Source organism: Gasterosteus aculeatus, chromosome X (genome assembly GCF_964276395.1).
Source record: "Gasterosteus aculeatus chromosome X, fGasAcu3.hap1.1, whole genome shotgun sequence".
In the NCBI taxonomy this organism is placed as follows: Eukaryota; Metazoa; Chordata; class Actinopteri; order Perciformes; family Gasterosteidae; genus Gasterosteus; species Gasterosteus aculeatus.
The window spans coordinates 14,783,950-14,924,602 of NC_135698.1; the positions used below are offsets into that span (position 1 = coordinate 14,783,950).

Sequence of the window (140,653 nt, forward strand, 5' to 3'; positions counted from 1 at the left end):
GGAAGAGAATAAAGTCTGCAATTAGCACGTTGTCACTTTTTAGAACTTCTGATCAATTCCCAACAACATCAACCCAATTGCTTAGTTTTTATTCTGAAAGTGTTGGATAATAAAACACAAAAGCCTCCTGGATTTGTGTATCTGTGAGGACTACACTCACTCAAAGTCACCTTTGAATCTCCGACCGGACGGTCAGTTCACACCACTGATTCAATCAAACATGACGCACTTTTTTCCCCTCTCTTGGTGCTCTGCTGAGTAGTAAATAACACTGTTCTATATCGTTAAAGGTCTCCTAATATGTGACAGTACTTCTGCCAGCTGCTTCAGGAACCCAAACCGTCTTCTTTAAACTCTTGGATTCACTAGAAAATATACGGCAGTTTAAATGCAAACCCGTTTTTATGAGTTCCTCGAACGCTATCGTGCATACGACCTGAATTCACCCTGCTGCACGTCGTTGATTTCTGCAGCAGCCGGAGGTAATGAAATGATGCTAAAACGCTTCTTCACACACTTCCTCCATTATTGTGTGTGCAGTGTGACCTGAGTTTTGTATTTTGTATATATTTTGTATCTAAGGCATTTGTTGTGGATAATAATTATGTAAAATAATAATAACCAGCCTAATCTACAGAATAGGAGGCCGCATTTCTCAGCCACATTTAGAGGAGTGTCTGAGACAGCCTCACACCCCGTTTTAACGCCATAGATCTTGAGATGCTCACCTTAAAGGTGCAATGGCGTGAAGTACATCTATTCCAGTGAGCTGGCGCCATCGGAACAAACAGTTGAAGAGAGGCACGAAAATAATCCTTATTGGCCCAAAAAGTGAGGATGCAGTGATCAACGCAAAAGTTTGATATGAATTTTTATTTAAAGACTTGAATTCTTACAGAAATAGTCATTTGAAATAAATCTTTAGTGGCTTCCATATTTTCTATTGGAACAGTAAAACCTGTGCTGTCTTACAATATAACTAACCCCATGAAATTATATTTAGTACATATTTTTCATCAATGGGCAAATCCATCCACAAATTTTTCACAAGCATCATGCAGAAGCCATGAATCACATTGTGGCCGGCTGATGAAAAATGTAGCGACGAGTTTGCTGGTTTGAGTACATGATAAAATTGGGGTTGGTTGTAACTTTAAATAACACCCTCAGCTCAATGATTCTGTCCCTTTGTTGAAATGGAGACAGCCCAGTTTCTTGTTCTTCCTTTTCGGATCATTGTCCCTCTTCACATCACTTCAACCAATGGGTCTGAGAGAACAATGCCAAGAGATGAAGTGTGTTGAGTGGCTGTGCATGAGGGCACCAAACTCAAAGCTAAAAAGAAAAGAAAAAGTCTTCAAAAGAAACATCCGAAGGCGTTAAATAATTCCAAAATTGATCAGTGATCCTTTTAAGGCAAAAAAGTTGTCAGAATTAACACATAAAGACGTCATATAACGATTATTATTTTTAAACCCACTGATTCATCTTTGATAGAAAAAGAAATCTTCACGTGCAAACTTAATGCATGCTACAACACCCCCCCCTCCCTTCCCCTCCAAATAAACATCAAGAGTAAAACAGGATATTCATCACAAGCATTCAATTAAACCACTTTGTTATTAGTACAAAGGTACAGTTTACAACGTTGGCCGCGTGAAGGTTAAGACGCCGTGCTGACTTCCTTTAAGCTTGTTGGTTGTTGTTGTGTTTTCTCCTACACAATGATAAATGCTTTTGATTGTCTCTCCAACACAGACGAGGAGGAACAGGGATTTCACACATATTCATTCTGCACAACATAGAATAATAACAAGGGTCACGTCGGCGTGTGATGCGGCTGAGTTTCCCAATCCCTCTACGGGGCGGATCTTTTCGGTTCCTTTGGGTTACAAGATATCAGATTGAATTTGGGGACGTTTACGCTCAAACCATTCCAACAATGTTATTCGAGATAACAACACGCCAGCTAAACGCATCTGTTAGTCTCTCTGATGAGGACTGATTCTAAATGTTGGATTAGCAGCCAAACAGCCAATTAGCAGGCTGATTGGACACTTTTCCTCATCATAGTATCTTATAGACAAATGCTGTTTCTTCACTCCCATGTCGGGTAGATTGAACCGCTTGCCTGTTAGCGGTTAGCTTTCGTCTTTAGGCCGTCAGCCTTCAATTGCACGTTCAAAACCTTCAATAAACTCAACGAGATTCTTGTTGAAAAAGAAGTGAGCTGAAAACATTAAAAGGTTTATCAAGTAGGCCTTTTTTTTTTAATCGCTAACTTTAGCTTAATTTGCTACCGACTAAGCTAATTGGCACCTGCTAGCTTCTAGCTTGACATGGTGATGGGGCCGAAGCTCGGTCAACGGTCAAATTGTCAATACCGTTTATCATCAGGTTTATGGGTCACATTTGGTAAATGTTTTGGGGAACATTTCCACTACTTTGCTGCAATTTGTAACAAACAATCGGGAATCACCAAAGCAGGGTCTCGGCGGGGATTTTAGTGCCAAAATGATCCTTGATCTCAGAACAGATTACTGTACAATCAATTCAGAAATTCTCAGAAATACTTTGCATCCTCGACCTAAAGATGTCACGTCTGTGAAACCCCTGTATTCTCTGAGAAAACAAGCAGAAAAATAAAAGCCCTTCATTCAACCCTGGCCTTGTTATGTAAGCGTCATGCATGTTTCATATATAAATACATGTAGGCCTACTGGATGTACAGTGTATATACGAGAGTGATGGTGTGAGATGAAGTTGACATTGCGTCGTGATGAATAAATGAAAGGCCCTGCCTTGTGTTTTAGGAGGAGAGTCACAGAGTCTTGGCAGTTTGCTAGAAGTCAACTCTCCAGAAAGCATACGCACAATATATACACAATACCTATATATATAGGTAGAAAAAAAGACTTACTGCCTGATCTGGACCGATCTGGCTCAGTCTGGTTTTGCTCCACTTTAAATCCCCGATGTGAGACCAGTGCTACATTGTGCAATCCGCCACTAGACAACAACACAAAAGAGTACACAATCTACCAGACCACGCGTCCCCACACTGAGGTACACTGTTCGGTCAAAATGAATAACCAGCGTTTTCGGACTTAGTTTCAGGCCAAAAATGAGACGCTATTCTTAGAGGGAACGTTCGCAATATTTGACGTAGGGTTGCATTAGGTGCTTTTACACAGTCAGTGAATCAAACAGCAGGTGACCCAACCAGTGGAGGTGGTAACCCGGTCTGTGTTATTCTGGGACTTTGGTGTAAAGATTTAGTTCCAGAGTGAATTAATAACACACAGAAACTAAAATGACTGATTATGCAACAGCTCCACTTCTCTGTCACAAAGGACTGTCTCACTGAGAGTCATAGCAGTGAAAATAATCTAATTATAGCACACGCTTAAACTGACGTTGTCTTTTTTTAAAAGGCTAAAATACTTTGATGCTGTCGACAGTCGACATCCACTCAATGAGCACCTCAATCAACCCCACTTCAAAACATCAGGGCTTTCCCTTCCACAAGGTGGCAAATTCGGCAGGTGAATGTTGCTACGTAGTGAATCACCTGGTCTACTTTGAAACAATATAATCTAACCATTAGCTTATAAAAAATACAGGCCTGTCGTTCATGATTTAAATATGAATAACTTATGTATAAACATGAATAAGGCCTGCTAGTCATGATTTAAATATGATTACAGGCCTCAGTACAAAACCTATATCATCAGTCGAGAAGTAGCAGTACACACACAGTATATTGACCGATACACAAGAAAAAGGCAAACATTTGTACAGTGTATAAATATCTGAGAAAATGTTTTACACGTTTATAAGTCGATAAGATGTGAGATGACTTTGAGGCATAAGTTTAGAAAACCATTGTAAACCTTCTCTCACGTTGACTCCTTGACTGAACGGGGCCCTAAGAAGCACTGGTAGCATCTACAGCAGAGAGTCCGATGTGTGGGCAGGAGACGGCTTGTGCTTGAAGTCACTCTGAGAAGTTCTCATGTGCACATTAACGGGAAAAACAGCAGCAAGGTCACATTAGAGTTTCGCCCTAAAACCTCGGCTGAAAGTGGCAGTGCAAGTACCTGGTTTGGATTGGAGCGTTTCCCCGTTTTAAAAAGGAACAGCAAGGTTTTGAATATCAAATACTCAACACCTGTAGACACTGGAACGTTCGTGGTTTGCTGTTACCATGGACTCCAATGTTGGTTATATTACATTTAAGAATTGTTTCGGCTCTGCCACGGGACAATGACCATTTTCTTTATCTCACTCGGAGTGGCTAACTGGACTTTCCACCTGGTGGCAAAGCTGTCAATCAACACAGGATATCTATTTAGATAAATATATAAAAAGTGGTTGATGCATTAACCTTTTTTTTTTTTTTCTGGCAACTTCCTCAACTAGGTGAATAGCAACCGACTACTGTACTAAACCTTCAGGGAATAAAACTGATTTTAGGTACAACATTGTTGGACAACATGGAACCCCCCCCCAAAAGAAAAGCCCCACTGTGCCTCACAGCCACCACTCATATCAAGTCATTGGCTGGTTAACTTCTTTCTGTGACCATGTTCACAGTGTGCTGCTTCCACAAAGGTGTGAGTCACCTGATCTGTGCTTTCATTCTAAACCTACAGATTGGCCAAAACGTCATGAAGTGAGAAAATTAAAGCTGTGCACTCTACTGACTGACACACCGACATTTTGTTATTATACATTTTTGTTGTTATACATTTTTTGGGGGGCAATATCAAACAAAGTGAGAGGTAGAGCGACATAAAAAAATGAAATAAAATAAAAAGTCGTCAGTGGTGAGATGTGTATTTTTGACTTCTGGGCTTGGAGATCCACATTTCCAGAGCCCACTGTGGACACGGTGCCTGTGAACGTTATCTGGCAAAAGAGTAAAAGGCTGGTTCAAGTCCCTGCTGCATTTGATGTGACCCGACTCACTGGGAGCACGGCTGCCATTCGAGTCGAGGCCGGTGGACGGAGCAGGAGGAAGGAGGAGCGTGGGAAGATATCGGGTGATGGGTTGCTTCTTAATGGAACATGGCAGTGGTGGTGATAGTAAAGGAGGGTGGACGGGGGGGGGGGGGTTGTGTGGGAGGGACAAAGCCCTGAGTGCAGGACAACAGTGCATGCTTCTCTTAAAACTAGCACATGCTCCATTTATATAAAAATAATAATAAAATAAAAACACACACGCTCTGTAATGAAGAATGTGGCACCGGAGCCTAAAATGTTTTTTCTACAAAGTCAAGACTTCCAGTTTCTGCAGCCGAAAAATAGGAATCTGAAAGGTTTTCACATTGATTGGTACAAATTTCCTCCTGAAAAAAATGCTCCATTCCATTCCTCAATTTTGTAAACATTTCAACATTGAGCGATTTTTGTGAAAGATAGAGGAAGTGGAAATAGAAAGAGCAGAATCAGTGTTTCAGTCTGACGGCTTCAAGGGGGTACGTGTCCGTCCTGTCCACACTCCCTGCTGGAGGTAGGTGATCTCAGACCCCCCCGCCACCAACCCTTTGAAGTTCCTTCCTATACAAAGTGGAAGCATCCCACGCGGCGTTATCCCGGGGTTATCCCGTCAAACGTTGCCGGCCGTGCAACATGGCGTCCAAGCGGGGACCTCCGCCTTTTAGATCCGGCTTACCCGTCTGCAGAGGAGAGGGTGGAGAGCAGGCGGAGGACAGGGGGTGTACGGAGGGGGCAAGGGCCCGGGTTTGATCCCCCGGGTCCTCATGTAGGACAGGAACTGGTCCGGGATTTCGGCGAGCACTTCCTTAGCCAGGCGAGCCATGCTGAGGATGTGGTTACCCCGTCGGTCAATGTAGTCTCTGAAAGGAACGAACTGTTGAGAGGAGAGGAAAGGACACAAGGTGAGGAGAGGAAATGAGGAAACAGAAAGCGAGAAAAAAAACATAAGAGGAAATAAGGAAAGGAGAGAAAACACAGAGGAGATGCCAAAATGTGATAAGCTAAGCCAAGAGGACATCAGGGAAGGTGGGGACAAGCAAAAAGAGTCTCATAAAACCCCAGAAAAGGACACAGAGGAAAAGGTGGATGCGGTTTAGCGGCAGGAGGACAGAACGATGCCAGACGGAGAACGCGAGCACAGCGGAGGGTCGAGCACGGCGACCGTTTCCCATTAGTCATAAATCCCACATGTCTTCAGACTTCCCGTGTCCTCTCCGGGAGACGCTCCGTACCTGAACAATGTCCCTCTCGGCGTATCGTCCTTGGGACGAGATCCTCTCCTCGTCCCCGTCGAGCTCAATCATTTCTGAGAAGGGAGAGCACAACAGTCACGGCCTGTATCATCTTAGACGATGATAACGCGCGTTGCATGTTTTTTTTATTCCTGCTGCAGCCATTAGCGTGTCACTGGTTACATCTCCTCCGAGTGCTGGCAATGCCAAACGTGGCATAAGACGTCAATGAGCATTAAGCCATCGGGCACAAAGAGGGAGGGTGTGGGGAGGGGGGTGGAGGGGGGTTACATGCTGGAATACGTGTCAGCCAGAGGCAACGGTGTGCTCCGCGGGGAACATCGTGCAACACCGGCTTCATGAGCGAGCGAGTGGAAAGCCTGTTGAAAAGACGGGACAGAAGAAGAATGAAAACCTCCGTTCTTCACATCCGCTTGACCCCGGGGTCAGAGGAGGAGGAGGAGGGAGGTTGTACAAGGAAGGGATGAACCATGTGAGAGGGGAGATAGGAAATAGAATCAAGGCGAAGGATTAATGCATGTGCATGCAAACACACACACACACACACGATCCTCACTCTGCTTACCGTCAAATTCCGCTGGTCCGACCCCGACTATTATAATTGACATGGGCAGAGACGCGGCCTGTTGAGGGGGGAAAGAGACGCAAAATAGGATCATCAAAGGCGGGAGGGGGTTGACGGGGAGGGGGGTGGGGGCACCGTCTCTCTGTTCACCATTTTCTATCTGAGGCGCCGCAGGCTGTCGGTGAAACACCCCCGCAAATTACTGTAAGCTGCCGCTCCATTAAGAAAAAAGAGGGAAGCTCGATGGCAGAATTCAACCATTGTTAAGACAGAGGGCGGGGAGTATGTGTGGGGGGGCGGGGGGATATTTAATAAAGCCTCTCGTCCGGACAGAGTTCGTCTAATTTCATGCATCTACAACTTGGTCTAAATCTCCCAAAGCTCGACAGCTTCAAAATGACTCTCATTTAAACCCCCCCCGAGCTGCAGCCGAACAGCCCCACCCCCTCCCCCCCCCGCATCGCCGTGATATTAAATCTCAGTCGCGCAGAGTGAAGCAGACTAAAGTTCAAGTGATGAACTGAGCTTTTTAGAGTTTCATAACTTCCCGGCTTATTAGATGAATGCCCCTAAATTGCTTGAGATATAACAGGTAGTGGGGGGGGGGGGCATAGTTATTACAGGTGGGGGGGGGGGCTCCTCCCTTGGCTCTACACTAAATTAACGGTGGAGTGCGATGTGAGCGCACGGGCACACAGTTAAAAAAAGAGGCGTCGGCAAACACGAAGTCTTACCAGTGGAGGCGGGACAGTAAAAACATACAGTACTGAGATTGAGTGTAAATCTGGTACTGTACATTGACGATGGACTCCTTGGTCTGCGCCATGTCCGTGATCACGCCGTCAGAGATGATGAGCAGGATGAAGTACTGGGAGCCGTCCGTCATCGCCGACGCATACCTGGCACGAAGGGGGAGCGAGGGAGAGCCTGGGGTCAAAGGTCAATCAGCTCTCTCTCTCTCTCTCTCTCTCTCTCTCTTTGAGCCTCTTTTTTATGCTTTTTATTCAAATTAAAGGTGATGGAAACTGTTGTTTCGGTGGAAATCGGCCTCCTTATTCGTAGACCATTTAACTGTTGACGACAACTTAAAAGGAAAGGGTACATTATGGGAGATGTAGGATCTACTGTTTTGTTAAGCTTGACCTTTTGGAAGTCAGGATATGACTGTTTATTTCATTGAAGTACAAAATGAGCTCTTCTCAAAGTAGTAGACGAGAAGAAAGGTTTTTGAGAATGAATTCTAAATGTCAAGAAAACAGCTTTCAGTGGGCTTCAGTGGACCTTCAGTGGACCTACCTGGCCACATGGTTGATAACGGGGGAGAAGTGTGTGGGTCCGTAGAGACGCACAGATTTGAGGCTCTGGTAGTAGGCCTCCATCACCCCCTCGATACCACTGCAGTACGGGTTCTGTGGATTGCCATTCTGCACAAAACCAGAAAGAAACAGTTTTGTTTTGACTTGAAAGAGAGCCATAATCGATCCTCTTTGTGACTATGTAGGTTTGTTTGGTGAGATGACGCCATGCTGCTTCCGATGTGTGATGACACATTATTTCCACCAGCAGTACAATAAAATACACTCATTTAACACAAGGGACACAAATATGACTAATCCCTTTCTTTTTCATATGATTTCTATGTTTTTAAGCAGCTGCTGCAACTGCTGCCTTTGGTCTTTATTAATTTCACTTTCTGGGTTTCATCCTGTGTATCAAGGCGAAATAACAAACAACACAGTATATCTCAAACTCTAAAATAGCCCAAAAATGTACAAAGACAACTTGTTTCCCTTTAGTGTTAAAGGGAAACAAGTTGTTTAAACACTGTGCATCTCAGTTAAAATGAAAAGGGAATATTGTGTGTTTGCATATTAAGTGACAGTGGGGCTGAAAGTAATAATGTAAACACCATCTCCCTGAAAGAGAACAAATATATAATTGTATTGGCGTTAACGTTAACGGCGTTAATATAATATATATTTGCAAATTTTACCTGCACAGGTTTTAATGGGGAAAAGGCTGAAATTACATTTCATCCTTCAAAACAGCCATATCTGGGCTGTGAATTGCAGCACAGCGGGAGGACATGCTACTCGGAGACGTCCAAACTGGCCCCCCGAGGGCCACAATATCCAACATTCTCCAATACTATCAAAACACCTTGCCTGGTTTAAGAGGATCGCGGGCCCTTAAGGATGGAAACCCAATCTTCCGTCGGACTTATTGTACATACTTTGTGGAATTGTCGACAGTTTGATTCTCCTGTTGCAGAATTTTATACCCTGAGGTGAGACATTTGTCATTTCCTACTCTGAATGAGGAACGGATGCCAGCGGATGCCTTTTGGTGACGTCCAAGCAGTTTTCAGGAAAGGTTAAAAGAGAACGAAAAGAGGACGAAAAGAGGACATTTGGGGACAAACAAACCTGTGGATCTGCTGTGTTGTAGCAGCACATTCTGTAAATCAACTAATTATTCCCTCCATGACATCGACGACGGTTTAACACCAATCTTGCCGTGGCGATTAGACACAAAAACAACAACGTTCCCCTTTAAGGATGTTAAACCTTGCAGTGGTTTCTCAGTATTAAACTTGAGGTCTGGCTTCAAAATATCCAAAAGAAACTCTCAACGTAGCAAACTATGAATTATTGAGGCTGCCCATATGTTTTGAGCTTTTTAAAAAATGATCTCACTGACAAACCATCTTGACTGTCGCTCTGCTTGGTTGCCCGTGAGCACAAACGGCGCACGCAAGATATGGAGCTTGCATAACCACGTGGGATCCACTGGTGGCTTCTTCCCGCTGCGGCCGTCTTAACAGACAACATCTGGAAGCGACAGTAGGCGGCTGGGACGAGGTCACCGCCACGTGACGTTGGATGAGAAATGTGCAGGTTGCATGAGCTCTCACCAAGACAGACGAGCGGGTTTCTATACCACAAATTCTCCTCTTATTGTTCAATATTAGCACCACGCGTTTCACATGAATGAACCCGATAGATTTGTGTGTCATGTCCAAAGATTCACCCGTGGCGTGAATTTTGACCGGAGCAAAGATGCGCCTACATCCAGCCTCATGCAGCGTCATTGTTTCATTCATGCTAAATGTGTTACTTCTATTATTCAACATTTTGATAAATCTTTTAGCATAATTAGCGCTGAAGCAACTGTCTCTTGCCACAAAGCCACATATTCTCTGCTGTAAATCAATCAATGCAAATCAAGTTTGATGGACGCAGAAACAAATCAACGAGGTGCGATCATACAGAGTATTTGGATGATGGAAATGGCCGGGAACAAGTGTTTTCCCCACCAGGGCAAACTCGTGCGAGACCCGCCCATCCGGTGGAAGCTTGGCGCCGAAGCCCAGTGCCGGAAACATCTTGTCGCTGTCGTAGTCCTGGATGATCTCTCCGACGGCTCGCAGCGCCATGGCGTAGTCGTTCAGATGGTACGGGCTCATGTAATGGAGCGAGGTGGGCTGGGACGGGTTGCCTAGTGGTTTTAACACACATCAGCATCAGTGTAATTATGCCTTCTCCCCCCTGGGCTGGACTCATATTCACATATGCAAAAGAAGGTGAGTGGGTGGAAGAGGGTTCACATGCAGACTGGAGTTTTAGTTACACAAACATTTCTCCAGAGCACAGCTGCACCGGAGGCAGAACTGATCTCATTTCAGTTCAGCCTCAAACCACGGCGGCTAGCGTGAAGACGAGGAACCACGATTCATTCTGCAAAGCTAAGTTACACAAAGCATCCGCTTTCTGCTGCGGTTTGGCTCCTACCCGAATGAGAGGACGAGACGCGCCGGCCTGCCGACCACCAAAGAACTTCCATCAGGAAACACAATATTACCGTGATTCTGAGGCTTTGAAAAGAACCTTTTTGTTGTCCACAAATGCAAAAAGATGCTTTTCAATCCAAACAAGGAAAGGTAAAAATGGTCCACACAAAAGTCTGTTTTGTCATTTCTTTTTCACTATAGTTACATTAGTTATTGAGGCTGAAAGCGCCAGACGTCTCCTCTAATGTCATCATTTTGTATTTTGTATTTATCTTGTCTTATCTTTTTCCTAGTAGTATATACATATATACATGCATAAGTATTATTATAAGCATTACATCCCTGCTTTTTCAGATTTGATGGCAGTAAAGAAAGCCAGCCATTTCTCCTGTTACATAATAATGTGCAAAATCGTATTACATATATTAACTTATTGCATAATCTCTCACAAAAATGAGAGCATCGCTCATCGGTGACAATGTCTTCAGCGCTGAATTGCTTGTTTTATTCCTCATTAAATTGTTGTCAATGACAAATGTACAGCGGTACAACTGGGCCTTCATAACCACTGAATTGGAAATGTAATTTGAAAAACGTGGGTGTAATGAGTTTCCCTCTACACCGAGACACAAATAGTACGACTTGTGTTTAAAGAAAACGTCAAACTAAGCTCCTCAGAAGATAAAAGTAAAAGATAATGTTCACATAACTTTCAAACTTTCAGCTGTTTTTCTTCTTTTTTTTGTCCTGACTGAGCAACTGAGCAAAGGAGGATCATTAGAATAAGTCAATTAAAACTGACTGATAAGGAATCACTGAAGAGTTCACATCAAATAAAGTTTATTAACCGGTAATAACCACCAAAGTAAACTTGAGGGATTCCATTGATAACAGCAGAAGCTTTCAAACACTTACCATTTGATGCCGTGAAATCAATTGCCACTGTGAAGTTAATCTGAGTCCTACAAGAGAAAACAAGTCACATGAGGGGTAATGCGGAACCATCAATCATGCAAAATTACACCGCAGCATGTTTCGGAGCGTGCCGCAGCCGGTAATTAAGCGGCGGGTTATCGGCAGCTGTCACTCTTAATGTCGGAGCCCAGATTCTGCAGCAAAGCCTGTCCGGCATCGACCGGATTTAACGTGTGGTGAACCAGCGATGCTGGTGCTTAAGGCTCCAAAACCTCACGCGTCCATTCGCCGTGAACTCACCCGCCTCGGATGTAGTCCAGGAAGGAGAGCTCGGTGTCCACGAGGCAGGAGAGGAGGGTGACCTGCCAGTCAGGGAAACACAGTCACATCGAAAATGTCATTGACACATCATTTTAAACTATTAGATGATTGTTTTAAGTTGCTGGAATTAGCTGATGAGGTCACATGGATCTTCGACCACCAAATTCAATCAAATTGATCTTTGACATGCAGATTTAAATGTCTCGATGTTGTGTTGTTAAGATGAACGACAAATGGGGTATAAACGTGTAGATAAAACAAAAATAACTTCTGGTATAGACAAGTATTTCAGGTAAAACCCGGTTAAAAATACATCTAATGCATGAAAGGAAAAACATCAACGAAAGCTTCTGACTCACCGTTCCGGAGTTTTGGTACTTTTTCTTCTTCTTTCCTTTTTTCTTTGGATTTAGAACCTGTGAAGAAAAAAACTAAGCTTTAATCCCCCGTGTGTCCTGGTCACAAAAATATCGTTTTTTAAGGCTGCACAAAATCCTGATCATGTTTATTCAGTTTAATACTGATTGCGATCATAAGGACGAACCGTTTCAGTTAGAAACACGCTTCAGCGGTGCCATGTTGTTGCTAAAGCAGTAGCTAGCTAACTTGTGATTGACAGGTCACTATCACAGCGTGGCCCGGTCTGGGAGATCTTGCACGCTCTTGTTGATGTTAATTATATCCTTTTTGGTCCTCTAAAAAAAAAAAAACCTTTTATTCGCTTGTACTTGGCCCCGCCCTCTCGTCCTAATTCTGGGTACAAAAAGAAAACAAGATGGCCACGGACAGAAAGCACTCCCGGAGCCAGTGATGACCACGTCCACTTCTCAGAGGAGATAGGTCCCCAAAAGTGAAGCCAAAGCATCTCGGCAGCCGGCTGGTTGCTATTTTAGGGAGCGCTTGATTTCATGAACAGCGCAGTTTTTATGAGCCACACAGTCAATCATTCATGTGTTCATATTTTGAGAGACTAGGTCCAGGCAATGCTGCTCACATTCCAACTTAATTAATTTTCACATTAGACTGGTGAGAAATCTGTTTATTTCCTGACGGCTCCTGCATTCCTTGGTACGTCTTTAAGGTAGTTTCCCCACCTTGGTCTCCTGCTCGTGCACAGTATGTGTACACTAAAACTTTGAACACAAGCCGAGCTGACCTTTGTGAGCCCAGCCGGTTTCCGTATGGCAGCACTTGTGCTCGAGGGAAGCCGCGCCAAGGACGCTGCCAGCAACACGAAGGGATGTCTGACTCCTGCTACTAAACTCAGTTTAGAACTGTGTCCCCGCTCCGACTTCAGTGCTTATTAGTTGATTACACATTCTTGAGTTTTTGGATCTAATGAATCTGGGTGCTGAGATGCAAAAAATGAACAAACAGGGTTTTTATTCTGTATATTATTCAAAATAAGCAAAACAATTATGTTTTAGAAAAGCGTTAACGCTAATACAATTTAACACTGCCGAGTTTAATGTACGTTTTGTCATCTTTCAGACCAAGATGATATCCAGTTATTACATGTTAAGAAGGCTTAACTTAAACATGCACAACAACCAAGTCTGTAGTTATTTAAGAAGCTTAGGGTTTTTTTTTCTCACATTGTCACTTAAATTCCTCACTGGTACATTATAATTACTTCTTCCTGCTCTCATCTTCATCAAACCAAATCTGGCTAATTAGGGATCTGCTTAATGCGAGCAAAGTTTTTCCTCGGCTGCTGACATCAACTAAAATTAATATTTTTTTTCCCTTAGTTTTCCTTAGTAAGCTGCTGCTAAACACGAGGCAGTGAAGATGAGCGGTAAGCATTAAAAAGTCCTGCAAAAGCGCTGCATGTTCCACCAACGCACACACGCTGACCAGCCTAATGACTGAGGGATACTAAAACAGGCGTCGAAAAAAGGGGTGTTTGTTTTTGTTAAATATGGGAGCATTTAAGTTTGAAATGAAACATAGATGACATATAAGTCAAGTGTAAAAAAAAAAAGTTGTCTCCCCCCCCCCCCCCCCCCACCCACCGCCGAGGTAACTCCTTTTCCTCACTGGCTAACTACTCCGTATCTCTGGTCCTCGCTCTTTTGAAGGGCTGCCTGAGGGTCAACACTTGGTTTTCATGGCTATAATTTGAATTAGGGTCGCGTTACAGTCAGGCGGGACCGGAGGATAATAAATCCTCCCGAGTGTGGAAGTACAACCGTGTGTGTGTGTGTGTGAGAAGGGCATCACCTCGTAGATGTGAAACTGTGACTGGCTTCTGGACATTTCTCTGTAGCTGGTGCTGAAGTCGCCAATAAAGTCATGACTGTAAATAAAGAAGGAAAAAAAACAGCCCCAAATGTTAATTATAGTAGGAAGCACTGCAGCGCATAAGAATGAAAGCCCATAATAACAACAATAATCACAGAACCCATAATAACAGTAACAATGTCCCCTTTGAGATTTGATTCAGCTCTTTGTGTCCGTATTCACAGTATCGACGCACAGGAGGAACCAGTGGCACGAGCTCCTTGGATACCGGTGGCGTGGGCGTAGCAACCAATTTAATAATTTCACGGAGATAATCAGCACGGTCGCCATCGAGGGGTTAGGGTTGGGCGGAGGGGAGAGGGAGGGGGGGGGGGGGGTCAGAAATATCTTCAGTGTCACAAACCCCCTGGTGTTAACTAAAAACTAAACATCATCCTCCTGCACATCAAATGAATAAGCATCGCCTCCATTCCCCGACCGACTCCGAGAAGACTCCGCGTCAAGAGACCGTTCACGCTGTATTAATAGTTAATGTATATCTATAGCAGTGGGGAGTGTTGTCACACAAGATCTGCAGGGACTAATGAGGGTGTAGAAGGACATTCTAGAGAGAGTCTTTAACGTACAAATATATGCTGTTGTGTTGATTTGTTTAAGCTTCGCTGAAATCTGGAGGAACATCGTTACACCACAGAACGCCATGGAGGATAAAGTGATGAGATGGACATACAAGGAAGTTTAAAAAGACAAAAGGGCTTTGTTCCCTCACCCTCCATCTCTGTCCCAGTCGTACACCTCCACCTTGATGCTCCTGCAGGGAAAGAGAAGAGGGAAGAGAGGAACGGGGGGGAGAATCCCATTAAAAAATAATTAGCACCAGTGATTCACGGTCTGTTTCTGCTGAACAAGCTGGTGGCCGGTCCGTGGAAGGCTGCGGGGGCATGAGGGGGACGGAGAGGGGAACTATCACATTTTCCCGGCGTAAATAAGAAGAGAAAAAGTCCTCCAGATCTGCACTAGAACTACAACCAATGGGTCTGATGACGCTGTTCACCAAGGTGTTCATGGGAAATATAATTAAGTTGAACATGTCACGAACTGAATGTTAGCAAATTCAACCGGTTTCGGTGGATAAAGCCACATTTCTTTCATAGGTCAAGTATTTGTAAATCCAACTCGCTCTTTCTCTCAGCCCAGCGTGTTATTCTGCCGTACCTGTCGTAGTCGCCGTTGCACAGCGCCCTCACAGGGATTTTAAAAGCCTGCCACACCGGATCCAGTGTGTTCTTCACCACCTCTGTTTTATGGCAGATGGTGTACCTGAGAGGGAAACATATGAAGCTGTCAACACAGGACGAAATAGTCTAACCAAAATCCCATTTCCCCAAAAATTGAGTAGTTTCTTTCCACCGTATTGTTTAAGTTTCTTATCAATAAAAGGACAATAAAGGGTATTTGAATAATTATCAGAATAGCTCCTCTTCATCTCAGACGGCTGGTTTATTATAAATAAACAGGACCGGATAGTTATTATTATGCTTTTTTCCTACTGCATCAGAAGATGAGCTTAACAGAGCAGATGTGTATTTCACAGCCCACAAAGACCACTTTAAAGAAAAACCACAGCCCTCTCTCTGAGACACATTCATATACTAACAGCTCCCAGTTCTTTTCTCTGCGACACCTCGTCCGGCTCTTTACCGCCTGCGGCTCAACGTTTAGGCTTCATCAGTAAACACCCGGCTGCACAAAAAGCTGAAGTCGACTTGAATAAAAGTGCTGGACCTCCTCGCGCGTCTTCACTCGGCTCCGTCTCCTGCGTCCTCCCCTCTGTCAACCGCGTCCCATTACCTCCGCCCAACCCTCCCTCTGCTGCTCTGTCCCGTTAGCGTCTGCCAGGCGGATGTCTCGGCGTCCGGCATGGCTGGTTATGTAACAGCGCATAGGTAGTTTGGACCGTATATCCTCTGGATGGGAGCTTTTTGGAGCATGATGAATCACTCTCAGAGTCCATGTGCATTTCAGGCATGTTGACTTGCTCTATGTGTGTGTGTGTGTGTGTGAAAGTGAGATAGCTGCTGTTGTTGTTGATGCAGCACATATCACGGGCTGAATGCTCGGCGACTCACGATCCGTCTTCGTTGCTGCGGTAAAAGACGAGAAAGGGATCCGACTTCCCAAAGAAGTCCTTTTTGTCCAGCTTGTTGCCACAAAACTGCAGCATCACCGACTCCTGGGGAGGAAGGTCACCAGAGTGGTAAAGGTCACAATGCGACCCTTTAGCTATTAACGTATCGTTACACACTGCTGAAAACACATTTTGCGAAATAATACCAATTTAAATGGTTGATTTGAACCTTCTGTTTTTTTTGGTATCACTTAAATCTACGACTAGCATACTATTTCAGTATTACAGTACAATCATCAAGGAAAATTACAGAAGAGAGGCTATTTGGATGCATTTGGATTGTCTCAAACCGGCGCATTCTGGGAGCCGACATTCAGTCGTTATCTTTCCCAGGCCGGAAAAAAGAGATTACATTACATAACGGGTCCTTTAGCTGACGCTTTTATCCAAAGCGACTTACATTACACTTTAAACCCATGGCTTTTTTTACATTTTGCCCGGGGAGCAATTGGGGGTTAGGTGTCTTGCTCAGGGACACTTCGACTTGAGACATGGGGCAGCCGGGACTCAAACCACCAACCTTGCAGTTCCCAACGCACCCGCTCTACCCCCTGCGCCACGTCGACCCCAGATTAGAAGATTATATTTAATATCTTCATGCTTAATTTTACCCTCGGACATTCGCAAATTAGTACCATGATATCATCTTCAATCTATAATTAACGATGTGCAGGGCTTGTAAGATATTTATTACAATTAATTTCTCTGTGTCCGAGTTTTTGATTAAGCAATTTTCCTTTGTTTCTTAGGATGACGAAGACCAAAAAAGCGAGACTCGATCAACTACTCTGATTGCTGCAATGCATTCTGGGATGTTGTGTGCTGCCAGGAGAGAAAGGGGCTTTCACTCTGCGTCTCTTGTCATATTTCGGTGCTCGATGGAAGCTCTGATTAGAGGGAAGTGCACCACAATGACACCGGTCGATGCTTTCACCTGAGATCAAAGATCTGCCACCACACTTTCCTACAAACGTCTTGTAGTGACGCAATGCGTCTGCAGGCTGAGTGACGCCGAACTAAAGACCTTCTCCTGATGGGATCGAACTAGCGGAGACGCCAGATTGGGCCAAGGGAGCATCTTCAAAATAATCTGAATAATCTGTGCGCAGACACCGAAGGTCAACACGACACGGGTACACGACGATGGAGAACCGGTCCTCTGAATCTGGCATGAAGAAAAGTAACTACAAATTAGTGAAAGTGAGCTCATCTAGTTAGAATTCAGCACAGGTCTGTTCTGTGTGCTTCAGGTTTCTTGTGGCTTGCAGCAGTACAGTGAGATTATTGTTGGTGCGATCGTAAAGCAATGAAGTATTAGTGTTTAAATGCATTTAGATTTATGATTAAGTCTTGATAAACCCAACGCAAACAGGTGACTGCAGCCCTCTCTCTTTGTCCTGCTGTACAGTTTGCGAAGCCATCTGGGGCAAATTAATTGAGTTACAAAATAACACGTAGGTTATATTGTTCGGATTCAGGTGATTCCACTGGTTTGTGATGTTGTAGAATTCTTTCCATCTTTCCAACTGTGTGAGATACCTTGCGTGTCACTTCGGAGGGGACTGTATATAAAAACCACACCAGGTCTAATTGGAGGAAAGTCTGATGCCTGTTTTACTTTGACTGGATCGCCATGGGAACCCAGCGGACTCTTACCCTGCAGTTGCTCAGTTCCTCTGCTCTCACTATGATGGCGCCGCATTTCTTCCCCGGGATCCCGCTGGAAGAAAAGACATCAAAACAGAATATTCCCTTTACATCCCAGTAGCCAGAAGCTTCAAACAATTGGCTTTGTGACAGGTTACGAGTTCCAGGGAAATGTTCAAACAAATAATTCAATATGGTCTATAGAAACAATTTTGTTCTATTTTGAATCAATCAACTGATTTAAAGCAGACTATGCCGTTTGTGTATTGTACCTGAGCTGCATTTTGTTGTACTGACGGATATTCGCTTTATATTCCATCAATCCACACTTTTAAATAATGTCTCTCCATGTGGCATTTATCCACCAATCATAATGGTTTCAGGCAAAGAGAAGCTTTATGAGAATGTCACATAATTCTAAATGTCAATTAAATGTTCAAACTGAGGAAACTCAGTATAAGACTCTATCAGCTGAGGCCCCTGCAGACATGCACTCAAATTCCTCCTCTTCTCCCCCTCTCTCACATTTATTGTCCAAATAAATAGGAAACATCTCCATAACGTGACCACTTCCGGTGACATTTTAAGCTGCGATATTTGTTTACGTCCCGGGCTGGCGAGGCGTAACATTCGGCCAATAAAGCCGAGGGAGTCTGACCACTAAAAATAGACCCAACGAATGCCACAGTCCGCGGGCTCAAGAGCGAGGACGTAGGAGAGATCGTTTCATCTGGCCAAGGACCGTCCAGGACGAAAACACACGAGCAGGGAAACTGATGGTAAATTGAAGCGAGGCTTTGATACACCCCCCCCCCATCTCCCCCTCCACCTCCAATCACCTGAGACGGAACGCCGTCCCTTTGATGCCCGGGGAAGCATTCAGTGAAATGAATTCACTGTGAGGGCGCAGAGAGGATGCTCGGCAAAAGAGGAGAGGGGACGGAGAGAGGGAAGAAGAAAGAGATGGAGGAGAGAGAGAGAGAGAGAGAGAGAGACACAGGGGCACGTGGTATATGCTGGTAGTCGATACCTCACATACTAAAGCAGATATACCGTATATGAAGTTTCCCCCAGAATGATAAGGGAGCAACTTTGTTAATGATTGTTAAATAAATATTTTCCTACATGAACATCTGGACAGATGCTACTCTGGTTACTGAGCGTGCGACCTGAAAAAAGTGAAACGAGTAGTGAATGACTTCTGCGCGACTCAGGCTCACTTCGATCGGACGCGAGATGTGACATAATCTTACAATGACAGGGTTGTTTGTGTGCGCGGGTGTGTGTGTGTGTAGAGCATACTGGCATCTCTGGCGTCTTTGTTTCTCTCTATTTGTGCGATCTGCCTTCGCTCGACTGAGCAGATGTGCGATGCTTCTGACTTTAGATGTGTGTCGCTCAGAGGCAGCGGAGTGAGTACAAATGAACGCGCACACAGACACACACAAAGTTGTGCTAAGTTACAAACAGGCTTCGTGGAATAATGAAGGGAATCTAAAAATAGGCTGACATGTGAAACAAAGGAGGGATAAAACAACCTGATTACGTAAACACATTCTTACATCATGTTTCTTTGTATCTTACTTCAGCTACTCATTGATTCTGCTGACACACACACACACACACACACACACACACACACACACACACACACACACACACACACACACAGACACACACACACACACACACACACACATTTCTGTGATGACGGTTCCTCTGCTTGTGACAAACAAACTGACATGTGAAGAAGATACCAGAGAGCGATTGGGAAGAAGCCTTCCTGTGCATTAGAGGACGCTTCCCTGGAAGCCCCGCCCACATTTCAAGGGCCACAGAAATGTGCTCAGACGAAATATTCCTTTATGCTCCGGCTCAGGCTTCCGGGCCGGGAGCTCGTCGCTGACATCTCCCCTTGGGGTGAACTGTCCCTCTGTCTGACTACTCGCTGTTTACCGTCCCGGCGTGTTTACGGCCTGTCGTTAGGGCCCCGCTGCTGTTCAACGAGTCGTCTCATTTGGCGGAGGGACGCTCGCTGCTCGCCGCGCGCCGCTTCACTTCAAAGACAAGCGATCCTAAAATAACGCGCTGAATTTTCAGTTCACGCCAATCAACGGACCAGAATTCAACCACCCAACCTGAGCCCAAATGGCTCTTTAAAACCAATGGACCCAACGGCAGCGGCCCCCGCCGTGAAAGTGTCGATAACGCGCCTGTTTGTTTGTCGGTGCGTGTTGTGCGCATGACTTTACTCACATCAAAGGTTTTTCCAGGCGGCCCCCCAGGGAGCCGACTATCTCGCCCAGCGTGCAGAAGGCCTGACCCAGGAAGTCCTGCACAGAAACACACACAAAGGTTTGATTCAAACATGCACAATGCTGACACACACACGGCTTAAAGGGAGTTTGAAAGGTTTTGGGTTAAATCAAATACTAAAATAATAATATAAAATAATTCAAGATCTTTTTTTAACTGCAATAATTGTTTTCAGAATAAAGGTTTGATTACAAATTCCGTTAAAGTTAGGTTTTTATTTAGTTTAAAATATTATTATAATATTATTGTTTTATTTGGTTCTGCCGAGTCAACTAATCCCTTCAGAAAATACTAAATAAGCAACTATTTTGAAATTGTATTCCAGTAAACATTCTCCGGGTCCAGGTTGCCATCTTTTCCTTGTCATATATGATAGTAAACTCAATATTCTTGTTCGTCATGTCAATCACAATGGACTTATTTTACATTTTTCCTCACATTTCATTCAATAAATAATGCATTGAAAATAATCGCCAGCTTTCACCTAAATGTAGTAGTATATTTCCTCCATGTATGTGTCAGAGGCGGACGGGACCCCTCAGACGAGAGCTTTGATGTGCAGCTCCTCGCCGTCCAAAGCATTCCAACGACTTCCTCGGCTGAATTTAATGTTTGCCTCATAAAAAATTCAGATTTTTTAGCCTCATCCCTGTTCTTTCCATTTATGCCCAACATATCGACGGCATGTGGCGGATCCCTGGTCCACTCCGGGGTGACTACGAGGGAGGGAGGAGGAGCCTGTGGCCATCAGGGAGAGCAGAGTGACAGGGGTGGGACACGCGTCTGTTTACAGGCAGGGAGGGATTGTTCACGCACTGCTTCGGAGGCCTCCCCTACCAGATTGTGTGTGTGTGTGCGTGCATGTAGAAGTCCTCGACAGATGAGCCGCGTTCAGTCCGGCGGGCAAAAAGCTGCTCTAAAGATCTTTGCCGGTGCTGAGCAAATCCCCCCCCCCCTGAGCTGAGGTCTTGAGACAAAAGAAAACGCTCTTTCTGTTGCAGATGTGCCGTAGCTAAACGCCGCCTACCGCCGTGCCTCAGATATCCGGGGCCGTAGGCCGCGGCGGCTCCGATTAACAGGCCCAGTGGTGGCAGGGGAGGGAGAAAAGGTTCGGGGAGGGGGGAGGTTCCTCCCTGTAAGAGAGATCACAGCTGAATCCCTCAAGTCCTACAGACCTTAACGTCCCCTCTGCTTGCCAGGCATCTAATACACACGGTATATATGTAGATATATAAGTCCAGTTTTAATACATACACTGTATATCAAGAGACTGCTAACCAGCCAACAGTAATAGTCAACACAACTCAATTTGAACAAAAACAAAAATAACAAATGTTACAGCTAAAAATGGAAAGAAAATGAAAATATGCACTTTACCCTAAAGAGAATTACAATCTGAGAAATCCCCTCAAACACTCGTCTTTAAGTCCAATCACAGGTTCATCAATCATAATAGTTGTGATGCTTTGTAAAGATCGTCCGTAAACTTTCATTTGCAACAACCACAACAATCCAAACTCAATTCAAAGTCCCCTCGTCTGTCTGTGGGGGGAACCAGTGTGACGCACGCACCCAGAGAGCCGCTGCACTAAAGTCCCTCTATGCTGATGACTCCCCCTCTGGACTTATCTGACCCCCCCCCGGAAACAGGCGAAGACAAAACGTTCACATTCCCATTCAGAAGAAAGAAAACGATTAAATGAAAGCCTGAAAAAGGAAACATTTTGAGGCTTCATCTCAGACCCCGAAGATTTGTCTCCAGATCTCCGCAAGGGGTCGTGAACCTCAGATTGGGAATCCCAGTTGTAAATACGAATTTGAGTAATGTCTTGAACTCAAGTCTGCCCCATAACCAATTGAAATGGAAATGTCAAACAATGACTAAAAAAACAACATTTAAAAGGTTATTTTAGTTGCTTTTCCAGCAACGGTATATTTAATAAAAGAAATGAAATAGCCGTGAAGGAATTACTGCCTGTAAACAAAGAAGCTATTTCCCTGCCTGGATTCACTCGCTAATCATCAAGTTGAAAATAATGAATAAAGACTTTGAAGCAAGATTAGTCGAGGTTTGTCAGAAGGAACACGTGAGAACAAACGGGACTCAAATGAAGGCTCGCGCGGGCCGCTGTGACAAGCGCCTTGACGTCCTCCTCATCGAGCCGACGGGACAAACAGCCCTTAATTAGATTCCTCCCCCCCAGCCATATCTGCACAAGGTATGCAAACCATATGTCACGGGGAAAACATCTGCTGCGACGGGCAGAGGGGCCCCATGCCTTAGACGCCACGAGAGACATCCTCTCTTCTCTTCTTCTTCACTTTGTGTGCTCCAAAGCGGCCGTGCGTGGACGAGGGACCGCGCGTGGACGAGGGAGGCGACGCCTCATGCCAGATCTCCGTCCCACATATCCACGCTGAGGAGGCACCCAAGCGTCCTCGGCCTTCGCGCTGCGAGTGAGACGCCGCTCTCTCGGTAGAAGGCCCGGGGGGTACGGTGGGGAGGGGGGGCGCTGCCTGCAGTTGGCAGAGGGCTGGGAAGGCGGAGGTTGAGGAGGTTTTGAGTCTCGGAGGAAAGACCCTGCTGAGGAAGGCCGGCTCAATGGCGTTTGGAATCGGAGCCTTAGCTGCCAAAGCTACACGGAGCTCTCAGAACGCGCAGGTATGCCACGAATAAAGCTTAAAATAAAGCTTCTCATACTTTAATAATAACAATTAAGGAGCGCGTAGGCAATAAATCAGTCTTGACAGATTTTTGGTTCAGAACATTGCGGCTACAAAGCACAGCAGCAAAAGGTCTGACTGAATGTTATATAACATACACATAAATAATAAGTTAATATATCGTATATTTGATCTAAATATTACACTCAGAACTGTAACATAATTTCCGAGGATAATTAACTTTATGTTTTTATTTTATATTTTCACTAAATAGATAAAGTATCTATTTTAACCAGGTGACCATCATCTCTGAAGAGAATCAGTCAGAGCAATAGAAGAAATTCTGGTCAAAAACAAACAAATTCTCATCTAGACTGGGCCTTAAAATGTGCACACAAAGCAGACTCAAACCTGAGGCTCCGTGTACTGAGGACTAGACAGGGAATACAAATAAAAAATATATAAATGGAGAAATTCACCTACGGCAAGAAAAACATACCAATGTCTTGTTGTTGAGATGTGTTTAGTTCATTAGACCGTGAAGCTTTTGCTACTGTAGCACAACTGTAACATGATAGAAGATGCTTTCTGACATCAGAGACGGTTGTGCCGACTGGAATTTAACGGAAAATATCCTGGGAGCTTGTTCGTTTTTTATTCCTCCTTTAGCCTCCTTTTAAAATGAATCCATGAACGCATTTCCTGCCATGTGTACCAAAAGGAATCTAAATCCAAATCAATTGAAAAAAAGCCAGTTTTGAAAACCTCCACCCCTTTAGTTACCATAACGATTTAGCATCTGTAACCCTCTGAGCGTCCTTGGTAGGACCCAGAAACATCTCTCCCGCGGTGGAGCCAGAACGCCTCCCGTACGTCTGGCATTCTGATTCACACAAGGCTGCTATTGTACCGGCAGGGTAAACATGTGGCTGCATGACGTCTCCGTGAATGGGTGAACAGCTGAGGTGGAGGAGACACTCACGTGCTTGGAGAGGTTGTCGCTCTTGCAGTCTAAGTCGTACCTGCGGAGAGGAGAAGAGGGGTGGGGGGGAGGGGGGGTTCAAAAGACTGCAAAAGAAAAACACACACAAATCAGCAGCGGAGGACCAAAAGCTTCTCAACCTCATCGCCACTAACGCGAGGCTCTCGTCTGCTGATCAGTGGTCGGGTTTACAGTGTGCTTGTGATTAAGGAAGCAAAAGCCCACACATTTCGAGCATAAGGGTGGAGGAATATTAGTGGCCGTGGTCTCCTGACTTTAAAAGCTTTGTCGTGCAAGTTTTTCTTTTTAAAGAAATGAATGTTTTAGTAGTGGTTGAATAAAAGATAAGAAAGGGAAATAAAACGGATAAAATAATAATTGGAGAGATGTATCACTGAAAATAGGTTCCAAATATGTCGCAGACGAAGACTGAAAGTGGGGACGATAGGAGAAAAGGGACACACACCACTGAGCGCTTCTGACAATTTGGCTTCCGAGTCATGTCTTCTTTCAGACATTGTCCTGAATACACCTCGAGGTGTTCCATTTCAAAAGTCAGCGTTAGACAAAGTCCCATTCCAACTGGGGAATTTCCTAGAGGATCTTCTAGTCACATTTAATACCTCATGGGGGACTAATCTTCACTTGTGTAATGATTCCATTAGCTGGTTGTCTATTACATTACGTAATGCCTTCATGTTAGCACTGATTGTCATTTGTCCTCAGCAGTGTGAGTAGTTTACATGTGTTGAAGCCTCATGTCACTTTGGGTTTCGCCACCGTGGTTTTTGCCGGTTGCCCTCTCGTCTAAATGTGGTGACACAAGTTCACCTCACAGATGTTGCTGCCAAACCGATATGTAGAAGAGAAATACAGAAAGGTTTAAAGCATCTCACTGCTCCGTATTTAAATTGCATTTGGCAGAAGCAAAGAGGAGCCGTTTTATTGCTTAAGAATGAGATGAATGATACATCTCATTACGCCATTTAAAGACTAATCATTCTAACAGCTTTCACAGCAAATTGCTCACAAAAGGACATTATTAGAAATGGCGAGAGCGATCCAAAGCTCGGCACACTGCCCTGATATGCAGCCACGTGGGACTTTGACCCCGAACACACAGTGCGGTCCAATGGGATTCTGGCATTTACAGGACATGGAAGTCAAGACTCTGGCTGATTTCCCTGGGCAAAAATTTGTTGTGAGAAAAAGATCTCAGAGGACCTGAACAAGCGAAAAACTGATTGATTTTTTTACATTGTACTATGCTGTATGGAATCCCAAACAGCAAATTCCCTCCATCATATACCCATCACCCATCTGCAGCCGTCTGTGGTCCAGTTCTGACTAAACCTGGAATAGACGATTCAACAAAAGGCTGAATTAATAGAATACTCAATTTATGGCCGCGCTCCTGTCCCATTGTCCAACTCCCAATGGAAAGTACTTTTAAGAAAAGGATGAAAACCGATGCAGCAGAGATATCATCTTTTTCATTTCACACATTCTTCTTGCCTGACAAAACGAGGTTTCAGCCTTACCCACAATGCAACTCAGCCATCAACAGTTCAGTTATTTCTCACACACGGGATGTGGACGATTGTGTTTCCTTTAAAGCCTACGACATTCTCTTCACCAAGCTAGATACTAGATATTTCAGATGAACGGCTCCCGGCTGACGGCATCACTGGGCTCGTGAGAGGATGCAGGAGCATCCGTTGCAAAGTAACATCCTGCAAACCATGTGATCCGCTAACATCCACCTTTTTATTTACTCTCCGTCACCTCCACCTATCTGGGCGTCTCAGGTGTGCCACCACATCCGTGTGTGTGTGTGTGTGTGTGTGTGTGTGTGTGTGTGTGTGTGTGTGTGCAGCGGAGCGTGTACAAGGGAGAGCTGCAGCGTTTCTTCCTACTGACAGCATGCCATGTAGGATAAGGGGCCCGCAGACAAAACCGGGAGACGCTCTTTGAGAGGAGGGGGGGGGCTAATGCCGTTCCATAAGAGCAACAAAAACAAGCTGCTGTTACGCAACACAGCGGAATGCACAGGTGTGCTTCACATTCTATTCGCCCTCCGTCATGATTCACGTGATCTTATTTAATAACCAGAGAGTCAATTATAGAGCCGATTGGTCTGATCCATTCAGATAAGGACCCCCCCACACACACAAAAAATGGGAGAAACCTCAGTAGGAGCAAAGGAGGTACCGCCCCTCCCTCACCCCCCCCCCCCCTCAAAGTGTGTCGACATTACCGACTGATCAATATGAACAAGTAAATGATACAGAGTGCCCACGTAATAGTGATGATTTGGCCTCACATGTCCCCCCCCCAGCCCTCCCACGCCCCCACACCACCTCACACACACCTACTAACAGACACGGGTGAGTGTGTGCAGGAGTGCTCGTCCCGCGGCGCCTCGTGAGTGCACATTTGCTGTGTGACTGAGTTTGTGTTGATGTGGATGACATCACTCTGCATCGGCACTGGGCCAGACAGGATCTCTTCTGCGGAGAAGGACGGGGGGAAGGGAGGGGGGGGGTAGTTTGAACTAAGCAATGATGACTAATGACGGTACACAAACAAACGAGGGAAAGGGGAGGGATGGAGGGGGGGGGGGGGGGGCAACACTTGAGCTCCGCCTCCTCACAGCCCCGTGAAACCCCTGATGGAGCGCGTCACACAGGCCGATATAGATGCTACAAAGAGGTTCTATTAGCGCATCGCGTGCCATGATGCGTGCCGACAGGTTTCCCTGAATGTCGCGCTCCGCCATAAAAAATACGTGATGAAAAGGGAATAACATCTTTCAGGTCACGCAGCCGTTTCTCTGGAAGATCCACGTTTTGTTGCATTGGACAGAACCTGCTGAAGCCCAATGAACAATAGCGAATAACGATCAGATTTACAACACTTTGAAGGAGGAATTAACAGGTTTTTTTACGCTATGTTAGAAAGTAGGTCAGAAAATCAGGTGTGGATTTCATTATTTCAGAATCAGTTTATGTGGGATTTAATCCCGGTTCTAATGTTGTAGCATATAGAACTGAGTGTCAGTTCTATAGAGCAGCCTATAGATTCCTATTTATAGCTGATTGTGAGATGCTTCTACATTGTCCTCCTCGTGGCATGAGAGGGGCCTCTTCTATTTTATGGAATCCTTTGAGTGAAGTGATTACACTTTAATCTGAACGTGCAGTCTTCTGGCCACATTCAGTGCCGTGCTATCAAATAACCAGCAGCTCTCGTTTTCTTCCCTCGAAAAAGGAACATAAGCATTTTTCTTAATCAATTCGGCGGTTCTCATGAAATTCAAATTGTTTCGACGATTTTTGATGAGGAGGAAATATCCTGGAGCGAGTGGAGCAACCCAATTCCTGTGAGCAGAATTCTTTTATTCCTTTTCGGAGGGTGTTCGACGTCACAGGTCTAATCCAATTGGCCACACGTGATTAGAGAACCCCCCCCACCTCCCTCCACGTGGCTTCGGTGAGCCTCTCCAGCTTCAATTGGAAAAAAGAAGAGGAGCACTTGGCTGTGTCTTGGCTTTGGGGGATTCTGGGTAAAGAGAGCATGGGATGGGAGCTGCGTGGAGCGCCGAGTGGGGGAGGAGGAGGAGGTGGAGGGCTGCAGGGAGGAGAGACATGCAGACCTCTCGACAGAGGCTGAGGAAAGCAAGGTTAACCACTGGTTCTGTGATGAGCACACTGCACGTGTGTGGCAGCACAACACGAAGGTGTGTGTGTGTGTGTGTGTGTTTCGGAGATTTTTTTCTTTTCGTGAAGTCAGACAAGAGCCGGGGACAAGCAATGTCCTCACTGCGAGGGACTGTAGGGCCATCAGCCCAGCAGGAAGTACCGGGGCCTGATGCTGACCCACTCACAACGAGCCCAACAGGGAGCGCGCGCATACACACACACACTCACACACACACACACTCACACACAGCATCATACTCCGTCTCCTCTGCCGACTGCTTGTTAGCTTTAAACATCTTGCACGATACTATGGAATATACATTCAGATGCTAAAACACACCCAATGAACACACACACACACACACACACACATTAACACATTATCCCAAAGAATCACACCAATAATTCCTATTTGCCTTGCCGAGCACACAATAATTTGAGCGGGCTTCACTTGCACACCGTGAATTGGACCCCCCACCCGCCACATGTCAAAACCCTCTAGACACTTGAACACACATGTTTACATCCCTGCAGGTATACACACCGACTCCATCTCACAGAGGCTGCATACACAACTTAAATACAGTGCCCCCCCCCCCAACATACATACACACACACACACACACACACACCTACACAAGCAACAGCTAGCCTCTCTCCGTGACCTTCAGCGTGACCCCCTGCAGCTCGTGAGCAGCGTGTGGCTCCGCTGACAGGCCCGACAAGTAAACAAACAGAAGGGCCGTTCCATATTTCATGAGCTATCACTGGAGGGGTGGGGGGGCGGCATCAGTGAAAATGGGTGAGGCTGGAACACAATAGAGGAAAGATAGATATTATCATAATTACTTGGACGGCTCCACTTTTAAGGCCACGTGAGGAGACAAATGACGTTTTCAAAGCACAGGTGTTTCTCATGTGGACAAGAGGACCTGAATATATTATAACAGCTTAAATTAAGACATTTCCCTCCATTTCAACAAACGTTGCCACCTGATGAACCAATTTGTTATTCAATTAAAAGCACGACTCTCTCACGTCCTGAGCCAAAAGATAAAGAACCGGCCACCAGCTGGACTACAGAAGCTCGACCAGTCAAGTCACAATTTGCGCCCACGTGCCAAACGTCCTCGCTTTGTCTTATGCTATTTGATGTTTGTGTAAAAACGTCACTAAGAGCGTATTCTTTGTTGATTTATGGTAAAATAAATGGGTTTATGTGTTATACCAGCAGTTTCATGATGAACCAATGGTATTTTTACACTCATCGAGTGGGAGGCCGGTGCTCCGTTTATTCACTCAACATGTTTGTGACACCCCCGTGTGAGATAAAAGCCCTGCTTCCAAAATGGATTCATATATAAAGTATTATCATCAAAATGAACTTACAAGACAAAAAGTTCAAGTATACTCATTATGCATTTGAAGTTTATTCACGGTGGTTGCATTATAATAATCAATACATTAATCCATTCATGTCGCGGTTGGTAAAAGTGGAGCTAATTAGTCTATATAATACTAAATAATACATAGTTTTTGTGTAGTATATTGTGTCAAAGTGTCAAAGTAATTCCCAGCATAAAGTTGAATATTGGAAACAACAGTAAAGCTAAAATACCTCAGAATTTCCTCAGCCCCCCCCCCCCCTTGAGAGCGTCTGTGGTCCACCAACCGTAGTCTCCCAGAACCCTGTAGAAACACTGCCCACTCCTCCAGGCAGTCAATTAAAATTGTATGATCAACTGTGTCAAAAGGCGCACTTAGGTCTGAAAGGATTAAGGCCGAGCGATCTCCCGCGTGCTGAAAGGAGGTTGTTTGTCACTTTGCACCTTTTCCCGCGCCGCACAGAATCCTGAACGCCATTCAAAACCGCGAGCGACTCGTGCGAAAGTATAACTTCACCGGACAGGGCCTCGATCACAGGCAGCGGATTTCATGCGATCGGATCCTTGAAGATTTTTCAGTGGATGCCGAGTGGAGAAAGTGCAGATGGAGCATGATCCTCACAAAACGCAGAGTGCATAATTCACCGTGTGGATTGAATTGTTTTGTCTCCGAGCGTCGCGTGAACTCAAAAGGAGATGCCACTGGAAAGGCTGGCATGAAAAGCTGTCTTCAATTCAAGAAGGGAGAAGACTTCTACATCTCCGCACCATGAATATTTCAGTCCGAGCTCAACTTTGCTCCACACGCAAATACACAAAGACAGACACACACACACGGACACCAACACACGCGAGTCAATTGTCAAACTCACAGGTCGAAGCGTAGATTCTGCCTCTCCTCGAAGAAATAGTCCAGGATGAATTTGCGCACAAAGTCGGGGTTGAGGGTGTTGTCTATGACCTCTGTTCGTCCAAACTGGAAGACAAAATCAGACAGGTGATGACAACAAGAAGAACAGAGGAAAAAGTACCCGTCCTGTAATTAATGCGGCATATTGAGACATTTGAGTCTTAAGTGCTTAAGTTCCTCTGAGGCCGATCCTTTGGTGAGTCTCTAAGTGCTGAGCGTAAGCGCAGTCAAATGTGTCCACTTTATACAAGATGCAGCGTTTGGACTGAGACAACAGCATCACCTTTCCCCCTGCGCCACCCGCAAAACAGACTTTAAAGTAAAGCCGCATTGCAAAAAACAAATGTCCTCTCCTTTTCTCTGCCACTATGTGCAATCTGCATGTAAATTGTGCTTTTCAAACCACTATCTGAGGGGAAAAAGGGGGCTGCTGTTCTGAAAGAGCCCCGACGGCAATTAGGCCAATCATGCCAAACGGAGAGAGAGAGAGAGAGAGAGAGAGAGAGAGAGAGAGAGAGAGAGAGAGAGAGAGAGACAGCGTTGACGTGACAAACGTCCTTTGGACGACTCTGGTTTGTCCTCCCGGGTTTACGCGCCGCACCCGGATTCTGTCCCACAAACATTCCAACGTGAACAGAGCGACTCATTTGCACGCTCGCCGAACAAAAGATGGCCGGGCAGGACTGTGCACTCACCTCTCTCCATTCCCTGTTGGCTATTCCTTGAGTGTACAGCACACAAACTGTTGAATGACAAAGAGAGGGGAGGAGGGGCAGAGGGGGCGACAACAAGAGATGGTTAGACCGATCGAAGAGTATTTAACAGCCGGGATGCTGTCCTTTCCCCGGACTCCAACATCACAGTAAAACTCCCTAATTAAATGTCACTAGAACTTTGCCTTGCAGCATGATGATATTTAAGAGGGGGGGGGGGCGGGGGGGGGGGGGCATTGGGTGGTGTCAGCGAGCGGCTGTGTGGGTGGAGGAGACTTCTCCCTGTTGACGTTCCAGCGTCACTCTCCGTCCGAGGAGTGTTTTTGGATCGCAGGCCGCTGGTGGGAGACACAGCGAGGCGATCAGCTGGCACTAAAATGACATTTCATTTGCATTCGAGCAGCGTTCTCGGAATCCGCACACATGGGTCACATGGCAGCGACTCAGCGCTCCAAGCACCCAGAGGAGCGCACACTTGGAAATGGGATTTCACTGGTAGAGGGCGTCGGAACGGTGCAAGTGCTGCAGATTAAAATTGCAATAAAACACCATTTCTTGGCGATTTCGTGACGATTTTTCTGCGTCATCACTATTTATATCAATAAAACCAAGTTTGATGATTAATAAGTCCATTAAAGCACAGTGTAAAAATACTGCGTTCTAAATTTTACTCAAATGAAGCGACATCTAGATATACTAACCAAAAGCATACTCATTACACAGAATGGCCCATTTCAAATAACATACATATATGATATGATTCAATTACTGGTGCATTAATGCGTTCATCACTTCATTTTGTAACAAGAATCTGAATGTCCAAAGTAGCATAACTAGTACTGATGATGGATTCTAGTGTCTAAATTCTAATAGTCTCTAACAGTGGGGGCCATTCAATCCAGTTGGATACATTTAAATAAAGTTGGAACTGGAGACGGAATTTTTTTTTAAACCCTGATATCTAAACTGTTGAGTGTATAGTGTGCAATGTATACCATCATGCATTGCATTCTACCTTTCACAATAAAAGCCCCACACGTATACAGAACGCAGCATCAGGGAAACTTAAACTTTTGGCAACGCGAGGAAAAAATCTACAGACGTCCATAGCTAGCGAGGAGGTGGTAGTGAATGATGTGGAGGACTACGGACGTGGCCCGAGTGTCCCTTAACAAGCTGCTGATGCCTGTCAAACATTGAGGGCCGCCGTCTGATTAGGGTTAGGAGCCTCGCTGGACGTGTCACAAAGTGTCGCCCACTTCTGCACAAGATTAAGACCCAACTGTCTCGTGCTCTTACAAAGACAATACCGAGATGGCCGCTCTTTATTCTTCTCCTTCCACAACTCGTCGCGGTGTTCCGTTGTGTTACATGGTCGTTACATTTCACCGGTATCGACAAAAACCCTGTCAGAAAACGGACGCCGGGAGGAGGAAGGGAAGAAGAAACCCAGCAACCGCCTGGCGACAAGGAGACGACAGGAAGTTGCACGGAGGATAACGCCTCCAAAGACAACATCATGTCATTCTAAGACCTTCTGATGCGTGGTCAGCTGACCTTCGCTTGTTGCATCTAGAGAGAAATATGATGCAATGTTTCTCTGCAGCTTACAGCGGAGGGAACCACTTTGGATTTCAATTAAATTGTCCACATAAGTGGGGTTGAGTGGATGGAGACGTGGAGATCGAACATGCACATCTATATTGTAGTCGGATAAGCTTTACAATGCAAAGAGTGAAGGATAATAAACGTAAGAGGTTAAAAATCAAGATGAACTGTACGAGATTAAGTTCACTGGAGCCGAAAAGTGAAACTGTTCAAATGTAGCATAAAAACACGTGAAGCAATCAGAGACTCTAAAAAAATCATCTGATTACGAAGGCAACACCTTCCACTGAGGCGACATGGATTATCATTAATTACAGCATTAATTTGTAAATTTATGCCTGAGTTAGTGTATGAGCTACCACCTACCGATGAAATTACTTGACTGATTTAATCATGCATTCATTTTGTGGCTTTGAGTGGAAATCTGATGAATTACAGTTTTGTTTAGTTTCTCCCGAAAAATGACATTTCCATATTTTAGAGTGAATCTCCTGCTGAGCCCGGCTAAGTTCTATTATTAAAAGCATTTCCTTTTTTTCTGCCTCACAGGCGTGTCAAAAAAAAAGAAAGAAAAAAAAAAGTCCCTGTTTTTGCGTGCAAACCCAAAACAAAAAAGGGTCCTAATTACGCCGCGTCTGGTGCTGAAACTGTTGCCGCTTTTTGGCAGACTGTCATGCCCGGCTGGATGTTGGATACGTTGGATGTGTTGCATTGTGGGTGGTGTGCAGCGAGCCGGGGCTCAGCTGGATGAATGTACAGTCGTCCTTTCATCTCGCAGCCAAACATCGGGTGACACGCGGTGTCTGCGTTATCGCACAGAGAGGGGATAGCGACACATCAATCACATGCTCGCCATCTGTACCGGCCCCCTTTCTAGTCTTCAATTCATCGGGGCCGATGATGATGATGTTGATGTGAAGGGCGGGGGGGGGCGGCTACAATAGCACCGACATCACCGCTTTCTGTTTTCCAATGCAGGAGATACCGGAGGTGCAATGTTCCCGTCTTCTAAATGCCCTTTTCCAATCTGCTAAAACACACTGATCAAAGCACATTCCTGCAGCAGCTAAAACACAAACACACACACACACTAAACACACAAAACCCTGGATTGTTGCCCAGCTTTATGAGCTAATATGAATATGGTGCGTGAGCCTGCCTGAGGGCACTGAATGTGTGCACTTTGTGTGTATCTGTGTGTGTGTGTGTGTGTGTGTGTGTATGTGTGTGTGTTGGGGGGGGGGGCTCTGCTGAGGCGCTCTAATGCTGTGTGACTGGGGCCAGTGCTGTCAGCAGAGCAGAGACATGGACGCAGCACAAGTGCCTCCTTGCATGAATGTTGGGGGCGGGCGGGGATGCTCATCCTCCTCTCTCTGACACTTAAAGGTCCAACCCGCCGTTCCAGGGCGAGCGCATCAGTTATGGGTTCACGCACAGCGCTCGGCTCCACTGTGCGGCACCCAGGTGGCAGAGTGGCGTATATTTTGGGAATGGAGCGAGGTGATGCTGGGGAAAATAAATAAATAAATATGCACGGTTTCCAAAACGCCAGAAGAAAAGTGGGATTAAAAAAAAAATAAAAAAAACGGTACATGAATTTTCAACTTTCTCTTTTCCTCGTAAGTCAGAGAATTTTCCCGCCTTTGTGTTTTTTATTTATAGAGGGCTTTTAACAGACGGGACTGTCACAGTCTGTTGCAGAAAACAAAGCCGACACGACAGAAGAAAACAGCGAGGAACTACTTTGCAATCTTCAGGGCTGCGTGTGCACATGTGCCCGTGAAGCTGAGTCAGTGTGAGAGGATCGATCTATTCTCAGCATTCAGAGAGGCCGGGTGTTTACCTTTCACAATAAAAGCCTGAGGCGTAAAGGAAGCATATCTCTAAAATGAACCTGCATACAGGTTAGTCTATGCAACCATTGACTGCTCCGGGTCAATAGCCTCATGTTTTACAGGGATGGATATAGCGTTTTGGGGAGGGGGGGTGAGGGTGGGGTGAAATTTCCCAACTGAGTACATTGAAAAACAAGGGTGAACGGGATTATGGTCCAAAAACAAAGCTCAAGCTAGAGACAATAGTTATAAATATATCTATTAAGCTGCCAGTGCACAGCGTTCACACGGACACGATGCCTTCCACTACCTCATCCTTGATGATGCTACAACAACAACATCCAACAAACAACGACATCCAACAAATGAGCAGGAGAGCTGGTGGTGGTGGCGCCAGCGGCTCTAACAGCTAATGAGGCTATATGAAGTTGCATTATGATGCGTTCAGGCTCTGTTTAGTAGAAAAAATAAAATACCGAATTACCAAGATTTTTTATATGTAATTCTGTAAACTTACTCAAGTTCAAGTTGAGTAAATACAGGAGTGAGTTAGTGTGTGTGTTTCCTTTAATCAGTAAGAGGGAAGTGGTTTGTGCGTTGGGATGATCTGGTTCCCCTCACTCACACTGGGTGGGAGAGAACGCTGACGAATACGACCCCTGACATATGCAAATGTCCACTGATCCACACAAGCAAAGTACACCGTGTGTGTGTGTGTGTGTGTGTTTGTGCATGCGAGCCACTTGTCTACATGTGGTGGATGTTTGTCGGTGCGTGTTTCTGTTTGCAGCCGTAAATGTGTCCGTGTGTGTGTGCGTGTGTGTGTCAAGCTTACTTGGATCAGACTTGGAGAACGTGTCTCTGTCCAGGAGGTTTCTGAAAAAAAAAAAAAAAAACAAAGAGCCACATTGACATCAAAGATAAATGCATACAGCAGTTATTTATTATACTGTCGACTAATTAGCCCCGGCTACTGTCCCACGATGACAGCCCTCCTCTGACTTGATGAACTAAAGCTATTCAATCTCGTCCTGGAGGCGGAAACATTAATCAGACTGTAACATCCAGCTTAAAGTTGAGCACATTTAGATTTAAACAATACAGAGAATAAAGCAAAGCACTGGACCTATTTCCCACTATTTTGCACTCCACGGGTGCCAAAAACAACAGCGGAGGCTGGCATGAAATTTACATGACACTCTGAAGTCTCTGCTTATTGAGGGGGGGGGGGGGTAAATGTACCGGAGAGCATCGACGAGCGGTTCTCCGCGGTTAAACAGCTCCGGGAGAATGAAATATGCAGGCGAGGAGGACAAGTCAGGGAAGGAAGACTCGGGGGAGGGAAACCCGGCCGCTTGCGTCAGTGGGGTTTTTTCCCCACTCGTTTAGCCCACAGAGTCCTGCTGTAAGGGGTGGGTAACGAGGAGGACAGTGGGGGGTGGTGGGGGGACTGATACGTTGGACACAATAGTAGGAAACTACTTAAATAGTAGTACTTAAATAGAGTTAAATAGTATTTCTAAAGCATAAGAGGATAAGAGCAGAAAGAAAACATGTCCTCACTGATGAAACGGAAGCAGACACGTCCTCCCTTTTTAGTCCCCGTACAAGAAAAACAAGCCTACTACACTACACGTGCACATGAATTATGTATTTTCCTCAGGACATTTCTTCGCACGATGCCCTAAAACAGAGTCGTTTTAGTGACGTTAATGTTCGTTCGAAGGAACATTTCCTGCAAGTGTGAAGACAAATGCAGAAACATCTGCAATAAGCCCTCCAAACTTTGCACTCTGCATTCCAAAGCAGTTAGAAACAACAGAACGAGAATGACTCAAAGGAACATTTTCTCTTTCCGATCTGAGACCAGATCCATCGTACACCCGCCGTAGCATCCTTACGCTCACGTCCCTCACGTGCACGGCCAAGACCACGTCCAGTAAACACGTGCGTGGTACCGGCCATTGGAACAAGGTGTTGGTTCTTTGGGCGCCACGTTGACCTCAGGTGGACGTCACAAACAAACCAGTGTCCCGGGCTTTTGATTGGCTCTGCTGACGGAGAGCGACAGAGACGGCTCCTGCTATCGTGCTAGCTGCGGGGCGGGCGCTCTGACGAGCGGCGGGTGTGTCGAAGCCGCTGAAGGGTGGTGATGTATCTAGATCGGGGCCTCGCATTGTGCTGATCCCTCCGGCCCTCGGATGGTCAGCCGCCTCGCCCAGCCGCCTCGCCGTCAGGGAACAAGACCTTAAATAAAGGATAATAAGCGATGGAATCGGGGGGGGGGGGGGCGGATCCACCCGCCAAGTGGGACAAATGTCTCAGAGGGTCACGAGCCGAGGCTCGAGAGGGAGGAGGGGAGAGAAGAAGGAAAAGGAGACAGCGTACAAAAGACGGGACTCGTTTGTCTGTGTGCGAGCGTAGGCGGTGACCTCCCTCTGATTCACGCGCACCCTCGGGGCCCCCACCTGGCCCCAATGGAGACGGGCGACTCTTTAAAAAGCCCTTTCCACCGCGGGCGGCCCGGGAAGGCCCGGGCGGTCCGGGCAGAGTGCCTCGTCGTTCATCAAACATTCAGGAGAGCGGTCCCTCCTCGACACCAGAACCACATTTAAGATCCCAGTGGTTACATCACGGGCCCCTAAACATGCCAGCTGGCGCTTTAAATACCTGTATGTGGGGGGAATGGGGGGGCTCAGAGGTAATTCTTCAAAAATACAAGGGACATTACTGCAGCCAGACTTATTCAAATGTAAATTTTTAATGTTGTTTGTTAGTAATGAATATTTTATTGCAAATATCTTTGAAGAATGATCAAATCCTATTTTGCTTTGTTAAACCTATAACTTCAAAAGCCCCTCCAGCCCTGAAATTGCCCCACCACACACTAACCATTTTTTGACCATTCAACAGCCTCCATCAGCCCGATGCATCGTACCAGGTGGATGCAGTGCCTGCATTTGGGAGAAACCAGCGAGAAAAACCCTCCTCGCCTCCTCGGCGAGGGCGGCCCCTCCCATCGCCTGAGCAGAGTCCCCCCGGTTTGACCCCCGCCCCACCGGGCAGGTTTGTTTACCATTGGAGAGGAGACAGCTCTCGTTCTCAGATCTATCAAAGAGCTCCCCCCCCCCCTCGGTAATGAACAGCGGGGGCTCGTCCTGCCGGGAGGATGGCGCCAGATCAATGAGGTCAATCGAGTCTGAAGAAAACTCTGAGCTGTGTAAGATCAATCCGCCTTTGTGGCGCCTGAGACCCTCTTCTAAGTCTCAACGATTTTCTCAGGTTGTGTGTGTGTCCACGTGTGTGTGTGGGACGCGCATCCGACGCCGGACCGGAGGAATCCGACGTCGATGAGAGCGAGCCGGAGCAGCACTCTGGGACGATGACCTTTGGGAGGACTGTCTTCTATTTTCTCACTTTTACATTTAATTGATCTGCCTCCTCGTCCCTACCGGCACGGTGCTCTAAAGCAATGAATTTGTCTAAAACCCCTGCATTCCACTTCTAACTTGAGTAAAAAAAGCTCTTGGTGCATAAATATAGTTAAATAAATAATCGGGTGGAAACGTGTGAGAGTAGCTGCAAAGATAAAGATTAAAATGAAACAACAAACAAACTATAACAGATATCATACAAATGATTTTCCTTTAGTCCTAATAATAAACTCTCCTCCAATCACCCCCCCCCTCAGTTATTACCTGCCCACACCTCCCCCTCAGATGAGAGACATCGTCAGCTCCCCCTCCACTACAGCTGCTAGGTTTTGGGGGAATGTAACCAGGAAGTACAGTGTGCAAATAGCTGGACCAATTATTTGGATAATTGCCATCATTAAAAGTATCTGTTAGCAGCTTCTGTTCCCGCTGAACTCCTGCGATGCGCGAAAGCGTTGCAACAATCGGCCGTGATAGTGATAAAAATAGTTTTCCTCGACGAGCCGCTGCTCGTCACTGCGAGTGGGAGAAATCAGCGGCCTTTCCGTCGCCGCCATCGCCGGCAGAATCCGAGGAGCAGCTTATGGTCAGTGTCGGAGGAGCGAAAGAGGGAAAGGCCAAATGACGGCAAGCATCAGACGCTCGGGAGGCCTCGGGCCGCGTGGCGGCGTTCAGCGATCCAGTGACTTCCGACTCGTGACGAACATTTCTCACATTTTCACGGTCAAATGTTTCATTGAGAACGTAATCGCGTTGATCTCCGCTGAAAAGAATCCGTAGCTGCTGCTCGTCTCCCTCGCGCGCCCCCTCGCCCTCTTCCTCGTGGGGAAGCACGACCTCGGGCCGGGATGCATCGACCGGCCTCACGGCGGGTCGCCGCTTGCCTTCAATGTGCCGCGTCGATTCATTGACAAGACACCCCCCCCCTTTCTCTCTCTCTCTCTCTCTCTCTCTCTCTCTCTCTCTCCCCCGCGTGCCCCAAAAGGTCACTGCGGTGTCCCCGCCCCCTCAGCTAAGTAGGGCCTGCTCGCTGTATCCACGAACGCCATCTGCTTGTGTGTGTGTGAGTGTGTTCGAGGCCTCGCCATCACAAGTGATAGACCCTCATCAGTCAAACTGCTGTCGCAGCAGACGGCGGGTGCGGCGGGGGGTGCGTGGGATGCGGGGGGGGGGGGGGGGGGGGGGCGATTTGCTTCCCAGAGACGCACAACATTGGACTTGGGAGTTAATCGATCTGTCAGTTCTTCTGCTCGACTACGCCACGAGACGGGCGCGATTCGTCGTTATCGAGTGAAGGACGGCATCCGTCATGCGGAGACACCCGACCGCACTGCCCGTTTTGTGTTTTTGTGGCGCTCGTTCTTTCAGCACGGGGGGGGGGCGGCGGTCCACCGATCCCTCCGCGGTTTGTTTGTGCCGGTCACACAACAACAAGCTAATGCTATTTAAATAGCAGACGTGGCCAATTAGAGACGTCGATGGATTTCTTTGGTGTTCTTTTAGGAAGTCAATGAATACTGATGGAAGCGGAGCATTTTTTTTTGAAAAAAGGGAGAACAAGACACAATTAACGGCTCAAGACTCAAAACGCCTCTGCAACCGTGAGAGAAATGTCGCTACGGTTTGTCCCTGAGAGCCCCGTCCATCCCCTTTTTCTATAATTCATCCTGTTCGTGGACACATGCGAGGAATCTCACACATTATGTTCCAGTAAGAACAGCTGGGATGATTCATAACTCTTAACACCAGAGCTTCTCTGTCACAGAGGGGCCGTTCTCTTCGAGTTGAGATTATTTCAAAAGAACAATTACATATATATTCTTTGGCGAACGGTGGCTTCGTCATTTTGGAACATCTACACCGGCTCTGATCTCGGAAATGGCTCAGGTCATTACCGGGAGGACTTCTTCCGTGGAGTCATTATGGGGCTTTTATCTTAGACCGACATGAAACAACAACAACAGCAGCTGGCTGATTCTAGGTCAGCCCCGAGATAATTCAGTTCAAAGACTTTGTTCTTTGCCTCGGTATTTGTCTCGTAACAGAATTACACAAGTTAGTTTGCCAGTAAAAGAATATACATTTAAAATTGAAGAAGCACAACTTAGTCCTAAGACTTTGGAGATTGTAAACGCTGTTTGTAGAATACATATTGATGCCATACTGTGATGTTTTCAGTGTATTAGGCCAAAGATTTGCTCGTTACAACTTTTCATAAATGAGAATTTGTAGCTTTTTCTTTCAAATGTAAAAGCTAAAGCACATTTACAAAGTGCAAGTAGAGGTGCTCAAATGCATTGTTGTTGTACAGGATGAGCAATAATAATTCGCTCGGAGTAGAGCCGCTGCTCCTTTGCGTCGAAAGGAGCCAGTTGAGGTGGTTTGGGCATCTGGTGAGGATGCCCCCTGGACGCCTCCGTAGGGAGGTGTTCCAGGCACGGCCAGCTGGGAAGAGGCCCCGGGGAAGACCCAGGACCAGGTGGAGAGATTATATCTCTACACTGGCCTGGGAACGCCTTGGGATCACCCAGTCAGAGCTGGTAGACGTGGCCCGGGAAACGGAAGTTTGGGGTCCCCTGCTGGAGCTGTTGCCCCCGCGACCCGACCCCGGAGAAGCGGCTGAAGATGGATGGATGGGATGAGCAATACCAACGTTTTTGAATTGATACTTTTGTAACAATTATTACGTAACGTGGCTGCACTTTGATGAAACAATAATGAATGTGAAATTTTTTATATTTATTTATAAAAATATACATATTTTCACCACTTGCAGCTGTGCTTTTTGTTACATCTTTGCATCAACATTTGATTTATATTTTCAAGGTTTTGTCCATGAAGAGAACCCAAGGTGGCAAGTTTACTCACTGACAGATTTACAGATAACATCAAAATAAGAGCAGCAGATGACGCATGAATGTTTCAATCGTTTAGAAGCGTTGCATAGTTATTTTAATAGGAAATTGATTTCTTATTGTTTGCCCAGTGAATGGCACTCATCAAATACCTTTGGTTGGGTTTGTCTAAAGCTCAATACAGAGGCGTTAGCTTGTGCTTTAGGGAAACCGTGGTGGGAATTTGTGCTTACTCAAGAAAATAATCTCCCCTGTTCCGTTCCGTCCTGTTCTGGCTTGGTGGTGGATTAACACCAAGGCGTCTCCAAATGAAAACAGCAAATTCTCAAAGGGCGATCAGAGACGATCTGTGTTTTTGAGTGAAAAGTGAAAATGGATATATATATTTAAGCTGCTATTGATTGATTTTCTGCGTTTATACTCAAGTGTCTCGGCTCTCCAGCTGTAGCATCCAGAACCCCCCCCCATCCCTCCCCACCCCCCTACATCTACAGTGCGACCCTCTACTATCAGCTGTACAGTAAGAGAGAGGAAAGGACCTTGCTTGGTAAAACACAGTCCATGCGCCCTTCATCAGTCTGCACGCACAACGAGAATCAAAATAAGCGAGTTTTGTTTCGAGGCGAAATCTTTACCGGGCGCCAGAAGAAATACATATAATCTTCCCGCAGATGTGCACGAAGCGTCGATCCGGAACACAGCTGCAGGAAGGACATGTCAACCGTGAGCCCTTTTAGCTCCACATCTGAATGAATCATAACCCAACTTCCAGGACCAAAGAGAGAACTGCGCCCTACAGGAATGAGGCTCAAATCTAATTCCAACAGCAGTGAAAAGGACGCTGGTGCGTCTTCCTCGTCCCTCACTGCGAGGTGTCAAATGTGCAAACTATCTCACATTTTCACACGTAAAGGACACACGTGCCAGCGGTCTGCACTCACCTGCAGGAGACCGTAAGTTCAACTTTGGTGGCCGGTATCGCCGCGGTGAAAGGGTCCGCGTCCCCGATGCACGCCATGTTCATCCACACGCTGCGGCTCGGTCACAAATGGCCCCGGATCCGGCGCTTTGGCGGCGGCATGAGGGGAGCCGGCACGGGGGAGGAAAATGGGGGTGAATGGGGAGAGAGAAACAGAAAACAAACACACACAGGTAGCACTGGCAATGAGAAGACAGTGAGCCTTGGTTTGTTTTGCTGGGAGAGGGAGAGAGAGGGGGAGACGCGGAGGAGCTGCAGCGCGCCGGAGTCGCGTCTCTGTGCGCCTCGCTGCTCCGGAGGAGAGAGGACGGTGTGAGGGGGGAGGACCCACACACGCGCACACACCCCCAACCTCCAAGTGGGAGTGTATAGTATTTACGCACTTCTATTTGTTACAGCTGCACGGACACACATCCCTCCTTCTCTAGAGAAACCAGTTGAGGCCAAACGATCAGGTGCAGGTTAGTTTGGACTATTTGGTGGAATGTTGGGCTGTGGTTTTGTGAGTTAAAGTCAAGTTTAAAACACATAAATTTCATGTCTGGATGACTAACACAGAGGTCACAGAGGTGACCTTAACTGTAGGTATACATTGTCTATAGAACTCAGAAGGAAGATGATGACGAACATGCCGTTGTTCTGCAAATTCTTTTAAATATTTTTCCAATCATTAGAAAAATATACCAATACCTCATTGTTTGTATATATTTGACAATATAAATACCAATACTTACTCAGCGCTATACAAGAAAACAAGCTGGAGGAGAGCAGAGGGCCACGATGGAGACGTCCAGGCTTTGCTTATGTTTCAGTTGTGATTGCCGTTCCCAACTGGGTTCTTGTACCAAACAAACCAGGCTTGGTTCCTTTTGTGTGTTGTTTCAGTGATCTGTGTGCTTGTTGCAATTCAAGGATCTCTCCGCCCCGCAGGAGGGGGATAATTACCGCTCCAAAAAAGGATCCCCTTTGTTATTTAATTACTTGTTTGCACTAATGTTATGAGCTCCTCTAATCATGTGGGTGAGGTTTAATAAACCAAAAGTTAATTTACCTCACAACAGTTCTTTGTGATACAAAAAGAAAAGAAAAAAGTTGGCTTTAAATATTAAATGTTATCTTTCCCAGGAGAGCCAACTGAGTTATATTTATTGGGGGGAGAAAATCAAATTACCTGTGTTTGGATTTTATGCAATTTAATACTACTAACAGTGGGGTTTACACATCCTTAAAGAAGAGTTCAGAAACAATTTTCAAAAAAATAACAAAATGACCCAATGACCCAAACGTTACAGCGGATAAATTGGGTCCCACGGGGGATTGTTTCTTCTGTGCTCATTTCGAGTGAGAAAAAGGGTAAAAAGGTGTGTCACTGGAGCTGATGAGAGTCAGAGCTAGATGTCAAAAGACCACCTGAGGAGCAAAACAAACCCAATTAACCAGCCCAGCATGGAAATCGGAGCCAAAAATGGAACCGTGTGCGTCGGCTCAAATTAATCTGAAGAAATTGACGGATAGTTCATTCTACGGGTCGAACACCTGTTTTAGGAGCTGATTTGTTCCTCTGTTGGGTGATAATGTTTTCACTGAATCAAAAGGTAACTTCTTAACCTCCTTTTCCATAGAGCTCCCAATCTTTTTGTCTCAAAAAGCCCTTGAAGCAGTTGCAAATGTCGCTAAAGGATTTTCAGGTCTTCTGTTATTATTTGAATATTATTGAGTCAAAGACAAGTCTGGTATTCCCACCACGTGGCTGCTGCCTTTGTCAGAGCTAAATGCTATTTCATCATGCTAACATGACAATGACGCTACATGCTAATGTTTAGCACGTCTGATGTTCACCCCCTTGGTTTAGCAAATGTGTCAATATTTGCTCACATAAAGTAAAGCTGAGGACTTACTTTTGAACAATTTTGCAATTGAATCAATATGAGTGTTGAAAAAACAATTATATCTTCCCATATTTACTTGTCTCAACTTACAAACTGCTGAGCCAGCAGCTATCAGTGCTAACAGTCCAAACAATGACCTCAATCGGTAACCAATCTCGTCATTTAACCAAGATATAGCACAAACATCAGTTTCAGAGGAAAATAATAACATAATTCTGCTTCTATAACAACTAACATTAAAAATGCCCTTATTTTCCTTGATGGTATTTTTGGGGGGAAAGATGAACAAGAAATGTGTGATTTCTTTGAATTCATCCAGTTTGTGATCAGCGCCTCCATAAAGCCGCTTTAATCAAAGATACATTTGAATTATTTGGATGCATTTTAGCCGCGAAACGTTTTGATTGAGGCGGTGTGTCAAAATTCTTAGAATATTAAAAAGATGAGTTCTTTAATATCTGAATATGAAGATTGAGTTGAGCAAGCAGTCAGCCTTTAATCAAAATGCTTGCATGACTTGATCTGGGGTTTAATCCCCACTGTAAAGTAGTTTTGGGCTTTTGCGCTGCGGGTGTTATATCCGTGCCTCAGTGACACAAATAGATTTCAGATTATCAGAGTGTGAAGCTGCTGTGAAGGCTTCTAATGAATCCCTCATCTCTCTTTCTCTTAATTATCCAGAAAAGTACAGTCTGCAGAGCTTCTTCACGACGCGTTAACGTCCTCGGCCCCGCCGCTGGATCCATTGTTACAAGCACATGTGGTGCCTTGTTTAAACTCCAAAGATCCAGAAGTTTCCAAAGTTATTAAAATAATCAAGCATTTTTTTTCAACCGTCCAAAAGATGTTTGACTTATTGTAACAGCAGACACGTAAAAGCAGCAAAATACGCACATTTATAAAAGTTCAAATGTTAAAATACTGGAAAGTGACTGAAATAATGAATTTGTTAATCAAATAGCTGCTACACTGACATTTTCTGCTACGTTTGTTCCCAATCAAAGGGAAAGTAATCAAGTCATTTAACAAAAGGTCACAACTTTCACGACAAAGACAATGATAACGACTTTCAGGTCCAAAACAAAGATAAGTTCATTCCTGTGCTGATTAAAGGGCACGGAGGCTCTAACGAAGCCCCAGCGTGTCACCAGGTGTGATTCAACACAGTCCCGTATTAAAAAGGGTCTTTCAAGTGTAGTTCCTGCTGACTCGGTTCAGAAAGGGAGGGGGGCGCGGATCTGCTCGGCGGAGAGCTGCAGCAAGGCCCCGAGTCACAGAGAAGTGCACATCTCTGCATCTTGAGAAACAGCTGCTTGGGCTGTTTTTAAATGAGGATTAATGGACTTGGATGAGAGAGAGAGAGAGAGAAAGAAGCATGTGACGGCTTGTCCAAACGAGCCGATCCATAGACTTCTCTGTAGTTGCCGTGAAAACTTCTGCCGGGTCGTCTGGGTCAATTTCAACCGACGCAACCACCCACACGCTCACACACCAGGAGGCCGGTGATTGGTCCTGCCTGTCAGATTTGTGAAGTAGACCCTGATGCACCTCCCCCTCCCCGAGTCCCCCATTAAGCGGCTGCACCAAGTCTCAGCGGGGGGGGGGGGGTTCCTGGCTGGTTTTGCAGCAGCTTCACATCTGAGACTTGGGAGGTTTCTGTTCCGTTCGATGGTTTTGGAAGAATGCTGCGGGGTTATCGGAGGTCAGAGTGAAGAGGCTTCAGATATCAGGGAGATAGATGGGTATATAAGATGTATTACTCACATCTGTAAGGGAGGATCTTCTGAAGTGGCTGAAAAATGATACGCATTCGATGACCAGGTATTAAATCAGGAAGGCCTGTGTTCAGCTCTCTGTATCGAACATTGTGTTCAAATCGTCATCATTTTTACCTCCATCGTTATTTTTTCCTTTCTAGTAAATCCCTGTAAGCTGCTTTTTGTGTACGAAAGGGGCTACACAAAGAAATATGATTATTTTATGATGATTTATTCACATTCTGGGTCTTGTAAAAGAGACAAAAAAAGAAACTCATGAAGAGCAGCTGTTATTATATATTTATTAGATTTACAATAATAGTAACATCAGGGCCAGGCAGCACTTGATGTTTTTTTTTGATTGAATTGTTTTGCGTTGATATGTTGGAACTTTAGTGCACGGAAAGATACTTAAAATCTTAAAAATAAAAAAAATGTAATTGAAAATCTTATTGAATTAAAAAGTATCCTCAGACAACTGGGCTTAAACAGGATAATTATTGCTGGTAAAAAGAGGTTAACCAGCCCACAGAGATTGGTTTCTGGTGTTTGAGGCTGGACACCTAACTGGGCCAAGCCCCCTCGGACCCTGTGGGGGGTCAGTGCTTGTGATTCTACGAGTCAGTGGGGGGACTACAGCACCAACACACTCATCAGCCGAATGACTGAAACGTCAGCGAGACAATTCTTGCACAGATCCGAGGATTAACGGTCAGTCTTGGAGGGGCCGCTACTGCCATCTGGTGGTCCCCCTTCTAAGTGGGAAAGCAAACACAGGTTTCCGGGGGGGGGGGGGGGGGGTAAGGAAAGGTGTAATAATAGAGTTATAGCGGTTAATCCAGTGCATCAATAAGCACTCATAGTGTGCTATAAACCATTTGTATACGGCTGATAAAAGCTTAAAAGGGGGCCTCGGAGTAATGTTTTGCCAAAAAAAAGGTTGAGAAACAAAGAAAATACTGAATCTGATTTTAGGGTAGATAAAATAAGTGACTTACAGATAAAGTCACAGCATCAATAATTAATTGAGAGACAGCACCAATAATTGAGTGACAGAAGAAAGAAGAAACACAAGTTGTTTGGTTTTTGCCAGACAGCGTTTATTCTCACCGAGGCGTCTGACATTAGAATCGCTACAGAGTCCGCCGTCAGGGGACCCTAGAACCCCAGAGGTTACGCCCGGGACGACAAACGGAACCAAGAAAGAAAGAGTGAGAAATCTAAACACAATCTGCCACATCATTGGAGCAGAAGCTCCGTGCCCACCCCCCCCTCCCAAATCACCCCTCTGTGGTCCCACAAAACTAACATTCATTTAGTTTAAATACATTGTTTACACACATTAGATCTGTACTTGAATAAGGACTGCTGGCTCAGCGAACATTCAGAGGGGATGGTGACGTCAGCGGAGAGACCCCCCTCCCCCCCCCCACCTCAACCCCCATCCTTGAGGATCGGTCCGCGACGAGGAGCCCTCTTGTAGCGTTAAGACGACGAAGTGAAGATCCAGAAGATTCCAGAGAAATTACGCTTTCACACACATGGACGACGAGTGCACGTCAATGACTAAAAGTGCTCGAGAGTGAAAGGATTACAGGGAAAGGATTAGTTGAGGCGTGCTCGCTTTCTGACAGTTACATGACAACATCGATACAGCTGCAGCCAGTTAGTTTAACATATAGACTGAAGGTGAGAGGGTGGGGGGTGGGGGGGTAGTGTGTCTCAAGTGAACTTGTTTGTTTAATGAGAGACACTCGAGGGAAAAAAACACTTTGCCTTTAGGGGTTATTTTGCTTCTATAATCTAATTATATGATTTGCCTCTATTATAAAGTCTTTATTTGACTACGTCGTCCATTTGCGGCCGTAGATTTGTACTAAATTCACCAAAAGTAATAATGTCTTAATGTCAGTAATTAATCTTATTTCACGTTGATTGAAAATTACTACTGAAAAAACCTTAGACTCAAACATATAATCATGAAACAAGCATTTTTAACAGGGTTTTTGTTTGGTTATCATCATTTTGGAAATGTAAGCAGATTAGCATGTATTTAATTTCATGCCTCATTTGCATATTGAATGCAGAAAAACAATCCCAAGAAACTGGAGCTGTGGGTTGGGCGGACCAGCCACCGACCCTCCGAGCGTCTGAGCGAAGTGGTGAGACGGGACTGGCTCATAAAGGTCACATTGCAGGTGCAGGGGGGGGGGTTACGGGTCAAAGTGCAGGGCTGCAGCATCTAAAGAGGCTTCAGGGGAACTCAGTTGCTGGTCACCTCGTCCCCGGCGTCGGCTGCCTCTGGAGCACTGTCCAGCCCGCCGCGCGCACGCCAGATCTTCACGGTCCGGTCACTGGAAGGCGAGAGAGAAAATGAGAGGACATTGTTTCAGTCGAGCTTTGGCTGTCGTCTTGCTCGACAAACATTTGAACTTTTGGCTTGTGCGTGCACTCGGTTGCCGCGGGTTACTCACTCAGAGGCGGTGAAGAGGTGGCTGCTGTTGGTGGCGATCCCGTTGATGGGGCTCTCATGACCCTTCAGCTCCCCCAGAGTCCCCAGCGTGTCCGTGTGCCACAACTTGAGCACCCCTCCCCTGCAGCCACTCAGCAGGGCCGGCGAGCCGGGCACGACGCCCAGCGCGCAGACCCAGTCACGGTGGGCGTTGGGGACTTGCTGTCAGAGAGACGGGTTGAGAGGTGTTAACCCTTACGACAGGTCTGCGAGAGCCCCGGCTCTCTTAATGCACGTCCGTGGCTGCAGAGCATCAAATCAAACACCAAACCTCGGCCCAGTACCTGCAGCAGGTCTTTGCGGTCCAGGTCCCACTTCTTGATGCCGTTGTCTCGGGAGCCGCTGAATAATATGTCCCCCTGGACCACCAGGGACTCGATGCCGTCGTAGTGGGGAGGTTCAAAGTTGTGCGTTGGGCCGATGCTCCCCAGAGCTCCCTCGGTCACGTCGAACAGCTGCAACAGGCAGAACACTCTTAGTATCTTTCTACACTCAAGAACATATGCATCTTTATTTCTTTATTCATCCACTTCACAGCGATGGTGTTCTAAAGAAACATTCGGAGTGTGTGCTGGGTGTAGATCCAGGGGGAAACACACCTTGATGTAGTGGTCTTTGGACCCAGAGATCACCAGGTCCTGGCTGCTCGCAGACTGATCCACAGTCAGGCACATCACAGGGCCAAGGTGGCCCGTTAGCTTCCCCGTCGATGCAAATCTGACAAAGACGGGAACATAATGTCTTCATAGCGAAAGGGTAAACAAAAGGTTGGGAGTAAAGTTTGGAACATTCAATCTTCTCGCCTTATTTAAATTTATTATTAGTCATCTTGACCGCTGATTATCAAATGTTCTTTGAGGAAGAGGAACAATTCATTAAAATGTGTGCGTGCTGTCTGCAAAAGACCGGGGACAGCTTCGGATTGGACACCAGTCAGGTTTTCAATTCGGCCGTGACTTATTTCACAATGTCGGTTATGCAGAAATGGTAATAACATCGGCACTCTGCATTTTAGCATTAATCTCACAACACATCGCAGGCTGACAGGAATGATGATGGAGGATTACGTGCTGGGCCTCCTCTCTGCAGAAGTAAAACATCTCTTTTGAAGGCACAAAATAAGCATCAGGAGATCCCCAAACTCCTTTAGAGACCTTTTCCGGCATCATAATTTACAAAACAATTGAGAAGATGTCTCCCTAATAGTCTAAAACCCCCCTGGCCACAGTAGTTAGGAGGACGACCTTTTATTGGGTCCCTCTGCTTACCTCCTCAGGTCCCACACCCTCACGGAGTTGCCGGCGGCGGCGTACAGAACCGTCCCGTTGGGGTTGAGGGCGATCTGGTTGATCTGGTTCTCTCCCGCCGGGATGGTGACCGTCCGGCTGGTGTTGGAGGAACAGACGTCCCCGACGTTGACCTGACCGGAGGACCTGCAGACAGGTGTGTCAATCGGCTCACTCAGGGATTTTACACGTGACATTAATCAGGTATTACAGATCACATGACATAACTTCTTCTGAAATCATTTCAGTTCAGTCAGGCAGAGCTCCTTCTGTCACTTGATGCACGGAGCTACTAGAGAACCTGCCAAAAGCAGCGTCACACTCACGTCAACATCCGGATGCACTTGGCCGAGTCCCGGATGTCCCAGACTTTGATGTAAGAGGTGGAGACGGTGAAGACCAGACTGGAGCTGTAGCGCACAGACACCACGTTGTTGGGGTGACCGGCCAGGGACATTATCTCCTGACCCGTCACCAGGTTCCACACTTTGCAGGTCCGGTCTGCAAGGAGACACACAGTCATCTCAACGACTAGCAAAGAGTGGAGATACAAAGGATGGACACAAGGAAAACTTTGTGCAGAAGAGGTCAGAAGCCAACGACGGCTTTTATAGAACTTTGCTGACTTTGAGAGTTGCCCTTGAACTGAGGATAGACAATCATGATAAAAGAAAGAAAAATAGCATAATAAGGGGCAATTTGAAGACTACACTAGAATACAGAAATTCATACTGGAGCAAAAGAATGTAACTCAGGATGGAGACTGATGGGAAATGCAGCTAAGTAAAAAAACATCTTGTCGACAACAAAAACAAAATAGAAGTCAGAAAGAGAAGCCACTTTATCAGAGGATGACAACTTCCATCCAGTGGATTGCTGATACATTTGCCATTTATCATCATAAAAACTCCCTCACCAGGAGAGTTAAGCCGTACGAACAATATCGCTTCATCCCGTCAGCTCATTTATCCGCACACGGCGCACATGACAATCTAAATTTATCCCCGTCAGCCTTGATTGGTCCTTGTGTTAAAGCATAACAGCATGTCAGACGCTTAATAAATTTGCCGTGAGAAGCAGACGAGAGAGCAATGCTGATGAGACGGACAGGGTCAAGGGAGGATGCAGGGCCGGAATGTGGCTGTTCGACCTTTGGATCCGGTGAACAGGAGGTCATCGGTGCAGTCGACGCAGAGCACGGCTTTGCTGTGTCCCTCCGCCACATGGACGCACTGCAGTGTGGAGGAGCGACTGCCTTTAGTGGGAGGCACTGGACTGATGATGCCCCTGTGAACAGACACACACACACACAACTCCATCAGACACCGCACTAGTATCTGAGCGAAGCACCAATCACACATCAACTCGCATATAAAGAAGACTTCAAGGACTGCCTATTTTCATCTACGTAACATATCAAAAATCAGGAACTTCTTGTCTCAAAGTGATGCAGAAAAATTAGTTCATGCGTTTGTCACTTCCAGACTGGACTACTGTAATTCTTTGTTATCAGGCTGCTCTTATAAATCTCTTAAGCCTCTCCAGTTGATTCAGAATGCTGCAGCACGTGTATTAACAAGAACTAAGAAAAGGGATCATATCACTCCTGTATTAACTTCTCTGCACTGGCTCCCTGTTAAATCAAGAATAGATTTTAAGGTACTTCTCCTCACCTACAAGGCACTTGCTGGTGAGGCACCGTTGTATCTTCAAGAGCTTGTAACACCGTATTGCCCTACAAGGCAACTGCGCTCCATAGATGCTGGGTTACTTGTTGTTCCTAGGGTTTTAAAAAGTAGGCTGGGGGCCAGAGCCTTCAGTTATCAAGCTCCTCTTTTGTGGAACCAGGTTCCACTTTCAGTCCGGGGGGCAGATTCGGTCAGCTCTTTTAAAGTAAAACTTAAAACGTTCCTCTTTGATTCTGCCTATAGTTAGGGCTGGCTCAGGTTAGTCCGGACCAGCCCTTAGTTGAGCTGCTATAGGCTTAGAATGCCGGGGGAATTCTTAGGACACACCGAGCTCCTCTCTCACGCTCTCGTTCTACCATAATTCAAGTTTTATTAATGCACATGACTAATTCAGCTTCTTTCCGGGAGATTTTTGTGTGCTTTCTCCCCTATCAGGTCTCCGTAGATCGTGGTTCCTTCGGGACCCTGGTCCTGACACCTACCGTGGCCATGCTGACGCCTGCTGCTGCCATCATCATCATTATTTTAGATATTAATCATATTACTTTACTCATAAACCGACATTACCCTCTCCTAAAGTCTCTGTGCTCTCCCTCCCCACAGGATTCTGTGGATGGTGGTTCTATCTGATGGTGGTTCTATGTGATGGTGGTTCTATCTGATGGTGGTTGCCCCTGCAGTGGTCCTGCTGTGCGCCTGGCTTACTACTCACAATTACTTGAATCATTTCTGTCATAGGAATTGCATGATTATACATTGTTCATTCTGTACACATGGCATCCATTGTAGTCTGTCCATCCCGGGAGTGGGATCCCTCCTCTGACGTTCTCCCTAAGGTTTCTTCCCTTTTTTCCCTCTTGTAAGGTTTTTTTTTTCATTTTTTGGGGAGTTTTTCCTGTGCCGATGGAGGGTTTCGGGGCAGAGGATGTTGTATGTGTACAGACTGTAAAGCCCTCTGAGGCAAATTTGTAATTTGCGATTTTGGGCTATACAAAATAAAATGACTTGACTTGACACACACACACACACACACACACACAAAACCAGAGTGGCCGATGAGCACGATGCTGCGGATGGAAAATAGGGAGAGGAGACAGAGAAAAGGGACCCAGTGACGTCACCAGTTACTGTGCCGCAGAGAGGAAGCCGGTTGTTGTGGGTTCAGGCTGGACGACACTGTTTGGGGTTAATCGTAATCACCCTCTGGAGAGAGAAGAGTGTCCATGAAGTGTTCAGGTCCGGTTAGTGTAGCGGTTGAACTGCCCCCAAGGGAAAAGAAATCCACCCCAGCAGTGATCCCTCAGTGAGCATAACAGAAAGTCGTACTTTGATAGATGGGAGAGCGGAGGGGAGGCCGAGCGGACGAGGTGGTCTGAGGACAGGTGGAGGCATCCGTTCTCCCTGGAGGGGAAGAGAGGACCCGATATCCCGGAGAGGTTGCAGAGTCAAACACCGATCGCTTCGTGTGCTTAACCACGTCCCTTTAATCATTTAGTATCGGATACGGCGCAGGGGCACCACAAGAACGGTGAGCCTTTCTAAAACATCTGGATCTTTTTCTGGATCCGTTTTGATGATTTGAAACCCGGTCCCGGTGTTTTTATAAAGGGTTGATGCCTTGACGACAAGAAGAAAAAAATGAAAACACTTCTCGTTTTGCCTTTGACCTGAAGAAGAGCTCATTTAGGAACCTACTTTTCACAACAACGTTATCAAAATCAGAGGAATGCAACATGGAGCTCGTTGTTGTATCTTTACGCACCAACATCTCACATCAGGGTGTAAATGTGGGCCTCACGCTTAATTAAAGCGCGGCACCAAGCTGTTCAGGCCGCCTGGCGGGAGGACGGCGCCGGGGCAGAAGCATATGCTGCATTCAGGTCCTCTGGGAGAGGAAAGTGTTCCCGCCCTCAGACCAGATCGAGCCAGACCTTACTGAGGTTTACCAAACGGCATTTATATATGAAGACGTCGTCCAGTCGAGCTGCTGGGACTCACAAGGGAAATATAAAGGTTGTCTTTTCCATTTGAAAAGTACCTAATCGCCTCGTTTCAGGGAAACATAAAAAATTGAAATGAATAAAATACCTGCATAGTGATAGGTTTTATCGAAGCATCCTGAATCCAAATAAAGCTCATGCGAGGCTGTAATGCACCACGGATGGATGAGAATAAATGCTGAGGCCTAAAAGAGTTCCTTCATTTAAAGTGTGCTGGTGGTTTAAACATTTCACGTTTTATTTGTTGTATGCAAGTGAATAAATCATAAAGGTATTTACATGACACATTTTCAGCCTTTGCACGCAAAGCTTAAAGTAGTGGGTGAAGTGAACAAGCAGTTGACGTGCACAGAGTTAAACGTGCACAGGAGTCATGCCAATAGTATAATTACCACTAAGCTTGCAGACCAGACCATTGATTGCCTTCCAGTATTGGATCATTTTATATTTTTCAATAATTCGACACGAAAGAGATTAAACTGGGATTTCCTCAATAAACTAAAATTCAGCACAGGTCAAAGGTCATCCCACCAGGCGCAGAGAATCCAGGAGCTTCCTCAAAGCAGGAGGAGTATTAGTGAGCATTAGTTATTTGGCTTTCCCCGACCTCTTACTGTTTAATCTCCTTGACCTTTGCCCTGTCGGCCGCCGCCTTGTCGTAGGTCTTCCTGCGAGCGAGTGGGGAAGGCTCCGGAGTTCGCTTTTCCAGCCCAGATGAAGTTCTGGAGCCAGAACTGATTGTTTCAGGTTGATTACGGTTATCCACAGACAACACAGGGACAGCACACAAAAAACAAAACAAAAAAACAACGGGAAGGATGTGAAAACAAAGTAGAAATGATGGAGTCAATGAAGAGATGAGCATGGAGCACACAGAAACACATGTTACCTGATAATTAAAGTCCCAAAACAGGGGGGGTTCTCCGCCGAGATCATGTTTACTGTGTGGACTAAAGTCTATATTTCGATTACTTTCTCTTGGCTAAGTGTAGCCAGTTGAAGCAGTCCATTAGTATTTCTGCACAACACTGAGTTAGAGAATAAATAAGCCATCCAGATGTTATTATCGCCTCCTCTCCACATGCTTCTACCTCGAAGGACTCATTGGCTGAAGGGGGGTAGGGTCATTTGATGCAAGGATGCTAAGAAATAATGTGAAATGGAATGAACTAAAGCAGAGGACGTAGCAGCAACATCAAACGTGCAGGAAGGAAAGAGGGAAGGAAGGACGTGTTAGCCACAGAGTGCCGGGCCTGGACTTACATGCTGCCCATTTTAGAGGAAAAGCCGGGGGAGAGAGCTGCGTAGTCCCTGACCGATGAGCCCGACGAGTCCACGTCACCTCCCCCGTCCGCCGCCGCCTCGGCCAACGGCAGCAGCAGCGGGCCCGGGAAGTCTGCAGTGGGCGCGTCGGGGGCGGAGTCACTGTTGGCGTACAGCAGCTCCATCTGAGTGGTGGTCCTCCGACGAGCCTAAGGGCGAGGATGAAATAGAGATGGATGATGGAACCAGGGGGACGGAGGGGGAGTGGTGCAGGCAGAGAACGAGGCGTGAGAGGTGGAGCAGCACCTTATTTCTTGATTTGGTCTCTCCACAGAGCTTCACGAGGTCCGATGTCAAGGTGCTGACGGGAACACAAAAGATGTTATTTGGTGTTAGTCAGAAGACAGAGTAGAGGAACTAGAAGGTAACAAACATTTGAAATATGTCACAAACACACCGTAGTACATGAATAAAAAGTGTTTGCACAGCTAAATGGGCAGTTGCATCATGTGTGTAAATATAATATAACATTAAGGGAAATAGTTCAGTTATGCTGTAAGTAATTATTTACGCTAATAATATATATGATTGAAATGAAGGTAATTATTTGAGGTAAATGGTTTATCTTCTAGATTATAACCTGCTCTTTAAATCTAAGGTATAGGGCAGCTTAATTCTTCATACGGCCTTATGTTCATATTGATTTAGTTTGAGAATTTGCTTCATAGTTCTAGAATAAAAATCTGTATATGTGCAAGATAACAAACATCAAACAAAATAAACGTGTAGCCGATGACACCACATAACAGCAGCAGAAAAACCAAACATAAAAACATAAAATATAAGTGGTAAGACGCATATGCAACTCACGTTCCCTCGGCAGACGGGCTCTGAGCAGACTCATCACTGCTGCTATCATCTCCATTCTCTGTCAAATGATATCAATAAATAATATTAAAGTTTGGAGAACTTCGCTGGGCCGGCGAGACCGAGACATCTGCTTATCACTTTCTAAAACGCTTCTCCTCCATCTCAATAATTCATCAATTTGCTCTTTTCCTCTAAAGGGAGAGGAGATTTTTACTTGAAATAAAAAAAAGCTGCTCAAAACGGGTGAAGAAAGGATGAACAAGGGGAGCGGATGAGGGCGGAGTCAGCGCGGAGCCATGCTGACACTTTCATCCTCACGCAGCATAGTCGCGGTCACATGGATGAAAATGAGGGGTCAGAGGTCAGAGTGAGGCCAGGTGTGGCGAGTTAGCGAGAGATGATGCGTAGTAAGAGGAATCATTAGTCTGTTGCTCCAGATGTGGGGGAGGGAGGGGTCAGGTGACCTACAGCATCCGCGCTGGGCCTGTGGAAGGGTCTCGGGTTAGCAGGGTGCTAAAGCATGGAGGCTGCAGCACACGAGGAGCTAGGAGGAGGAAGAGAGGATCCAGACGAGGGGGGAGTGGAGGGTTGTGTGTGTTGGGGGCGGGGGCGCACCGCATGCACCTGTTCCATGTTATGTTGCGTTAGTTGTTTCTTTTTAAAAGTGCAAAAAAAGGGGGAAGGAACCATGCGTTCATAAAGCCAGTTTCTTTATGAAACGGGGAGTGATGGTTTCACTTACCGGCCGGGACGTTACCTAGCTCTGCAAGGACGGGAGAGGACAAGAAAACAAAAAGAGGAAAACGTGGGGGAACAGAAAAAAAAGCAATACACAAATCAAAAACAGACTAAAAAAAATAAAGTGCCGCTTCTGTAAACCGAGCGTCCGGCTGAACACAGGCTGGGAAATAGATATGTACTAGATTTACAATAACGACCAGCTTCTGTTCAGCAGAAGGCAACAGGCAAGAGCAATAAATCCCATCATGCAACAGGACAAGAACCCGCAGGACGCCTTGAAAGGCCCAATGATCTGTAACGAACATGTTAAGTGGCAAATTAACCGAATCCATTTGTGGAAGGGAAACATATTCCATGAATTAAATCTGAAGCCCAGTTGTACTTGACATAAACCTAAAGAACACTTCCAGGAGGCGGGCCGGGTTGAAGCTCATCTTCACTTCCAACTCAACCCGGACTGACGAACTAACGGCGCGGAGGTCACCTTGCAGCGCGTTCCCCAGCAGCGCGTCCAGCTCCGGGTTGAACTCGGCCTTCTCCTTCAGCATGTGAAAGAGCAGCTGGTTCTGCGTGGCGCTTGTGATCTCAGTCTGCTTCAGCCGACCCTCCATCACCTTCACCTGGGACTCCTTCTGGGCGGCCTGGAGGCCCTGAGGAGGTCAAAACAAGGACATAATGCACGACAACACCGATCATGCACGACAACACCGACTCCAGTAAATTACATCATCATGATGTGGATTGAATGTCTAAATGCAGTGGCATGATCTTCATCAGGTACCTTGTTGATGGCCATTGACATGAAGTGATCCAACAGGAAACGCGCCTCCGTCAGCGTGCAGGAACTAACCACGGCGGAAATATCCACCGTGTCGCCTTCCTCCTGTAACAGAGAAAAGAAAAACATCAGCGAGTTCATATCCAGCGTGCGAGTGAATCTCCTTTCCGTTCTCCACCTTGGTCTCCTCCATCTGCATGATGTTGGCCTGACAGTCGGCGATGCCGTCGTTGATGTAGTCGATGTTGGCCGTCAAAGCATCCACTTCCTCGTTGAGCGGAAGTGCCGCCTTCTCCGCCTCGGGGCCATCCCTGAGCAGACGGTCCCTCTTCCTAATGACCTTCTCTTTGCGCTTGGTCAGCTCTTCCCGTTGCTAAGGAACAAAAAACACGCAGACCTCAGGCCTCACCCTTTTTCTGCCCCTGGCGGCAGATCCGAGGTCAGAAGCCGATGACACTGGTTGTAACACAAGTTGCTGGCGCAGCCTTACCTTGAGGAGGCGGTTCATGTCGGCCTCCATGTTGGAGATGGTCATCCTCTGCATGATGACGTCAGTGATCCGGCGTTCTAGAGACTGCCATTTGTTGCGTGCGATTCTGGTGGAGTAAATCCCCACTGTGCGCCTGTAGGACGACCTGCAGGCAGGCACGCACACCACATGCATAAACACGTTATGTATTCCTATCCATCATGGAGAATGTGCAAAGAGGATCGTACACACACACACACACACACACACACACACACACACACACACACACACACACAGAGACCCACCGCGTGCCATTGGGAGCAGCGTTACCGGAGGAGTACAGGCGTCCGGATGGAGGTCTGTAGCTGGAGTCCTGCACCGCCTCTTTCCTGATGACCTTACCGGAGGTGGGCCTGGCCTGCCTCCTCAGAGCAGTCACCTGACGCACGACGCACGCGGGGAAAAACAAATCAACAAGTGTGACGGGGGGGGCGGGGACGCCACATGTGTTGTTCCGACGCTGCTCACCTCCTCGGTCTTCCTCCTCAGAATGAGCTCCTGCTGCCGTTTCTGAGCCTCCAGCAGCTTCAGCTGGTGCTGTAACGCAGCGGGGAGTCAACCACAGTCAGGTGACGGCGACTGAAACTCCCCGATCGGATTAAAGTGCAGTTAAAAAACCCAAAAAGAACCTCTTGCTTGCGCTGGTCCTTCTTCAGCGACGCTATCTCTCGGTTTCGCCGAGACTCGTTCATCCTGTTCTTCTCCTGCTGCTCCTTCATCTGCTTCATGAGGCGGACCTGGAACACCACATCAGACCATGTGGGGCACTGATACCACCCACCCACCCACACCCACACACAGCTCAACTTCTAGAATCCTCCCTGACGACGGTGAGCGTCCCATGCCGTGACCCACCTTGGTCTTCTTCATCTCCGCCACGTCCACCTGAAGCTTCCTCAGCTGCTTCTCGTACTGCGACTGGTTCTTCAGGAGGCGGGCGTGCTCCTTCTGCGCCGACTGCAGCTTCTGGAGCTCCTTGTTCATCACGCTCAGCTTCTTCTCGTATTCGGCCTTGATCTTGCGCGACTTGTCGTCCGTGCCGGTTTCGACTGTATCTGAAAAGTGTGCACGGAAAACTGATATTTGCCTTTTTTTCTGTAATGGTTTAAAACTTTGATCTGCTGTCGTCAAAGAGTCTCTTTTGTGTGCTTTTTGTTCTTGTTTCTAATAAGGAGAGCTGAACACTCCTCGTCCTTTTAGAATCTGCATGCAGCGCCGCTTTGATCCATCTGGCTGTCATCTTTGAAGGATCCTCTGAAGTACCTCGTTTTTTTTTTTCGAAAGCAAAGATTAAATGGTTAGATCAAACATAAAAGCTGAGATATAAATTCTCCCAGATGGAAGTAGGACACGCGAGAACTTAAATGTACTCTGTTTTAAGTCTGAAATAAACTCATCAAAAAGCCCGGAGGCGCCCGGTGGAGGCGGTTCTGTGTCCTCAGATCCCGAGAGGGTAAATGGTGGAGCTCTTACTCATGTTCTGCAGCACGCGGTCCCTCTCCAGCTGCGTGTCCCTAATCTTGCACTGCAGCATCATCAGCTTCTGCTCGTACTGCTGCTTGAGCGTGTGCAGCCGCCGCTGGCTGTTCTCCAGCTCGTCAATCAGCTTCTGCTTGATGGCGATCTCGCAGGTGATGTTGGCCAGGTCAGCCTGGAAGTTCTCTGTGTGAAAAGACGCAAATTCATCTTTGAAATCATTTCAACACGTGGTCAATATTTGTTTTAAATGAAAACCAGGCAAAGGGTTTCCCGTTGCAATATTACGGCTAAGAAGTGTTTTTATACTTTCGGCATTGTGCATGTTTCATTTTACTGAATAACTATTTTATGTACTCCCGTTCTATTATATAATCATGTTTGCTGCTTACTGGTGGAGCAGCTCCCCCTTGTGGTGAAACAGACCCCCCCCCCCACCCCCCACCTCACTTACCTTTTTCATCCGTCTCCGAGTCGGAATCATCAGAGCTCTCCTCCACGTCCATCTCCTCTTCTTCCTCCTCCTCTTCCTCCTCTCCTTCCTCATGGTCGCTGCCTTCCTGGACCTCCTGCGGGATGACACGCTGTCGCTTTAACATGCTGAGGCACTACTCAATGCATTTTCTTTTTATGGCGTAAAAAGGTGAAACAACAATCATACAGTGTCTGCCTCCTCGGGGACTCGCTCGGTGGATTCCTTCTCAGCGCCCTTCTCCTGCTCGTTGTCGGGAACCTCCTCCTTGCCGGCACTGAAAGATTCAGACGTGTCAGAGAGTCTGAGGCTCACACACCAGAACTAAACGGCTAAATATCTGCAGGGTTTAGTCGGCAGGGAGAACATTTTGTAATCAGGTCTTTTTGACAAACAAACTGTTTATGGACGTAAGCTGGTGCCTCAAACAGACACAATGCTTCTCTGCTTTCGTGAGATTGTTTGTGGAAAAGACAAAGTACGGAGGCTTCCCAAGTCCGAACAAAACCAGGAAAAGCAAAATGAAGCAGGGAGGGAATTAGGGAGGGATTAATAAAGTGTGTGTTGGATTCATATTTATCCAAACACCTAGCAGGGGCAGCAATGATGTGCCCAAACTCCCCTGGTTAAGATGACCAAAATGTAAAAGAACAGCTTCATATGTGACCTGCATGCTCAAACTTACAACTATTTTTTGGAGAGTCTAAAACCTTTAACACCAATAATCTAAATAGAAGGATCTTAAGAAATAAAAGGATCAGAGTGTCATCGTCATCTCCCTGGAGGCCTGATCTGAACTGTAGTGAGCTTCAATCTTTCCAAAAAGGAAAAAGAAAGCAGGGATGCAGCGTGATGGTTTAAAGAATGAGCGGAGGGGTTTACAGGAAAGATTAAACTGGAAAGAGTGATAAGAGGTCAATATATAGATATATATCTATATATATAGATATATATAGATATACACGCTCACTCCAAGTGGGGGGAAACGCCTGCGCAAAATAAGGAAAACGTAAAATAAAACTGCTGACTCGGGGTAAGCAGAGGATGGGGAGGTTGGAAGCTCAGACAAACCTGGCGTCATCAACCTCTTCCACCTCCTCCTCCCTTTCCTCCCGCTCTCTCTCCTCCAACAGATGCTGGAGTCTTCGGGGGTCGAGTGAAGGGGTCAAACGAGAGAAGGAAGCGAGAGATGAACGGAGAGAAGGAAGAATGGAGGGAACAATGATCCCAGGAAGCTTTCATCCACCTCTACAGCGCCCAACAACAACACAACTGAGATGGTAACACACGCTTATCAGCACTAGGACACATCATCACAAACACTAAACTGTGTTAAATAGGTTTTTCACAATAAAAATCCCAACAGTCACGGAGACGTTTTCATCTGCAGCAACACATCCAATCCATTTGATTTGTTTGTCCAAAGTATCGGTACCTTTTCTTTTTCTTTTTTTCTCGCTTCTTCAGTTTCTCCAGGTCCTTCTTGGCAAGCTCGATGATGTCAGAGGTCTCTTTCTCGGGGGCCAGCAGCGAGGGGGCCCCGTACAGGGACTGCCGGTTGGAGGCGCGAGACAGATTCTTCCTCAGGTTCTCGTTCACGGCTTCGCTCTCCAGCAGTTTGGCTCTGTGTGACATTTAAACAGCAAAGTCCAAAATGAAGCCATGTCTCTCTCTAACTTTATTGTTGTGATTAAATAATGAATAAAATTTATCACAATCATCCCCGAAAAGTAAACTTTTGGGGCACACACACCAACCCCTCCCCCCAGTATGGTTTATAATGAAGTATTACTGTATAAAGTGTACATAGAATTGAATTGGGGGAGAGCTAGCATCAGCATAATCTACTTACCGGAGATCTTCAATCTCTTTGATGTAACCGTGAATCATGTTTCCGATTTCTTCAGAAGCCCCTTCACCTGGAAAGAGAATAAAGACCTTCATTTTTGGGGATTTTATGACGCGTTTCCATCGAGCGGTATGGTACGATACGGGTCGGGTCGGGTCTGTTAACTATGATTTGGCGAGCGTTTCCACCGCCAACAACCAATCAACGTTCTGCAGTGAGTCTAGCTCCACCCTTTAGTACCAAACAACTGTGCCAGGTACCCCAACGGAAGGGTACCCAAAAAGTGGTACGGTACGGTTCGGATTTTTGGTACCATTCTCAACTTTTGGCAGTGGAGACACAAATAAAAGGGTACCGACCCGACCCGTACCGTACCGCTTGGTGGAAAGCGGTACTCGCTGCAGCCTCACAGATGAGCGGCATCAAGATGGAGCTTTGAGGATTAAAAATGATGTAAGAAAGGCAAGGGTGACCCACCCGCCCTGGTGATGGTCTGGTTGGCCTGGTCGCTGAGCAGCTGGGTGAGCCGCGCCCTCTGAGCGTCGATGGTCTCCTGCATTGCCTTCACCCTAACCCTCAGGTTGCCGTTCTCTGTCTGCAGCATGGAGTTCTCGTGGAACATGTCGCTGAAGCTCTCCGCGCCGTCTTCGCCCGTCAGGCGTTTACCCTGCAGGGAGGCGGGCTCAGCTGTTTTTTCTGACACATTTTTTTCCATATATATATATATATATTTATTCTCTTTAACTGCTCTTACCGTCTTGTACTCCATCAGCTCCATCTGCAGGCGAGCGATCTCCGTCCTGAGGACGCTGATCTGCTGGCTGGCCTTGTCCTGGTTCACCATCACCTTGTTCTTGATGTTCCTCGCCCGGTTGGCATATTTGAGCGAGTTAAGCGTCTCCATGAAGTCCCGGTCGGACGGGCTGATGCAGGCGATCATCACTGTTTGGCTGATGAGGCACGTTGCTGCATGTTAGTACCGTCACATTGCAATGTGCACTTTGAAACAAGACGCATGCATGAAAATGAAGCAAAGCAGAGCTTTTTCGAGACGCTACTTGAGGAAAAACGTGAGCAGAGGTGACCACCCACCTGTTCCCTCCTAACGAGTCCTGCAGTAGGCGGGTCAGTTTGGAGTCCCTGTAAGGCACGTGAGAGGAGCGCTTGCTGCGGTCACCCAGAGCGCTGATTACATTCCCCAGAGCGAGCTGCAGCAAAGAGGAGAAACGTGGTTCAATGGGATGGAAGTTTACTCCTGATGGTTTCTATCAATAACCAAATGGGTTTTATAGTCTTCTGTGCCCTTATTAGTAACTTTAGTTATTAGTAACTACAAGTTAAACTATACTTGATGTCTAGATTGTGCAGCCATGAACGCTGGTCATTTATGGGACTCAGCCACTAGGTGGCAGTCTAGCTCCACCTCCCTGAGTGACCTCGCTGAGCAGGGAGGTGTGGGGGGGAGCTTACCAGGCCACAGTTGATCGAGATGCCCTCTTTGGCCCGGTCGCCCGTCGCCCCGGTCCTCTTCAGCCTCTCTGATCCGGCGAGGTCCACGAAGTGAAACTTGGCCGTCAGCGTCTCGTACTCGTCCACCTCAGAGTTTCCGTTGGACACCCTGTTGTTGCTCTCGCTTTCTTGCTGAGCAGACGAAAACACAGGAAAAAAAAGTTAAATGCACGGCAAAATTTCTGCAACATTAACAGCAGAGAGGCGGCGAGACCGTACGCACATTGTCGGAGGCACAGACGCGCACTTGGCACAGGTGGATGGTGAAGATGGCGTGCGATCGGGAGCTCTGGACGTTCATCTGAGTGCTGGCCGTGGTGCGGGACAGAGCACCGAGCTTCAGGCACTGCATCATCTGAACGGGCACAGAGCGAGAACAAGTTCATATTAACTCGTAAAATCCTTTCGATACAGCTGTGGGAGAAGAAAAACAACACGCACGCACGCACGCACGCACGCACGCACGCACACGCACACGCACACACCTCGGCCTCGCAGGACACGGCCCGCGTGGTCACTCCCACGGTGTAGATTCCCCCAGCGGCGTCCTCGTGGATCTTGATGTGCGATTTCTGCTTCATGTCTCGCGTGGAGTCAAACAGGTCCAGAACATCCTCATTGTAGAGCTGCAGGAAGAAGACAAACCGCCCGTACGTCATAATTAAACAATGATAATGGTAGTGAAGATGCCATGTAAACCCCTCCGGTGTCACTGCACTTAATCATTTCCCCTTTCTGTTCGGACCTCCAGGAACTGGGCGTTGATCTTGAACTCGGGCGCCGGGCGGCCCTGCTCCTGCGCCGCCCGGCGCCGCTCCTCGATGCCCCTGAAGAGGTGGTGCACGGCGCGCGGGATGATGCCCAGCTCCTCATCAGTGATGTTCATGTCAAAGCCCGTCCCCATGGTGTAGGTCTTCCCGGAGCCCGTCTTTAGAGACAAAAATAAACAAGAGACACGTTTTTAATGACGCCTACAATGTGCCGTAAAGGAAGAAGATTCTTTCCCACAATGCCTTGTCACATCCCCTAAAGATGACATTGCATGGATCTGGGGTTTGATTTAATTGTATTTTTATCTCTAAACCTAGATTAGTCCCAGTAAAGCCACGGCGGCGATTGGGTCGTATCGAGGCCAAACCGAGCCACAGGAAGCCGTTACTGGGGAGATACAGATTAATGTGGACACGCATTAAAAATGCATCGCTGTCTAGAAAAGAAAAAAAAAGTGTGCGTGTGTGTGCGCGCGCTTCACTTCCTTTAGAATTGAGTGCCATGCAGCAGAAGCGGTCGCCAAGGCAACTGTAGCAGTGAGGAGGAGGAGGGGCGGGGGGCTTTGAGGCCTGAACGTGCACGTTATTCCCGTGTGGGGTGGGGAAGAGAAGAGGGAGTAACTCAGGAGTGGATTCTTTTCAGGTCACATGAACCGGCAGCTTATTTTCTAAAATCTTTAGAGTACAGTGTACAAGTACACTGGTTGGTGCCAGTGTACTGTATTAATAGTGAGAGAGGGGTACCACTCTGCTCTCTCTGAGCCCTCCCTTTCCTTGCTGGAGTTCTTTCATTTTTCATTTTCCCACTGGGGTCGAGGTCTCCTTTCACCCAAACGTCAACACTCTCCACACAGACGAGGACAAAAGACTCGCCTGTCCATACGCAAAGACGGTGGCGTTGTAGCCCTCAAAGCAGCCCTCGATCAGCTTCTCCGTGCAGCTGGCGTACACGGCCTCCTGCTGGGAGTCCATGTCGAACATGTAGTCGTACGTAAAGGACTTGTCTTTGCCCAGGATCACCTGGGGCTCCCCGGGCATCACGTACGTGCAGATGTGACATCCCTCGATCTTCTCCCTGGCCAGCTGTGGACGAATCCTGCAGAAATGCAGAAAACAAATAAATCAATAGTGTCTCAGGGGATCAAACCTGTAAGCAACCACCTGCTCCGTGCAGCGTTGGACGAGGGCCGGATCTCGGCTGGCAATCAACGTGCCGCTTTAGTGGAATTTACACCTGCATTGGTGTCATTTAACAACCACCCGCTGGAAGCACCGGAAACACCCCCCACCCCACCCCGTTTAGATCAAAAGTGGTATTTAGACGTGAGTGTGCTTTTCCACCGTCCTAAATCTCAGGAACATACTGAACTTGTTTCTGTGATTGCGAAACGAAATTTTCATCCGCTCCAGATGTGCGGTTTTCTGTAAAAGATGAGTGCCCAAAACATCCTAATCTGACCAAACACTGCCAGCTGGGTTAATACGTACTGCTATAGTGAGTCTGTCAGTCTGCCTGTGGCCCCCCCCCCACATTTTTTGAACAGATTTAGACGTAAAACACTGATGGATACATCATGGTATAGCAATAAGGAATAAAGTCTATATTAGAAACTAATTGGAAAATAATATATCTTAGGTATGTATTGGTTATATTCATAAGATTGCGATAAAGAAAAGTCGAGGTCAGGAATCCATTCATTCTGGTGCACTTTGGGGAGAAGCTTTTTGAATCGGTTCATCAGATCGTCTCAGCCCCCCAGGCGCTCCTCGCAGCGGGGGCAGAACACGGGAACTCATTTTCTAAAAAAGGTCCGAAGAGACCCAAACATCGCTTCGACGTACTGATGCACTGTACTTGCGTTTGATGTACTGACTAACAAATATCTCCCGAGGATCGAGATGCAGAGCTGCTCTACTTCCAACCCCAGGCTTCACTAAACAAGAAAGAAATGTTGTGGCTCTATGAAATATAGCAATACTTCTTTAGAAATGAGGCTTGTGAGAGGACTCTCTCGGGGTAAAAAGAGCACCTGACAGCGGCTCTGTCCTGTGTGGTGAAGGCCCTCATTGTGCCTGCGGCGAGGGGGGAGAGGGGGGCGGGGACAATGTGGCGAGGGGAGCACAGTGCAGCCATTGTGTCCCGTCTGAGCGACCCCGGATCACGGAGCTGCCGCCAACGCCGCGGGATTATGGCGAGGGAGGAGGGAACCGGGCTGCAGGTCGTGAACGAAGATTCTGACTCCTCCGCGTCCGGTTCAGATCTCTGTTCCTGCTCCTCAAACAGCGGACCCCGGTGACGGGCGTCAGAGGGCTGATCGCTCTTTGGCACTTTGTCTCAGTGATGGAAAAGGAATCAAAATGATGTCATTATGGCAGCAGGTGCAAATATGCAAAGACGTGTCTCAAAATGCGGTTTTCTTTTAATTGTTTATTTATTTGAAACAATAAAAAAAATATCAAGAAACCTCCATCAACACATTCAAGTGTTTAAAGACCTAAAAATCTACTTTTCCCAAGTATTGGGAGCATAATGATGCTTTTGTCGATCTAAATTCTCTTTTTTAAATTGTTTTTAAGCTGGTGAATTTATATTCCTGGTAACAAAAATACTATAACTACTCTATTGTTATTTATTTATTTAATAATCTGATTATGGGCACAACTCTGCCAACACACTTTAAAAGGGGTAAAACATTACTAATTAACATTGAAAAACTGCATTGCTGGATGGATAATGGGCCAAGGGACAGCCCTCTGTGGGCCCAACTGGAGTTATCCTCTTCCAAGTTCTCCCTTCAATCCCTCATCACGGCACGACTGCCACTTGAAATCCACGGGATCTCAGAAAATCCAATAGTAACTAACTCTCTCAAAATTTGGGTACAATTCTGTAAACATTTTGGGCTCATTCTCACCATCGGTGTCAGACCCCATCTTTTGCGTCTGGCGCAACAGAGGCTTGTGTAAGATCAGGGACTTTTACGACAATGGAGACTTTACGGATTTTACAGGACTGTCATCTAGGTTTGACTTGCCTAAATCTAACCTCTTCCGTTTTCTACAGATAAGACACTATTAAATCGGAATACCCTCACTTCCCTAAGCACCCCCCTGAATATGATCGACTCCTAGCTTGCTCTAGGTTCCTTGCAAAAATGCTGCATCTCTATCTATGGTTTTATTCACTCCCTTAATCAGACCTCTCACTTAAGACAGACCTGGGAAAGAGAAATCAGCAATCCAATATCTGACTATCGTTGGGCCCCCACTCTGGCCCTATCCCACTCCTCCTCTATTTGTGCGAGACATGGGCCACTACAATGCAAAGTTTTGTTTTGTGGACACTATACTATAAGAATGACCGCTGCAAAAGGTGCAAACTGTCACCCGCCAACCACACCCATATGTTTTGGTCATGCCCAAAAGTTCTGGGATCAAATTGCCAAAACACTTGGGACCGTACTAGGCACACAACTAGACCCCGTGCCCTTCATAGCTGTATTCGGCACCCAGCCGCCTGGAGTGGTTGATCTGCAGTCAACAGGAAGACGCATCCTGGCCCTCACGACACTCCTAGCTAGACGCCTCATACTACTCAGGTGGCAACACGCTCTCCCGCATTCACGTAACGGTTGGTTGATTGAGATCTTAAACGACGTAAAAGATCAGATTCTCACTTAGAGATTCCAGTGACTCCTTTGAAGAGACTTCAACACCCCCCCTTTTTACTTTTGGTTTTGTTGTTTTTGGGGGATGGGTAGGTGTGTGTGTACACATGTATATATATATTTCTTTAATTTATATGGTGCTGTTTGCCGTTTCACTTTTTTACATTTGTTGTGTTGGTATTGCGGCTGGTTTGAGGATCTTCTGCCTACGTCGTATCCAGCCTACAACTCATCTCTCCTCAGAGCTGTGTGTGTGTTTGTTAGTTACCTACCTCCAAGTGATACCCAACTGAATGTAATATCCTGTTAATCCTCACCCTACTGAGGTAGCAGTGTTCTCCTTTTCATCGGAATACGTTGTAATATCAATAAAACGATTTAAATAAAAGGGATAAAACATGAGCTTTAAAGCTTCCTCCACTGATCATGTGACACGCATCCTCAGAATGTGAAACAAAGACAAATCGGATCTTCAATGCGAGCTCATGCGCTTTTGTTGAAATGTCTCAGAATCAAATAGCTCTCATGAAGAATCCACCAGATTCAGCCAACTAATGTTCCTGTGGATTGGAAGAACCTTATCCTGCGGGGGGGGGGGGGCTTTATTACAGACAATTCAGCTCACTAATTGGGCGTGTAATCCTGTCGACTACTCACACATGGGAATCTGACGCATTTCCCAAATCTCTCTGGTCTTCTGCATGAGGAGTTATTATTGCACCGGCAGGAAGTAGTGGATCTCAATGGGGGGGGGGGGGGGGTGGTGTGTGACAGCAGACGGATGGTCAGAGCGAGAGTTCAGGTAAGTTTCTCAATCACGTAACAGGAAGTACAGTTTTCTTTTTCAGTTCACGTCAGGAGGACGATCCACAACTGGTCAGGTGAGTCGATAATTGCATCGCAATTATAATTGTCCTTGCTGTCATTAGTCTTAATCTTCCTGTTAATCAGTATCCTCCCTCGAGGCCTGAGGGCGAGTCCTTTTAAGTATTTGAAAATACTTAAACTCAGGTTAAGGCGACGTAGGACACAAGCGAGACTCACCGTATAGAAACAGGTTTGTCACGTTTGGTTTATCGTGATCATAACAACTCCTTATCCTGGTAAATCAGAAATGCGGACTTTTTAATTTTATATCCCAATCTTTTATAGCATTTCATTCCATCTGCGCAATAATTCTACACATTCCTGCAGAACTTGCACACTACTTCTACCATACAAAGACATTGCAGGGTTTTATGTGACTCAAAGTCTCTGCACACGGCATTCAGAGCACGGCTGGTTTCTATGTGACTTAATCTACATTCCTGGTTTTTCGGCTCGGTCTCTACTGCGGTTCGGCCTCGACCTCAAACACACGGAATCTCTGGAAGCTTTTGTGTTTTAATTTGCCTCGCAGTGCAATGAGAAGGCTCCCTGCTGGGAGTGGTCGGTGTCATGCTCCTGCAGCACCAGACGGAGAGCATCCACTTTGAACTGAGCGCCAGGCCACGGACGCGCTGCACGAGAAAAAGAAGAAAAAACCCACCAGCGCACGCCACTTATGCATGCCGGCCACCGACGACGGCTTCAACTTCATCCGCTGTGACTCGACGTTTCATCAGAACGCACCGGCAGGTCTTTGTTTCCGTGCGGCACGGAGACGAGTCTCTGCGTGGCATGATGGGGTTGCCATAGTAACCGGTAATGGAAGAGGATAATTAAAAGCCCTAATCCGATCCCGGCGGGGCATGAAGCTGGTCTGGACGACTAAAAGACGGCGGCGGGGGAGGGGCGTGGCAGGGGGTTAGCTTTCTGCCACAAGACTGAAGCACAAGCACCAAAGATAAATATCTAGATTTATATCATCATGTAATTATTCTTTACCCTCAGGGATCATTTTACCTCTTTTCAAGTATAACTGTTGCCAGGCTGCTTGTGCACTCCGTTAGTTGCACAAAGCTCAGTGGAGGTTAAAAATAGAACATTTAAAGGATTTGAAATATTTAGTTAGTTAGCCTCGGGTCAAGTGCAAAGAACTCAACTTCAACCAAGGGGATTAAATAGAATTTAAGTAAAATGAGAAATGCTAAAAGGACGGCATTTCTTTGTGGAATCTGACAGTGTGTTGATTTTCAATGAAGTCGATGTGACAATTCTCCTGATGTTGAATAACAGACAGTTCTTCATTTGGATCTTATACAGACTTCACTAACTGTTGAAACTGGGCATTTAGTGATCAAGTTGTTAAAAAACAAGTTTTTTCATCACTGTACGATATCAGAAAGAAAACATTTGTTTTATTGTTATTTCACAAGCAAAGCGTGACTGCTATCAGCTTTAACCTCGCCTTTGGAAAATGTACTTCAAGGTCAACAACAAGGTCCCTGAGGCACGCCGATAACAGCTCTCACCGCTCCCTGCGGGTCAAAGGTCAGGGAGCAGGACAGCCCATCACTATCGGTGGTTTTTAAAGCCTTTCTCCGACTTATATATATATATATATATATATATATATATTATATATATAAAAACTACAGTCAACATCTGTGTACTATCTCAGTGGTCCCCAACCACCGGGCCGTTTGGTACCGGGCCGCACCACAGAAAGCTTATATATTTTTTTTTATTTTGAAAATTGACCGGATTTTCTCTTAATTATGTGCGCTCGTCCCTCTGACATATTCCCCACGCGTCACCAGGCGTTTTTCTTGTCCTTTTACCGTGCACGGCAGTTTTGCCGACCAGCGAACACAGAGCATGACTACTACCCCCCCCCCCCCCGTCGGACCTTCTCGACCGGTCCGCGAAATATTGTCTGACCTGAAAACGGTCCGTGAGGTAAAAAAGGTTGGGGACCACTGTACTATCTAATAACAAGCAATGTTGCAGTGGAATTAAATATTAGCAGAATATGACCCATTTCCTCTGGCTATCTAATAGTTTGCATAACAATATGGACATTTACAGTAAGTGCTTACATAATTTACATAAAGTCCTTCTGGACCGGCTTCTGGGGAATATTAGTGGAGCAAAATGGTTTCCAGCAGCGACAATGTTCACCTGCGACGGAAAAATGTTGAGAAGTGTATTTTATTTTTTTTATAAATTTTTAAACTGCACTGGCATTAATCTGCAAGCCTTCACCATAGCGTGCTAAAGTAACGACTCAGGATGTAGAAGAAGAGATGACTGTGTAGGCTGCAGAGTCAGAAGCGGACTGCAGTGTCATTCAACAGTGCTGTGTTGACACAAGAGTCCCCTCACTGTGTCAACGTCAGGCCAGGACACAAAAACTGTGTGTGTGTGTGTGTGTGTGTGTGTGTGTGTGTGCGTGTGTGCGTGTGCGCGCGTTTTCCAAAGCACACGTCTGCCGCCATCCGCTGCCGTCGAAGCAGCCAGATAGCAGATAATAGTTTAGGCAAACACATCAGAGGAGGTCGGTGGGGCGCCGAGCAGTTAACCATTTGCGGCTCTGTCAGATGTGCAACCTTTTACTTCCCCGTCATGAGGGAGGGGGGGGGCTCACACACTGCAGCCCAGCTCGTATCACCAACACCTTCTGGATATGCAGATTCACACAGCTGTTAGGTGGTGGCAGGAGGTGGGAAAGCACGTTATTTACATGCACCGCCCGCGTTTAAGGTGAGGAAGCTGTGTGACGACCTCAATAGACTGCCCCACTGCGAGCAGCCCCCCCCCCCCCCCCCGTTAGCTGCAGCCTCCTCACATAAATAAGAGGTGGCAGCTCACTATGCAAACAGCGCTATTTGTGACTGTCTGAGGCCTATTTGAGACGATCTGCTGGCAGTTTGATGATGGAAGTTCAGTTACATCCACATCCACATTTAGAAGCCCTCGTCTGCTTTCAGCTGAGCCCCTTAACTGGACCGATCAGTGGACTGGGGGGCGGGGGGATAAAGACAAAAGGCAGCAGGGCAGAGAACATCATATTTACCCGGATGATGCTATATAATTACATCATCTCATTTATTTTTGCAGGAGCATAGAGGAGGGAGGAAAGCCGTTCCTAGTTGGGATGGCGTGTCCACATGTGGTGCGCGCGTCGCTCTGTGTGCGACTCCTTAAGAGGCCGTGGTGTGGATAACCGAGGTCCTCCCGCCGCGCTGCGGCGGGCCGGGAGTCTATTTCCAGGAGCCGCGCTGAGTCTTAGTGTGTCTATGCTTAGCGTCCTCTCACAGAGGAAGAGCTGCTGTCTACAGCGGCTGGGTTTACAGACTAAAATCACTTAAAACATCATTTCCATATCTAATCATTGGAGATGTGCAGCAGAGAATCAAGCAAAAAAATCTGTGCCACCAGCTTTTCACATGTAGAAATGTTACAATGGTCTTTGGGTCCTTGTAAAGTGAATATTTACGTTTCTGTACATTTCCAGGACATTTTATGGACTGAACAAGGACTTAGGTCCCTGCTGAAGGCTATGAGCACATCACCATGGCTTGATTACAGGATGATATTGAATATGGGGAGGAATGGGGGGGTCCTTAAGCAAAGAAATCTGCTTGTTCCGTTACTAGAAGGTTACCAAAAAGCACCGCTGCTGCTAGTCAAGAGCTCGTACTATAATTCTTCAAGGAACTGGGATGTCATTTGTGTCAAATAAGAAAGCAAAGCAGCAGATCCTCACATGAGACAATAAAGCCAGGTGATTTTACACTCATAAGGAGTCAAAACTGAGGAAACTTGTTTCCTCCCAATGTTTTCACCATTACTCTGCAGCCGTGAGGCCCCTCGCCTGTTTGCACTGTAACCCCCCCCCCCCCACAGCTATTGTCTCCTGTCATCCCCCCTCCACTCTAGGTCACTAAGTAGCAGAGGATATCTCCTCTAATCGTGCAGCTCATTCTAACGAGCTTCTCCTACCAGGGTAACCCCCCCGGCTGGTGAGCCACGACCAGGGGGCTTAAGCCACTAACACCGGTGTCATTACAGAGGTTTAGGGGACCAATTTCATTATTGTCCCCTGACACCATTCAGCTGAGCATCATTAATCAACTTCTCATATGGGGGGGGCGCGAGAGAATTTTCCAATACACTACATGTTATTGCTCGGCAGCTGGAAGTAACCGGGGAACGCAGAGTTGTTACAGCAGATATAAACACAGGCCGGGCCCCTCCCTTGTGCAGGGCCCCTCCCTCCGGCTTTGATGCACACCTTTCAGTCGATAAATGTACTACTGCAGTGAGACGCACGGCAGGCAGGTCCAACAAGTATTCACTCTTCACCAGAGCCCCTCCCCGCAATGTACGTATTTAAAAAAGACTTAACTGGGACGTCCTGCACTGTGCAAACACACGTTCCCCCCACCCCCACTTCAAACACACGTCCAACACCACTTCCAAAATACGCCCACCCCCCACAACAAACACACGTCCAACACCACTTCCAAAATACGTCCACCCCCAATTACAAACATACTTCCCCCCCCCCCCACTTCAAAGACGCGTCCACCCCCACTGCAAACATACATGCACGGTTAACGTTGAAAACGTTTTGAGCTCCTTTGTGGGATTCTGAAAGAACAGAACAGCCTCTGTGGAGATAATCGGTTCAACACCCGAGCTTAACTAACCAACCTCCGAGTGGACCCTCTGCCCCCCCCCCCCCCGCCTGCTCCGTTAACGACCCTGCTTGAAGTGACTACGAAATCTGGGATCAAGAATTATGGATTAAGGTTCACTCAAAGACGAGCTGGACATTCTTTCCCTTGCATTTACATATGAGCTATTTAGTTGACACACGCACCTGGGAGTGAGCATATAGCCAAATATGTTGAGTTTATAAAGCAGCGGAACAAATGAAACCGTCACGCCTTATTTGAACTGGTTGTGCGTGTGTTCGGGGAGACTTGTCAACAGTCGCCATGACAAACTATCCTGGCAGTTGGCAGCAGTTAAAAACACGGCACAGCAAACCCACTAGAGAGCAGGATGTCAAGAGGAGGAGACAAAGCCGTGTGAGCCCCACTGAACTGACTTTTACATTAGTTGTGGAGCCATAAAGCCCTTTAATGAGAAAGAAGAACAGGGCTTTTGGGGGGGAATCAGCCCTGTAATTTTAAACACAAAAACATCCACCTCTTACTGGATGGATGCTGTTTTACTGCAATTTGCACATCCGAAAGACACTTTTTAAATACATATACTTATATTCGTCTTAGACAAGCACATATTTTGTATGTGGATCATGTTGCTTTTGACACATGATAAACTGGCTCTAAAGTCAGTTTTGAGGAAATGTCATTGTTTTGATTCTATATTGCCCAGCTGGCTTAACTCAGCTCAAAATTATCATAAACCAATAACAACTAAATCTTTGATGTTACTTTACACATTAATAGTGAGTGTTATCCACCATTAGTTCCCTATACACAATATAGCAGTAGAGCTTCCATCAGCTTGGATGGAAGCTCAAATCGGTCTCTAAATCTTCTCTCAGACACAGTTGAAGAGACTGTGGTGCAAGTTTTGCTGCCAACGGCAACCAGAGGCTCGGAATTGTTTGCCAATTTCTCGAGACGGTTGCCATTGGCAACCTGGAGGCCCCACACTGTCGAGCCCTGCTAAGATTCAGTCCAGCGCAACGACACTTGACCCACTCGCTATGAGATAGCAATACAAACAGTGATGGACTGTATAGAAAGTATATCTATATATGGAGATTTAAACTAGGACTCAAGACATTTTAAAACGTGGAAATCAGGACGCTCCACAAACATGACGAATCCCTTCAGCGCCCAGGAGCACAGGGGGGCGAGCAGAACACGACACAAATCATCAAATCCTGGATAACAAACGGATACAGAGGAGAGAGACGGGACGAATGCAACAACACGGCACTATTTGTCATAACGGTCTCTGAGTGGCCTTGGGAGAGACAGAAAGGAGGAGGGAGGGGGGGGGGGGAGACTGGTTTCCCATTATGTCACTGTGTCACCTCACCAGCTGGGATGGGAGCGGCCTACTTCAGCACAATAGCACATCAAGTGTGGGTACTAGACAAGAAGACCGATAGAACCGACGGGTCCGAATCGATGGTGCCGGAGCAAAGACTTGTTACTGAACGAGTCCTTTCAGGGAAGCTGCGCGTCAGATAAAGCTCCTCTCCGGTCGATTAGCTGTCTGCAGGACGCTTTGAGCTGAGGAGAGCTGTCTCTCAGATGATATCATCCCTGCTGGTGCGTGCCACAATGAGCCAGAGACGGACTCGTGTGCGCGTGCGTGCGTGTGCATCCCGCCGGGGCCCATCCCTGCAGAGGTGATGACCCGCTAAACAGCCCGAAAATGTGTCACGAAAAGCCGGTGGAACTGGGTCACGAAGAAGCGAGTGCGCGTGTACGTGAGCAGATGTTGCCGTGGACGTGCAGGTGTTTTGCTACGAGGCCCGCGGCGCCGACTGACAGGTGGCGCGATAAAAAAAAAAAACACGACCCCGCTGCGCACCTGGCCGTTTAATTGGTAGAAATGAAGGGAAACGTTGGTGACTTACCTCAGCGCCACGCGCACGGAGCTCTCATCCTGCCCAGAAGTCATGGCTCCTTGTTGTTACAAGATAGTCGACGACAAAAGGGAACAAAAAAGAAAGAAAGCGAGAGGCGGAAAGAACAGTGCGCAGTCTGCGGGTCCGCCGGCCGAGCGAGTGGACCGAACGACGCAACGGCTCACCTCCGCTCCAGCGCCGCCATTTACAAACAAACGCCAACTATTAGCTTAACGGGTTCCGAGAACCGTGATGGGGCAGCGGGGGGGGCGGCGTGGCGCGTCTATGTGCGCCGCATCTCTGCGCAGTTCGCCTCCGGTTCGAGCCCGCATGCGGGCAGACTCTTGCTGCATCTAGGTGAGCCACTGCCGTGCGCGCATATGCTACACGCACCCACACACTCTCTCTCTCTCTCTCGCGCGCGCACGGATGCACTCATGGACCACTGTGCTTCGCAACAAGTTCAACGGACCCGGGGAGGGAGCCGCAATGCGTCGGCAAGCCACGCCCTCTCCGGGCGGAAAAACTGTTGCGAGATGACGTCATTACACGGGTGTCGTATAGGTTTGGGTGAAACGTCAGGAAAATTTTGTAAAAAAGAATAAGTGATTTATGGAATACTTCAAAAATCCCCTGAAACATAATAAATTATCTGATTCATTTAAACAAATTAAATGTGTTTTGTTCATCAATTAACTAGTCTTTTTAATTTTTTTTAAACATGATGCACACATCCTGAAAAAATTCAATGATTTTATTTTATACAAACACTAAGCGAGACCATCATACATCATCGGATTAGCAAACAGTGAGCATTCTTTTCTTTATTGCTTCTAATTCAGTACTCGTTTACCATAGTATCTGTTTATTTCTTACTTAAGTACTTGATGAAAAACTCCTAGTGTTGCAGATGTACCTGCAGGAAAATGTGCTTTGTAATCTGCAGGGTTAGTGGAGTCACAAGTAACTGACTCCCTTAAAAGAACTTTTAGTGCCACCCTGTGGATGCGAACCATCAAGAAACTACGTGAGGCCCGAGGAGGATGGTGAAGATGAAGCCATGGTCCCATGGCTTCATCTTCACCATCCTCCTCGGACTTCCACGACCAATCACAGGTCACTTCACAGATCATAGATCTTCATTGTGTTGTAACACTGTCAGGCACCATGTGTGTATTTATTTATTTCCCAAAGAGCACATTGATAAACAGAAATATAATCAGATGTGGAATGTAACTTTACAGATATTGAGAATTTCTGAAATACAAAATGGAAATCAGCATCAACTTAATGGATTTATTGATTTTGCTTCTCAAATAAATTACTGCTTTCCACCTGTTCTAAGAAGTTAATACAATCAGCAATACTTTCAGCCCTTTTTGGTAACAGCTCAGTAGTAATCAAGTGATCACACTGCTATCATAACAAATGACATAAGAAGGATAAATATTGGCCTTTTTGTTTGTTCCCATATTACAACAAAATATTTCCCCATCAGAATCAGTTCCCCAGATGTCAGTATGTCAAAAGCACGACTAGTTCTTAGTGGCATTAAAAAAAAGAAACAAATAAAACATCAGAGAAATAGCAAGTTCATGCCTGCACTTTTAACAAAAATGTACCAAAGAGCTTTGAATAAGGATCTGTCAGTCTTTGAAATTAAAGTGTGCATTAATCAAAGAGTCTGTGTCATGGTGACTTGGTCCCATTACCTGAGCTGCATAAACAGAGATTAACATTAAGAAAAGGCATATTAATTTTCATTAGCGCATGTTCATTTCATTAGCGTATATTTCTGTAACACGTTCTAACAAGTAAAAACTTTTTTTTTTTTAAAAGATGTGTTGACGTTAACTCAGAAAAGGGACACATTTTAGTCTTTTAAAGTGCAATCTCTCCCACTGTGTAAACAATAGCAACAATATCAGACATGTTAAAAGATTAAACCCATGGTATCCAACAGGAATGTCTTTTGGAAGAGTTGTACGCGACGTACAGATGAGGCAGACATCAAAGTGTTCCTCACAAAGTCAGCGAGGCCACAGTACAAACACATTCCTGCTGGTTGATACACGTTGAAGTCAGAAAGTCGCTCACGAAGAGACTGCTGCCCGGCCTGGAAGTGGTGCAAAGAGCTCTATACTGGAAATATAAAATCTAAAAATGCCACTTAAAGCCATTAAAATCCAAAGAAAACCTCTAATCTGTCTCCGTGGCAGCGTCGTCGTCGTCATCCGAGGGGGGGGGGTTGCTCCCGTTCAACCGGCTGTACTGGACGTGGCGAGTGGACGAGGAGGCCCCACAGGAGCAGAGCTGACCGGTGAACAGGCTCTCCACGTCCTCGAGTTGCAGGCCCTGGGTCTCTGGGAGGCAGCCGTAGACGAAGAGGAGCCCCAACGCCACCAGGCCCGCGTACATGAGGAAGGCCCCTGCAGCGGCGGTTATGTTTGCGTGTGGAAAAACATAGAGAGGAGGAGTTCATATATAATCTTATACATTATGCAGATCCTGTGAAGAGAAGTCATTTCAAGAGAGATTTAAAGACTTCCAAGTTCTTTTTTTCATTGATAAAACTATTGCCAACAAGCTTTTTCAGCATACGTGACCTTGTCTCACCGTAGTATGTCAGGTACTGAGCGATGTGGAGGAAGGTCAGCGACACCAGCACGTTGCAGGTCCAATTGACCCCGGCTGAACAGGCGTTGCCGGTGCTGCGGGCCCACAGCGGGTAGATCTCAGAGTTCACCGTCCAGGGCATGGTGCCCATCCCTAACACACACACACACACACACACACACACACACACACACACACACACACACACACACACACACACACACACACACACACACACACACACACACACACACACACACACACACACACACACACACACACACACACACACACACACACACACAGTTGTTTTGCCGACTGGAGCGTGATCTTTCTGTGCTTGTCAAGAGCAGTAAAAGTGGTGCATTTTTTCTAGACACACGGTCAGTAGCTCAGAACAAATCACAGATACTCAATATGCCAGAGATGAGCAAAGTGGTTTCAGACCAGGCGCAAAGAAGCCGAGGTAGAGGAGGAGGCCCGTGAGGACCACCCAGGAGTAGGACGTGGGGCAGTAGTTGTAGGCCCAGGTGGGGCTGCCCGTCGCCTCCGTCTGGTTGGAACACCTGCATTAAAGAAACAACAACTTCTCTCTACAGGTTTGACTTCTCAATTTATAATATGATCTCGATCAAGGCAGACAAACTCTCGTCTGCTGATGTGTAAGCTGCTCTGTGTGCCCACGTCACATAACTGCTGCACACAGCGGCTTATTCTACCACGTGCTTTGCCGATTACAGGTGCATTTATTTTACTCTCGGTATATTCTTAAAGGAAAAAGGGCCCCACCTCCCCCAGGCGGCGTGATCCGTAGAGGCCTGACCCGCGGGAACGCAGGAGGAGTCAAACACGGCGCTGCCGTTTTCTCGATAACAAAATCCACAATCTGGATCCAACATGCAGAGCTCACAGGACCTGGAGGACAGAACCCAACGTGGAGACTCAGATAGGACAGAGAGAGACAGACAAGCACAAAGACTCTGCCAGAGGAGACAAAGCCTGACTGCAGAGGAAAGGAAAGTGGATATTTGGACACATTGTGAATACAAAGTAAACCTCTAGGTGTCAAGTTTTGCTCTATGTGAATATCATATTATAAGGATGGCTTCAAAAGCCTTTTGGGTATTTTAACATTTGTGTAACAGAAACAGAGATCATGAAAAGATGGGGAGAAAATTGGATCAGAATTGAAGAATACTTGAGTGATTTCCAACATTCCCTCGAATGTTTTTCAACCGCTCCCTGAAAGAGGGGCCCAGACTTGACGGACTCGGCCGAGAGCGAGTGAATATTTGGTGGTGAGTCATGCTCATATTTGAAATGTGAATCACGACTCTGGCTTCTGTCAGTGGGGAGCGTACAAGGAATCTCTCCCTCTACGATTCCACCTGTTGATGTTTAAAATACTGATAAATATTCAGCAATCGAATCGGAAGGGGTTTGAGACGGGCAATATTTGGCCTCAATAAGAAAAGAAGTGATGATTGAAATGGGTGCGGCCCGTTCGCTCACCCGTAGAGCCGGCAGGTGGAGTTTTGAGCGTCGACCGGGTGGAGGGTGGCGGGCGGAGAATACCGGGCGGAAAGCCAAAACCCGACCGCCAGGACAGACAGACTCAGACCGGTGCCTGCGTTGAAGCGGAAGAATAAATCATGAGAAAAAAAATAGATCCTGGAAGACACCTCCCACTGATCAATCAAGCCACTCATATCTGTGGAGGTATACAAATGAGGACACAGACCCAACAGACTGCCCAGGGTCAGCTTCCTGCGGCCCACTCGCTCCACCAGCCACACACCGACCAGCGTGAACACAAAGTTGGTGGCAGAAGTCGCCGCGGACAACCAGATTGCCTGCTTCACATCCTGCACCCCGGCCATCTGCAGAATGGTCGCACTGTAGTACCTGGAAACGAGGGGGGGGGGGTGAGAAACACTAACAGTTGAGCCCTCTCAAGGGAGGTGGGAGGGGGGGGGGTACGAGAGGAGGGGGTTGAACCTACATGACGGTGTTGATCCCAGCCAGCTGCTGGAACATCTGGAGGCCGCAGCCGACGACGAGGGCCCTTCGAGTCGGACCGTGGCCAAAGATCCGCAAAATAACATGGCCTCCTAAAGAAGAGAATTATTTGAGGAACAATAAACTTCGGACCATCAACGTCACTTTGTTGTCACATTTTTCTACATTTTTTTATAATAAAAATCTTATATTATTACATTATATTATATTTATAATATAATATCTCACCTCCGCCCGCCTCCTTCCCCTCCTCCTCGATGCTGGTTCGGATAGTGTCGTACTCCTCGTCAATGCTCCGGCCTCCTCGGATCCGGCTGAGAGCTCGGCGGGCCTGTTGGCTCCGACCCTTTTGGAGGAGCCAACGGGGGCTCTCGGGCAGGAAGAGGAAGCCGACGAACTGCAGCACTGCCGGGATAACAGACAAGCCCAGCATGAACCTGCAGAAGGACCAGAAGGTTGGTAGTGGTGAAAATAAAATACAAAAGAAGATGGTTTTGAAGACTCTCAGGGGTTCAAGACGGCGACGTAGGGAGTAGTGGAGCTGCTTCATCATCGCATTAACCTCCATCGAGCTCCATGTTCAGAGCTCGTCAACGGCACCAATGCTGTCGGCAAACACCATTGAATTTGTTTTTTCCTGAAGGTTTTGCGTTCCGCAATAGTTCATAGTTTTAAAAGTTTAAATACTATTTACAGCCCAGAAGGCAAAGTTATATTTTGACACAGAGAGTCACTGCCACCTAGTGGGCAAAGTACACAACTGCCATATTAATGAAGAATGGTTTTACTTTATTCTATTTACCGCTTTTGTTCCATTATTCTGTTTTTTTTAACGTGTCAATTATGTGTCATCCTTTTTGTTAAATCCTTGTTTGTTAAAAATGTTATTGTATTTTAGGTTGGAGTTTTTAATTTATTGTTTTTATGAATCATGTATTTTATTGTTTTGGGTTTGTGTAAATTGTCTATTGTAATATTACATCACTATATTCAACTCTATTGTTTCTAAATAAATCCACACTGTTCCACTATTACAATTTTTGGTATTGTATAGTTTTTTTTCCGTGGTTTCCAGCTGTGCCGATTTATTTTCAGTCGTCTACCTGAGAGGAGCCGCGGTCACAAAGGCCGAGGTAAACACGACTAAAGCGGAGGCCTGTGGCTAGAAGATTCTCTCAGAAGAAGCGGCGCGCACCTCCAGCCGCCGCGGCTCACGTAGCTGAAGGCGCCGTCGACCACGCTCGCGACGAACTGCCCGCCGGTGATGAAGAGCGAGTTGATGGTGACCAGCTGACCTCTCCTGTGAGGGGGGGACACTTCGGCGATGTAGACAGGAACCGTCATGGAGGCAATGCCTGATGGGAAAACACAAGAAAGGGTTTTTGTTGCGGACAAAACGTAGGTCTGAATACTTGTGAATGTTTCACGTTTCATAAAGTTCCACACAATGTGTTTCTAACCCCCTCCGTTCAGCTGGATGGAAAATACTTTATGGTGAACTCACCTATGCCCAAACCGACCGTGACCCTTCCCACGAGCAGCACCACCTTGTCCGGGGCCAGGCTCATGATGACGCCTCCGATGCTGAAGACCAAGCTGGCCAACAGGATGCAGGCCCTGCGCCCCAGCCACCCGTTCAAGTAGCCTCCACCCAGGGCCGAGAGGGCCGCGGCCCCCACGGTGCTGGAGACCAGCAGCTCCTGCCACAGGGCGCTCAGGTTCATCTCCTTCTTCAGGAGCAGCATGGCCCCGGACACCACCCCGGTGTCATATCCGAAGAGAAATCCCCCCAGGGCAGAGAAGAACGCCAGCACGTAGAGAAAGACCGGCGGGGAGGCGTCTCGGTCCAGAGCATCCCCCGAGGGAGGCCTGATGACACTCCGCTCTCCCTCATCCACTGCTTCCTGTGTCCGGCTGTCCATGGAGATCATGGAACTCACACCGTCTTCATCGTGGCTGCTGGACTTTGGGGAGACCAGGAGTTAAGTTGACGATAAAAACAAAACAAAACATACTCAAAACATGGCAGAGTTGAGCAAAATGTGAGCCCAAACACCTTGAGTTTTCTTTTCAACGGCTGACATCCTGCTAATCACCAAAAGACATGTTTTAAGTCCAGCTCGAGAGAAGAAACATGCAACAGCTATCATGTAACAGGTATCAGCTAAGCTACATGCTAACTAAAACACGTGGCCACAAAGCTCATTTGAGCCTCTGTTCCAATAGTACAGGCGATTTTAATTCCAATCGGGATAGAAGTTTGGCTCAAGTTAAACAGCGCACTTGAATGGCTTCAAACAATACCACTCATAGTGAGCCGCCATGTTTAATGTTTACGTCACGTGACTCCCGGATAAGTCACGTGGACTACTCTGGGGTAAAGCACTGAAAAAGACTGTTGTCACATGACTTGCCATGAAAACCTGCCCCAATTATTAACAACTAACCTCGATCGTCTTCATTTAAAATCACGAATTGTGATTCGGAAAACATGTGTTTGGAGTAATCACTTTACTTGTTTAAAATAGGAAGAAACTGGGATCGGCTCAAGAGCGCAGCACCGAACTCCGTCCAACAATCTAACATTTGTATAAATCCTAATTTATCGGTAAATATTTTGTAAGTTAAAACAGATGTAAAAACCGTGTATTGTTATTTTAAGTAATTCGGCCTCGCGGGGGTGACACATGTTTCATTGTGTGTTTCATGTTTCACAGCCATATGTTTCACATGTTTCACAGCCATATTATTTTAAGTGTTGTATTTTTATTTAGGTAAATTACCTAGCAGACACACACAAACCAACTCAAACCAAAGTGGAGAGTCGCAGCAATCAGTCGATGATGAGGAAATATCAGGTCAAGAACTACACTTCCACGTAGTCGGTAGATGAAATACCAAACGACCAAATCACACATAAAAAGTTAACCAAACAGATGTTGAACGTGCAAAATAAACTCGACCAAACGTCTGTGGTGTCTACCTGTGTGAAGTTTTGTCCGGAGCACCGCAGCAGGAGGTTTTTAGTGTCCTGTTCAACAACCGGGAGGTGTCGGCCGATCACATGATTGAGTTACAGGAAAAGAAGAACACGCCCATTACACGAAATACAATTAATAAACACTAAAAATAGATTTTCACCCCTCGCGTATGTTCACAACAGCTGCTATGTATTCATTTATGGAGACTGAAGCATTTGGGTTTCATTTAAAAAGTTAGTTTCATAATTCTTTTTTTTTTATCACAGAGTCGTTTGTATTAATACAAACGACTGTGATACATGTTTTTAATTGTGTTGTTGGCGAGAGGTTTTATTTCTTTATTTTTACTCGTAGATTTGTTTAATCATAGTTTCGTGTGAAGTCATTTAGGCCGAATGTGGATAAAAATCCCAATTCACTGTACGCAGTTTTGATATAAGCCACACGGGCTGCGTACATTTGCCGATTCACAAACAAACGTTCAAACGTGGATTTCTTTAACGCAGCACGAATCCCTGCGCGGTAAATGTGACACCGCCCACCGAGTGGGAGGGCCCCTTTAAAACTGTGCCTGTCAATCACAGCCAATGCAAGTTGAGTGTTTTAACGAGCAAACAAAACGAGGCGGGGATTTACCCAGAGTCACTTCTCCACCAACACCACCACCCCCTTTCTCAGTTTCCTCTCTCACATTCGGGGAGTTTGATTTTTTCCTTCTCCTTTCTTTATCGAGGGGGGGTGGGGGGTGTCTTAGGAGGAACTATGACCGCAGGCACAATACAAAGCCCACAAAGAGGAACACTTCGGGGGGAAAGTAGTTCTAGGACGGGGTGAAGCGGAACTCCGTCACGTCGTCACTCTCGTCCGCTCGGGACAGCGACCCGGGAGCCCGACCGGAGCTGATAAAAGAACAATGACGTGACCGACATCGCTGGTATTTGGCGACGTGACGTAAGGACAGTGACTATGGTTACCGGAGAGGAGCTGGAGGAGAGGTTGAAGAAGCTCCTGGTGAGGCTGAAGATCCCGCAGGAGGACCGACAGCTCTGCACGCTGATCCAGATCCTCCAGGATCTGCTTTTCCTCGCGCACACCGACAACGGTAGGGCAACAAAAAAAAACCTAAAAAATATATTTAACTTTAGGTAAAGTTAAGTAGTAGTAACAACACAGTGGGAAAACACTCCAAGAGATGAGCTATTAAATATGTCACATTATATGATTTGAGTTTTTTTAATTGTTTCTTTCACATAGGCAGTGGTGGAAGAAGTACACGTCCTTTACTGCATTTAGGCAATATTTGAAAAGGAATGCTACTTGAAGTAATGAATTAACATGACGTTAACGAGTATCACTCGTGTTTTTGCAGGTGGAGGTTGCGCTTATCTGAGCTGCTTCATATGTAGCAGTGTCAAGTTCAAGTTGTACATACGCTTTTATTGTGAAATATTGTTCAGTAAGGTAACTGGGACGTGAATGGGGACGAAAGTACAGCAGTAGTTCCCTAAAAGTGGTGGAGTAGGAACAAAAAGCCACAGAAATACTCCGTGAAGCACAAGTACCTCAACAAAGTACTTCCACCACAGCTTCAGAGTTTGGTCCTAAGTTTTGCTTGTCAGTTTAGGGTTCTTCTAAACAGATTGTGAGACTTCTTTGTCCACTAACTGCATCCTCCAAAGGCCTCACTTAGGACCCGTGCTGCTGGTGAATAGCTTACAGGTGAAGGTGTGACGCACACTGCAGGGGGCCGATGCCCTGTTGAGTTTATTTAATCCAACAGAGCATCATCTGGTTTTTAATATGAAGTTGGTACCACTTTTATGCGTACTTTTCCAAGTTGCTGCAGTAGAAATTTACTTTTATTTAGCTATATATATATATATAGTAAAAGAAAAAAATACAGTAAAAATAACTCAAAATATTCCCGTTTCAGCCCCTCAATTGGCTGTTTTTATTCTGTCTGGTGTCAAAATAAATGGAATGTCTTGTGGTTTTAGACAACAAGTGTTTTCACATTGTGTTCCTCTTCATCTCCACTGACTGTGATCAATACCAGATGATCACACTGAGTTCAGTTCAGTCTAAAAATGGAAATTAGTTCACTCAAAGCGGATTCTTCACAGTTTTCTCTTTGAATATCTGTCGCAGCTGCCGAGCTGTTTGAGGACAAAGACGTCCACGGCCCCCTCGCGGTGGTGCTGTCGTCCTACATCGGCAGCAGAGGAGTCCAGCAGGTACCCCGAGACCCCCGGGACATCCCATTCGTCTGCTTGTGTTTCTCCTTGCCGTTTTTTCCCTGCATCAGCAGTTTTGTTATTGGGCCATCTTGTAGGAAACAGACTTCAAGCAGCGGCGTCCGCTGCTCACCTTAGCCGCTGGCGTTGCTCCGGCCCAATCCGGCATGTTTACAGCGTTGCGTGACGGCGGCTTATCACAAGTGTGATAGCAGCGCGACACAAACCCGAAAGTCAACACTGCGAGTCAGTCGGCCGTGACGAATTGCTGCCTGATGAATGAAACAGAATCAGGTTTTCAGAAATTCCAAGCGCCGGGGGGAGAGGTTATTTTAATGTGTAAATCCCTTTCGGAGATCATAAAAGGGACACGTGATCTCTGTCCGTCATAGACGACCGCTGAAAATGTCCCTGGAAATAATCTTTTGAAAACAGCAGGAACCTGGTTTCTCCTTTTTTTTTCGAGCCGTAGGCACATGTGTGACACATCAGGCCCGATAGTGTGAATCATTTAAAGCCTGTTGGTGTTGAGAAGTTTGACTTTGGAGATGGAGAAAACACCCGATTGCTATGGGCTAATCCACCATGCAGTCAAAGTAGTTTTCGTTCAGGTCCTCAGGTGCAGAAAGTGAAAGCACTCTTCCCCCCTGAGCTGAAGTCCCCCTATTTGGTCCTTCATGCGTCCTCGTTTCTGTGCTGTTGATCTTTTGATGGTCTTCTCTGTTCCAGGTGGGCTGGTCGTTGCTTTGTCGGCTGATTGAAATATGCCCCCACACGCTGGACCAGCTGACCAGGCCCCTGCAGGCAGCCAAGGACTGGGAGGTACTGGGAGTGCACCAGTAAGTGAAGCCGGCCGATGGCCCAAAGTTTGTGCGCCTTAACTTCAGATGGCGACATGCTGAACATTAGCATGCTAGCATTGTGAGCATCCTGTTGTTAGCATTTAGCTCAAAGGCCGTGCTACCACAAAACGAGAACAACATCCCGATCACATTTCATATTGACGGGCACATTAATCATAAGCATAGTGTTGTTAGTTGAGTTTCATGGATTTAAATAAGACTTGATTTCTCAAAGGTGTCTCTTTTTGAGGTAACATGCCGGTAAAAGTAGTCAGGAATGTTTTCACACATATTTGTTACTCTCACAGTTCATGCATCAGGCCAGTTGGGAAATGATCACCCCCAGAGAAAACTTTAATTAAACTTTAGTTTTAGCCGCCTCACCTCTACATCTACATCAGTTTTCTTTGAAGTGAATAGATTTTGACTTTCAGAAGTTTGATAATCAAAAGTTCATTTGATGGGCTTAGTTGGCTTAGTCGCTGTCTTGTCTTGATTTAAGAGTCAGGTAAGGGTGGAAGCAGGATGTGCCGAGCAGGCAGACACGAGTCTGACAGGATGGGGAGTCAGTTTCTGTCCTGGCTGAGGAATGCAAGGTCTGCGGGTCAACTAGTAGATTTTCCAGCCAAAGGGGGGTTTAGAAACACACCAACACTATTCAACATACACACTCTGTTCACTGATGTTTACGTTAAGTCAGGAGTTTGGACATTGGATGTGACCGGATCTTTAGATGCAGGAGGTGGAAGGTCCTCCTCTACGCCAGTTTAGGGCCAATAGAAATCTTTCCTTCTCTGTCTTTCGAGGTTTATAAAACATGATGTTCTTGCTGATGTTAGTTAGTTGTTCTTCTGGACTGTGTGCTGCCTGAACTGCTCCTGCCTTTGCAAATGCAGCGCTGATACTTGACCTGTGATCTGACAAATAAATCTCCCAGAACGAGAGAAGTTGTTCGGCTGAATTTTTGATAACCCCGACCAGGCTCCAATTCTTGAACACGTATTCTTACAAGTTCCAGATTGAAATCATACAATATCACTTTCAGGTTTCAGATCCTGTTTATTGTTGTGTACTCAAGTCCTGGCATCACGTATTAGCCCCCCCCCCCCAAGTGGGCTTTTCAGTTCCCTTTTGTAGAACTCAATATTTGTATTCCACCAAGCTGTGTGTTCTTACTGCTCATAAGAAAAAATCAAATAAAAAATAGATGCAAAAAGCTTCCACGCAGCATTTAGTTTAAAACATTCGGTGTTTAGGCTTGAGCGTGCAGACCGTGAAATGATTTTAAAGGCCCTCCGGATCGTCTCTGTGTGTTTCCCAGGCAGATCTTGAAGGCGCTGCGTCATCACTGCGCAGACTGCCGAGTCACCGTGGTGGGACTCCGAGCTCTGGCCCTGCTGCTCCGGTCAGGTACAACTCGTAAAGCTCGGCTCAAAGGTCGTCGGCGCACTCGCGCTGGAAGGGATGTTTAAAGATTGATGTCAGCAGATCAGTATGAAAGGAAACTAAATGATTCACAAAAAAGCCCCTTTTAGGTGGAAGGAATCTAAAAAGTAAAACGAGTCGGTTAATCATCAGAAGAACTGCAGTCAATGTGTTATTTTCCTTGCAGCCTGGAGCAACATTTAATTTCCTTTTCCTAAAGGTTATGCGTATTTGTTATAATGTTTTACAATGCTTTGTGGGGTGTGGAGCTCCTGGAAAAGCCAGAGGATAAACTCAGACAGGCCTCGACTCACCTGTGACACTCTCACCGAGGCCTTTTTATTTTTAGGGAAAGAAATTCACATGATGCCGAAAAATGTGTCTGCAAATGCCAAAAGATAATCACTACTTAAAATGACAAATTATGAAGCTAAATGTTTGCTGATAGTTTTACATTTCATCCATTTTTCACAAACTCCTCATTCCCATTAAGGCTTCAGACTTATTTTGTACTTCTCTTCATCACAACCGCATAGACCTGATTCCTCTGCTGTTGCTGGAGGAGGAGGAGGAGGATGTGTTCAGCCTGGTGCTGGAGGCCATGAAGACTTTTCCTGCCACGGAGGAGGTGCAGCTCCAGGGCTGTGGAGCCCTGCAGGTCCTGTTGGAGAGAGGTGAGAACACACAGGCACCACAACCCTGTGTGTGTGTGTGTGTGTGTGTGTGTGGAGGGTAACCGCTACAACTTGATGACACATCTTTGATCCGTGTGTGTCTTTTTACAGTGATATGTCGGTCTGGAGGCTACAGCATAAAAAACTACTAAAGAGATAACAACAATAAAGACAATTAAAGCAAACAGAAAAACAATTTGACCATTTATGCGTATTTTAATTATCAAAGAAGCACAAATATCAAGAAGAAGTGACCAAATCCTTTTTCTGTGGACCTTCTGCTACCTAAAAGATTTAAGAAGAAAGCAAAGCGCGCTAGCCAATCAGAGGCGTTGCGGTGCGAGTCCCCGCAGAATGTGGTTGCAGAAATGTTTGTGTGCTTTTTTTTCTTGCGTTCCCAGTCAGTGATGACCACCTGGTGGAGTTCGTGGAGAACCAGGATCACGTCGCGGTGCTGGTGGCCCTGCAGAGGTTCCCCGACAACCCCGAGCTGCTGCTGCAGGCCATGAGGGTGATGCTGCCGCTGGCCCGTCCTGGTAATACCTCAGACCCCCCCCCGACCCCCCCCTCCCACGATACATGAACAGATTATCCTCTCTTTCTTTTTTTTTTTCTACACAAGGACGCCGGTTCTCATTTTACCCGTTGTGACACATGCGTTCACACTCACCCACACCTCGCCGCGTGGTGATGGTGCTTCTTACGGAGGAGCTGTTTTGAGAAGATCGTGCTGATTTTTCCCATCAGGCAGCAACGTGGAGATGTTGATGTCGGGAGGAGCTCGGTTCTACAGCGTGGTCATCACCGCCATGGACACCTTCCCTGAGGGGGAGGAGCTACAGGAGACGGCCTGCTGTCTGCTCCGGAGGTTTACGTCAGGTCAGCTCCGAGGATCAACTTCTTACAGAATGTAGACGTATTAATATTTAACCTTCAGCGACATACTTTTTTGGGTGTAATTGCGGAGTGCGCTTGTTTTTGTGTCTCCTTTCCAGAGAGCTACTACAACATCCTGGTGATGAACGGCGTGCAGAGGGTCGCGCTGAGAGCCTGCCGGACATTCCCGGACAATGCCAGGCTGCAGGCCGCCGCCCTCTCCTGTTTGGCCGACCTGAGTGAGGAAACACGCGCGTTTATTTAAACAGCTTTCACACCGTTGGGTGTGATTTAAGCTCATAGGAGCTCATCCACGCGTAAATAGATTAGCCTCTAACCGGAAAGACTTGATTTCTATCCTGAATGTGTGACCCGGTTAAACTTAGAAAACACCAGGTCGTCATTGGCTTTGACAGAAGTGAAACTGAAATGATCTACTAGCGACACCAGTTGACTAGCGCGGTCCAGTTAATGAATCAGTAGAGTCACAATATGCCCGAGGAGAAAGAAAGTCTCTGTCTGTTGTCGGTGGGTTTAAGAAGAACGAGTTGTCTGCTCGTTCAAAAAGCTGTGGCGAGTCATTACCTTTTTTCATCCAAAGCAACTTATAAGTGCATTCAAGCACGAGTCCACAAACCCGAAACAACCATAGTAGAAACACCATTTATGTGCCGATTTGAAGCTGCTGAAGTGGTACCAATTCAAGGTATCGTCCGGAGAGATGTGTTCTTAGTTTGCAGACTTTGTGCCTCCGTCCTTTCAGCGGCGACCATCGTGCAGAGCAAAGTGGTGGCCCAGCAGGGTCTTGAGGAGGGCGAGCAGGAGGAGAACCGGGGCCGGGAGGAGGTGGAGGACCTGAGCCTGGGCTGGATGGAGGCCTGCTGCACGGCGCTGGAGCTCCACCCCGCCGAGGCGGACGTTCAGGTCGGTCGCCGCCCGCTTTTTGTTTTCTACATTTTTTTTGGCCCTCGGAGAGGGACAGGTGGGATGATTCTGATCTGTGTATATCCCCTCCCCCTGCCGCCTCAGGAAGCCGCGAGCTGGGCCATCCACAACCTGTCGCTGCACGGAGCCGCAGTGAACCACTCGGAGGGGGACCAGAGGTACACGCTGAGTGCAACCAGAGTTGAAACCCCCCCCCCCCCCAAAAGAGTTGGCGAACTCTATTAGGAGGGTTTGCTGGAAAGCTCATGAGATATTCTAGGAACGTGTGTGTATAGATCTGCTGATGTGTGACTGATGACGTCCTATTTGTGGTTTCCAGGACTCCTGTCCACAGACAGCTGATGGTGGCCATGCTACTCCACTCCTCCTCTCCCAGTGTGTTTCACGCCGCGACCAGTGCCATCGCCACACTCCTCGCACACAACGGTGAGGCCTCAAACGCTGCTGATATTTCCTGTTCCACCCATTCTAGTGAGCCGTTATCTTGTTAATACCTTGAGTGAGTGTCTTCAGATTTTGCAGCCAAGCTCAGACTAGATTTAGAGTTGGGTGGTCAAAGGTCACATAAGATATCAGGAATGTGCGTCACAATCGCCGGAAACCAGACGTGGTGGAACATCCTGGTATTTCTTTCGCATCCTGCCTTTGAGCTACAGGGGACTTGAACACACACCGATTGTCTAGAACTTTAGGGTAGTATTGGTAGTAACAGATTTCTTTCTGTTGGCTCTTCCAATGTGTCTGTAGGTGAGATGCGTTCCCTGCTACTCTCCAGCGGCCTCCACGTCAACCTGGTGGAGATGATGAAGAGACACACCACCTCAGCCAAAGTGTCCATCAATGCTTGCAGGCTGCTCAACCTGCTCTTTCAGGGAAGGTGGGCGTTCTGAGACAGAAGGAAAGCGATCATCCGTGTTTGTGTATACGACTTGTTTTCTGAAAGGTGTCTCCACGGCACTGTAGGACCGCTAGTCTGGATGAGTTGAACATGGCCATGAGTCAGATCCTCAGCACCATGAAAGTCCACAACTTCCAGCCGGAGGTTCAGCTGGAGGCTCTGCAGGCCAGCCTGGTCTTCCTCTGCCCAGGTACCAGATAGGTGACAAGTGTTCATTTTGGATTCAACAGGTGTTCAGTTCCAGTCTCTGTGTTCTGAAAGTTCCTGCTCCGTTTCTCGGATGTCATTAGATCACATAACTGACAACAGAGCGGCTGTGTTCACCCGTTGCCGTGGTGTTGTATTTATGTCTTAATTCCCAGACAGGAGTCTGAGGGAGCACAGCCTCTCGGTGGCGGACCCCGACATGGCCGACGTCTCGCTGAAGGTGCTAAAGACCCAATGTGTGGTGGAGGGAGCTCACACGGTCTACCTGGAGGTTCTCAACAGGGTACTGACTGACCCCCCCCCCCCTCCCAAAAAATATATCCCTTTGATTATTACTTGTTTTGCCTCATGAGGGCTTTCTGGGTGTAAATGTGCTAAATCTAATTCTTCATTGAAGGCTTTTTAAAATAGTCTGCTGATATAATTTCTTTAAAGGTCACAAACATCACAACAAAATCACCCAGCAAGCTTAAAACCCCCCGATGGGATTTTGTTTTGCAGCAGCAGTAAAAACAAAGTTCTTCCATTCATTTCAGAAATGATACGGAAGCTTTTCTTTCACCCAGAACATCGTAAAGGGTGTAATTACATTTTCCAAAAAGAATTTGCGTGTTGACCCACTGAATCAATAGACATGTTTCCGCTGTTTTTAGAGGATGCGTTGAATAAGTTCAAATCAAAATGTTGAAGCATGCCTATTGTTTCTTTCACTGAGGTTTTTTGCTTTGGTTGCCATGCACACGCTCAAACACTGATGCTGCATCAGCCACATCTCACACTAATGTGTGCCTGTGTGCGCCTGCAGTTCATCAGCAGCGCCATCATTCAGAAGTCCGGTCTGAAGGTTCTGTCCGCTCTGGCCGACTGCTCCGGCGCTGTGGACCTGCTCTGCCAGCAGGGCGCCATCGACACGGTGCTGCACACGCTGCAGATGTTCCCGCAGGAACGAGGTGACCGTGAACGGCCGCCTCGGCGAGTAAGAGAATCCTGTGAGCGTGTGTGACTTCCTGCTAAATTGTTCCCTAACTCCCTCCAGAGATCCACTACTGGGGCTTCACGCTGCTCACCCACCTCGTGTCCAAGAAGAAGCTGTCGAGGATGATCGTTCCCGTGCTGGCCTCCGTCGTGGTCGCCTCCCTCCTCCAGTTCAGCGACGACCCAGAGATGCTCCTGAAGGTGACCTGTGTTACATGCCCGTCGCTGCCGTTTGTCTGAGCGTTGTGTGCTTTGTGGGTACTGTAACGTCACTGTGACGTTCGATCCCGCAGTGTTTTCAGGTGGCTCTGAGAATGCTGGACGCCTGCTCAGGAGCAGCCGCTGAGCTGCAGAGGGAAGACTTCGACCGACTGATCTTCCAGCAGCTCAGAGTGGAGAGACCTGACCAGAGCAACTACGCTGTGAGTGAGACGGACAGACGCGACCACAACGTGCTCGAAAACCCAGTTCGAGTCCCCAATCAAATGATTGAAGCCTTCCAAAAAGCAAAAGGAAGACGTGCTTCTCTCACGTCGACTCACGTTGATGTTGAGGATTGACCAGGGCGCTTGTCATTTGTACCAATTCTTTGCAATTTCTGTTTCCATTTCCATCACTGTTGTAGACGGAGCTTTACATTGACAAATCCCCAGACATTTGAATCTGGAGGTTTCTCGGGTGCATATAGGGTGAGCGACTGTGGGTGAGTGGGGAGCACGGTCGTCCTCCAATCAGAGGGTTGTCGGTTCGATCCCAGGCTCTGCTAACCCGCATGTCTATGTGTCCTTGGGCAAGACACTTAACCCAACATTGCTCCTGTAGCTGCGACAACAGTGTGTGAATGTTAGTCACTGGTGGGCAGGTGTCACTGTGTGTGGTTCTCCTGTCATCAGGGTATGAATGGGTGTGAATGGGTGAATGATGTCATGTAGTGTTAAAGCGCTTTGAGTGGTCAGAAGACTAGAAAAGCGCTATACAAGTACAGTCCATTTACCATATAGAGGCCGACTGATACAGAATCAACCTTTTTTCTAACCGCTATATTTAAGTAATAGTTCTCTCAGATTTGTTGTCCTTCAGTTTCTCCCGCTGTCGTTAAAATGACATAAGCAGAAGTACGAGGTGTTCCGTCCTCGGTCACACACTGGCTTTCCTGTACCACACGCACAGAGGGACATACAGGACAGAACAAATACTGGACATGCTTGAATAAGACTGCAAAGTGTAACCCTTAACTCGATAAACCACTTTGTGCAGGATCTCGTTTAATTCCCCCCTCCCCCTCCCTTTGTCTAGCTGCATAAGTCGGTGTGCCTGGCCCTTTCGAAGATGTGGTGCGACGCGCAGCTGCACTACGGCATGCTGGAGAAGGCCTGCGAGGACGGGGACGCCGCGCTGGCCGAGTGTCTGATCGAGCTGGGCGCCGACGTCAACGGGAAGACCAAAGCAGAGTCGCTCATCTACCAGGTCAGAGGTCACCAAGCCGTTTTGGCGTCATCCTCAGCCCCACCGACGGATGGATTCAATGACATTTCACCCCTGGCAGGTGTGCGAGCGCGGCGGCCCCCAGGAACTGGTGGAGCTCCTTCTCGCCCGAGGTGCCCAAGAGCAGCACCTCCGCAGGGCTCTGGCTGTGAGCGTGAAGCGCGGCGAGGGACCCACGGTCATCCAGCTGCTGGGCCGCCTGGGCCTGGACCTCCACAACGGCGCCCTCTGCCTGGGGGGCTTCAGGCTGGGCCGCCTAGACGCCGCCTGGCTCAGCCCGCTGCTGGAGGAACGGGGCCGGGCCTGCAGTCTCCGTCACAACAAGAGTGAGGACGGAGCTCACGCTGTTTAATCTCACGGGAGCTCGTAGCCCCTCCCCCATCACCGCTGCGCTCTCTCGCTCGCAGGTAAAGGCGTGAGTCTGGCGAGGTATATTCAGTCGCTGCGGAGGTCCAAGAGCGTCAACGGTCCCCCCCGATCTCCGGGCGAGCCCTATCTGACTTCCGGCTACATTTCCGACGAGAGCGACGACTGCAGCTTGGAGGACAGTTTGTTCTACAAAGAGGACATGGAGAGCGATGGTAAGAAGCAGAGATGTTAGAGAAGTCATTTTTACTGCAATTGATACGCTCCAAGTACACAGGCGGTGAATGTTTATTAGATTTGAACCTCTGAAGTTCAGATAAACGATCCATTCTCATGAGGAGAGGCCAGAGTTCACGCCTGGCCCGACACGCTGCGGTCGACATCGTGTCATCCGGGGTGACTTCACTCCTTCACTCTTCAAGGCTGCACATTGATTCAGATGTTTCTGACCTGGGATCAGTCTCTGTCTGTTCCTACTCGTGTGATGATGTTTCAAATGTCCGACATCTATCCCGATTTAACAGTAGATGTCGGGCATGTTTCATTAAAGGATTAATAACAGTAACTACTAGAAATCGACCGACTGTTGCTTTCAGGCTACACTGACTATATTTATATTGTAATTTGTTTAATGAAAAACCTAAATGTGATTTAAATCTGTGGGTTTATCAGAGGCTGCCTTTTGTATAACAAGACGGGAGAAATGAAGAATAAATGAAATGAACGTACCTCCATTTTCCTGTACATTACAAAGGATAATTACAACACCAGGGAGCAGTAACCAGGAAGCAAGCAGGAAACCTCAAACTATGAATGTGAATGTTAAAAATATGAGCTGATGCTGATGACGTCCTGCTCTCCCACTTTGTAGAAAGTGACTCGCTGTCGGCCGTTCTGTCTCCAAGCCCCCGCAGTGGTTCGGCGGAGGAGGTGAAGGGGGGGTCCTTCACCATGAAGCGGGGACGGCGCAGACACGCCAGTGCTGAGGTAGGAGAACTTCTCCGTCATGTGTCGAGTAGTCGGGACACTGGATCTCATGTAGGTTCCTTTTTTGCATTCTTATCTTCGTCATTCATCATCATTTTGATCGATGTCAGTCGGAGAATTCAGTCAACTGCTGACGAATGAGGAAAAATATTCAATTATATTGAAAACATTAGCTTATTGTAAATGAATGGGGACGTTTTTAGGCCGTGTGATCAAATTAAGGACTTTATAATTCAAACTGCAGAGCCAAATCGGACCATATCATCACGATTATTAATCTATTTGTAACTTCAGCTTCCATTAGACTGAATACTGTAATGTAGGAAACGTGTGGACTTGTACAAGCACTTCTTCTTGCTGCCCCCTCTTTGTAATAGACTAGAATGGTGTATTTCTCACTCTTGTTTGTTTGTTGTCCTTCCAGACCGGTCAGGCTGAGAATGATCACACTGATCTCGCTCAGAGGAGATATGGAAGGACCGGCTCGAGTCAAAAAGGTTTCAGTCTGACCTCGTTCTGTCAAACCCAGCTGCGGGAATGACGACCTTCAAATGTGGATTAGTGACCGAATAGAGTTTCTCTGTAGCTCCCGTGATACACGCTGCCGCTTGATTCAACCCACTTCCCTTTTTCCTTTATTCAACCAAGCTCCGGTCAAAGAGGCCGAGAGGATCGTCCTGCTGGACCTGTCTGGGAACGAGCTGGCCTCTCTGTCCTGTCTGATGGACGACGGCTTGGTCCAGCAGCAGCTGGGGCATCTTCTCCGCCTGGACCTGAGCCACAACGGTCTGCTGGATTTCCCCCCCGCTCTCTGCCAGGTAGCGCGGCGCAGAGTCACAGATTCGTCGAAAAGTCAATCGTACGCTGAAGCGCTTTTATCTTTTTTGTTCTGCAGAGCTTGAGGAGTCTGACCCGACTGGACCTGCAGGGCAACCAGCTGCGGTCGCTGCCGGCGGAGCTGCTGACCCTGCTCTCACTGAGCACGCTCAACGTCTCTCGCAACTGCGTGGGTCCCCTGCTGACCTTTGACCCCGCCGTCAGCTGCCCGTCGCTGCGGCAGCTCAACCTGTCCCACAACCAAATCACAGCGTTCCCTCGGGATCTGGGCCGTGCCGCGGCTCGACTGGAGGAGCTGTCCATGGAAGGGTGAGCCGCCGCGGCTTCCGGGCGCTTTTATGGCGATGACAAACGTGTGTGTCTGACTGCAGGACATTGAGGCGTTGTTTCTCCGCTCCCTCCTTTCAGGAACAGTTTGACCGAGCTCGTTGCGCCTCTGTGTCTGCCGGAGATCAGGCTGCTCGACGTGAGCAAGAACGGCGTGGAGAACATTTCTCCTGACTTCCTGAGCGGCTGCCCCAAGCTGGAGACGCTCAGCGCCTCCGCGAACAGAATCTGTGAGAACCATCGACTTGTTGTCACATTTAAAAACAAATGTGTCTACAACTTGATCTTGTTGATCTGTGTCATCTATAAATCACTCCAGCATATAATGAGATTACTTTTATGTGGAGGGAACAAGCAGATGTAAACGTTTAGGGATAGTTTAAAGAGGGGAAAAACACATTAGAATCAACCGGGTTCAACTTTAATTCAATTTACTGCAGGAACTACAGGAACATTTGACTGTTCTTCTGAATCATCCGCACAGTCTTGAGTTCTTGAGCGTTGTTTTGTGATGTAGAGACATAGAAACCTTCTTCACTGTCCCCTCCAGGTTCTCTGTCACATCTCCCCACGAAGATCATAACGCTGAAACTGGCCGACAACCGCTTCGCAGATGTTCCCCAGGCCATACTTGAACTTCCCAAGTGAGTTGGATCCCTGTTTGGAATGGTCTCAGTGTGGATCAGCCACACACTTCACACGTCCCTCTTCTTCCACGTGTCCAGCTTGCGCTCGGTGGACATGAGAACCAACCGCATCGCTGCTCTGCCCGGCCCGGGACTCTGGGCGTCCGGCAACCTCCGCGAGCTGATGTTCAGCCACAACGCCATCAAAGTTCTGGATCTGAGCGGGCCGATCCACAAGTGGACCGGGCTGGAGAAGCTCCACCTGAGCGACAACGAGCTCACTCAGGTAAGGAGTGCTCTCTCAGACCTTCTCAGAATCACAGTGCACGGCGGCGTGGACCACCACGGTGTGTTGTTTCGGCTCAGATCCCCCAGCGGATCGGCCTGCTGGAAGGAATCACCTCGCTGGACGTGAGCCGTAACGCTAACCTGCGCTCCTTCCCCGATGAGATGGGGAAGCTGAGCAGACTGTGGGACCTCCCGCTGGACGGCCTACGACTCCAGCTGGACCTCAAGCTCATCGGCGGCAAGACCAAAGACATCGTCAGGTCTCCTTTCAAAACCCATATCCAGGCTTTGTGATTGCTCGGTTCCTGGATTATGTAGAGGGACAGGTGAAGCACATAGTAACCCCCCCCCCCCCACACCCTCCCAGGTTCTTCCAGCAGCGACTGAAGAAGGCGGTGCCGTACTACCGCATGAAGCTCATCGTGGTGGGGAACCCCGGCAGCGGGAAGACCGCCCTGATCCAGCAGCTGATGAAGCTGAAGCGCTCCCGGGTCAACTCCAAGATGGCCGCCGCGGGCATCGACGTCCGCGACTGGAGCGTCAGGGAGCGGGACAAGAAGAGGATGGTGCTGAACGTCTGGGACTTCTCAGGTAATTCACCGTGGATGCTGGAGTCGTTTACTAGTGAAGATGCTCCGTAAGCAGCTAAAAGTACCTCACAGTAGATGAGTCTGTCTGTGTGAACTGTATCCAAAGTCCTCTCCTTGTCCCACACAGGGGGGGAGGAGTTCAGCGGCTCTCACCCTCACTTCCTGACGTCCAGGGCTCTGTACCTCGTGGTGTACGATCTGAGCAGAGGAGCCAGCGAGGTGGACGCCCTGAAGCCCTGGCTCTTCAACATCAAAGTGAGTCGACAACCTAGTGGATAGAACACAAAGAGGAGACTTGGGGGTAGATATCCAATTTCTTTTTGGGAGAAGATGATTTGTAGGCAGGTGTAGCTTTTAAAAAACAAGATTCTGATTTAATATTGGGAGTAAAAAAACTTTCCAAGAAACTATTTCAAAATGAGAAACAACTAAATTCTTAGTAGAATCACTGAGGGTGCGTCTGTGAGGTTGGATCCTGCAGTGGATCACTTGATCAAATTACACAATAATCAACTTTAGCAATCAGGTACTTGTAGTACTTGTAACTTTAAAGAGACATTTTATATCTACAATTGACCTTTTAGACCGTTTCCCTTCACTGACCGACTTAATTCACGTGGTTTTTAAGACACAAAGTGAAATAAATGGACATTTGTAACCACCACCTCCCCTCTCTCTCCTCCAGGCTGTCGCCCCTCTGTCTCCGGTCATCCTGGTGGGAACCCACACGGACGTGAGCGACGAGCTGCAGCTTCAGGCCTGCGTGACCAAGATCAGGGAGGAGCTGCTGAGGCACCAGGGCTTCCCCGCCATCAGGGACTACCACATGGTCTCTGCCTGCGAGGACTCGGACGCCATCGCCAAGCTGCGCAAGGCCATCGCCAGGGAGGTCACCGGCTTCAAGGTAAAAGGACTCACGAGTTTTGTCTAGCTCCCGCTCGGCCCCCAACCTCCTCCATCTCCTCCCGCTTCCACAGATCCAGGGCCAGCCCGTTATGGGCCAGCTGGTCCCTGACAGCTACGTGGAGCTGGAGCGCCGGGTTCTGCAGGAGAGGGGCAAGGTTCCCCCGGAGTTCCCCGTCCTCAGGCACCGGGAGCTGCTGCAGCTCATCCAGGAAAGTCAGCTGCAGCTGGAGGAGGCGGAGCTTCCCCACGCCGTCCACTTCCTGAGTGAAGCCGGTGAGTCATTCGGCTTTTCCCAATTCAACGCATGGCTCCGCTCTCATCAGCACCTTAAGACCAAGATTGTAATTTCATCTTTTCCTCTTGCTGAAGGGGTTTTATTGCACTTTGATGATCCTGCACTCCAGCTCCAGGAGCTGTACTTCATCGACCCACAGTGGCTGTGCAACATCATCTCCCAGGTAGCTCCACTCTTCTTTCTCTCCGGCCAAGTTATTGTCACATCTACGGGAGCCTGGTGTGATCAATCTACACCGTGCACGGCCAGACCATGTGTGTTACAGACACTGCTTCACGTTCTATCTCACTCTAAATGGATTTACTTAAGCTAATGAATCAACAAGAGACAGTTTTTTTTGTTTTTTTTACACAATGTGACTCCTTTTTGCAACCAGAGGGGTCGGGTGTAAAATCGCAGCTGCTGTCCGTTCTCTCTGTGTAGAAACTCATTCTAAAGAACTGCGCCCCCTGGGAGCATCCTAAAGGAGTTGTCCAGCGCTCAGTGGTGGAAAAGTCTCTGTCTGAGACCCAATGTTTCCCCAAGAGCCACCTGACGCAGTTCTTCAAGCTGCTGGAGAAGTTTCAGATCGCGCTGCCCTTCGGCGAGGACCAGCTGCTGGTGCCCGGCAGGTACGTTCTGTTCTAAGAGCAGGTTGTGTTTGCATAGAGGCCGAATCAATTCGTATGTCACCATATTTCCACGCCCCAAACTAGTCTCCTCCTTTGCCCAGTTTGTCCAAACACAGACCGGTGATCGAGCTGCCTCACTGCGAGAACTCCGAGGTGATCGTGCGTCTGTACGAGATGCCCTATTTTCCCATGGACTACTGGTCCCGCCAGATCAGCCGCCTGCTGGAGGTCTCTTCTTACCTGCTCTGTGGAAGAGGTGAGCTGAGTACTCGTACTACAGTGCTGGTGCAAATGCTTAAAAATGGACGCAGGAGTTGTTCAAAAAAGTGAATTATCTGGCTGTGCGTCATCCAGGAAAAGCGGTGCGACCCAACCGGATCTACTGGAGGAGGGGCGTGTACCTGAGCTGGTCCCCGGAGGCCTACTGTCTGGTGGAGGCCAATTCAGGGGAGGAGAGCCCGTCCTGCTTCGTCAGGATCACTGTGCCCTCGTCGCGCAAAGGTGCTTTGGTTTCGAAAGGAAAAAGTCGTATCTGTCGGCCGTGTCCGAGTTAACCGCCGGGGTTCTTCCCGCAGGCCGGGTGCTGCTGGGTCAGGTGGTGGATCACATCGACTCCCTGCTGGAGGAGTGGTTTCCCGGCCTGCTGAACACCGACGTACACGGCAGCGGCGAGCCTCTGCTGAAGAAGTGGGCGCTCTACAGCTTCGAGGACGGGCAAGAGTGGAGCAGGATTCTGCTGGAGGACCTTTTCAGCTGTTTTGATAACGGTTTGTAAACTATAAAATAGCAACCTTATTTCCTCTTTGGTGGAAGGAAGAAGCTATGGTTTTATGGCTGGAATTCGCTTCGCTAAAATCTGTCCTGTGGATGGTTTTGTTATCCATCCTAGATTGTCTGCTGGTGAACCCGGAGGACCCCCGCTGCACCCTTCCCATCTCTCAGATCGCGCCCGACTTGGTGCTGAGTGACCAGCCTGCAGGAACAATGCTGGACAGCGAGGAGCTTCACATGGACATGTCCAAAGAGAACCGACTGGGTACACCTCGTCTCTTTCCACATTGTTTCCTCTCTTGTTGCTTGCCGTTGTCAGAAATTAAACAAATAAATAATTGTTTTCCTCGATGCCTGTCTGAGGTTGAACTAAAGGCATGAATCCGTTTCCCTTTCACAGGGGACGGCGGCTTCGGGACGGTCTATCGAAGCATCTACAAAAATGAAGAAGTGGCCGTAAAAATCTTCAACAAGCACGCGTCTGAGCTCTACATCCACAGACTCCTCCGACAGGTAACGAGGGCCGCTTCGAAGACACCACCGCGGTCCAACGCGCGCTCAGCAGCTCACTTCCTGTCGTCCTCCCGTCTGTCCCAGGAGCTGGCGGTGCTGGGGCGCCTCCGTCACCCCAGCCTGGTCGGCCTGCTGGCGGCCGGCTCGTCTCCTCAGGTGCTGGTGATGGAGCTGGCTCTCAGCGGCTCGCTGGACGCCCTGTTTGAGCGCGAGCGCGGTGGCCTCAACAGGAAGCTGCAGCACAGAATCGCCCTGCAGGTGTCCGACGGACTCAGGTACCGCGTCCCGCCCGCCACGATGAGTCCGAGAGATTGCCAATGCCGTGTTTTTGTCATGCACTGAGGTTTGCAGCATGAATATAAAGCAATACAATATTGATTGTCTAACAATCTAAACATAAATAATGCGTCACAACGGGGTTATAAATGAGTAACTTATCATTGTTTGCTTGCAGACTTGTTGAGTTTTTCTTCACTTTTCCTAAAGCACACAATGACCACTTCACTTCTATACAGGTACCTTCACTCGGCCATGATCATCTACCGGGATCTGAAGCCCCACAACGTCCTCCTCTTCAACCTGAAGACCGACTCAGAGCTCATCGCCAAGATCACGGACTACGGCATCGCCCAGTACTGCTGCAGCATGGGAGTGCGGAGCTCGGAGGGCACGCCGGGTGAGACGCCTCCTTCAAACACCCGTATTTCAGTCCATTCATTTATTTTTTTTAAAATAGTATTTATTATTTATTTGACATAAAGTATCTGTAACCTCAAACCTGCACTATTTGTAGTAAAAAGGGTAGTCAATTCTAAAATATGCCATAAGGATATTGCTCATAGCTGTTCCTTAAGAATTGTATCGGGATAAAACATATCGTGGGGTGTCGTCCCTTTTTTTTGTGTTTATGATTATCACAAGGCGCCTGAGCGGGACGGTTAGCTCTCCGTTTGTAAATGCCATCCGTTTGTAAATGTATACCTGCGTATCAGGTTTCCGAGCGCCGGAGGTCGCCCGCGGCAACGCCATCTACAACCAGCAGGCCGACGTGTTCTCCTTCGGCCTGCTGCTCTACGACCTGCTGACCTGTGGCCAGCGAATCTCCGACGGCATGAAGTTCCCCAGCGAGTTCGACGAGGTGGCGGTGCAGGGTAAACTTCCAGGTGAAAGAGTGGAACTAAGAATACGTTTTAAGGACGGGCTTGCAGCCACAAAACGCATAGATTAAGCTGAAGGGTTTAGGATTCAATTCATCCTGAGACCATAGTTTTTATCTTCACACGATGAGACATAGAAAAGAGTGTTAATGATGATAATAAAACCATCCTAGAAATACGTAAAACGTAATCACATTAACGACGTGCGTCACTTTGTCATCTGGTGTATATATTTATATTCATTAAATGAGTGTATAAACCGGCCCGCCCTGAACACAGACCCAGTGAAACACTACGGCTGCTCCCCTTGGCCCGGCTTCCAGGCGCTGATGAAGGACTGTTTGAGGGACAGCCCTCAGGGTCGACCCACCTCTGCTCAGGTGAGGCCCCGGGCCCCCGTCCCGAGTATTGGTGCCATCAGCGAAACCCCCAAAGGGAGCCTGTTTAACCCACAGCTGGTCCCGTGATGTGTGCAGGTGTTCGACAGGCTGAACTCAGGGCAGATGTTGTGCCTCATGAGGGAGCTGGTGGTTCCCCGGGTGATCAATGCAGAGTGCCTGGCGGTAAGCGCCGACCCCCTGAACAGCCACCGCGCCTGGGTGGGTGGAGGCAGCAGCGCCCGGAGGCTGGGCTCCATCACGGCTGTCCACCTGGACGGCAGCGGCGTCACCACGCAGGTGTTTAAAAGGAACAGAATGGAAGAATATGACGTGTATAATGTGGCTTATCAAACGTGCACTTGTTTCTTTAAGTAGACAACGGATATTGTCTAAATATCTCGCCTTTCCTCCTCTCGTACCTCCTGTCTGACGCGGCGTCTCTCTCCCCCCCCCTGCAGGAAGTAGAGAGCAGCCCCGTCTTGTGTCTTGTGACCGTCCAAATCCCCAGCGAAGCGTGCGATTGGCTGGTAGCCGGCACGCAGTCCGGCTCCCTGGTGGTCATCAGCACTCGGGACCCGTCGGCTTGGCACCGCCTGCAGAGCGCCACGGACGCCGTCACCTCGCTGTACTTCCACGTGCACCCTCGACGCGCGTAAGTATATATATATATATATTGTTTTAAATATATACATGTTGCTTTGTCTGTAGGTTTATTCTTTATTACTGCCGTTGATGTAATGATGAGAGGATATGTCATCTCATTAGAGCAGCATTTGAGTCAGAGAGTAATTTCCTGAAAATGAAGTAAATATCTTATTGCACAACGATATTGCATGTGGATTCATAACAGTTTGTGTGTATGATCTCTTTGATTAATCGATACTTCTGTACAGAAACATGTGAATTACGATAGTCACGACTGGGGCCAGACTACTTTTTCACTGAAGATATTCATGATGAATCCACAAAGTCTTCCATGTATTTTCAGTCAGAGGAAGAATTACTTGCTTGTCGGGACGGCCGACGGAATTCTCACCGTTTACGAGGACTCTGTTCTCAAGGTATCATCATAAACATCATAAAAGATCCTGTGTCCTCACTGTGTGTCTACTGCGTCTGATTCTCTTCTGCCCCCCCCTCCCGGCCCCTACCTTCCTTCTAGCAAGAGAACGGGCAGCCGGTGAAATCGCTCACTGTGGGAAACATCAACACGCCCCTCGTGTGCCTGGGCCAGTCGTCTCACCCGCTGGACGGCAGGTCCGTGTGGGCCGGCTGCGGCACCAAGATCCTCGCCTTCACCGCCGACTACGAGGTGGGCAGGAGCATCGACACCAGACCCAACCTCGTCCTGCAGTGAGTCCCGGAGGGGCGCGCCTTCTCATCTGAGCATGGAGGGAGGGGTAGGACGGGAATCAGGCTCAGGGACGGCGAGTCATTGCGTCTTCGTGTCTTTCCGTTGTTCAGGCAGCAGCGGCCGCTGGGGGGAGAGGCGTGCGTGTCTCGACTGGTCGTGGATAAATACGTCTACCTGAGCAAAGCCGGCACCACGAGTGTCGAGGTTTGGGATAAGAGGGGCGAGAGGATGGTGGACCGCGTCGACTGCGCTCAGATCATCAGGTACAAACGCGCAACCATGTGCATTTATTATAGCTTTGCTGCTGGGTTTAATTTGGACTTTGCACAAACAGAGAAGTCACTTTATTGACTTTGAATTGTTGATTTTTTTTGGAGGGGGGTGGGGTGCAGGTGTTTGTGACTGCAGCTTTGTCCTCCTCTCCCTGCAGACACGACTCCGCCGTCAGGAGCAGGAGGGCCAGTGAGGCGGAGCTGGCCGGCGAGGCGGCCCCCTCCTGGGCCCAGGTGAAGGCCCTGCTGGTGCAGAGCGCTGCAGCTCTGTGGGTGGGAACCAGAGGGGGCCACCTGCTGCTGCTGGAACTCTCCAAGCACCAGGTGCTGCAGGTCATCGGCCCCTGCTGCGACTCCACCCGCTGCATGGCCTCCGCGCTCATAGGTGGCTGCCTTGTCTGTTTTTGTTTAAACGTCCCGTATTTCTAGAAAAGTTCTATTTTCATGTGTTTAAAGTAAAAAAAATACAAGCAATGTGTCCCTTTAAGAGCCGCCAGGATTTCTACACAGCCGTGACTTCACAAGAAGTTTACTATTTTTTCAGTTTTAACCATTAAAGATGCGTTCCAGTTCCAGTACAGAACTCTGTAGCTGTTGCCTAGTATTTCTGTTGCAAATGCTAGAACCAAAGAGTAGAAAAGAGTGACGTGGTGTGTGCATTTCCCGTGATCAGTGTAGCATTACGTCACGGTGGGGTTAGATAGCAAACTGGGCAGCTGCCCACTAAGAGGCCGGCTGGCTCACTTAAATTCTCGATAATTAGATGCTACACTTGTGACAAAAGATGAGCTGGATAATGATGGCACACATAAAAATGGCCGCCGCTGTGACCATGCAGCTCGATGATTTTCCTTCTACTCCTTTTTTAACTTCTACAGCTAAATCTGAGCATTTAAAACTCAATTTTAAAATACATATGTATTCAAGCAGTCACGGGAGTAATGTTTTAGACATTAAGTCATGCCAATACGTTGTAGTAGAATCCCAAAATACAAAATGGACCATGGAATAAGCATGTCGTGTCTCCTTTAATAATTTATGTATTTGTGTATTTGATATTGTAATTAATGTGACACCAGTGTGCCGTCACACGTGTTGTCGTGGTGTGCGTGTGCGCATGAGTATGTTTATTGGAAATATATATTTTTTTCCATGGCTAGATACACTAAACTGGAAGAACGTGGTGCTGGTTTTGGGCAGAAAGGTCCCACAAGACGCCGATCAGTTTGGTGAGTCCGCCGGTTCGTTGTTTGTGTCGCACTGCGTCTGTGCCGGGTGTTTACAGTGTGCTGTTTTTATTTGTTGTCCTGCAGACAAGGAGTCAGTCCTGATGGTGTGGAACAGCTCTCTGCCCATGGAGGTCAAAGACTTGAACAAACACTGTGAGAAAAGAGAGCAGATAGCAGCCAGAATGAGGGAGCAGCTGCATTAGGACTGAGTCCCACACGTAGGTGCTTTTATTTTATTTAAAGTAAAACTGTCTATGAAACAGTCTCAATCTTTTTAATTCCGACGCCTGTATTTGACCTTCTTAAACAATCAAGACCATCAGTGAGAATAGGCTACTTCTATATGTTTTCTTAATGTTTTCATCGTTAGTGCCACTGAGTTGGATTTGGAGTAAAATGTCATTATCGGTGCTCTGGGACACTACCGCTCCTGTCCACAGGGGCCGCCAAAATCAATATACAATTATAGTTCCTCATAGTGACTTTAATGTTTTGGGCTCAATGAGGTCAATATCAAAACCTCCAGATGTCCGTAATATTTCACTTTGAAATATTTTAAGCCATATTGCCTAACTTTAACAAATTGTGGTGCTAGCAGTAACAACTGGTTCTTAATATTTCCTGCAGAACATTTGTGGAAAAGGGATCGACGCCCGGTGGAATGATGTGTCAGCAGTGCACATTGAAGGCCATGTTTTACCTCATTTTCTTGCAGCCACTCTTACTTTATCAGTGCACTGACCAAAAACCAATGAAGGGGTGGGCGGCACATTGCAATGGATTTATTAAGAAATGGATGTAAAAAAAAAATCTCTAGTTGACGATTAATGAAATATTTTGCCGTGTTTGACTAGACGTAAGGGCGGCACGGTGGCGTAGTGGTTAGCGCTGTCGCCTCACAGCAAGAAGGTCCTGGGTTCGACTCCGTCCAGAGGCCTTTCTGTGTGGAGTCTGCATGTTCTCCCCGTGTCTGCGTGGGTTCTCTCCGGGTTCTCCTGCTTCCTGCCACAGTCCAAAGACATGCTCTGGGGATCAGGTTAATTGGGGACTCTAAATTGCCCGTAGATGTGTGAATGATTGTGTGTCTCTGTGTAGCCCTGCGATTGGCTGGCGACCAGTTCAGGGTGCACCCCGTCTACGGACGGATGGATGGATGTTTTTGGATGGCTGCTTTTTCTAAAAGGGACACAGTCTGATTTGCGTCGCCATCAGCAGAGATGTTCAAGACCTCCTTCTCTAATGAAGAGACTGTTTACCTGCAGTATGGTTTTAAAAAGGAAAAACATGGAAGAAAAGCCAAAGGAAAGAAGCCTCTAAAAGTGTTTATTTGATTATTTATTGTCACGTCTGTGTGTGTTCACCTGGGAGCTCTTTCACTCTTTTATCAAATGATTGTTCTGAAAGTTGATGTTTGATGGGTCGAGAAATGACTGATGTACTGTGATGCTCTCTGTTAATGTAAATGAACACAGAAGGAGAAAGATTTTTGGTGTTTGATTTGTGGATTTTATAAATAGATTTTCTGCTTCTGTTCTTTCTGTGAATTTCTATACATTTTGTGTTGGCGGTTGAATATTTTATGTTATATTACACTTGTGTTATATACATTATAACCATTTTCACATAGTTTTGTGTATGTATTAGGGGCCTGCACTCATAAAGAAGCAAAGCACGAGAATAATCACATTAGATTAAGGGTACGGGCCATATTTGATCTTTAATTTTTGACGGGGAGAAAAAGACATTGCATTTTAAGCCATTTCATGGAAAAAATTATGTACAAGGAGGAATCGGTCCTCACAAACATTAACAGCACATTAGTAAAAAACAAAGACACAAGAGTTAAGGATTTGAAGTACTTCTGAACCTTGAAAAAAACCTGGTGTTCTGATATCCAAACTATCGAGATAAATATATTTATAATATTTATATTATATTTACAGAATACCTTAAATATACAACGTCTCATGTATTCTATAAACAAATATAAATGACTTAGGCACACTTTATTCTCAAACAATCCTGCAGCAGGACTCGAAGCTGGCTTGATACGCAGGCGCAGTCCTACACATGACCTCTTGACCTTCCTGCTCCCTTTGCAGACTCTTAGGCCTGGTGGGGCGCCCACCTTATTGCTCACAACTGATCTCTGCGGTAGAAGAGGAACAAGGTCACAGGAAACTAGCGGTGCGTTTAAGGACACGACCAAGCAAGTCTGTGACGGTTTGGACGAGGATGACATTTGCTCCCGCTCCTCCTTTTTAGGTTGATTTTAAGGTGGATAGTTTACATAAGGTTCAGAGACGACAAATAAGAGAGCAGCTACGATATCTACAGAAAATATACAGTACAAGTGAAATATACAGTTATGATACGGCCAACTAAACGCACACAGAGTGGAGGGGGGCGGGGCGCGGGGGGGGTTGACCAGCCGGTCAGTCTATAAGTCTGACTCGGGCATGTCCGGCATGTCGGCCATCAAGTAACCGATACCGTAGAGGCCGTTTGGTGCGATGTCCGTGCCGGGGCCGCCGCTCTGCTTGCGGTAGATGTTGTTGCCGGGCATCGGCGACGGCGCCTCGCTGGGAGACCTGCCGTGGATCAGGCTGGCATCGTCGTCCTCCCCCGGCAGGGCCGTCTCCTTGATGATGCGGCCCTTCTTGTAGGAGACGGTGGCGAGGCCGCTGGCGCCGTCGTCAATGATGTTGAAGTAACGCAGCACGAAGACAACGGGCACGGGCATGACGGCCATCACCACCAGGGAGATGCAGACCACGATGCCCCACGGGGGGAAGTGCAACGTCTGCTCTTTGGCCTGGAGGGAGAAAACGGCAGGTTGGTGACGCACGTTGAAATGTCCTTTTGGGGTTATTTTCCTAGTGATGGTTAAGAAAATGTACTACATCACAGAGAGCCTTAGTCCGGCTGCAGGTGAACCTTTAATTGGCCACATCGGTGAGCTGCTTTAGCCCCACCGGACCACTTAAGGAGCAGACGCAGGGAACACTTTGTCCCACTTGTCCTCCGCTCCAGTTTGCTCTTGATGTGATCAAACACGCCCGGCGCATCCTGTTGATTGTCCGCCTTTGTCGGGATTGTCTGACCCCCCTGCTTTGATTCCTTTACTGCTTTTTTTTTTTTACTGCTTCCAGGAGAAGGACTCACCTCTTCCTGTATCCAGGCGCTGTAGCTGGGCGGCGTCAAGGACAGCTGGATGAAGCTGGCGCACAGCAGCACCAGCAACAGGGTGGGTGTGATGTACTTCCACATGTAGTAGTAGAAGCGGTACGGCGTGAAGCCCAGCATGTCCTTCAGGTCTTCAAAGAACCTGAGGGACAACAGAGGGACGCGACTCAGATGAATTCGTAGCTCACAGTATTTCAAATGTTCAAACCGTATCTCCAACCACGCCGGGTTTCCTCTGATACCGATGTGCACGCGCTACAGGAGACCAATTACTCGGAGCGGCTTCTCACTTGTCGATCCCGTAGACCCAAGCGACCGCCACGTTCTCCAGGACCACCACGATGAGCAAAGGCAGCGTGGCCGAGTAGTCGTCGAACATGGCCACGAAGTAGTTCCCTGAGCGCTGCACGAACAGGAGGCCGATGGAGAAAGCCAACACGCAGCATCCCACTGCGGGAGGAAGGGGGTGGGGGGGGGGTACATTACAATGAGGCATAGTACGGCACAGTGGTGGAGGTATGGCGGGCATGCATGCTTTCACTGCAGGGAGGAGTCAAAGCAGAAGGTGTGTGGAGATGAACTGACACCCGTTTAATCTGTGTTTGAATTGTTTTAACCATATGCCTTTGCGTATAGAAAATGAACCCTCAATTTATGGCACAAAGGGTGTGAGTAGCTCTTCAAATGTGATTGTTCCGTTGATGCAGCTGAACCCTGCACGAGTTAAAGAAGAGGCTCTGGAGGTCCTTCTAACCTGTGAGAAATTCCTTGCGGACTTTGAAAGTGTCGATCAGCGGAGTGAGGATGCCCTCGATGGTGCCGAACATGCTGCCCAGGCCCAGGTTGACCAGCATGAGGAAGAACATGACGGACCAGAAGGGCGAGGCCGGGAAGTGGGTCATGGCCTCCGTGAAGGCGATGAAGGCCAAGCCTGTGCCCTGGACCGCCTGTTATCAGGGAGGAGAAGAAGAAGAGGTTGGATACCGGCGGCCTGGGGCGTTCTTATTTGACCTCAGCTGAGGTGGGCTTTGTGTGAGATGGGGGCCCTTGTGAACATTTATTTCTAATACCCCTATTTTGCAAGTACAATGAAAAGTCAACACGGTTTCACAGTAAAATCCACTCAGCAGTTCAGCAAAAAACGTTCCCTTTTTCTGAAAGCTTTTATTGTGAAACATTAGCCGTAAAGCATTGATGCCATGTCATTTACTGATCAGATCGGATTCATCAAACACTAAGAAGGTGCATTTGCCTTTTCAATTACCATAAATTAATTATTTAATCATGCCACAATTTTCACACCAACTGAAGATAAATTAGACCCTTCACGACAAGTGGTATAAATGAATATTTGGGCGTATTTGTACCTTGTTGAGCTCTTTCTCAATGCTGCAGGGATCCAGCCCCAGCGCCTGGTACTGGTCCTCTTTCACCCCTTTGATGATCTCGATCATCTGATGATAGTCTTCAGCACTGACTTGGTTAACATGAGTGAGGTTGATGTGGTGGGGGATCAGGCTTCTTTCAATGTCAGTCCCCAACAATCCCACAATCTTATTGGTGTTTCTATCAAAATACAAAATAAACATCTGGGAGTTATTGACAGTTACTGTGGTCGATCTCTTTAAATCGAGTCTTTATCCTTTTCCCTAAAAGGCTAACGTTATGGTTCAGCAGGAAGCAGTTGGGAGTCCGTACATATATATAATGATAATATATAATGTGAGAGAAGGCTCGCTCTACTCACAGCGCGACACACTTGCTGATCATAATGTTGGCCTTGAAGCCCAGCACGGCGAACACCACCAGGGTGGCCAGCACGGAGGTGAAGAAATTGATGAAGGACACCAAGACGGCATCGAAGTGGCAGTTGTTGTCCCGCTTGTTGTAGCTGGAGAAGGCGATGACGCCGCCGAAGCCGAGGCCCAGGGCGAAGAAGACCTGGGTGGCAGCCTCTCGCCACACCTTGGCCTCCAACATGATCTCCAACTGAAGGGACAATAGAAGGCAGATTCTCTGTTTTGAGTACACTTAAAACTGGACAGGAAACTCCACGTGCTGCAGTCAGTCAGCTCGGAGAGACCAAGGCGTTGGAGGATGGAGAGAGCCACCACAGTGCCCTGTGAGCGGCTGTTCTCACTCTCAGGTCATATTGTCCAGAAGAAGAGAGCAGCATTGGCTCCAGAAAACGGGAATGTGTGATTAATTAGTTAATTTTTTTTAATCTATTGACAGCCTAATGAACAATTACATTAATTAACCATCTTGCCAACTGACAGCTGCTATCTTGACAGTTTCCCTGTTGAAGTTTCCTCTAACAAAGGTCTCAAACTGAGCAGAGAGCAGGTGCCTGAACGCGCCGTTTGAAGTCGCTGAAGATGTCAGCCGAGGACACAGAGCAGATTCGGCGAGACAGGCCGAGACCGTCTGGCAGGTTTTGTTACATAAAGCGTCAGTGACTCGTGTTTCCATGGCGACACGCTTCCACAGCCAGAAGCGCCATTGGCCAGTTGCTCCCGAGGAGCCGGCCTATCGCGCCGATAGATTTGATTTAATGGATTCAGACACCTTTTTCTTTTCCTTTAAACTAGTGAGTGGATTCAGCTCGGCAGTCGATATTACAGTATATATTTATTATTGCTCTACGGGAAATGTTGGGAATTAGAAAAGTACTTCTACATTTAGTAATGTTTGGATGTTGGATCTATTAACATCTGGGTCATTACTGAAGCAAAAGTAAGAAACTCAAATGCTTGTTTTAATTATTTGTCATATACGACCATCAATACATAAACATAACCTTTAGTCAGATTGATTAATTTGCGTTACCTTGGGCGTGAACATGTGTCGAATCCCGTCCACGGAGCCCTTCAGGAGCAGAGCGCGGACCAGGAAGCAGATCAAGACCACGTAGGGGAACAGGGAGCTGAAGTACATCACCTGTAAGCAAACAAAACCTCCGGTTGGACCTGTACTCCTATAAAGTCACTCTGCATATTATTTAAAAGTCTAATAACATCTCAATGACTCGTTGAAACACTAATTAGAGGCTGTGAAGACAAAATGTTAAATGCAACCAAGCTGTTGCATTTAAACAATGAGGAACAATCATGTTTTACTGGTTTCATTTAATTAAAAATAAGATTCTTGGTATTGAGATGACTGCTGTTCAGTTCCATTGAGAAGAAAAGCCCACATGACAGTGTGCGTTCCTATAGATATATTCACGTAGTGCGAGCTCATTTCCTGATTCTCTATGCAGTGTTGGACATAAAAATATGTAGAGAAGCCTGTGCAGTTGCTTTCATTACAGCTGACAGTACGTTTTTGTTTCTCATTTACATCGAGTTAAAACTTTCGTGCATTTTTGACAGTGACAACACTTCTTCCATAAGCTGCGAGTTTGATTCCTAAACCCTGAAATGGAAGCTTTTGCTCGTCTCGAAGTCCATGGGTTTGATGCCTGTAATAACATCTGTGCTTAAGAGATTGGAACTTTTAACGATACAAACCGCAGCAGTGAAAACCCCTCTTGTGAATCTTCAAGTTTCTTTAAAAAAAGGCGGCTGGTAACAAGTTGCCCAATGAAGCTCCTAGAATTCATCAGGAACCCTTTGGCCTGGAGCTTAGTGGTGGAAACGAGAAGTCATGTGACCGTGGTGCGGTTTGTTCATACACATTGGCTTCCTGTTTTCTTGCACTCGTGAAAGTGTACTTGTGACAAAAAAAAAAGTATGATAAGCGGACTTGGACAATGGAACGATCCCATTGGCCCTTTGTCGAAGGAACCAGTGGGCTGCTAACCTCGTCATCGCCGCAGCACTCTAAGCATCAGCCTGTGCGAGGCCTTTTGTCCAACATATAGTGCCAATTAGACAGCGGGCCTCTTTTCCTTCCCCCTCCCGGTCGCTCCCGGGACTAAAGAGCGGGCCGTGGTGAATGAGATGGTTTGGGATTGAGTCATGAGAGCGCTTAGTGATTCAGAGACGTCTCTCACACGGTGGTCCCGTGCGTAGAACCGAAGGAGGCGGCGCCGTGTCTCTGAGGGAAAGGGATAGTTCAGCCGTAACAACTTCTGTCCCACTGGGGGAATAAACGGATTGTATTATTGCGACTTTAATGAAATGGTTTCTACCACCTCCGTAATTCCGCTGCAAAAGGGGCAAGTCTCCGGCTGCAGCTGAAATAAAATGTCCTAATTGCCTCTGCTTTGCTTCGTCCGCCCTTCACTTGTTGAAGAACACGCTGGTGGCCTTGGTCAGCACAAAGCCAAACAAGCTGCTATTTTGTGTGATAAGCGGATATCTGCTCCTTTGTCACCTGAAAATACTTTTATTATAAAAGAGTTTGTGTTGTGGTGGCAGATAGCGTGTGCTTCTCGGAGAAGGTTGTGTACTGAGAACCGCCCTTAGCTGATTCCCATGATCGGTGTTTTGTGTGTAAAATATTGCATCATTTTATCACTATGTAGTTGCGTTGAACGGTGTGCAGCAACTTATAAATATTTAAAGACTTTTGATGAATTTCACCACAACCCCCCATCATAATCCATCAATGCCTTCCCCATCTTTTTTTTTGTTTTTTTTTGGCCACACTCTTGACAATCAAGCCGAGCCAAAAGAGCGCGCGTATAACCATGGTAACCGAAATGGCCTGATCCCTTTCACGCCCCCTCACACGCGCGGGGGAGAAAATGCAGATGGCGGTGGGGATATTCCTTGGAAAAGGCTTTTGTGAACGCGGGTGAAGAGGAGGCCATTAATATGCTTTTGTGCCGCTCGGCGCTGATTGAACTTCAAAGACACTTGGCGCCGCGCCCCCCCCCCCCTTTTGAGGCAAAATTCAGGCCCGGTTCTCCTCCGGCCGTCTCAAAAGGCGCTGAGTGCGACCATCTGGCTCAGACTGTGCAGTCACCCGGTGGCCCGGCTGGTTCCGTTTGGCTCCTCGCAGAGCCGGTTATATTTAGCATATGGTGATGGCGGTGGAACGACTTCATTCACGGTTGCGCCAGTGATTGTGACAATGATTGTCCTTTTCTGTGATTTCTTTACGGGCCGCCGGGGTAAATGAGACCGTCAAGAGCTGGAAAAAAAAAAGTGCACAGTAGCACGGGTCGAGATTAAAGCAGCTCGCCGTTTCGTCTGCGGTTGTTGCGGTGAACAAACGGCGTTGTGGCATCACTGGAGAAAAGGCCAACACAAGACAAGACACAAAGTCTTTATCAAGGGATGTTCAAAGGGTTAGCGAAGAACTGTTTGCTATGTAGGTATAGCAGTGGTTTCCTGAACAGTTGATTTATATTGAATCAAATAATTTCTATATATCCAATCAAATAATTGATTGAAACCTTATCAGAAAAACACTTGCATACATCGGTATAATAAAGCGAGCTAGAATTCCCCCCATGGCGCGGACACACAGGCATTCCCCTCAAGGTTAACACTGTTAGCGAAGTAGCAAAACAGACGTTCATATTCAATATTTTCTTTAGCTCGATTGATGCCACTGCTAAATGTTACACTTTCTTCACCGGCCAATTGCTAGCTTGGAACTCTACGGTTTGGTGTTGGATTCAGAGCCGTCGTGTCTTAAACAGCTGCGTACAGCAGTGGATGAAAGCAGCAGAGACGGTAAATGTGCCATGAAACCAAAATAATGAGCTAAAAGAAGCTTAACGGCCCAAATGAGCCACAGAGCTGGGCGTTAATTCTCCGTGATTTTGGCCCCGTTACAAGGACTCATTTCATTGCGTTAAGTTGATTGAAATTCCGTGAGACGCCACTTATTTTGTAGACCAAATAAAACTGGCATCCATGAAATATACTGTATTCATTTTGACACAAACTAGCCCTGGAGGATAAGACCAAAATCAAACGACTTCCCCATCGGAGCTCATTCCTGGAAGATTAAAAAGTGCGATCCTTCTTCCAATTAGCGCGAGCTCGACTGTGACCTCGGACGTGCCCCGGCTAATGCTCGCCATGTGACATGCGAAAGTGTGGAACGGCAGAGATCACCTGTAAAAGAAGAAGAGGAGCAGCTCAGCCTTTAGCCGGTGGGCTAATCCTTCTGGACGCTAGTCACGCTGCTGTCAGCTCGGCTACATTAAGCTGCAGTAATAAACATGAGCCATGAGATCTCTCACAAGATCAATGAGTCTGTATCATTAGAAACATTCGTCCAGTCCCATCACCATCAGACCTCCCCTCCAAAAGGCTTCCTCACCTTCCCAGAAGACTGGATTCCCTTGATCATGGCGAGGCAAACCATGGACCAGGCGATCAGCAGGCACACCGTCATCTTCCAGTTGAGCCCCCCGCCCTCGGAGATGTTGTCGGAGATGTTCAGGGCCTCGCGGTACCAGTAGTAGGTGGTGGCCGAGCTCTTCTCGCACTCCGGCTCCACATCTGAGCCAATCAATAAAGAAATGAGAATAGTGTAACACCACTGTCATTTTGAAACTGTAAACAATGGAATAACACTGCAGATGCACAGCTATGATTGTATTCAATGAAATGTAACCGACAAGGGGCGACACAGTCACTGTCAAGCGAGTAACACCGAAAAGGTCTAACTAAGGCCGATCTACCCCCCCCCCCCGCTCGGGCAGTTCGCCCTTACGAGCAGTAGCGGTAACCAATCGGAACAAGAGTGCTGCGTACCGGGAGCAGTCGTGACCTGTTTTTTTTTCTTCTTTTAATGGCAGGCGATCTACCGCCAATGGGTTGGTGATCGACCTGGTCCCCCTGGTCTAACGCATGTGCTCACTCACAGAGTGTGACTCCTAGTGGACATTTTAGGAATAGCAGCTACTCTTAGCTGGATCCACGGGCCTTGCGTTTGACACCTGAATTCTAGGTCACTATGGGGGGGTCAATGGGCAGAGACCAGCGGCTCCTCGGCTGATGTGTTCTGAGGGCGGTCTGTGGGTGAGAGGGGAGCACGGTCCAATCAGAGGGTTGTCGGTTCGATCCCAGGCTCTGCTAACCCGCATGTCAATGTGTCCTTGCGCAAGACAGTTAACCCAACATTGCTCCTGTAGCTGCGACTACAGTGTGTGGATGTTAGTTACTGGTGGGCAGGTGTCACTGTGTGTGGTTCTCCTGTCATCAGTGTGTGAATGGGTGTGAATGGGTGAATGATGTCATGTAGTGTTAAAGCGCTTTGAGTGGTCAGAAGACTAGAAATTCTTTTCAGCACAACACATCTTCTTCGATTAAATACTTTTGATTGTAATTTAATTTAATTAGTAGTTTTTTTCATTTCTGAAACACAACACGGTTGGCAGAAGGAGCGCGGCGGTGTGGTCCGGCTGTGCGCGTGCATGATTGTGTCTTACACGTGCTGGTCTTGTTCTTGACGAGCGGACACTCGTGCCACGGAAGAGGCTGCTGGAAGGACTGCGAGAAGTAGAAGAGGCTCCAGCCGATGATGACGTTGTAGTAGAGCGCCACGAAGAAGCACACCTTAACAGGGGAGAGAGGCCAGTTCCACTTCACACAGACGCCCCAAAACACTAAACACTAAATGTAGTCAGTACCTCGATTTTTATTTATAGTATTTTCTGAGAAGAAGAAATTGAAAAGTGTTTCTTCCCCTTTTGCCTCATTTAGACATCCTTGAGTGACTCGATAAAGACAGTTGAACATTTTTGAACAACTAAATGTCCTGTAAATCTCATAAACCTTTTATCTTTTGCTCGCCAACAATTTTCATTTTTCTGCAATAATCCCAAACTCTAATAGAAAAGAAAAATGAGCTAGGCCTCCAAAAATACCACTTTGTCAGACCCTCTTACTGCCGCGCGACTCACCATGCAGCTGGCGAAGCCGATGCCCCCCAGCCGAGGGCTGATGTAGTTCCACACCCCGATGCTGCCCCGGCGGATGCGCTGTCCCACGGCGAGCTCCAGGAAGAAGAGCGGGATGCCGATCAGAATCAGCAGGATGAGGTAGGGCACCAGGTAGGCTCCTGCCGGTCAAAGACAGTACGCAGGGCGGAGTTGGTGTGGGTGTGTGTGTGTGTGTGTGATTCCTCTCACACAGATCGACCACATGCAAATACATAGAGGCTTTGACACAGGTGTGTTTACTGTGATTCACCGGTGAAGCCGTCAAAACTTCCGCCATGGGTGTATTGTCTTTACGGTTAGTTTAATCCCTGATTAAACAGTGTTTATTGTTTCATCTGGCGTGGGCCGTTCGTTCACATCCTCCGACGAGTTCCACCCCCCCCCCCCCCCCCCCCCAGCTTCGGCTCGGACGGGAGCACCTTTCTTGGCGGGTTCCCATTGTCTTCTGAAGCGCTCGACTGTCTGCTTTGGACACCTGCAATACTTTGATGGGAACAGAGTCCATTTCATTTCTTTTCGATAAAGTTTACCAACTCTCTTCACTTCCGGATCACTTTACAGCTGGTTTATCCTGTCCGGTCACTCTGTTACTGTTAATTATTGTTTCTAGGCAGTGCCACATGTGCGGGAACAAGCGGCCTGTCGTATGAGCAGGAATGATTCACAACGAGAACACTATTGACGTAGTCACTGCCGTAATTACTGTATTCTCCACACGGACTGCAAAGAAATTTCGTTTATGGACACACGTCAGAACACACACACACACACACACATGTGCCACATTTTAATCTAATCACAGAGGAACACAGCAGGGTGATCACAGCTGTTTAAAATTGACCCTATAACACACACACACACACACACACAGATGGAGCTCATGTAAACGATGTACATGAACAAACTCATAACAATATGATTGCATCGTTATAAAACACTGAGCTTTGAGAATTAACTGACATGTGTATTTAATAATGAGAATAAAAGCCTGTTATTTAGCTTGTCACTTCTACTGACTGAGACGAGCTTCTGTTTTTGCAAACGCGACCTCTTGGAGTGCGCCGTCCTTGGAATGCCCGGCTAGTCCCATATGAGACGACTCGGCGCAAAGTCATCCATCACAACCAATAAAAAAGACACACTTTTTACTGGAAGTTGACTTTTGAGAATTCATCCAACTATAAAACACAAAGTCACTCTTCTATTCTAAATACATAATAATAATAATATTACTGTCCAGCCCTAATAATAGTATACGGGAATATCAATAGAAGGCCCAAATGTATACAGGGGAAGGCTTTCCTCCATTGATTTCCATTGTAGGGTTTTTTGTGGACTTTTCCTTGTGTTATTTTAGACTTTAGCAGGAATCTTTACCGTTGTGGTTCCCAGAAGCCCCGGACACACTAAACAATGACCGGCTATATAAATATCACACTAGGAGTGAGATTATATTGTGTCTGGACAACCTTAGTGAGACTGTTTCATTTAATCAGCTTTGTTGAGGGACTCGATGGCTTTGTGTAATCTCCAGGTGGGAGATGCAACACCTTATCACCTACACACACACACACACACACACACATTATCCTGACCCTCTACAAGAGAGAGTAAAGCAGGGCATTGTGGGAAAAGTGGGGGTCGAATGCTGTTTTTATTAGACTGAAATCATCAGAGAGGGGAGGATTTTCTGCACGCCGACAGCACAGTTATAATATATATATATATATATATATATGTATATATATATATATACATACAGAGAGGCAGATGGTCACGTGACTCTCATGTTGACCCTGAAGGTCATCGAGCACTTTTGACAGACGAGGGCAGAACAAGTCTTTTTGGAGGAGACGGCGAATCTCTATCTCAACCACATTTACTTTTACGTTGAACAGATTCAGGATCCCTGGAGCCATGAATGATGAAAGCTACACCATCAGTTAGGGAAAGAGGAAGACCACACCTCTGGTGTCTGAGAGCACACAAACCGAGCGCCAGCCACATGCGTATGATTTATCATGAAACCTGTGACGCCAACTGGCTCTGGTCCCACACAAGGCAGACGTGGCTCACATCCATAATTGATTTGATCTGTGGAAATTAGAGAAGAGCTCTAAAGTCAACTTGTTTGCTCTATTTCAGGTGTTTTGTTCTGCATGTGGCCCTTCCGTGTGCTATTATTACACGTTGTGCTTTGTCTGAAGCACATGTGAAATGCTCTGCAGGCTCAGTGCAGTTTTCTCTCTGCTGCATTTTCGGGGTGCGCTCACTGTAGCTTTTTACCTCCCCACCAACCAGTTAATTTATTTAAACCGTTGTTATTTAAGGGCTGGTGTTTCTTTCTTTGAGGTAGCGATGTTGTCATGTTCCCAGGCCATTAAACCATGAAAATAAGACCTGTGTTGTCATAACAACGATCATCCGTTCTCGATATCTATTTTTGCCAAGGACCCCCGACAAGAGAATATACCTTTTATTTACACTTCTATAGTCTCTGTTATGTGAAAGAACACACAAGAAAATGTATTGGAAAGATAAGACACGTGTATTAAACATATTCATAGATTTCACGAGTTATTGAGCATTTATGTTAATCAACGTAAAGAATTAACCTCGCACTTCAACCAAGTAAATGACAAGTTAGTGTTTTAAGTTCAAACGGCTCGCGATGTTCTCGTGATGTTTTTAGTGATTTATTTTTTTTCCACATTTGTCCCACCCCTGAAGTGGCAGCGAGTGACTCACCCCCTCCGTTCTTCTGGCACAGGTAGGGGAACCTCCAGACGTTACCCAGGCCCACGGAGAAGCCCACCTGGGCCAGGATGTACTGCAGCTTGCTGTTCCAGGCCGGGCGCTCCTCCTCCTCCTCCTCTTCCTCCTCTCCGTGCGAGCCCCCCTCCTCCACGTCGCACTCTTTCCCGTCCCCGCCATGGTCGCCGACGATCAGAGAGCTCTTCTTGAAGGAGTCGTCGCAGGCGTCCTCGTTGGAAAGCAGGTCCCTGACGGACTCCGTGACATCGTCGTCAAGCTCTCTCTTGACGGCTTTGCCGTTTTTGGGCATTTGATAACGCGAAACAAGGGGCCGAGGGGTGGAACGTCTTTTCTAGTTGGCTAAAAAGGGCTCGTGGAGGACGGGGGGGGGGGCAGAGTCACTTTTTGAACTTTGACGGGGGGGGGGGGGGGCAAAGCTGCGGGTCTTGAGACGGTTCGTGGAGGGTTGAGTGGTCACAGGAAGCGGTTTATTTCATCATTATCACCAAATGTCTGCGGGGCGGAAGGAGAACCATGGCAGTTAGTAAGCAGGTGATTATTGTATTCAAAGAGTCACCGGTTTTGTTTTCTTTCAGCCAAATGTTCTTCTTTATACGGAAAGTGCCGTCTGGATGGTTTACCTTTTTCTGTCACCAAAACTTTTTGGCAAATGAAGACAACAAAATACCTATGAGTGTAAAGCTAAAACCACAAACTTCAACAAGCCAAGCAGTGTATTTGGGGAAAAAGAAATCCTAAATTCGCACTCACATCATCTCACCTGACGAAAGAGAATTATTGTTTTATGCCAGTTGTTTCTCACATGGAAATCACATGACTTATATGGGGCAAAAAATCACAAGATCAATGAATGGAGATCATATTATTACGATGCATTGTTCTAAAAGAAGAAACAAATACACAAAGGACAGGGAGCAGTGGCCTGGTTGTGGGACGCTGTCCCGGGACAGAGACGATCACATTCTCAGCCTCCTGAATTATTCAAGGGAGGAATCGAACCCCCGCAGGACGGGGGAAGCCCTCACATGTGGCTCATAAAGAACATCAACACCCCAAAATACAGACGCGGGACACAATACGGAGAAAACAAAGGGTCGTCTCTTTTTTTTTTTTTTATTCTCATCTAATATAAGCAGCGTTGGGAGAGGTTGTACGGTTTTCATCAGTAAGACGGGTTAACATGCGCCACATCTCTGATTTAAAAAAAAAAGTGTGCATCGTAGAGCGCTCCAGGTTCACAATATGGGCTGAATATGGGCTCTTCGGTTGCCACCATGTTGCAGAGTCAGGCTGCAAACCGTGCCCGGATGGGTGGGGGGGCAGATTAAATGATTCATAGATTTCCTTTGCCGCCTCCAGATTAGCCCGATCTGTATGAAGCAACGGCCGTGTCCCAATGCGCAATCCGGAGGGATGCTGGTAACCTTCACTGCGCCTCTTTATTCCTCTTTGTACGGAGGCTGTAACCGGATAAGGTTTCAAAACTGGACGATTAGCAAACGCAGGAAGATCAAATGTATTTTTATTTGCCCCACCCGCCACCCGCCTTCTCTCTTTCTTTCCGTGTGCACATGACTCCGGGATGACGAGGCCAGAAAATGCACAGGGAGATAATAATAATAATAATGATAATGATACGATAATAACAATAACAAACAATAGTGGCACCGGTGCCATGTGGCTTCCACGGGCACAATCTGTTCCCGTGGAACGCGCGTGCATTAATGATGTCTCTCTCGCCCACATGTCTGCATGTCATTCGTAAGAAGTGTTTCATCATCCACAAACCAGCGACATCCTGCGCTGGTACCTCACCCAGCCTCCCTCTGCCCCCCCCTTCATACACCCATTGAAACCCACTGAGGGTGTCTACTCACCAGTGTGGGAAGAGCAGTGGTCCTTCAATGAAACGACGCGTCTCAAGGAATGAAATTGTGAGAGCACATGCACGGGGCCGTCATTATCACTCGCGTGGACGTGGAGCTGCTCGGACGGGTTTGCGATGTCTTGTGTGCCTCGATTTGTTCTGTCGCCAGCACATGTAGCGCTAAGAAGAGGAGGCGGGGAGGGGGGAGGGGCCCTACTTGGTACGGTCCACTACCACATCGGAGGGGCGGGCTCAGGAAGGACAATGTGCCTCTGTTTATGAACGCTCATTTACCCAAACTGGATAATTATACACATTCACACGTTCTCCTGATGTGATTTTCTTAATGCGCTTTTCATATGGGAATTCTGTGTTTTATATTTTTCATTCAGAGGTTTTGTGACACAACCAAGGTCGCCCTTTCCGCGTCACACGCTCCCTGTGAAGCTTTCGCAATAAAAAAAAAAACCATTTGCATAATTACCAGACGAAACAAAAAAGGCGAGACATACAAGTATATGTAGTACTGACTTATGGTTAATCAATATAGTCAGTGAAAGTAATACAAACAAAACATATTGTGTTTTATTTAGAAATGTATTGGCGTTAAAATGCCACATGCGCCTTTTCAGACAAAGACAAGCACGTGCTCTCTTGACAAATGCAGGACGTAAACTAAATATTTAACGGATGAAATGTAACACGTTGATTCATAATGACGGAGGTTAAACAAAGAACAGCTATTAAGGGGACATTTATAGAATAAATCAAATCATTGAAGGACCCCCAATGCGCAGGATGTGGCTGGCTTGCGGATGATGAAACACTTCTTACGGATGTCATGCAGACATGTGGGCGAGAGAGACCATGCACGCGCATTCCTCGAGAACAAATTGTGCCAGCTGATATTGTTATTATCGTATCATTATTATTATTAGGGGTCTCCCTAGTGGTGCTCAAGCACCTGCCTTTTACCCTGGATAACACAAGTGCGCCTTCTGCTGGACCCCAATTGTTTCTACGTTCATCAATATTTAAGAATAAAAATGACTCGATCTGTCACCAATCCCCCCCGGCCAAAATTTGATATCTGACGGGGCATTTATTTGAGTTCTTGCGAGAATTGCGCCCCGACATGTTCACAGCGCTCACAAGCCCCGCCCCTTCTTTTCCGCTTAGTGCTCGTGCAGTGCTGAGCGCCAAACGGCTGCAGCATCGGACAGACAGGTGATGACGGTGTTTGTGAAATCCCCCCCGACTGGGACCGCAACTGGTCCGACGTTTCCTAAAAAATATACAAACAAAAAACGAAATCCAAGAGCAGTTTTACTGTTCGACAAATTAGACACGTTTACTATTTTTGTTTCATTTAATTCAATTATTGAAATGTAAGGTAGGTCTTAAGTTGAGCTACATGACAGTCGGGGGAGGTATATTGTGGTATATTATTAGTGTAATGCTGCGTATGCTTCAACTCTGTCAGAAAACAGTACAAAAAAATGCAGCAAATGCCAAGAAAAAAAGACTCCAAAGAAGAAGGCAAGGCAAGGCAAGGCAATTTTATTTGTATAGCACTTTTCATACACAAGGCAGACTCAAAGTGCTTCACATTATAACATTTCATACAATAAAGTGAAATAAAATGCACGAATTAAAAGACAATTAAAAACAGCAAATAAAAGTATAAATTAAAATCTTATTTAAATTGTTTAATTAAAAGCAGAGGTTAAAAGTGCAATGTAGGTAAAATTTAGCAGAAGGCGAAGCTGAACAAAAGCTTTCAGTCTTGTTTTAAACGTGGTCAGAGTTGGGGCAAGTCTTAAATCTTCAGGAAGTTTATTCCAGCTGTTTGTTGTGTAGTAACTAAATGATGCTTTCCCATGATTTGTATTTACTCTGGGAATTACTAACAGATTGGTGTCAGAAGATCTTAGTGATCTTGAAGGCTTATGTAGTGGAAGCATATCAGTGATGTACTTTGGCCCTAAACCATGTAGTGATTTATATGTGAGCAGTAGGATTTTGAAATTAATTCTCTGACATACTGGGAGCCAATGTAAGGATTTAAGAATTGGTGTAATGTGCTCACATTTTTTGGTCTTTGTTAGAACTCTAGCAGCAGCGTTCTGAACAAGCTGGAGCTGCCTGACAGTTTTTTTGGAAGACCTGCAAGGAGACCATTACAATAGTCTAGCCTACTGGTTATAAAGGCATGTACAAGTGTTTCTAAGTCTTGAGCTGACATGAGCCCTCGAAGTCGTGCGACATTTTTGAGGTGGTAGTAGGCCGATATTGTTACTGATTTGATGTGACTCTCCAAGTGTAAATCTGAATCCATAATAACCCCCAGAAGGACAGGGAAAATATCCTATTGTGTTTTATATTTATTTTATTATTAGTATTCTTCATTTTATGAATTTTGGCGATGGGTGCCCTTTTATTTTGGTATGAGCACCTGTCCCCAAAGATGTCTGTGAACGTGCCTGATTTTGGAACAAGTCAGGTTTATCTTTCTCTTATAATAATTGTAGCCTTCCGACTGGTATCATCATACTATACAATAAATAGAGTATGAAATTAAAAGTTATGTATTACGATTGGACACAAATCCACATTATCTTTAATGTAGAATAATATTTTATAATATTATTTTCATATTTCAGATATAGTCTTTTTTACTTAGTTAAATGTTAAATGTTAATTTTTTTCTGAAGGAAAATATGCTAAGATTTGTTTTGTGTTATCTTGGCAGCCCATGCTAACACCTCTCAGTGAAACTGTTTGATTTAAAACAAAAGTGCAACCGGGTGTATGGAGGGAACTGAGTGCCCTCCTGCTCCTCCTCCTCCTTATCACACCATGGTCACACCTCCTGCAACACAAAACCCTTCACTTTCTGTGCACACAGGACTTGTGGCGTTGTTCTGTCTCCTATTTCATCAAGATTTAACAAGAAAAAGTCCTGCTGATCCGCCTCACATTTCCTTCCTGTACTTTTTTTCTTACCCTGTTTCTTTACTGTTTATAAAATGTGTTCAAACGTGGCGTTGAGATCCCCAACTACAGCAACGTGCAGCGTTTTGTAGAACCATTTATAAAAAGAAAATGCAACCTTCCTTGCAAACAATGACAATGCCCTCATCCAAATCAATAAGGACGATATTGAAGGCAGAAGAGTCACTTTGCTATGCGTTGGATTATTGTTTTCTCACATTGTCTTTTGATCAAAAGTGGTAAGAATTATTGAAACTCCACTGTCAAAAGGAGCATGATTCATTTGTGTGCAATGTCTACAACACACAAGCCCCAACCAGAAAAATGTGTCAAAGAGGAATCAGCAAACCTGGCTGAGATGAGGAATCAAACCTTCGGACAAACCGGTTTTATTGAATCATCGAGGCATTGAATCAACGTGAGTGTGCGTGGATAATTATGTCGTCAAAGAACAGAAGGATTCACAAATTTATTTTTGAGTCACACACACAAATAAGAATGTTTTATCAAAAATGTTTTTGGATGCTGTTACGGTTGCATTCAAACCATTGAGCCTGTAACCTGTTGGCTGAAAATGGAGACATCTGATTGATAGAAATACCCTGATGAAAAAGTTGTTGCATGGGCGTGACCTTGTGAGCTAATACTCTCACCTCATAATCTAGGGAGCACAGAAAGAATAAGTAACGTATATTATTTCCGTTTAATTTATTATCAGAGCCTAAAATGTTTTTTTTTTAAATGGCTGCACTCGCCCAACCCCCCATTACATCTGTAAGTGCCTCTTGACACAAGTCGAGACGCTTGTCTTTAGCACGTGATACGTTACCCCAGTAATGTCCACAAGTTAGCTGAAATAAGTTTAAAAAACTATTTTTATTTGTGGATTCCTTACTATTTTTTGTTTGCATTGCTACACATTTTTGTGGAGAGACTCTTATATGTATAAATTACAGAATATATTGTGTGTATCGGTGTTTCAGGTGCATGTAGGACATCCTCCCAGTACCCTCACACTAGCCGTCAGCGGGTCGCTGTGTGTGAGAGTGAGCGTGTATCTGACGCTCACTTGAATCCCATTACTTCACAGTTCACAGCCCTCATCTCCTGAAGGATGAGGAGCACCATGTAGTGTATCAGCGCGCTCCTCGTGACGTGAACCCAGGCGTTGTCCTCGTACTAACTGTCCAGGATGATGTTCTTCCTCCTCCTCAGGCCCATTGACTCCTGCTAGAATCCTCCATCTCCTCCAGAGACCTTGAGAAAGGTGCAAGCAAACCGATGCTCTCAGATTGCATTCAGAAACAATGAGTGGTCTTATTGTTTGTCTGATCACATGACCTATTCAATTCACGCTTTTCTCTGCTGTTCCTATGCAACCATTTACTATGAGATAGAAAAGGATTGAGGATGGCCAGATCGAATAATAAGGGGACATCATCACCATTGCTTTGTGCACTGCCTCAAGTTGCTTTTTTAAAACACTTAATCTTGCTGAAGTATTTTTGTTGATACCTTCCAAACAAGGCTGCTTTGTTTTGTTCAGTCCCCATGGCAACGGTTACATTCATCAATGTTGTATTCAATCAACGAGTCTCTTATTTTAGTTTTATGAGGGACACACAGTCAACAAGCATGCATTATGTCGGGGATGTTTGTGGTAGTGAGAATAACAACATGTCTGTGTGTGTGTGTGTGTGTACACTGTTTGTTTCTTTGTGTGCGAAGAGATGGCGGTCCAGGAATCAGCAGCTTTAAAAAAAATCTGTGATGTCACTGGCCGGCGGGAAGAATGCGGCCTTCTTCACGCGGAGTGTGACGGCTGGATTACTCCCCTCATGAGACCAACGGTGTGGCCGTGAGTCTGAGAAAATGGAAGACAAAGGCTGATGAAACCCTGAGTGAACTTTATGTCGACAACCTCTTTTGATCCTAATCTTGCCTTTTCTACATTAATGTTATCAAGTGTAGATGGGGGGGGGGGGGGGAGAAAAAGGAACAACATACGTGATATTAGTCATAAAACTAAAAAACGCTGCTCATCAAGCGTACAGCCTGAATGGGAGCATTGACATAGCAGCAAACAGTAATGTATGTGTTTGTGTGTAGTTATGTTTTAGTATTCGCCAGCCGGTCTCCATGTCGTGTTGTTCCAGCTGGAGCGTCTGAATCACAACTCAGTGGATGAGTGTTTACTTTGGCGTTACAACCCGAAGTACAATGTCAAACATTAGTAGAGGGAAAGGCTCATACGAAGTCGTAGCCTTTTTTTTTGCCATTTATTGAACATAAACTAGGGCTTTACTTCGCTCCCTGAAATGAATCACTCAATGGGGATGTTGTCGAAATTGGAAGGCAGCGTGTGATTCGTTGACATGGACCGCTGAGTCCCCATTGTTCTCCATCGGGCTGCTGTTTTGATTTGGCGATGGTGAACACGGGGCCGGTCACAGGTGGCGGCTCACCTCGCCCAACTGTTGAATACTTCATGAGCCAATGCTGACTTTGGTAACACGAGCTGAGCCCTGCTGGACCTCTGATGGAAAGTTAGTGCATATTAGTTTTCACTGTGTCGCAGAGTCTCGCAGCCAATAGGAATCACCCAGCGCCAGCATCAAGGGGTCAATCAAAGATTTCACCATCATGTGGTTTTTTTGTTTTGTGACACTTATTTTGTTTTGTCCACTTAGAAGTTACCCCAAAAGACATTTTATCTAGTTTTTTCCACTAGATAGGACCATAGAAGACACTTTATCTCGTTCTGTCCACTAGAAAGTATCCTAGAAGACACGCTATTATATTTGATCTACCTTGGAGCATCCAAGGGGTGCTGTGTTTCTTGGGGGGAGACTCAGGGAGGGTGGCTCCTTAACATTATTTTATTGTCAAACTAAGTTAACAACTATCTCTACATTGCAAGTGAGGGAGAGGTACTTCACTGCTTTTAAAGGTGGCATTTGGAAGTAAAGAAATGCCAGTAAAGCTTAAGACGAGAAAGCCAAAGGCCTTGTTATTCACACCCACATTAAGAGGCAACATCCGGCAACTGTTATCCAATCCTATGATGTAAGTATATTTAGATGAACTATTTATAACATCACAAACTCTTAAACTTACAGACCTTGAATATGTGCTATTGTCTTGAAAAGATCCCTTTTCGCCGAGGGAAAACAACATGCATTTCATGCTTTGGAAAACAAACAGAAAAAAGGCCTGTGTGATATAAAAGGGACTCTGCAGCTCAAACGCGCTCTGATAAAACAAAAGAAAACAGTCGGTGGTGACGTCCACCCTGACAGCCTTGATTCTGCTCTGTGTTTTCTTTTCAAGCGAAGACAAGAGTTGAGGCCATGAGAAGTGCTGATGGGCGAAATGAGAATGGAACACTCGATGGCGACCAACGCTTATCGCCCCCCCGCCCCATGTTGTGTCTCGTCTCAGTCAAAGCGTTCCAGTTTTTTTTTTTATTTTAACTCCGGGTTACTGGAGGATGGGTTTTCTCTCTCCCAATCCGTCCCTTTTTAGAAAATGTTGAAGAACTGACCACAGATCTGCGGGCACCCCCTGTTCCGGTCTGTGGCAGCCGTATCTTCATCTTTCGCCCCAGCTCTGCTGCTGCCGGGCCTTTGCGTGTCTGTTCCATGCATGCATATTGTACGGTTGCAGAGCGATGACGGTGACAAAATCTGTCCACCGAAATATGAACAACCAGACCAGTGACTCACACGACGGAGAAGAAAGCAACACCAGCAGCTTTGCTGTTGTGTCTGGTGATGACCCAACGTCTATGCCCCCGCTGGTGGCTCAGGAAGCACTATTGCTTGTGACTTTACTCACTACCATGATTGCAAAACCCTTTGAGACTTTGAGACCTACTCAAACACCGGTGATCGGCGGCGGTTGTGAAGGAATGTACGTCTCACTTGACCAATTCTAAGCAGCCTAACGCCTAAACTAACACTGTTTTTCATGACAGAATTTTTTGTAATTTGCAAATGAGCTCCGACTCGTTTACAATTTAAATATCAATAATTCAGACAAAACGAGTGGGAGTCACAATGTTATCGCGAGAGAATGTGGTGAATTGTATGATTATACAGAGGGATATAAACGCTTAGAATTGGAAAGCCCGACAGCCAATCGCACAAAATGTTCTTAGAGGACGGTATCGTCGTTTGGAGGATCCATTAGTTTGGGTGCACACAGGTGAAACCTTGTTACAGAGTATTATTATAAAGGTCGAACAAACGGCTCTGCCCTCTGTCGTATGACCTGTGCATTGATTTATATACTTATATACTCCAGAGTCAGTAGTTCCTTCGCCTTTACAAACACCTCATACTACCACATACTACAAAAAGTGAGCAAAGCTCAAACGGTTCTGTTTGTTTTGTGAAAGAAGCTACATCACTGAATTAAATTAGAAATTGTTGTTATCTATAAGTGGTTCCATAACAACAAAGACTCATCTTACTGTGTTTGACCCTCATCACCTGTCACATGAACTCCTGTTTGCAGGGTCATTGAAAATGCACTTCAGCTCCTAAACTCCTTCTTGACCAGAGGGTAAAGAGCACATTTGAAAAACCGCAGTGTAGTGCAGTACAATAAAACACAACAGGATATACAATAAGGCTCACACTGAAAACACCTTTCACCCGGTTCGAGCGAGTGAGTTTCTGGATTTATTGGCCAGATGCGACATTTGTCTTGTCACGTGGAAGTGGGAAATCCTCCTTGCTGAGCCCTGAATACATGTACAGTCTTCAGTGAAGTGCACAAAAGAGCTTACACTGAACTCCCCCCCGGTTATCTGTGTTACCATTGATAGTCCTGCGGGCAAATTCTGTTCTCAGCGTGTAACTGTTCTGCAGAGAAAGACGTGAGCAAGTGTGCAGATAAGACCTCGAGAACGTTGATTAAACCTTGAACACAACACGCAGTCATTGAACCTGCAGCAGGATACTCACAGCCCCCAGCTTGTGTGTCTATGTGTGTGTGTGTGTGTGTGTGTGGGGGGGGGGGGGGGGGTCTGATTCCAGTTATTCCACCGTCATTTGAAGCAGATTTATACGTATTAGGGCACACTGGCAGCGTAACGGTGGTCCAATCCGACCGATTCACAGCCGTCACACTGAGGGGGGGGGGGGGGGGGGGGGGGTAATCTCCTTTAGGAGGTTGTTGAGGATGAACCGGTTGAACTTCACAAATCTAAGACAATGTTTTGCAAGCAGAGCCTGCAAGAAGAAGGTTGGTTGTGCAGTGCAAGCTAAGATTTGATTTGACAGAAGATAACCACAATAATGCAACATAAAAGAGATTAGGCTTACAGCAGCTTTCGTGCAGGATTAGTTAGCTTGAATATTTCCCCCTCAGCATGCGCCTAATATGTTTGAACTACCATCAGGTCCACATACAAGGTGCCTCACTCTCAGTGGCCTTTAATCTGGCTCAACTCATTGAGAAGAATCATTTGCCAGCTTGAGTTCATGGACATTTTTTTATTTCTGGAAGGTAATTTCATTTTAGGTTTCAGTGATTGATGGTGAGCAAATTATTATCACGCATTTGTTAATATGAATGGATTAATGAACAGGTCTCCTGGGTACAAACCAAGAGACGCCCATGACTTCTGCTTTAAGTTATTTCTAACATATCAAGTTGAGAAGTAATGCAGAGACATAAAACTGGTGAATAAAGAAATGCAAAACTATCACAGAGAAATTACGTATGATTTAAATACGTATGAAACTACCAGAAGTCTTTAAATCTCTGTGTCTTAGAAGGGGTGGGGCCCCTCTACATTTCTGAGCCCAAGGGTCCCGTAATCGGCTTTGGTGATTGTTAACATCTTGAAATTGATAAATCTGTGACTTGCGACCTTTCCCTTGAAGGCGGCAGTGACAGGATGCTAACGGGCAGCTCGCGGTGGTGGTGACTTTTTTTCCTTTCTTTTTTCCCTCTAATCGCTTCCTTCGTCAAAGCCCCCCCAGATGGAAACGATAGGCTTGATGGCCCCAACGGCTGCCAAGATAATGGCAACAGACGAGTAACAGAAAACCCTCGACAGTGTAAACACGAGGCCGCTATCCAAACCGCCGCGGCGTTTGGGCCGGAGCCGCCATTGACTGGCGTAATCTGCCGCGTTAATCCGCAGCTCGGCCATGTCTGACTGCTGTCTGGGTTCCGTGCACTGGGACAAAAGCGACGGACACCTTGCCCACTGACAAAGGGCCGGGCCCTAATCGGAGTGGACAAGGCTTGCTGATGGAGCCTTTTTGAGCAATTGAACTTGGTCAATGGATCTTAGAGGACCTAATGAAACATAAGCAACGGCCACTTTGACTCCAGCAGCGTCCGTCACAGAACTGAAGTTGTGCGCTGACCCGCGATGACCTTCGTGAAAGCATGTCGGCGTCGGACCTGAGAAGATTGTGATGGTGTTGACCCCGCGGGGCCACATAGGTGTTGTACATTTAGTCCCTTTCATCGTCATTGTGGAATTCAGTTTCGGGCTTTGAAGGAAATTTTTGGACTGATGTGGCGCCATTCGGTTGCTTTGTTTTCGTCCTGGAAAGCCACGACGGAGGAGAACAGGCCTCGGTGTGTCTCCGGAGCAGACCGTTTGGGATAGAGGACATGCTGTTCTTCTTTGATAGTTTGAGGAAGGAGACTGGGTTCCTTTTAGAAAGCCCTGAGGAATGTGTATGGGAAAACCTGTGTGGGCCGCTGGAATCTGCTCAAAGAGAAGGAGTGGAGCACGAGTGCAGGGAGCTCGCCGCGGGAGAGAGGAACTGGTCTTTGTGATCAGAAATTCTGTGGAAAAGTGCACATTGTTTCCAGCCAGACATATTTTTTGTTCTCCTGGTCCTGTGATTCACCTACAAGGTCTCAGGCTCACTGACCCCTTGTAGCTGGATGCCCACGATGCCCACGAGTCCACGACTCTGCATTTCATTTACCAATTAGTTCTGCGAACAAACCGCTTTGCTGTCCCAATGTTGGTTATTGTGTAAGTGTAAACAGTCAACAAGTTGGCAAAAAATTAAATGTCGGAGCAGTATAGACATTACATTGTTTTATTTGTAAGGATCAGACTGTTTCTGTGTGAGATTGGTCAATTAAGAAAGTGTTGGCCTAAAGACTACAGTGTTTACGTATAGTATAGAACTAAACAATGCAGACTAGAATGCAAATGCAAACTATCAATTTGGCAGAGGACGGATCTGCATCTAATTATCCTGAAGTGCGAAGCAACAACTGTGGGGGGTGATTTATGTTCTGCTACATAAGTGACCCCTCTGTCATTCATTTATTTCTCTGTGCTATTTCATTATGCATAATCCCTCTAATTAATAAATAATGAATTATTCAGAATTCTTATCTTTTTTCCATCTCATTGACTTATGTTCTCACTTTCTATTCGTTAAAGGTAGCAATGAATAGGAATAAATGTAAAGACAAGCACAAGGGAGGACTATTTCTATTTGCCTTTCGCACAGTTTGTCCCTCTCGAGCTTCCATAGTTCCAGCGCGTTGTTTCCATGGTTACCAAAGTATCGGCTGGACGCGAATGGACCTTGTCGACTTGTTCCGTCTTCTAGCAAATGTTAAATTAACAAGCAATGACAACTTCAGGTAACATCTTTTTTGTCGACATATGTTGAATAAATGTAAATGTGAACGTTAAAAACGGACGTTTTGAGATGGATGCTAATGAAACGTTCGACACAATTATGCGCGAGGTAACGTTAAATGATCGAGTCACGTGTGAGCCTGAAGACGCCAAAGAGGAGCAGCAGAGCTTTTGGTTCCCCGGAGAGACGGTAAGCACGTCAACACCTCCGATTATTGGTGAACACTTCCGAATTAACTCTAGTCAAGTGCACAGCAAGATAAAAGTAGTTAGCAGCTAGCGCTCTGTGTAAGCTAATAGTTAGCTCCTGCCAAATGTAAACCATAATAATGATAATAAATATCAAACAACTTGTAAATCCTGCCTCTTTACACCATCATGCCTTATGTAGTGTGCATGTTGTATTATATTTATTAATGTAAAGAACCTCTGGATTATTATTCTCTTCTTGTCACACTTAGTAAAAACACACGTTTGGATGTTGTTACCACAACGACTAACACAAACCACTTTTCTCACAACAGGACTCTGATGACATTCCCCGATCCCTGCTCAGCTACTTGGAAACCTCCAAAAGCAGAGCAGCAGTTTGTGAGAAAGTCATCCTGGAGGACCTTGAAGGTGTGACATCTTGTTGAACACATACTGCAGGATTCTTCTTCTCTTGTTTACCAACCTGGCACGTTTTTAACAGTCAACTATTCTGTGGTTTAAGATATTTACAATAAAGCAGATGTTAAAATGATGGTTAGCTGAGCCCGCTTGTGTTTTCTGTCAATTGCATCCCAGATGTCCCGGCGTCACATGCCACCGAGGACACGACCTTTGAACTCCATGAGGAAAAGACACAGAATGAGCAGGTAAACACGTCTCTTTACAATCAGGTCTCGAGCCTCTGACTCCACGTCACATCACGAATAGTTGTGGAAAAACGACCCCAAGTCGTGCTGTCCCTGATACAGGCCGACGAGGAGGAGCACGCCTGCACCGACGCCCGCCTCCTTCCTGCAGCCACAGAAGCACTTTCCCCTCACAGGGAGTCAGTGTGTCCCAGCGATGAAGGTACACCTTTGGAAATATCATATAGTGTAAATGCCCTTCAAAAGTACATCTTTGTGGATTAAAAAAACATGTTCATGGTGAAACCCTGTTTTATTCAAGACATGCCAGACGGAGAAAAATAAACATTTTTTGTATGCATATTTCCCACGTGAAGCCTAAATATTCTGGGCAACACAACAAAGAACGATTCATTAAAAACAATATTGTTTTGACAATTACTGTGTGAACCTATTGGAGTTCCAAACCCAATCTAAACTTGTTTATTGCCAACTAGGCAATAAGGGGAATTTCTGTTTATTTGTGTATAACATAAAATATCTAAAAGTCTTATGTTGAAATAAAGAAATATTGAAAACAGAAAAAAGTATTGCAAAAATGTCACAGTAAAAAAAAAAATACGACTTTATATTTATTTAGAATTCATCTGAAATATAATCAAAGAGCTTTTAATCCAGTGTGTGAAAACAAGTGTGAAAAGAATGGTTCGAGCCCCGGCTGCTCCATGTCCCATGTCGAAGTGTCCCTGAGCAAGACACCTAACCCCTAATTGCTCCCTGGGCAACAATGTAAAAACGCCATGGGTTAAAAATGCAATGTAAGTCGCTTTGGATAAAAGCGTCAGCTAAATGACCTGTAATGTAATGTGATAATGTAATATCAATTGGAGGTGTTAATGTAACACACGCAGACGGATTTTAAAGGGTTTGTGTATCACACAGTGTCTATGAGAGGAGATAAGAGGCCATGTAAGTGGACTCAAATGCACGTGAACAAAGATGGCATCAGGTGGTAAATGTTAGAGTTTCTGAATGACATCTTATTCCTGTTTGTGTTTTCAATGCACTGCTAAACGTTGCTGAAGGTCTGACGGCTGTACAACAGCTGACCACTAGAGGGCCCTGTTGACTTGTTTTCTCATTAACCACTTTAGTGAGGTTGAGTAATGAGGAAGATGTGCATAATCCCACTTTGTGAACAGATAATTAGTGTTTGAGCCGATGGAAATGCTCTCGCTAAAAGTCTAAATACATCATCACCAGTTTAATATACAATATAATATAACAAAATGCGGAAGAAGTTCAATGTAGTCCCACTGACTGGCCCAAGTTGAATATTTATTAGGCAATTTGTTTCCAGAATTAGGTTACGCTTTATTCAAAAGTGGGTTATTGTCTTGCAAGGAATTTAGCTCTTGTCTTTACAATAAACACTAAGAGGAAATACAAAAGGAGGCCAAGCACTGCAAACGTCGCTGACATAAAGAATAAAAAAAATAAAATAAGATAATTAAGCAAATGAAAACAATGTTCAATATAACAATACACATATTGCACCTCCTACCCACTAGCCATACTGTATTTGTACTTGTCACAGATGAATATGAAGAGAAGGAGAAGCATTTGGAATACAAGGCAGAAGAGGTGAAAGAGGAGGAGCGAAAAAGTCAAATAGAAAGAGACTTCCAGACGGAGCTGAGGAAGTTAATGGAGGCAGAGAAGGTGAGTCCGCCTGGACTTCCTTTACTCAATAAGTGTTGGTAAACCGTAAAACGTCATAATCATCGTGGTGATTGCTCTCCCACTGTGTGCAGCTGCAGCAGAAGGCGCTTGAGCTGATGGGGAGGAGAGCGCAGGAGAAACTCCAACAGGAGTTGCTGCTGCAGCAGGTGAGCCTGAATCTTCTTGTTCAGCCTGCAGAGAAACCACTGAAGTTCTTTCTCTCCCTGACCGAGGAGTTTATCAACCCGCATCAGTTAGCAATCTCGACTTATCGCCATCTTTGCTTTGTCGTGACTTTGGTGGCTTTCTTTACCCTTTAGCAACTGATCAGCAGTTTGCAGAGACAAGTGGGGGAAGCGAGGAGGAAGAAGGAAGAGGAGCAGCAGAGGATGATGGAGGCACAGATGAGGAGGAAGAAAGAGGAAGAGGAGAGGAAACTTGAAGAAGAGGACAGAAAACGCAAGGAGGAAGAAAAGGTGAGAGTGGAGAGGGAGGAAAAGAGAAAGAGAGAAGATGAAAGAAAAAGGAAGGAGTTGAGGCTGGAGGATGAGAGGAGAATGGTGAAGGAGAAAGAAAGGAAACAGAAGGAAAAGGAGGAGGAGAGGAAAAGGGAGGAGGAAAGAAAGAAGAAGGTGGAGGATAAGATGAGAATGGTGAAGGAGGAAGAAGAAAGGAAACAGAAGGAGGAGGAGAGGAAAAGGGAGGAGGAAAGAAAGAAGAAGGTGGAGGATAAGATGAGAATGGTGAAGGAGGAAGAAGAAAGGAAACGGAAGGAAGAGGAGGAGGAGAGGAAAAGGGAGGAGGAAAGAAAGCAGAAGGTGGAGGATAAGATGAGAATGGTGAAGGAGGAAGAAGAAAGGAAACGGAAGGAAGAGGAGAGGAAAAGGGAGGAGGAAAGAAAGAAGAAGGTGGAGGATAAGATGAGAATGGTGAAGGAGGAAGAAGAAAGGAAACGGAAGGAAGAGGAGGAGGAGAGGAAAAGGGAGGAGGAAAGAAAGCAGAAGGTGGAGGATAAGATGAGAATGGTGAAGGAGGAAGAAGAAAGGAAACGGAAGGAAGAGGAGAGGAAAAGGGAGGAGGAAAGAAAGAAGAAGGTGGAGGATAAGATGAGAATGGTGGAGGAGGAAGAAGAAAGGAAACGGAAGGAAGAGGAGGAGGAGAGGAAAAGGGAGGAGGAAAGAAAGAAGAAGGTGGAGGATAAGATGAGAATGGTGAAGGAGGAAGAAGAAAGGAAACGGAAGGAAGAGGAGGAGGAAAGGAAAAGGGAGGAGGAAAGAGAGAAGAAGGTGGAGGATAAGATGAGAATGGTGAAGGAGGAAGAAGAGAGGAAACGGAAGGCAGAGGAGGAGGAGAGGAAAAGGGAGGAGGAAAGAAAGAAGAAGGTGGAGAAAGAAAAGACACAAAAGAAGGAAGATATAAGACAGAAGGAGGAGGAGAAAAAAACAAGGGAGGAAAATAGGAGAATGGAGGAAGAGGTTGGAAATCCTAAGAAGATAGAGGAGAGGAAGAAGCAGGAAGAGATAAGGGGAAAGAAAGAGGAGGCTTTCATAAAAATAAAGGAAGAGAGGAGTAGTAGGGATGAAAAGGAGCATGAAAATCTAGATCAATCACTGAAACTTAGGGAGAGGAAAACAAAGGAAGAGTCGGACAGAGAAAGAAGGGAGGAGAAGGAAACAAAATACGTTGCGGAGCAGAAGGAGCTGACAGAAATGATAAGAATAAAGGAAGAGGGAGATGGAAAAAAAGAAGAAGAACCAAAACCCATCCAGGAGGACGAGAAGAGGCAAAGGAAAGACGAGAGGAAACCAAAAGAGGATGAACGTAGGAGAAGGCTGAAGGAATGGACGGAAGAAGAGGACCAGGAGGGTTACAGAAAATCAGAGGAGGAAATAAAGCTGCAGGAAGAGCAGGCGGGCTGTGAAGGATACGAGGAGGACATCAAGATGGAAGAAGAGACCAAAACAAAAGAGCAGAAGCTCGGGGAGGAGACGAGGAAGAAGTTCGAGGCAGAGAAGGACATAGAGGAAGAGGAAATAAGACCCAAAGAGACGGAGGACAGCAAACAGAGAGCAGCTTACGACCAGACTTCTTCCTCCAGCAGTGCTCCTTCACACCCAGAGTCTAAAGTCAGTCGCACCGGTACCGGAGGCGAGGGTCCGGGTCACCGACGGGACCCGGAGGAGAACTTCAGCCGGACCTCGGCGGGGAGGAGCGCACACTACGCAGCGCTCCTCCCCCAGCGCACGGAGGAGAGGAGGCTGGCCTGGATGAAGGACTGCGTCCCCTGGTCCAAGCTCTCCCTCCGGAACAGGAGCAGGCAGGAAGGACCTGCCCGGCGCCGGAGAGGGCCCGGAGGGGCCCCCGGGTCCGGAGGCCTGCCCCCTCTCTGCCCGGACTCTCTGCTTCGGTCTGCGGGCCGGAAATCCCTGCAGGAGGTGAGATTGGTGCGACTGCTCAGGCCCGGTCCCATTGGGGAGTGATGGAGTCTTAGTCTGCCGCTGTGGGGTCAATAGTACGTAGATCTAATAGATCTTCTCCTCACGGTGTGAATTATGAGTAACCCTCCATGTGCGGTACAATGATGACACTCCCCCGTGCCGCTCGTTTCCTCTCTTCCAGGTGACCTCGGTGACCCTGGAGGACCTGCCGGGCCGGTGCTTATCCACCCTCGCTCAGTGTGCTGGCCTGCGGGCCCTCACCCTGCGACGCTGTGGCCTCAAATGTCTGGACGCCATCAAGCAGCTAAAACAGCTCTGCTACGTCGACGTACAGGTGGACGTCTTCAATTTGGGGCTTTCGGTTTGGCAGTTCGTGGTCACTGTGTTTTAGCATCACCGTATTTCTGCCGCTTTCTAACGTCTCGGTTTGCTTTGTCGCAGGAAAATGACATCTCGTACGTCGACTGTGGGAATATGAGCAGCTTACGGGTTCTTCAGCTCGGCCACAACAAGCTGACGTCCATCCACGGTTTAACCGGCGCCGTCAACCTGGGCCTTCTGGACCTGTCGCACAACTCCATAACCCGCATTGGTGAGAACTGGAAAATACCTCAAGCATCTTACGAAATGTTGACTTTGGGGTTTTGAATATTTTCATAAGTGTAAAATAACGGAAAAGCGATTGTTGTCATCACAGTGAGGTTGTGTCGTATTTGCACACCGCTAGTCCTCCACAAGAGAGCAGCATCTCTCCTCTTTTCAGCTCCAGACTGCGTGCATTAAAAAGTGATTTACAGACTGAAGCTGAAGCTATAAATAAATACTGGCCAGGCAAGAGGTTAACCGCATTGAATTGTATATTAAGCTACTATAACAGTTTTTTTTATTATTGACAAGTTGAAGCTTTATTTTTTACAGCTCATGTCTAGTCCGCAAATGTAGCCTCTCACTTTGTCATCCCACCTCCAGCTGGTCTGGAGTCCACGAGGAGACTGCAGAGGTTGTCCGTGGACCACAACCAGCTGATCAGCACCAAAGGACTGAGGGACGTCTACACCCTGCTGCACCTGAGCTGCTCCCACAACCACCTGGCCAGCGTGGAGGGGCTGGAGAACAGCGCTCTGCTCAACACGCTGGATCTGAGAGGCAACAGCCTCACTGAGGTAAGAAGACGGCGCCGGTTCCGATGTCAGCGCTCAGGGTTTTCAATGGGATTCGCGTGGAAAGAGTTGAGACATCCGTTTGCACTGAATATGCGGTTTCAAACGGCCCCAACAATCCGATTCTGGATCAAATAGTTTGTGCACATGCAGAGAACAAACAATCTTAAACTTTTGTTTTTATACATTTAATAAATTTTTTCTTAATTTTTCTCATCCAGATAGCAGAAATATAATAAAAATTAGAATTAAATATTTGTTCTTTTCAGAATTACAAAACCATGATGTAACTTCCAACAGGGGCATATGTGATAAAAATATATATATATATATATATATATACATACAGTATATATAATAATAAATAAATAAAATATGATCATATCAAAACTAACTTTTTTTACATCAGGGGTTGACACAAATATGTCAGAAATAGTCTTGATAATTTTAATTATCAACACTATAACACAATCATTTGTTACCACGATGCAGAAGCAAAATTAGATCACAACTTTCCTTTATTATTGTAAATTACCAACCCAAAATTAAAATGCTGACAGATTAGGTTGAATTAAAAAAGTAAATTAAAAAATGTTGTATGTGTCAAACCTTAAAAAAAAAAGTGTTATGAATACAAACATGGTTACTTATTAAATGATTGCCTTTTTTGGACATGCTTCATTTGAACTAAAAGAGTCATAAGCACAATGCCTCTGTCACAGCTTTAATAAAGAAAGGTACCAAACAATGTAGTATCAGTAACACTACAGACCCCTCAGTTAAATGTCCTCCGTGACAACGCTCTGTAAGTGGCAGTTTGAGAGACGCTGATCTCTCTTTCCCTCTCCGGGAGAGCAACTCACTGCTTGTTGATTGATGAGGCGATGTAGAGAAAAAGAAAACATGCTGAATACTTATAAAAATGTTTATTACTGAAGTATTTTGCAAGGCCCCACTTGATCGCAGCAGCGCTCGGCTCGCGGCCGACACTAATGGCCGCAGACACAGCGGGGCTGAAACAGCTGACGTTGATGGATTGGGTCATTTAGCCGCCGCCGGAACAGCAGAAAGTGAGTGTAACCCCACAGTGTGGCCAGTGCTCTTTGACAACTTCACCCTGTGTTTCTTTCTTTTCCATCAGCCCCCCAACCTAAAGAACCAGGTCCTCCTCAGAGAGCTGCGCCTGGACGACAACAGCCTGTCGTCCCTGCAGGGCCTCGCTGCCTGCTGGCTGCCCCTCATGCAGCATCTGTCCGTGGCCCAGAACAGGTTGATTCCTCAGCTTCTCTTTATTTTTAACGCCGCTACGCTTTCATGGATTCTTGTGTAGCACGACACAATAAGTAACATAACTCAGATTGCAACGCAGCGAGGGAGATGTCATAAGCCCTCACATGTCTCACATGGATATTAGTTGTTTATTTATTTACCATATTAATGTGCAGACTGTTTCATACATACAGCTCGTTTAAAGCATATGAACATGTTCTAGTAGAAACCCTCAAATACCTGGGGACGTAAAAATCAGCATGACATTTCCCCCTTTAATAGATTCAATATTACATTAGAGGACTCAGTCCTAATTGGTATCTGTCTTTGCATGAGCCCTGAATATAATAAAGCCACAAATGACAGAGTAACACATGCATTTTTTTATTTTTATTAAATTTAATATTGACATGAGTATTGGCTTAAGATGTAGCGTTTTTTTTTCCCTCTGCCCCCCCCCTAGAATTACCCAGCTGCCCCCCATGTCTGATTCTGTGTCCCTCGCAAGTCTGGACCTTCGATTCAACTGCATGTCAGGTAACAGATTGTCTCGATTAAACGCACCATATAAATCCCATTTCCTCCTCATGAAGGCATACGTGCCTCTACTCTGCATGTAATGTGGCCCAATGTAAAACCTGTGTTATTTTAGCTTTTCATTATTATTTTAGAGGATTGATTACACTTACCAGGAGAAGTCTATTATATTTTATCCATGCATTCAGATCGGCTCTGTGCTGGCCGTCCGTGACACGACTCCATGGAAATGCATTGTTTCACATGTCTCAACCCTTCTCTGTACGCCTGCGTAAGAAGAGTGTTGAACAACAGACGTGGACAGTTTTGTTTTTTCCCGCTTCCCCCTCAGAGCTCCGGAACGTGTGCGACAGTCTGGAGGGATGTGCGTTCCTGCGAGAGCTCCACCTCCAGGGGAATCCTGTCCATCAGGAGCGCGGCTGGAGGTAAGACGGCGGCTGGCTGCTGGGTCCAACTCGTTGTTTTCTCATCAATCAAGACCAATCAAACAACGCTATTGGATTAAGCCAATTTGAACGTACGACTTGACGTCTTATTTGAAATTCCCGCAGTTCTTTCTGTAAATTCTTCTTTCGCTCCGAAATGTCGCCGGTATTTCGTTATCACACATTCGGTCTTCTGGTTCAGGCAGTCTAAACATTCCAGCCGAACACAGGCCTTCCTGTTCACTTCCCGGGGTTAGCAGTGTGATCTGCGTCCGCTATTAGATTACCGCGCCGCCGACATCTGTGCTTACGTACGCCGCACTAAGTGCTCTTAATTCCCAAAATATTGATACAACAGAAAAATCAATTATCTTTTCAGTGTCAATTTGCTCATTCACTTATCATGCCTGAATATTTCACCGCAGTCGCAGTGAGTGTATATGAAAAATATGCAATGACCACTGCACGTCCTTCATGCATCTATTGGCCTGTCATGAGCTATGATGTCAGTTGTTTAGCTCCTCAGAGCTACTCACAGCCATCTACTAACAGCAAAATATGAAAGAATATACTTTGCTTAGCCTGAATTCTTGGACGTATTGTATAATATTATAACAGAGAATGTCAGTTACCCATGAAAAACATTCCTGGCTTTTATACGACTGACCAGTAGGTTTATTTTTTATTGAGCAGTCGCTAAAAAGCTCATATAAAGTTTTTATTTGTACATTTTCATGCATCTTTGGTCATTCTCTGTGCAAAAATCAACCTCAAAACACGGGTTACTTGTGGACATTTTTCATTTCCTTAAGCCTTAACTGAGCCTTAATATTTGATTGAACTTTTCTTAACCTCCAATGGCAACAGTGGCATTAACCCTCTGTATTTCCACACTCATGCCGCCGGCCCTTTCATCCCGAGCCAGTGAAAACACCGGCTAAGTTAAAGCACCAAGAGGCAAGCGCTGAGAATTACGCTCCCTGATCCAGGAGACGTGGAAGAAGAAAACACTGGGCCTGATTAATCAGCGGCACTTCAGGAGCATGTGGGTCAGAGGAAGTCTTCACTAAATGAAATACGGACTTGTGCTCATACGAGCCTGGAGAGTTAGGATGAAGGAATGTGAGCCAGGAACAGGGTTGCTCTCAGAAAGAAGGATGGAATTTGTATAAATTTAGGATCAGTTTGAAGTATAGTCACTGTAGATTTAGCTGCGAGCTGATTTATAGCATCTTTACCGTGTGGCCTCTTTAAGTAACATGTTTTAGTGAACAGTACAGACTACAGGAACCCGTCTTCCAGAAAAAACTCCCCAATTATTTAATCCATTGTAAACATCCACGTGGATGGCATCCAATTATTGGAACGTAGGTCTGCTCTGCGTCCTTCCCAAGTGTGTCTAAGTGGCGGCCATTCCCAAATTGAATTACACTCCCCTCCTCAATGAGCTCATGTAACCATCAACAGGTCCTTCTTGGGTTCGGAGCTTCATTTTGAAGACAGCCAGACGGACGATGTGCCCGAAGGGTTGGAATCTAATCCCTGCTCTGTGTCGGAGGGACCAAGTGGGCCACATCAAAACACCGATCCCTCTGACAGAGCGCAGAGTCTGTGCTTTTGTTGCGTTTGTGTCAGGGTGGCAGCCTCCACATGCTCTGTATGAACCATTTATACCGCTTTGAATCCTCTGCAAGGGCCCGAAGAAAAGGGTCCATCGTCCAAATCGGAATCAGGCGTTTACTTCACCATCCGCCTTTTCTCACGGGATACAATGCTTTTGCTTTCCGCTTCGTCTTTATTCGGGGCTCCGAAGGATCTGTGATCATTGCAGTAAAATGGAGCTTTGTTTTAAATAATCCAGCAGGATCTACCGGCACAGATCTAATACAGGCCTCTTGGTAATCGACACATACAGAGATGCAATAAACAGAGAAATGCTCAAACATTCACAAAATCACACTTTAAGGGCTCAGGACAAAAATAACAGTGCTCTGGGAATCGAATCTTAAAATCCCCCAAATGTAGAAAACAGAAATGAACCCTGTAGCCTGAAGGCTCGCACTTGTTTGGGTTTTGCTGTTGCTGCTCCCTGGTGTCCTGTAGAGTTTCCAGCCCCACGTTTTCCCACTGAACACGGACCACATTTGGCCTCCACCACTGGACGCTCCGAGACGCTTTCTCTGGCCGATAGTTGGGATTCCTTCTGCTTGGACATCCTTAGCCTCAGGCGGCAGTTACCTCTCCCCCAGACTCACCCCCACCCCGATGACCCGTCCAGCTTTAGGCGGATGCTACCTAACGTAGGCCACAGGAAAAGTCCTAATCCACAGCGGCAGCGTATGCACGCTTTTTAGAGAGCATAGAGAACATCGCTCATGATAAGTGCTATCATGAGTTTATTGATGCTTACCAAGCTTT

General features: G+C 46.7%; 6 protein-coding genes across 23 annotated transcripts in view; 2 read left to right on the plus strand and 4 right to left on the minus strand.

The window, feature by feature from the left end:
- Positions 1–4,387: 4,387 nt before the first annotated feature.
- LOC120809504 (copine-8) lies at positions 4,388–42,126 on the minus strand. 3 transcript variants are annotated; one of them, XM_078082903.1, is made up of 20 exons: positions 41,269–42,126; positions 34,874–34,914; positions 30,578–30,624; positions 29,845–29,948; positions 23,887–23,926; positions 20,181–20,257; positions 17,934–17,997; positions 16,219–16,322; positions 15,305–15,409; positions 14,859–14,900; positions 14,069–14,144; positions 12,205–12,261; positions 11,825–11,886; positions 11,525–11,571; positions 10,136–10,317; positions 8,116–8,243; positions 7,616–7,718; positions 6,820–6,877; positions 6,234–6,307; positions 4,388–5,875 (listed from the first exon to the last, which is right to left on the minus strand). In XM_078082903.1, the coding sequence occupies exons 1-20, from the start codon at positions 41,349–41,351 to the stop codon at positions 5,663–5,665; spliced, it is 1,707 nt and encodes a 568-aa protein (XP_077939029.1). In that variant the 5' UTR covers positions 41,352–42,126; the 3' UTR covers positions 4,388–5,662. The 3 variants fall into 3 exon arrangements, with proteins under 3 accessions (XP_077939029.1, XP_077939032.1, XP_077939031.1); XM_078082905.1 differs by having other exon boundaries at positions 5,718–5,861; positions 41,269–41,612; XM_078082906.1 differs by lacking the exons at positions 29,845–29,948; positions 30,578–30,624; positions 34,874–34,914; positions 41,269–42,126 and adding an exon at positions 25,428–25,613.
- A 3,904-nt stretch (positions 42,127–46,030) lies between these two features.
- kif21a (kinesin family member 21A) lies at positions 46,031–74,501 on the minus strand. 10 transcript variants are annotated; one of them, XM_040162262.2, is made up of 35 exons: positions 73,859–74,501; positions 63,572–63,794; positions 62,674–62,856; positions 62,414–62,554; positions 62,152–62,283; positions 61,890–62,060; positions 61,512–61,627; positions 61,174–61,369; positions 60,897–61,086; positions 60,423–60,489; positions 60,006–60,194; positions 59,642–59,713; positions 58,760–58,847; positions 58,553–58,667; positions 58,096–58,284; positions 57,478–57,677; positions 57,252–57,359; positions 57,091–57,159; positions 56,868–57,001; positions 56,581–56,725; positions 56,269–56,463; positions 56,094–56,195; positions 55,797–55,962; positions 55,314–55,334; positions 54,572–54,629; positions 54,008–54,062; positions 53,702–53,910; positions 53,053–53,160; positions 49,901–50,037; positions 49,077–49,251; positions 48,733–48,897; positions 48,064–48,181; positions 47,749–47,919; positions 47,427–47,626; positions 46,031–47,306 (listed from the first exon to the last, which is right to left on the minus strand). In XM_040162262.2, the coding sequence occupies exons 1-35, from the start codon at positions 73,900–73,902 to the stop codon at positions 47,216–47,218; spliced, it is 4,743 nt and encodes a 1,580-aa protein (XP_040018196.2). In that variant the 5' UTR covers positions 73,903–74,501; the 3' UTR covers positions 46,031–47,215. The 10 variants fall into 10 exon arrangements, with proteins under 10 accessions (XP_040018196.2, XP_040018195.2, XP_040018198.2 ...); XM_040162261.2 differs by having other exon boundaries at positions 53,053–53,172; XM_040162264.2 differs by lacking the exon at positions 59,642–59,713 and having other exon boundaries at positions 53,053–53,172.
- A 490-nt stretch (positions 74,502–74,991) lies between these two features.
- Positions 74,992–81,650, minus strand: LOC120808921 (proton myo-inositol cotransporter). 4 transcript variants are annotated; one of them, XM_040162268.2, is made up of 11 exons: positions 81,468–81,650; positions 79,989–80,448; positions 79,680–79,839; positions 78,713–78,921; positions 78,468–78,576; positions 78,207–78,370; positions 77,978–78,092; positions 77,255–77,380; positions 76,913–77,031; positions 76,466–76,618; positions 74,992–76,278 (listed from the first exon to the last, which is right to left on the minus strand). In XM_040162268.2, the coding sequence occupies exons 2-11, from the start codon at positions 80,413–80,415 to the stop codon at positions 76,049–76,051; spliced, it is 1,812 nt and encodes a 603-aa protein (XP_040018202.2). In that variant the 5' UTR covers positions 80,416–80,448; positions 81,468–81,650; the 3' UTR covers positions 74,992–76,048. The 4 variants fall into 4 exon arrangements, with proteins under 4 accessions (XP_040018202.2, XP_040018204.2, XP_040018203.2 ...); XM_040162270.2 differs by having other exon boundaries at positions 79,989–80,443; positions 81,468–81,565; XM_040162269.2 differs by lacking the exon at positions 81,468–81,650 and adding an exon at positions 80,541–80,839.
- A 402-nt stretch (positions 81,651–82,052) lies between these two features.
- Positions 82,053–105,068, plus strand: lrrk2 (leucine-rich repeat kinase 2). The gene is made up of 52 exons (XM_040162690.2): positions 82,053–82,567; positions 83,614–83,699; positions 84,429–84,538; positions 85,863–85,951; positions 86,503–86,640; positions 87,042–87,176; positions 87,388–87,519; positions 87,636–87,755; positions 88,280–88,440; positions 88,546–88,619; positions 88,781–88,887; positions 89,209–89,338; positions 89,425–89,549; positions 89,722–89,849; positions 90,372–90,516; positions 90,603–90,742; positions 90,835–90,963; positions 91,838–92,008; positions 92,088–92,352; positions 92,434–92,607; positions 93,264–93,379; positions 93,804–93,876; positions 94,028–94,197; positions 94,275–94,525; positions 94,625–94,773; positions 95,094–95,187; positions 95,269–95,455; positions 95,536–95,717; positions 95,825–96,048; positions 96,175–96,302; positions 96,733–96,951; positions 97,025–97,226; positions 97,323–97,411; positions 97,672–97,859; positions 97,961–98,115; positions 98,214–98,360; positions 98,435–98,626; positions 98,749–98,895; positions 99,031–99,143; positions 99,228–99,418; positions 99,659–99,819; positions 100,136–100,306; positions 100,580–100,680; positions 100,777–100,977; positions 101,139–101,332; positions 101,669–101,741; positions 101,843–102,033; positions 102,145–102,297; positions 102,465–102,691; positions 103,467–103,535; positions 103,620–103,753; positions 104,163–105,068. The coding sequence occupies exons 1-51, from the start codon at positions 82,432–82,434 to the stop codon at positions 103,736–103,738; spliced, it is 7,572 nt and encodes a 2,523-aa protein (XP_040018624.2). The 5' UTR covers positions 82,053–82,431; the 3' UTR covers positions 103,739–103,753; positions 104,163–105,068.
- A 165-nt stretch (positions 105,069–105,233) lies between these two features.
- Positions 105,234–119,421, minus strand: slc6a15 (solute carrier family 6 member 15). The gene is made up of 12 exons (XM_040162692.2): positions 119,226–119,421; positions 117,322–117,840; positions 114,535–114,692; positions 114,061–114,187; positions 112,947–113,128; positions 109,551–109,661; positions 108,469–108,710; positions 108,089–108,287; positions 107,476–107,668; positions 107,012–107,171; positions 106,701–106,863; positions 105,234–106,350 (listed from the first exon to the last, which is right to left on the minus strand). The coding sequence occupies exons 2-12, from the start codon at positions 117,635–117,637 to the stop codon at positions 105,976–105,978; spliced, it is 2,226 nt and encodes a 741-aa protein (XP_040018626.2). The 5' UTR covers positions 117,638–117,840; positions 119,226–119,421; the 3' UTR covers positions 105,234–105,975.
- Positions 119,422–129,712: 10,291 nt separating this feature from the next.
- Positions 129,713–140,653, plus strand: part of lrriq1 (leucine-rich repeats and IQ motif containing 1) — an 83,227-nt gene continuing 72,286 nt past the window's right edge. For all 4 annotated transcript variants that reach the window (XR_013451172.1, XM_078082912.1, XM_078082913.1 and 1 more), the window contains exons 1-13: positions 129,713–130,035; positions 130,370–130,466; positions 130,635–130,705; positions 130,808–130,907; positions 132,282–132,406; positions 132,499–132,573; positions 132,727–134,841; positions 135,026–135,178; positions 135,286–135,436; positions 135,814–136,007; positions 137,146–137,273; positions 137,737–137,810; positions 138,142–138,235. Coding sequence is in view for 3 of the 4 variants with exons in the window: in XM_078082912.1 (XP_077939038.1) it covers positions 129,916–130,035; positions 130,370–130,466; positions 130,635–130,705; positions 130,808–130,907; positions 132,282–132,406; positions 132,499–132,573; positions 132,727–134,841; positions 135,026–135,178; positions 135,286–135,436; positions 135,814–136,007; positions 137,146–137,273; positions 137,737–137,810; positions 138,142–138,235 (3,497 nt within the window). In the remaining variant the exon portion in view is untranslated. The remainder of the gene's footprint in view (positions 130,036–130,369; positions 130,467–130,634; positions 130,706–130,807; positions 130,908–132,281; positions 132,407–132,498; positions 132,574–132,726; positions 134,842–135,025; positions 135,179–135,285; positions 135,437–135,813; positions 136,008–137,145; positions 137,274–137,736; positions 137,811–138,141; positions 138,236–140,653) is intronic.

What these genes read in the sequence shown, in the direction of transcription:
- LOC120809504 (XM_078082903.1), bottom strand. Translation starts at nt 41,351, where the DNA reads ATGAACATGGCGTGCATCGGGGACGCGGACCCTTTCACCGCGGCGATA. An exon ending in GAACTTACGGTCTCCTGCAG is followed by an intron (nt 34,915 to 41,268) that starts GTGAGTGCAGAC and finishes TTTTTTTTTCAG; the next exon opens with AAACCTCCTGGACAGAGACA. An exon ending in AGTACCAAAACTCCGGAACG is followed by an intron (nt 11,887 to 12,204) that starts GTGAGTCAGAAG and finishes CCTGACTGGCAG; the next exon opens with GTCACCCTCCTCTCCTGCCT.
- kif21a (XM_040162261.2), bottom strand. Translation starts at nt 73,902, where the DNA reads ATGACTTCTGGGCAGGATGAGAGCTCCGTGCGCGTGGCGCTGAG. An exon ending in AAGTGCATCCGGATGTTGAC is followed by an intron (nt 48,898 to 49,076) that starts GTGAGTGTGACG and finishes ACCTGTCTGCAG; the next exon opens with GTCCTCCGGTCAGGTCAACG. An exon ending in CACCTCTTCACCGCCTCTGA is followed by an intron (nt 47,307 to 47,426) that starts GTGAGTAACCCG and finishes CTCGCCTTCCAG; the next exon opens with TGACCGGACCGTGAAGATCT.
- LOC120808921 (XM_040162268.2), bottom strand. Translation starts at nt 80,415, where the DNA reads ATGATCTCCATGGACAGCCGGACACAGGAAGCAGTGGATGAGGGAGAG. An exon ending in GATCACGCCGCCTGGGGGAG is followed by an intron (nt 77,032 to 77,254) that starts GTGGGGCCCTTT and finishes TCTTTAATGCAG; the next exon opens with GTGTTCCAACCAGACGGAGG. An exon ending in TCAGTACCTGACATACTACG is followed by an intron (nt 76,279 to 76,465) that starts GTGAGACAAGGT and finishes CCGCCGCTGCAG; the next exon opens with GGGCCTTCCTCATGTACGCG.
- lrrk2 (XM_040162690.2), top strand. Translation starts at nt 82,432, where the DNA reads ATGGTTACCGGAGAGGAGCTGGAGGAGAGGTTGAAGAAGCTCCTGGTG. An exon ending in GCTCCGGAGGTTTACGTCAG is followed by an intron (nt 87,520 to 87,635) that starts GTCAGCTCCGAG and finishes TCTCCTTTCCAG; the next exon opens with AGAGCTACTACAACATCCTG. An exon ending in TTTCAGCTGTTTTGATAACG is followed by an intron (nt 98,627 to 98,748) that starts GTTTGTAAACTA and finishes TATCCATCCTAG; the next exon opens with ATTGTCTGCTGGTGAACCCG.
- slc6a15 (XM_040162692.2), bottom strand. Translation starts at nt 117,637, where the DNA reads ATGCCCAAAAACGGCAAAGCCGTCAAGAGAGAGCTTGACGACGATGTC. An exon ending in CAAGAACAAGACCAGCACGT is followed by an intron (nt 113,129 to 114,060) that starts GTAAGACACAAT and finishes TGATTGGCTCAG; the next exon opens with ATGTGGAGCCGGAGTGCGAG. An exon ending in TGGGTCTACGGGATCGACAA is followed by an intron (nt 106,864 to 107,011) that starts GTGAGAAGCCGC and finishes GTTGTCCCTCAG; the next exon opens with GTTCTTTGAAGACCTGAAGG.